The sequence below is a fragment of the Hyaena hyaena genome, unplaced genomic scaffold, assembly GCF_003009895.1.
Source record: "Hyaena hyaena isolate Hyena2069 unplaced genomic scaffold, ASM300989v1 scaffold_1, whole genome shotgun sequence".
NCBI lineage: Eukaryota > Metazoa > Chordata > Mammalia > Carnivora > Hyaenidae > Hyaena > Hyaena hyaena.
The window spans coordinates 5,084,576-5,228,754 of record NW_024080633.1 but is presented as its reverse complement, the minus strand read 5'-3'; the positions used below and the strand labels follow the sequence as shown (position 1 = coordinate 5,228,754).

The window sequence follows — 144,179 nt, the reverse complement described above, 5'->3', positions numbered from 1 at the left end:
CTCTGGAAGTCTAGAGGTTGCCATTTGTTCTGTCAGCCATGTTGCTACAATTCAGGGATGTCATTTAGCACTATTCAGTCCACACTTGCCCTTAGGAGATACCCCTGGCCAGTGCCTAAGCTGTGCAGGGGAGTGAGGGTCTGGTTGCTTTGCTTCAGCTTAGAACAACCACAGAGCCTTCCGAAGTCCAGAGCTGTTCGTAGGTGCTGATGCCTTAGTGTAACCACATTGCTGGTCACCTCCTGCCTAGTCTTGCCATCCTCATTTCCATAGAGGGGCATCTCCCAAGCAGCACTGGCCAGTAATACTTCTGCACACAACTCTGCCTCAGAGTCTGTTTCCAGGCAACCTAATACAAGATGCTTGATATAAATTCCTAGAAGTACAATTTACCGGATCAAAGATTTTGCTGTGTATTTGCCATATTGATTTTCTCCAAAGGATGTGCCCTGCTGTAGAGAATAGCCAGTTCAATTGCTCTTTTACCATAGGATGCTGCTTTAAAAGTATATATTTGGCTACCATGCTTCTTGTGCTTGCGTGTTGTGGCCTAATGAATGTTAGGAACTGTGAGATCTGAGATCATACTGTACTTGTGAAATAACAGGTTAGCTTGCCACAGTTTCATGGATGCTTGTGGAAGGCACAAGACTCTTGGGTCAGACACGCAGACTTGATTACTCACAGCACAGCAGACAGTGTGAGTATCTCTTGTGTGTCATTTCCGGCTTGCTCCCCAAATCCTGTGAGGGATGATGTGGTGGGGCCCAGCCCTCTGTGGTACCCACAGTAGTTTTGCATCACAGCTGAGAAGTCCTAAACTTAGGACACTTGTTATCTTTGATACTGGAATGCAAGCCAACTTGCCCTTGGCCCCAAGAAAGACATTATCATACTGGACATTAAGCAAGTCTGCACTTTGCTCTAAAGGAAGACAATAGCTCTGCCTTTCAAAGCAGTTCACTATCCACACATCCCTGATAAGATGTTCCAGAGCAAAAGGGCAGTTAGTGCCCCATTCACGGGAGAGACCCCTAGAGAATTGTTTTCCTACAGAGAGTTTTTCCCCTGCTTTGCCAGGCATATTATTTGTGGATTTAGGGCAAGTCTAGGGTTTTTTGAGTACTTTGTCATCTGTAAAAATAGATGAAATAGGTAATATCCTGGATGCATTTTGACTGTAAAATTATGGATCCTCTTTAATAAAAATAAGGATATAAAAATACAGAATGTTTATAGTTAAGTTTTAGAATATTTAATTTTTTGCTAATTCTGTATTTAATTAATTTTCCTAATTATTGAAACTATGCTTGTAGATAATACCTGTTTTCTTTTTTGTATTAAAGCTATTGTGCCAATGGAAACCCCTGAGAAAGCCCTCTGAGGGAGCAGTGGTTCTGCAGTGAATCCGTTCCTGGCCCTGGGTCTGTCTTTTGTCTTAAGTGAAAGTAGTTAGGATGTTTTCCTGAGACGGTGATTGATTTGGGAGATGGATGAGGTTTTATCTGCTGCACTGTACAAGGACCAAGATTAGGCAATTCAGAAGGAATCCCACATTTGGGAAAAGGCTAAACAAAAAGTTCAGGAGAATGTATGCCTGAATTTAGGCTCCCTCAAGAAAGGGGGTCCTGAAGGAGGTACGTGCTGGCTAGACTAGAGGGCCAGGGAGAGAGGAACCCAAAGAACAGAGGTTCTCAGTGTTTTGAGCTCAAGGACCATTTACATTTTATAAAATTATTTAGAACCCCTGAAGAGATTCTGTTTGTGTGATTTATTTAATGTCGATATTTACTGTGTAAGAAATTAAAACAAAATTTTTTAAATGCTCACTTTACAGGTAGACTCATTACATGTTAACACAAATAACACATTTTTCATGAAACATAACTGTTTTCCAAGACAAAAGAAATATTAGAAGAATGGCATTGTTTTACATTTTTGCAGATCTTTCAGTGTCTAGCATCACAGAAGATGTGTTGATTCTCTGGGTGGATTCTCTTAACCCTCACATTCAGCCTATTGTAGTCTGTTGGTTTGGTTGAGGCATGTAAAGAAAATCCGCCCTCACACAGATGATGTGATTGAAAAGGGAGGAATATTATAATAGTTTTTTCAGATAATTCTTTGACACTACTCCACAACCCAATACATAGTTTCTTTACAGCTAACTGCAGTATGGAATCTCAGAGCATCAATAAATTTTTCATAATGATTAGTCTACCTTACATTTTGAATAGATCTTTTACCCATGCGTGATTTCATAACATCACGCATTTCTCGTTTGGAAAATACTGATTCGGTGAGTTGTATAGATTTTCTAAATGTTAACTCATTTCATTATATGATATCAAGAAACTTTAATATTACCATGGGTTTCATCAGTAAAATCTTTTAAGTATTGAGAAGCTATCAAGCTTGAATACAAGCTATTCAAAATTCTAATTTTTGCTTGGAGGCTTGAATTTTGTTACTGGCAACAAGTATTGTCCATTGTTCCTTTGAAGTAACAAGTTCATTTTACTGATTTTCAGAAAATTTTCTGCCAAGTACCCAGATCTGAGTAGCCATAGTTACAGTGCTTGATGAAAACAGTGGCTAGTTCAACTCAGAACTCCATCAAGTGCCTTTTCTCAAGATAGTCCTCAGACTCATGCAGAAGTACTTCATATATATATGACCCTGTTTAAGGTCAACACAGTGAAGAAGACAACATCTTAACTGTCACTGTGAAAGTAATATTGACCTACCAATGTTCCCTTCTGTCACTCCTTCCCAGACATGGAGGCCTTCTCACTGTCTCTCAGACCGGTCACTTACACTCCCTTCTCAGGACCTTTAACTAGCTGCTCTTCCTCGTCTGTCTTCACGTTTTCTTCCTCATTGCCTTCTGAACTTGTCATACAATCCGGTTTTCCTTGTGTAGCCAAAGTACAAAACTACAACTGAACAGGAGAGTTCGCTCCTTGCTGAGTTACGGATAAGGACTACACCAGGTGGAGTTGTCCACAAAGCAGACTTTATTTGCAGCAGATAAGGAGATGACTGGGAATGACTTCTCTAAAGCCATGAGTCTCCCAGGTGGGGGCAATGGGTTTCTTTTACTTAGGGTTGGGATGAATATTCAGAAAGGGGAGCTTTGTCATTGCATGTAAAGGCGGACATGAAGCAGTACAGGCGTGCTTAGAAAACATGCCTGTATGTGCCTCCTATGTTACGTGAATGAAGCTGTGCTCCTCCGAGGGTGAAGACTAACCGTTATAGGGAAGGGCAAGGGACTAATGGGCATGCTCCTCCAGCTAGTATAAACTGGATAGGTGGTCTTGGGCTCCAGATAACAGGACCTTGCTTACTTTTGAAACAGCACAGGGAGTTTTACAAGTGGTTAATTGTCTCTCCTTAGGCTCTTTCCTGGAGTGTTTAGGTTTTGCTTTCTCTTTGTTACTTTAAAATCTTTAACTACTGAGGTTTTTGCATTTCTTTGTAATTCTGACACCTCCTAGGAAGTTCTGCTAGAAGTGTGCTTGAGCAAGTAAGGCATTGATAACCAAAAATAGCTGGGGTCCCAGAATGACATCTCTGGTGTCTGGAAAGCTGTAGTCTTGTCTTTCTTTTTCTGGGGACCCCTAATTCTTTCTGCTTAAAATTTCTCTTCGGTAAAGGTGGAATTGCTGGGTTGTAAGGTTGGCATGTATTTAACTTTATGGGAAACTTTCAGACCGTTTTCCACAGTGATTGCACTATATTACACTTTAACTGAAGAAGTGTAAGAGTTCTGATTTTTCCGCATCCTTCCAACATTTGATGTTTTCTTTTTCATTTTTCCTAGTCTCTCATTCTAGTGGTGTCTCATTATGCTTTTTAATTTGCATTTTCCTGGTGACTGATAAAGAACTCTTACGTGTTTATTGGCCATTTCCACATCTCCTTTTGTGAAGTCCCTATTCAGTTCTTTTGCCCATTTTAAAAAATGAAATGGTTATTTTTTTCTAGTATCTTATATTACATATTTATCCATCTCTCTATACATCTGTCAATCCATTTTATTTTTAGTGTATTTCAGAGCAAGTTGCAGACATTTTCTCTCTGAACACTTCAGCATGCATATCATTATATAGGGTTTTGCTCTGTTTTGTTTTTTAGATAAAACTTACATACTTCTATATAGCTAGGAGTTCTTTATATTCTAAATATAGATCCTTTAACAGAAATATATATTGTATTTTCTCCCAGTTTGTGTCTTGCCTGTGTAATTTTTTAATGTCTTTTATTTTGTTTCATTCATTTTGTTGCCTTTTATAGTTACTTCTTTCTGGGTCCTGTCTAGTGAATCTTTGCCTGTACCAAGTTTGCAAATATAGTCTGTGTTTGCTTGTAGAATTTTTGTAATTTTAGCTTTTACGTTTTTATCTATGATCTGTCTTTGATTTTTTTGGTGTGTGGTGTGAGGTAGGAATCAAGGTTTGGTTTTGGTTTTGGTTTTTTCTATAGAAAATTAGTGGTCCTAGTACCATTTATTGGAAATATTTTTCTTTACTCATTATTTTGATGCTCTGGTCAAAAATCAGTGTGCTGTGTTAGTATGGGTCTATTTCTGGACTCTGTCTGTTGCACTGATAAGTTTTTCTATCCTATTAGCTTGATTACTAAGGATTGCAATCTTGAATCTTGCTATCTTGAAGTCTTGAAATCAGATAGTGCAAGTTTTCTACTTTTATTATTTTCAAGATTGTTTTGGCTAGCCTACATCCTTTGTATCCTCATATAAATATTAGAATCAGCTTATTAAATTCTTTCTACGATCCCCTTCCTCCTCCAAAAAATAGGATTTTGATTGGCGTTGCATTGATTCTGTAAATCAATTTGAGGAAAATTGGTATTTTAACAAAATTGTGTTCTTTAGTTCATAAACACGATATACCCATTAATTTAGCTATTATTCAATACCCATTAGTAATTGCTAGTACTTTGGAGTGTAGAGGTTTTGTGTATATATCATTAAATATATCCCTATGTATTTCATATTTTTAATTCCTTTATAAATGGCTTTTTCCCCCAAAATCGTTTGGTGTATTTATGCATGTAAAAATGTTGTATATAGACCTTGTATTCTGTATCTGTGCTAAATTGATTAACTCTAGTGGTTTTGTGTAGATTTCTTGAGATCATCTACATACGCAGTTGTCATCTACAGAGAAGAAAAATTATAACATTTTATTTCCTTTTCCTTTGTCATTGGCTAGCATCTCAAGTACAATGATAAGAATGGACATCCTTGCATTGTTTCAGATCTTAGGGAGAAAGTATTAACTGTTTTACTGTTAAGTCTGAAGTGCTGTGTGTTTTCATAAATGTTCTTTATCAGTGTGAGAGATTTTCCTTTCTCTTCCTAGTTTCCTGAAGACTTTTGTAAATGATGTTGAATTTTGTCAAATCATTTTTAATGAGTTGATCATATAGTTTTTCTTCTTTCCTCTATTAATGTGGGAATTATGTTGATTTTTCAATTTCATAACAACCTTACATTACTGAAACAAATCACCCCTTGGTATTCATATGTTTTGTATGTATAGTTGTTTCAATTTGCTAATATTTTAGTAAGGACTTCTGCATTCATATTCATAAAGGATATGCCACTGTAGGTTTCTTATAATGCCTTTAGTTTGGGCGGTAACATGAGCTATGAAGTGTCCCCTCCTTCTCTTCTCATTTCGAGTAAAATTGGTATTGTTTCTTCCTTAAATTTTTGATAAAAATCACCAGTGAAGCCATCTGGATCTGGAGTTTTCTCTCATAATAATGAATTTAGTTTCTTTCATAGATATAGGACAATTCTGATTTTTCACATCAAATACTGTATTTTCTGTTCTAAAATTTCTGTTTGGTGAGTTTTCATAATTTCCATATCTCAGTTCAGGTTCCTTATTTGTGTCTTCATTAGATTTCTGTGTTCCTTTAAATCGTTGAACATACTTATTTGGTTTCTTTTTCTCCTGTTTATGGGTCATACTTTCTTCTTTACATGTTTGGCAGCTTTTTACTGTGGCCTCACGTTATATATTACATTGTTAAGTACCTAGATATTGTTGTCTTCCTTAATAAAGTGTTGAATTTTGTCCCATTAGGCAGTTGATTTATGTTCCAAACAGCTTGGTCCCTGTTTTTGCTAGAGTAGGTCTTATGGCCTGACTCTCTTGCTGGATGAGTCCTACTCCTGAAGTGTGACCTTTCTGTTCAATGTCACAGGATATTCAGCTTGGTCCCCCCACTCTGGATAGACACAACTCAAACATTTCCCTTCTTTGTGCAAGATCTTTTTTTTGTTCAACTACAATAAATTTTCTTTCTCAGGGATGATAGGCTGAAACATGGTCCCCCAAATATAATCCCATTCCTCGTCCCTGGAACCTATGTTAGCTTATTTGGTGAAATGGACTTGGCTGGTGTGATTCAGTTAAAGATCTTTAGATGGGTAGATTAGTCTGGATTGTCGGGGTGGGCCCTAAATGTAGCCACAGGTATCTTTACGAAAGGGAGATCGAAGAGAAGGCAGTGAGACCATGAAGGCAGAGGTTAGAGTAATCCAGTCACAAGCCACAGACTGCTAGTGTCGAAAAAAGCTGGAGAAACAAGGAATGAATTCTCTACAGCCTCTTGGCTCTGCCAACACCTTGATTTTGGTCCAGTGAGGCTGATTGCAGACTTCCAGAATTAAGAGTGTAAATTTCTTGTTGCTTTAACTCATCCATTTTGTGGTAATTTCTTACAGCAGTCCTAGGAAACTAATGCACCTTGTAATTGTTCTGGAAATTGTTTTTTTCCCCTGATACTGTTGGACTTGACCTGCATGCATACAGCCTAGTATTTGGCCAAACATTCAAGGGAACCAAATAATCAGATCCCAGAATTCCTTTCTGTATCTCCCCTTGTCTGGTCTCTTGACCCATATACTTCCTCTACCTCTATACCCCCAAACTTCAGTTTCTCTTTTCCTTTCAGTAAGACTCGGCTTAGTTTGGGCTCCCGCTCCCCCTCCTCAGTATAGGTGTTGCCTTCAGTCAGAAGGTGAGCATTCATTGCCTTTAGTCAGAAAGCTTATTTGGTTTTTTTCTCAAGCCTCACAGTGCTGTACTTTGACTTGTTCACTGTTTCCTACTTAATCCTCTTTGATCATTTGCTAAAGTTGGAGGACTAGTGTGATACCAGCTGCTCCCTTAGGGCCAGGAGTGAAAAAACCTTCATTTTTTTCCACTGTATAATATAAATCTTTATCATCTGGCACCACTCTAGAATATGACCTCTGTGAGAGCAGAGACTTACTCATGGCTGTTACCCCAGCTTCTAGAATACTGCCTGGCACACAGTTTGGTTTAATAGGTATTAGCTAAGTGAGTAAGTAAGTGAATCTTGACAAGAAGGAGGGCCTACTTTCTGCCAAAGAAGCCAAAATGGCCATGTATTTACTTTCCAAATGTTCTTTCTGGTTGATCCCTTTACGGTTTCAGCTGTAGCCAGACATGCTCACCTGGGACCCAGGTAATAAACTGGTGACTCCGAGGAGACTCCCTTTTGGAGTCCGAAACACATCTGCATCCTCCTTCCAGGGCAACACTAGTTACCTCCCAGTGTCCCCTGCTGCCCAGAGGTTAGCCCCCTGAGGTGCAGCAGCATTTTTCCCAGGATAGACTTTACCATGCTTTCAGTTTGGGGTTGATGACCTAGCTAGCCTTCTTTCTGCCTAGTTTGCATTCCTGCTCTTCCAGCTTTCCCAGCGATTCTGTGAGGTATCTGGTATCCTTGCAATAAATTCCTTCTTTGCTCCAGTCAGTCATTGTGGTTTATAGCTAAGAGCTCCAGCTAATGCGCTCTCAAAGCTCCTCGGGACTCCTGGTTTCAGGTATTTAATCAGAACTTAGTAAGAAGTTGGTGGGGTTGGGGATGTAAATGTTGAGGAAACTGCTTCAGATTTGGAAATTTCAGGTTTACCATAAATAGTCTAGGTCTCTGTTGCGTAGGCCTTTATGCAAATTAAATGTGTTTAGAGAAGGCTGTGCCTGCAGCCCCGGCTCTTGTCTTCTATGCCTTTTCTGGCCACTGTCATCAGTTTTTATTTCTACCCCTGCGTTAGAAGTCTTACCTTACTTTCACTTGACTCTCCTAAGAACCGGAAGATGAATTTTTCATTTGAAATCCTGACTTCTTTGTTTGCTGAGCTTTGTTATGAGGAGACATGCCATTAATACAGGCGTATTTTCTTGCTTAGGTGTTTCATAATAGAAGAGCAGAGTTTCTTGTTATGTGAAGACCTTCTCTATGGAAGAATGTCATTCAGAGGATTTAATCCTGAGGTTGAGGTATTAAATATAATTGCTTCAAATTTTAAAAATTTTCCAATTGAATTCTTTCTGCTAATAATTGGGTTTAGGTTTTTTCCCACCAGGTACCATTTCTTCTCATTACATAGAAAATAACAAGTCTTGAAATACCACTGTAGCTATTTAAAGAAATTGCAGCGTTGCAGCCTCACGTTATGGTGAAGTTGAGTAGATAATTTAATACAGCAGCACACACTCCCTGACAGTGCTGCCGTGAGTGTTAGAATCTCAGCTCCCGTCTTTTACAAGAATGTCCGGCTTTTATTCATAGGATGCTATTTGAAAAATTGTTTTCTGGCATCTAGAAATGTATCTTTTCTTATGGAAAAACGTTACTTAAGAATCAAGTAATTTGACTTTTTAGTGAACAGGTTTTAATCCGAGCTTGTAAATAGATTTTTAAATGATTCCTTTAAAAAGTTAAATATTCACCGTATGAGCTGTTGATTTGAATTTTCATGCCTTGGTTTTGTAGAGAAGCACATTCATTTAACAAATATTTATGAGTATTCTGACACGTGTACTAGAAGCCATCCTATCAGGTAATTGGCCAACCAAAGGGAGGCTTATGTTAATCAGACTTTAGTTCGATGACTGTCACATGAAGCCAGGGCTTCTCAGCCCTGCCACCACTGACATCTGGAGCCAGATGATTCTCTGTGGCTATCTGTGTATTTTAAGATGTTTAGCAGCATCTCTGGCCTCTCCCCACTAGATACCACTAGCGTGCACATGCACACACACAGCCCAGCTGTGACAACCAAAAATGTATCTAGGAATAGCCAAAGGTCCCTTGGTGAACAAAACTACCCCTGGTTGAAAACCACTCTCTAAGAGTGCCTGAAGAGAACCAGAGTTAACCAGGCTAATCACCAGCGTTTATGTAAAGATTGTTGGTTTTCTTTCTTTTTTTCCCCCTTTTTGAGGATGTATGATAATTAGAGTGTTATATTTACTTTACACAAAATCAACACTAAAAGTGTTTGTTTTTAATATGTGTTTTCCTTGCCTTGGCCTGCTTAAAGATTTAGATTAGGAAGAGAAAAGAGGGCAGTGGGGTATAGGGGGAAAGCAAAGATTATGAGTGTTCGATGCCCAGGGACTGGGGCTGGGGTAGGCAAGCACTTCAGAGTAGGTCTCGTACAGGGAGAAGAGAAGTTGGCCTGGCCCTTGGGTCCTGATGTGGGAGCCTATTGGCTTTCCAATAGAAATGGCTTTCATGACTGGTACTCAGTAACACTGAATACATTCTCTCTGGGAAAAGGTTTTGAATTTTTGGCTTACAGATCTGAGCTATCATGAAACATGAAAAAATTTAGGTATATACACCTGTTATGAAAAGATACCAACTTGAGAGCACTTACTTCATTGTAAGCTGGATGTACTTAGAACACATTTTTAATGTTGTATGTGTCCTTAGTGACACCTAGCATGGAGTTCATTTATTCAGTAAATATTTATTCTGTACCTGCGGTTCATCACCTCCCTTGAGACACTGGGAATGCAGCAGAGAACCAAAATCTCTGCCCTCACAGAGCTTCTATTCCCAGAATTATTTTTTTTCAGTCCTATAAATGTCAGAAAAGCTACCTGAAACTGGTTTCTCTTCTGCTGTCCCTTCTTTGTCCTGCCTTTGTTATAAAGAAGGTATTGTACGTTAAAAACAAATCTGTCAGCGGGTAACTATCAGGAAAAAGTTAATGTGAGAAAAAAATGGAGGCGAGATCTGTGGCATGTGGACATCATGTAGAATGCATTATCCAACCTCATGTTCCAGAGTGAAGCCAGCCCTCCCTGTGATATCAGAGCCAGCCTCCCAGTTCTTCCATCCAGTAATGTGCTGCACCCCTACCACCACCACCACCACCAAAAACTGCATGTAGGGGCACCTGGGTGGCTCATCTGGTTAAGCGTCTGACTCTCGGTTTCAGCTCAGGTCATGATCTCACAGTTCATAAGTTCGAGCCCCACATCAGGTGCTGTGCTGGCAGCATGGGGCCTGCTTGGGATTCTCTCTCTCCTTCTCTCTCTGGCCCCCCCTGCTTATGCTTTCTCTCTGTCTCTCTCACTCTCACTCTCAAAATAAATAAGCTTAAAAAAAATTTTTTAATTGCATTTAGTATTACTCTTGAGTATAGTATTCTTCCATTTGGCTCAAGATGGGAAGTTTGGAGGAAATCTGAAAGTTTGCTTTTTTCTTTCCCCTACTCACTAGAGATTGTTGGCAATATGCCTGCTTTAGATATAAGTAACTAATAAGATTTACGATCGAGGGACACCTGGGTGGCTCAGTCACTTAAGCATCTGACTCTTGATTTCAGCTCAGGTCATGATCCCAGGTTTATGGGATCGAGCCCCACATCAGGCCCCATCCACACTGAGCGTGGAGCCTACTTAAGATTCTCTCTCTCTCTCTCTCTCTCTCTCTCTCTCTCTCTCTCTCTCTCTCCCTCTGCCCTACTCCTTCTCTCATGTGCTTGCTTGCTCTCTCTCTCTGAAAAAAAAAAAAAAAGATTTATGATCTAAAATACAATTGAAATTCATTATCAGGAAGTCTAATCTAATGGGGCATTTTCTTTTTTTCATTCAGAGCTGACTTTTGTTAGCACATTGTAAAGTATTACAGAGAATCCCTTATAAATTTTGGTGACTCCCATAGATTCTGTGACTTCTATTTCTCTACCTTCAATACCTTTGATACCAGTCTCTTTAATAAGCCTGTTTCAGCCCTGATAGTGCTGTTGCATTTTTCAGAAGTTAATGCTTCAGATGAATGCTAAGAACAAAACAGAAGAAGTTGAAGGTGAAACAGTGGAGCTCGACGTATCAGATGAAGAAATGGCTAGAAGGTAACAGTCACCTTAAAACCACATTATAATCTGGGCCCGGCCTTCTGGCTTTCATTGGCTGTTATGTGGGTTCTCCTCTTCCCCCCAGTCTTCCAGGGAGTGCCCCAGCAGGAAGATGACTTTCTCCTTTCTCTAAGTTGGGCTGACGGGGGGGTTCGTGCCTGTCATAGGCTAGCAGTTGAGGGCTTATGTCCTGTACTGCTTCTAATACATATTTTTAAATCTGCATCTCAATTTATTTAGGATAATGCAAAAACAAAGCACAGTGAAGAATTTGATCATCCATAGAAAAGCTTATAAATTTTAAATCCACTTCTTTTTATCACAACTCTGATTTTTTTATAATCATTGAGTATTTTTTTATAATTCATTGAATATTTAGTTTGATATTCTTGACAAGGCTTGATTCCTACCTTATTTGTTTGTGTATTTAATTAAACTTGTGCTGCATACCATCTTAACAGATATGAGACCTTGGTGGGGACAATTGGAAAAAAGTTTGCCAAAAAAAGAGACCGTGCCAACTATGAAGAAGATGAAAATGGACACATAAAACCAACAGTTAAAGTAAAGAAGATGTTCTTAAAGCCCCAGGATTGAAGTGGATGCTTTGAGACAGAGCTCAGGGGTGCCTCGTGAGAGTTAGCGTGTTGTGGAACTCATTCTGAAGGCTTCTCTGTAGTTACTCGTAATGTTTACTTGTAAAGAAATGGATGGTTTTGGAAACATGCCATTTTTGAAACAGATATGTGGTAGATGTTATATATCCTTTCCTTAATGGTGTTCAGGAATCAATTTTTAGCCCTCAAGCTTCAAATGTATATGGTATATGGATACTTCCTAAAGATTTTTTGACCTCAAAATTTTTTTTTAATGGAACTCTCTAGTCACTGACCTTGAATTGACACGTATAAATTAAACCAATGTTTAAGTTGCCCTTATGTTTATATTTTACTTTAAATTATTCATTATGCCAAGCCAATGTATACATTCATTTTGGAATCAAACATAATGAGGATTTATTATATATAAATTCACCAAGAACAAACATGCCTCTCCAGCCTGAAGTATTTGCATGCTACCGAGTCGTTGTCAGTTTGTGGAATTACTGGTTTTGTTTAAAGCTTTTACTTAATAAAAGAAATTATAATAAGTTTTCATATACTTTTTCTGTTCTCTTATGCTTTCAAATAATTATTTAGTATAATTCAGCATTGGAACTTTTATCCAAATACTAACTAAAAAAACCAGCCCTCAACTTAGAATATGGTAATATGTTAGGTTGAATTGTAAGAAATTGGCTCTTATGGGTCAAAACCAATCATTAACTTTTTGTTTTAATCATTATGAAGTTATTAACCTGTAAATGTACCCTGTTTAGCTCTGTTTGGACAAAGAAATTATTAGCACAGAGAGGACTCCACTTTCTAAACCAGCAGCTCACTTGTGTATCCTAGAGTTTCTTTCTGACATGGTGGCATATTTTGCTTCTTTTCATGGGGCTCTGAGTTTTCCCTGTCCCCAAGAGAGAAAATATACTGGGGTTTAAGGTGTTAATTATAAAATTAAGAGTTCCTAGATTCTTGTGTACAGAGTCCTACTGTTTTCCTTAAGCTGTGTTTAATCCGAATGGTATGTCGAGCTGGTATCTCTGGTATCTCTTCCATCAGCATTGGATGGAAGAAAACTGCCTGCCCACGAGTAGCAGGGGTTAGTTACCCTGTGTTATTGCAAAATTGCAACAGGATCAAACAAGACCATCCAGGTAATTAAAAAAAAAAAAGTAATCTGACAAATATTGGCAGACTCTGACTTCCAGTGACTTCTGTCCCACCCACAGCAGGCTCTCACACCCACATCCTGCTCTCTGACCTCTGCCCTGATCATTATTCCTGATGGTCACTTCATCACATGTAACATCCATGTCAAATGGATTCTGTCCTCAAACCTGACACCTCTCGGCTCCTACCTCTGAGTCTCATTTAAACCTCACAGGGATGACCACAAGTTAAAAATGGAGAGTAACATAGGAACAAGTCTGCAATTCAGCCCCCAGACCTGGATTCCACAGCATCCATTCTGAATGCAATGGTAACAGAAAACCTGAACTACATCAAGAGTGTGAAGCACAAACATACTTCGCCATTGGAGATCCTATCAGGTATTTAATCTGGAAGAAAGCTGGTAATGGTTGGACCAAGATGTTACCCAGAGGAAAATAAAGTAAGGCGGTAGCAGTTCTGGTGAATGTTCTCCAAATGAATAGCCACTTGTGACAGCACTGCAGAGGGGCTGTCCTTAGATGCCAGCTATGTGCCCAGAAAACAACTGACATTATTCATTTGTTGAAAAAATACTGAGTTTTTAACTTGGCCGGACACTGAATTATGGGCTGGGATTGTGAAGAATCATCTCTGCTTTACCCATGAAGAAACTGAGATACGGAGGCATTCAGTAACTCACCCGGTGCCACACAGCTTTTAAGTGCTGGATCCGGGATTTGAATGCAGATCTACTGACTCCAAAGCCCTTGCTCTGTCTTTCTCTGATGTTGCTCCATAGGGAAAAGCAAAAGAATGGAATTGGGAAATGGTGAAAATAGCCTGATGCCAGAATAAGTCCATACTTTCTTTCCCAACAGAGTCTTTCAGAATCATGTTGTACTATCTGTATCATTGTACTACAACATTTTAAATTATTTCCTTTTTTATAAATTTGCTTTTTACAGATGATAGAGGAGTTAAATTCACACTAACCATCAGTTTTCAACACAAATGATTATTTTCTAAATAGGATATCCTCAGTATTAGTGACTCTATATTAAGGAAAAATGTACATGTGAATCTATGGTAACAAGCAAAAATTGAAAAAGCAATTTTTTTAGTGTTCATTTTTGAGAGCGAGGAAGAGGAGGAAGGGCAGAGAAAAAGGGAGACACAGGATCCAAAGCAGGCTCTGTGCTGACCGCAGAAAGCCCAGTGCAGAGCTCAAATTCATGAACCGTGAGATCATGACTTGAGCTGAAGTCGGATATTTAACCTACTGAGCCACCCAGGCGACCCAAAAAAGCAATTAATGAGTGCTCACATGGAATATAACTGTATGTAATCACACACTCATTTAAGTCATGTCCTATAAAATCTTACCCAATTTGAAAGCAAGGATTATGCCTCACTCTGGTTCCAACCCCACATTCCTCATGCAGGGATTTATTAAAAGTAGGTGCTTAATAGATAGTGAATCAAATGAAAATTTTCTCCTACTTCCCCAACCTCACATAAACATTTTTAGTGACTCTTCAGAGAATCCACCTAGCAAATATTGGGCTCCTCAAAGATTTTGCATACTATACGTTGTTTTGCAAGATAATTCTATCTGCAGGTGTATAGTTGAAAACTCAAAATCTTCAAGCCTCAAGACTAAGGAAGTAGACTTCAACTGTTTTCCCCAGGAGGTCATAAATATGAAACCCTCAGTTTGTGATACAGCTCTTGCTCCCTTATTTAATCCAGGTGCCAAATTATACTCACTTCTGGCAAATGTAAGATGCAAGACATCTGAGGCTGGTTCTTACCAGAAATTAACTCCAAGACCTCCACAACTAGGGAGTTCTGGCCAGGGAAGTTCCTAGGCAGAATGTTAAAAGGGACAGATGGCTGCTTCTGGCTGCCTCTGGTAAAATACAAGATCAAGATAAATGACGGAAGGAACTGTTTAGTTCTACAGCACAGTTTAAAGAAATGTTGAAAGCCAGGCTGGTCTTACTAGCAAGCAGAAGGTTCTCAAAGTAAGGAGTTGCAGAGATCAAATCTGGAGTGTTGTCAATAAAATTTGGTCTCAGGATAAATGTTGAGGGAACCCCTTGGAGTCACGGGTATGGTTATAAGACCATTTGCTGATTTTGAGATGTCAGGAGAGTGTATCCTAGATCCCTTTGTTATAAGAGGGATTCCAAGAATCTTAAGGGCACCATCACTAAGTCTGGGGGTAGTTCGATGGAGGGAATTAATGTGGAGCACAAGCAGGTCTCAGTGGTGTAAGGAGCAAACTGGAGCCCTGCCCATTTCCCTTAAGTCCTCATGTCATGGTGCCCCAGCCAGCTTCCAACTGCAGGATCCACATCTCCGTGCCAAAGCCTTTCCAAAAATTGTAGGAAAATATCCTTCCACATTCTGCCTGGGGACAGCACAGAAATGCTGGAGACTTAAGATTTTGCTTCTTTTGGGAGTAGCCTCAACCAACCGCTGGTCAGAGTTAGTATCAAAACACCCCATCACCACTCAGGAGGGACCATTTGGTGGTAAGTGAGGTATGTGTTTAACACCATTTTGGAGAATTTTCCCAGGACTTTAGCTTCAGTTGCCCTCAGTGCTGACTTGCTTGATAAGGCAGCTTAGTGTCTGTTTTGCATTCTCCTCATGCCACAGCAAGATTTTCCTGCACCTCCAAAATAAACTGCTTGCAATTGAATCTTTGTCCAAGGGACTGCTTCTGGGAAATTCAAATTAACTCTGAACCAGGCATTTAAACAAATGTTACTGATAACGTAGGTATAGATACACAGGCAGGCAGACAGATAGATGATTGATAGCTGGTAGAAGATAGATAGCTGATAGATACATCTATATATTGTGACTGGTGGATAGTTCTTCAAATAGTTTCCCTACTCCATTTCCCTCTTTTGCTTGCAGTGCATTTGTGGAGTAATTACTTGATATATTTTAATTTAGCAAAATTTGGTCAAATCTAATGCAAATTACATTTTTGCTTCCTATGACTCATGCAGTTTATAACCCAGGGTTAAGGCAGTTCTTTGACCTGATTTCTTCTTTTTTGCAGACTAATGCTGGAAACTTTTATTTATATTGTGCAAGGCATTCTCAAAATGTATATGCTTGGAATCTGTGGAAACACACATATGTATATGAAAGTAAAATCCAGAGCTCTCAGAAGGTGGATAAGTAAAGTGAATAAGAAAGCCAGCAATAAATGCCAAATTAATTTTTAAATCTGGAAATTGATCATGTTTGACTTGAAAACGTTTCTATGTCTTACCATTGCACTGAGAATAAACACTAAACTCCTTATCCTGGCCCTGTGTAATCTGGACCTGCTGTTGGATCTCATCTCATGAGTTCTTCCTCTCCTTTTACCCCAAGTAGAGTTTATGTACATGCTGTTTTCTCTGCCTTGGTAGTGCTTGTTCCCAACTCTAAACATGTCTGCTCAAGATGGAGGATTAAACAGATACAGGATACTCCCCCAAGTTTAAAAGCATGTAGCCAAACTTAAAAACAAGAGGTGAAATATTCCAGTGGAACTTGGCCTCAGTAATAAGCAGAAATCAAAACCATGTGGCCCAGGAATGCAAAATGGTAATGCCAAGACAGCTTGGCATCTTCTTATAAAATTAAACTTACTCTATACTGTAATAGGGTTATACAGTGACAGATGGTAGTAGCTACACATGTGGTGAGCATATCATAACATATAGAGATGTTGAATCAATATGGTGTTCATCTGAAACTAATGTAACATTGTGTGTCAGTATACTCAAAGAAAAAAAAACTTTTTTTTAAAGATTAAACATACTCATACTGTATGATCCAGCAATCACACTCCTTGGTATTTACCCAAAAGAGTTGAAAACATGTCCACATATAACCCCCCCCACAGATGTTTATAGCCACTTGATTCATAATTTCCAAAATTTGCAAGTAACTAAGATGTCCCTCAGTAGTTGAATGGATAAACTGTGGTACAGCCAGACAATGGAATACTATTCAGCACTAAAAAGAAATGAGCTATGAAGCCATGGAAATACATAGGGGAAACAAATACATATTTCTAAGTGAAAGAAACCAATCTAGAAAGGCTACATACTGTATTCCATCTATATTACAGTCTAGAAAAGGGACAACTATGGAAACAATAGAAAGATTGTGCAAAACCCACAGAATGTGCAACACCAAGAATGAACCCTAAAGTAAACTGAATTTTAGGTAATTATGATGTGTCAATGCATTCATCAACTGTGACAAATATTCCCCTCTAGAGGAGGATGTTGATAGAAGGGGACACTGTGCAAATATGAAAAAGGGGACATATATGAAAACTCTGTGCCTTCTCTTTAATTTTGCTGTGAACCTAAAACTTCTCTAAAAAAGAAAAGTCTTCAAAAAACACACACACACATATAAAAACTGTAGTTCATGTGAGGATCTGGACAAGATGAATCCTTCAGGAGGTAGACTTTGAACTCAAGTTTAGAAATGGAATCACACTTAGGGTGCCTGGGTGTCTCTGTTGGTTAAGTATCCAACTCTTGATTTTGGCTCAGGTTATGATCCTCATGAGATTGAATGCCATGTCAGGCTCTGTACTGGACATGAAGCTTGCTCAAGATTCTCTCTCTCCCTCTGCCTTTGCCTCTCTCCCCCATCTCAAAAAAGATTTTTTAATAAATTCAATAGAAATGGAATCACCCTTGATGAGAGTTCATTTATGTATAGAATTCTGGATTGAAAATTTTTTTCACATACCCAGAAGTCAAGAGCTATTGTTCTTCACAGACCCTCCCCTAAAGAAATATTAAAGAATGAACTTAGGAAAATAAAGACAAAGTTGTGTCATGCAAAAAGAATTAGTGAGGACAAGAATCAGCAAAAATTGGTTGGAAAATCTAAATATGTGTTGATGGTAAAAAGTTTAATTATCTGGTTTTTAAAATATCCCAGAAAAAAAATAACATGAGACATGGGAAGGCAACATTTTTAGTAAAGTTAAATTATGTTAAGATCATTATTTTATTCAAGAAAAAACTAGAAACAGATTTATGCAAATATTTTTAAAAATAGAACAAAATGTACATGATAAAATTTTGAAGAACCATCAAAGGAATCGAAATAGAATATACTCATATTAAAAATAGGAAGTCAAAAAAACATGCAAAAAGAGGCAAAAAAGAAAAATAAGAAATAAAAACTAAGGGCACTTGGGTAGCTCAGTCAGTTAAGCATCTGACCTTAGTTTCAGCTCAGGTCATGATCTTACAGTAGGGGGGATCAAGCCCTACATCGGGCTCTGCACTGATAGTGCAGAGCTTTCTTGGGATTCTCTCTCTCTCTCTCCCCTATTCATGTGAGCTCCCCCCCTTTCTCTCTCTAAAAATAAAAAATAAAATAAAATAAACATTAAAAAAAAAAAAAAGGACACCTGAGTGGCTCAGTTAGCTGAGCAGCCAACTTCAACTCAGGTCCTGATCTCTTGGCTCATGAGTTTGAGCCCTGCATCAGGCTTGCTACTGTCACTCTGTCGGCATGGCACCTGCTTCAGATCCTCTGTCCTCCTCTCTCGGCTTCTACCCCACTCACTGTCTCTTTCTCCCTCTTTCTTTCTTTCAAAAAATAAATGAAGCATTAAAAATAAATAGACAGTGGGGCACCTGGGTGGCTTAGTCGGTTAAGCATCCGACTTTCTCTTGGGTCATGATCTCGTGGTTCGTGGGTTCGAGCCCCGCGTCGGACTCTGTGCTGACTGCCAGCTCAGAGCCTGGAGCCTGTTTCAGTCTGTGACTCCCTCTCTCTCTGACCCTCCCCTGCTCACACTGTCTCTCTCTCTCTCTCTCTCCTAGAAATAAATAAAACATTTAAAAATAAATAAATAGAAATTTAAAAAAAAGAAAGAAAGAACTGTATGGCATTGGCACAGGGTAGACAAATAGATCAATGGAATAGAAGAGAGTCCAGAAAGGGACTCATATCTACATGGTCAATGATTTTTTTACAAAGGTGTCATGGCAATTCTGTGGGGAAGGTAAAGTCTGCTCAACAAATGGTGTAAGAACAATGGAATACCCATACAGATTAAAGTGATCCATGATTCTTACTCTTGCCAGTGTGGGCTACATGGGTGTGTTCATTTCTCAAAACTCACTGAACCATATGCTTGTATGTGTGCGTGTATGTGTGTTCATCACACACAAAACACTCAATTTTTAAAATCTCTATTGGAAATTATTGCACCTAATTCCTCTTCAACATTTACTCTCAGCCCAAATGATCCCTCCTCAGAAAGGTTCTCTATAACCACTCTAGACCCTCAGCACATTTAGCATTCTGGATTGTGCTGACTCCAACTTGGAAAGAGTAAAATGTTGCCCGGCCAGAATTCCTTGTCCCCAGCTCTGAAACAGCCTGCAGCCCCCATGCTCATTCATGCTTCTATCCTTATTGAGCCCTTTGTCCTCTATGTTTGCCCCATTCCCTCCAAGAACCCCCAGAACCTTGCTCCACCCATTCTCACCTGGTCTTCTCATCCCTGTCTCTTTGTCCTCTTTCACTAGAAATGCTCGCCAGGCTGCTTCCTGCAAGATGTTGAGGATAGCAGGCAAAAGGTAAGAGCAAATGTTCCTGGTTGTTAGTTTGGGCTTTAGAACCCCGAACTTGCTTGCCCTGCCTTCTGGGTATCTTACCAGAGTCTGTGCATCCCTTACCTGATGAATTTCTTCTCAGGATCTGAAATCATTTTTGCTGCCCTGAGAACAGACTGCCTTACAGGGAGGTAGAGTCAACACTGATTGCTACACTATCTTCTCCAGCTGCTACTTTCTCATCCTCTTGAGTCTGACACTAAGTGGGGCATTGCAGGATGCATTCTAAGGAAGGGATGACCAGAAACTGTCCTTGGAGACCATGAAGCTGGCCAAGGCTGCGTATTTCACAGTATGTCCTTCTAGGGACATTCAGCCTTTAGTCCCCTTACCAAGCTATGGATCGTTGGGACTGTGTCTATCTAGCAGACAATGCTAGATTGTTTACTAATGTGTAAAAAGCCCCATAGAGGCTAGCATCCACCCTGAAACTTAGCCTGGGGAAGACAGGAAGAGACATTGGCTTTGACCAGATTAAAGGTCCTGAGGTCCCTGAAGGCAATAGCAATGTTTTACAGGCTTCCCGAGTAGGTCTCAAAGAAGGAAGCCTAAAGGCGTGAGCTAGTTTTCGGTGAGGCCTCTTATCTCATGTTCAGCAAAAGTGTAAAATCAATCATAGCCCCTGTGCCCAAGTTCCATCATCCACACAGCTTTGGTCAGAGATGCCCTCACCCCTTCTTGGCCTTCTGCCACCTGGCTTGTGTCTTGGGATTACAAAACCAGTTCCTGGATGGAACTGATTCTGTAGCTTCTCACCTCAGACCAGAACACGGGCTCCTCCCTGTGGCCCAGGGCTTGCAGACCTGGCTGCTGAGCCCCTAACTGAGGCCAATTTTGAGATCAAGCTGGGCACCATCATGTATCCCCAACAGATGCCAGATAAGGATTGGAGTCACTTCTCGACTGTCTAGGAGCAGCAGACATCTGAGTTAGAGTAACTTGAGCAGCCTGAAATGTCAGGCAGTTATTCCGGGAAGAGCTGTTACCCTTCTTACATCTCCTGGGCCCCACTGTCAAGGGTTTTATCCTTTATGGGCTTCTTTTCATAAGAGCCAGTGGTGGTTGGCTTGGTGGTTGGAGCCCTGATAGGAAACAGCTAGAATCAACAACCCTTTGCCATAGGTGTTTGGAGCTCCCTGGACACTCACACTTAATAGCACCGATCACATGTTCACAAACAACTAATTTGCTTGCTGCATGTTTGTCTTCCCTATTACACTGTCATTTTCCAGGACAGCAGAGATCCATCTGTTTGTTCCCAGATATCCCCCCGGTGCTTCTCACCTTGCCTGACACTAGGTAGGAGCTCAGGAGAAATTTGAAAAGGAGAAGGAGTTGCTAATGCAGCAGATGAGATCTGAAAGAGAAAACCTAGGGTTTGAGGTTGGCTCATGACTCCCTCCTGTTTACCGTGTAGGTTGTGTGGACAAAGTGAACTGGGCACATCAGAGAAGGAAGAGCACCCATGAGTCACAGAGGAGAAACGTTTGGCCTCCAGTTGGGGTACGTGGACAGATAATGTATGAAGTGCTTCTTCCCTTAGAGTTTAATTTATCTGGTATTAGTATAGCTACTATACTAATAAAAAAATAGTAATAACCCAGTTACTTTTGATTAGTATGTGCACAGTATTTTTTTTAAGCTTCTTGCCTTTGATTTTAGGATTTTCCTCATGTTGACACTCTCTCATTTTCTTTTTTCTTTTCCTTTTTTAAAAATTTATTTTAGAAAGAGCACACACACGAGTGGGAGAGGGAGCAGAGGGAAAGAGAGAGAGAGAGAGAGAGAGAGAGAGAGAGAATCTTAAGCAGACTCCACATTCAGTGTGGGCCTGACATGGGGCTCCATCCTATGACCCTGAGATCATGACCTGAGCCAAAATCAAGAGTCAGACGCTCAACCGACTTAGCCACCCAGGTGCCCTTCTCTCATTTTCAATGTCTTTGTATTCACTGACTGTCATAAGTCCAGGGAAAGTCTTGATATATTCCTGTCTACTACATAGTGATTTCTGGGAAGACAGAGGCTGTCTTCTTTACTTTGGGTCCACTCCTACCTGCCACAGCTGTTCACCCATTGCTGTTGCCAAAGAATCTACCAGAATGGAATTACTACCCATTTCCCAGCAAGGCAGGAATTTCATCATTGATTACCAATGAAGCAGAAGTCACAGGACACCAAGACAACAGAGATCAGTTACATCTTCCACTTCCCCTTTCCTGGATACAAATCATGATGCTAGGCATTACCTGCTCAGCTTCCTGTCTCTGCCTCCTTGTGCTTTTCTTCAATTGTCCATTCACAGCTGTCCTGAGTGGGAAAATGTTCTGTCCCCTCTTATTATTTCACTCAGGACAGAAATAAAATACCAAGATAACATTGAATTGTTCTTTTTACATTAGTTGAAATATGGGTGAATGATCTTTTTCCAAATTTTGCAAAGAAATATAAATGTCAAGTGTAATTTTCAAGCAGGAAATGTTGACAATTTAAACACTGCATAATTATAAGAAAGAACCTTTCAACAAAGGACACGGACACACTGCTTATGACTTCTCTCTTACCACAGATGGACATGCCTTCTTTGGAAGAGTTATGTAGGCCTTGGTATAGCTCACTTAGGAAACTCATTACACAGTAGTGCCAGAAGATCTCATGATCCCTGTGGGGGAGACATTCTTCCACAGCTTCCAGTGAGCTTCAGTGAAGCTTGACATACTGTAGGTGACAATGGATGCCTTGGAATGAATGAAGGACGATTATTTCTCCTCCTGGGTCCTAATCTTCCCATTTCTCTTCTTTACAGCAGGTCCGTTTACTAGATGGATGGACCACACACCTCTGTAAGGTCAGTATCAGCACCTACCAGAACTGAGAACAAATTTTCCATCCTCTTCCAAGTTCCTTATGCATTCAACACACCACCCTATACCCAATGTTATCAAAACAACACACCAACATGAGATAAAGGGCTCTGAAGCCATAAAGCTTGTCTATGAAATCCTAACTTAGGAAGAGCAAGTGGACATCTATCTAGGATGGAAAAAAAAAAGTAGTGGTGTGCCTGGGTGGCTCAGTCAGTCAAGCATCCAACTTTGGCTCTGGTCATGATCTTGCACTCTGTGAGTTCGAGCCCCGCGTTGAGCTCTGTGCTGACATCTCAGAGCCTGAATCCTGCTTCAGATTCTATATCTTTCTCTCTCTCTCTGCCCCTCCCTCACTCATGCACATGCTCTCTCTCTCTCAAAAATAAATATTTAAAAGTTTTTTTTTAAAAAAATAACTCCCTTTGGCCTCAAATTTTCTTTGCCCCCTCACCTTCCTTCAATGAGAGATGGTATTTATTTAGGTCTTCCTTCATCACTAAGCCAGAGCTTTTCATTATTCTCTGGTTCTCCACTGGCTCTCATTAATGAGTTAAATAAAACTTTGGTGTGTGTCCACTGGGTATTTATATGAGATTTTAACATATTCTGAAAACTATTCCTTGCCATTGTGGAAGGAGGTGGAGGGTGACATAGAAGTTGTGAGTCCTACGTTGCTGCCCTGAAGACCAGAGGAAGAGAGGATTTTGAGGAAGGTACCTACACAAGCTTGCATTCTCCAGCTCATCCCAGGCTCTCTATTGGCAGGTGGAGAGGAACATATATATTATCAGTGTCTTGTTGGAGCTACCTGGTTATCTAGTGACAAGAGAGATCTTGTTGCCTTTCAACATCAGAGAAGATTTTAGTGACCTAATGAAACCTCATCGGCATTATGTCAGGAAGCATATATCACCTTGAGCCCAAGCCCTCTTGACATGCATCATCTTTCACTTCTTCACACAATGCTCATGTTCTAGCTCCCACCCATCATTACTACAGCACCCTATAATTAGCACTATGGAGAAATAATAACTAATACTCATTGTGTGCCTACCATTTCCCAAGTAAATTCTAAGCACCTAGTATGGATTAAGTTATTTAATATTATAACCATTCTGTGAGATAGGTACCATTGATAATTACCCTCTGTGTACAGATCATAGTATGGAGGCACTAGAAAAATCAGGTAACTTCTCCAAGAACCTCATAGCTTACCAAGGGCAGAACTCAAATTAAAACCCTGGAACAATTTGTGCTCTTAACCACTGCACAACTGTTCCTTTCACAAACTACACGTTGAACAAACTCAGCTTAAAAAGCTCAACCCTTGGAATGATGAAAAATTCCGGAAATGGATAGAAGCGATGGTTGCACAACAATGTGAATACTGAATACCACCGGGTTGTACATGTAAAAATGGTTAAAATGATAAATTTTATATTTTGTGTATTTTACCATAATTAAAAAAAAAACTCAGTTCTACTACATATAGCTTTGAAATGTGACTTTGGGCAAGTTCACTTTGTAAGCCTAGTTTCTTTCTTTCTTTCTTTCTTTCTTTCTTTCTTTCTTTCTTTCTTTCCTTCTTTCTTTCTTTCTTTCTTTCTTTCTTTCTTTCTTTCCTTCTTTCTTTCTTTCTTATGTTTATTTATTTTTGAGAGAGTGCAAGCAGGGGATGGACAGAGAGACGGAAGCAGAGGATCAGAAGAGGGCTCTGCGCTGACAGCAGCAAGCCGGATGTGGGGCTTGAACTCACGAACCATGAGATCATGGCCTGAGATGAAGTTGGGCACTCAACTGACTGAGCCACACAGTTTCCCCAGTAAGCACCAGTTTCTTATCTAATGGAGATAATAGGAGCACCTGGCTGGCTTAGTAATGTGGAGCATATTACTCTTGATCTCAGGGTTATAAGTATGAGCTCCACATTGGGTGTAGAGATTACTTAAAAATTAAAAAATAATTTATTTAATCTTTAAAAATGGAGATGCTAAGAGTATATATTCCAGGGTAATTGGAAGGATTTAACTGGTAATCCAAGTAAGTTGTTCAACAGAGCTCCTGGCACATAGAAAGCCATAGATGATTATCAGTTTTAAAAAAAGGGAAGGCAGTAGGGATTCTTATCAGGAAGAGTGGGAGGTATAAACTTCATTGTTCGTCCATGAAAGACTCGTTGTGCTCTTGTGGAAGGAAGTAGCCGATTGTTAGTGAAATCTCCCATTTGGATCAGAACGTCCTTAAACTCACGGCTGCAAAAATGCAGAGCTATACTGGCCTTCCCACCATTTGACCTCCACCAAGAAAGGACATAACATTGTGTCCTTTTTGTCCGTAGCAAATGCTCTCCAATGGCAAGGAGGAAACAACTATTACTCCATTTATAGGCCCTTGTTAAATGCCAGGCATGGGCTAAATCCTTTGCATAATTATCCTATTTAATCATCACAACAACTGTATGAGATTGATATTACCACTGTCTCTATTTCTAGTGTAAAAAGAAAAAATTAACCCTAAGATTCAGAGGAGTTAAACAGCTTGCTTAAGGTCATTCAGCTGTTGAACAGCAGGCTCACAGTTTGAACCCAAGTCAGTGTGTTTTAGTCGTTTGGGGCTGCTGTAACAAATACTGCAGGCTGAGTCACCAAAAGACAAACATTTATTTCTCATGGTTCTTGAGCCTGAGAAGTCCAAGATAAAGGTGCTGTCAGATCCGGTGTCTGGAGAAAGTTCCCTTCCTGGTTTGCAGAGGGCCACCTTCTTGTTGGCAAGACAGAAAAGAAACCTCTCTCCTTTCTCTTCCTGGATGGGCACAGATCTCATCATGAGGGCTAATTACCTCCCAAAGGCTCTACCTAATACTATCACATTGGTGGTCAGGATTGCAACAGAGGAATTTTGAGGGGACACATAGAGCCTCTCCTCAAAATATCCAACGTTACAATGGCAATGACATGTATTGGCCTAGACCTCTTATGATTTTTTTAAGTGTTTATTTATTCTTTCAGGGGTGGGGGCAGAGAGAGAGGGAGATAGATGATCCAAAGCGGGCTCCATGCTAACAGCAGAGAGCCCAAAGCAGGGCTTGAACTCAAAAGCTGTGAAATCATGACCTGAGCTGAAATTGGGTGCTCAACCAACTGAGCCACCCAGGCGCCCCAGGCACCCCAACCTCATGATTTTTGAGCTCTTTTGCTATTTATCATGGGCATTCAGGATGAAAGTGTGAATTTTGTGTTTATCAGTGAAAATTTTTTTATGCAAACATTTAAGTCTTACCTAGAAATCATACCCAGACCAAAGAATAGTATGTCTTAAGTTAGGACCAACTGTATATGGAATTCACCTTGAAGTCAGGAAGAGAGAACATCGGACAATACCAAAGACAGAGATTACATTAAATCCATCAGTGGATCATTACCTAGTGTGAAAATAGGAGGGGAAACAGAAAATAAAGTTAAATAGAGTTAAAATCTGTAGGGCAATTACCAGGTCACTGGAACCCCCTCAACATGAATGGAATAACCTGAATGTAAGAAATAATGTGGGACAAAAGCCTTGAGTTTGCTTATTAAGCTTCCTGTTTCCCATAGCAAGCTGAGGTTTTTACTTTAGTCATTCTACATTTTGCAATATGGTAAATAAACTCTGTGATGATCCAGGACAGAATGTCTTATCAGCCTAGACACAATGTACCTTAAACTGTTATCCTAGCCAAGTATCATTCCAGCAGTTTAGGACTGCCAGTGATCACCTGAAATATTTGGTTTGCAACATGTGGTTCAGCAACCATTTTGTTTCACCTTATTTGAAAGAGATAAGACACCCAGACTTCAGGGATAAAACACCAAAAGAAATTTGAACAGAAAAATTCCTTTTTTTCTTTTAAGGTTTTTTTTTTTAAATTTATTTTGAGAGAGAGTGTGTGTGCAGGTGCGGATGGGGCAGAGAGAGGGAGAGACAGAATCCCAAGCAGTCTCCATGCTGATGACACAGAGCCCAACATAGGCTCACTCTCAAGAGCCATGAGATCATGACCGGAGCCAAAATCAAAAGTCAGATGCATAAGCGACTGAGCCACTCGGGCACCCCTCTTCTTTCCTTTTGATTCTTCTTTTTTTTTTTTCCAAAAATTGTTAATGTTTTATTTTATATTTGAAAGACAGAGAGAGTGAGAGAGACAGCACGAGCATGGGAGAGGCAGAGAGAGGAGACAGAATCTGAAGCAGGCTCCAGGCTCTGTGCTGACAGCTCAGAATCCACCAATAGTGAGATCATGACCCGAGCCGAAGTCAAACACTCAACAAACTGAGCCACCCAAGCACCCCTGATTCTTATCTCTTGGTGTGGAATTCTGAACTGAGTACTGAACTCAGTCTCAGAAACGCCCATCCAATCCTGCCATGGTCATCCCCAAGCCTGAGATCCTGGAGGGAAATACTGAGTTACAAGACATGTGGGTAGAGAAACACTTTATCCTGAGCCAAGCCAGAGCAGGTGTCCCAAGCCCCTGAGTGGACCACTATGTATGAACTGATAGGGGGACTTTCATTGGGCAGGGGGTCCCACCACCCACAGTGCTGTTTGCATGGAATTCTCCTTCCTCAGGATTACACCATCCAGAATAGCTTTCCAAAACATGGTCTTTATCACCAGTATAATGAAGCCAATGAAATTTAATGTTCCATTCAAATAATATAGTAAAGCTTATTTGTAGGCATTTATCAGCTCCTGGTGTAATAAAGAAATCATTTTTTTTATTTTTTTAATGTTTATTTTATTTTTGAGAAAGAGATAGAGAGAGCGTGAGTCGGGGAGGGTCAGAGAGAGAGGGAGACACAGAATCCAGAGCAGGCTTCACGCTCTGCGCTGTCAGCACAGAACCTGGTATGGGGCTCAAACCCACAAACCATGAGATCATGACCTGAGCTGAAGTTGGATGCTTAACCATCTGAGCCACCCAGGCACCCCAAGAAACCATATTTTCACTGGATATTTTCCTAATTCCTTCCTCTTATCCTGGGTGTGTTGTGAAGATCACCTACTTTCCTGCTGCCAGCATTGGGAAAATACAGAAAAGGAGGAGAGAAAGGGGAGTAGGTAAGGTTTTGCATATGATTTGCATGTGATATTATGTGACCAGGTATCTCATGTACCTTGTATCCTGCCATTGAGCAGCAGAGCAGGGCTGGGAGAATGAAATGCTTTTTGCCATGAGTCCTGTTGTTAAATCTCACCTGTTTGTTCATCATGCCAGTCAAATTGTGGATGCACTGGGGGGGTGGGGGGGCTCCCTCTGCTGTTAGCAGGTAACTGGTTTCTTGTGGTAAACCAGAGACACCGACACTGTGCAGACATGGCCAGGGCATGGAGGAGTTTTGCATGTAATACCTGTCTCTCTTGTTTTCTGAGAAACTACAGGTATTGTGCTAAAAATGAAATAGGTCTGGGGGCTCCCAGCTAGATCAGTTGGTAGATCATACGACTCTTGATTTTGGGGTCATGAGTTCAAGCCCCATGTTGGGTAGGGAGCCTACAAGGAAGAAAGAAAGAAAGAAGGAAAGGAAGGAAGGAAGGAAGGAAGGAAGGAAGGAAGGAAGGAAGGAAGGAAGGAAGGAAAGAAGGAAGGAAGGAAGAAATGTTTGAATGCTTATCGATACTTCCAGGTAATAATCTCTGCTGGCTTAAAACAGAGTCTTCCCGATGAATGTGCAGTGGCATGTGAAATTCTCCCCCCTTCTCCTTCTCTTGTCCTCAGAACCTGGGTTCCTAGAGGCTGGTCTATTTGTCCAGCACTACTAACTGGCTTCCATTGAATTTCGTATCCTCATTTCAGGACCCATCAATGTTGTCCATCCAGTGGCCTCTGCTACAGCAGACCCCTACCTGCCCCAAGGGCATCCTGATTCTCATTCTTAGCTCTTTTCCCTACTGTCTCCAAGAGTCTCAATGACTTTTCCAGACCTCCCCACTCTCACCCAGGTGCAAGGGAGTCAAGATTGGAAGAGTGGGAAGCAGTGTCAGCCTTTCTCTAGCTAAATAGACCACCTTGCACTGTACTTACCTCCCAGGTAATCTCAATGTAGTATGAAAGCCCTCCTGAGGGAAACCAGTTAGAAACTTCTCCAATCTGAGATTCTCAGGCCCTCTCAATCTCTACCCAGCACCTTCTCCCCATGCCTCATAGAATTTTCATCAGAAGAGATAGCAGGCCCCACACTCAGGTCTTAACTTGATGTCTCCAGCTCTCTCCCACTGTCCTCAAAGAGCTTTCCCCCTCCTTCTGTGGTCTGACCACACATCCCTCAGCCTGCTTACTCTGTGGCCTAGGGCAGGGGTTCTCAAACATGAGTGTGTACCACTTGGAAGGCTTAGTACAAGTTACTGAGCCCACCCCCAGAATTTCAGATTCAGTAGATATGGTCAGTAGAATAATTGCCTCTAGTTAATGATAATGACACACAATTCTCCAGAACCATATGTGACCTCATGCAGCAAAAGGGACTTTGCAGATATAATTAAGTTAAAGATCTTGAGATGAGAAGATTATTCTGGATGATGTGTAAGCCAAGTGCTATCACAAGGGTCCTAATAATAGGGAAGCAGAGGCAGAGGAGACTAGACCATGGAAGCAAAGGAACATGGGAGGTCTTTGGAAGCTGGAAGAAACAACAAATGAACTCTCTCCTAGAGCCTCCAGAAGGAACACAGGTTTGCGGACAACTTGATGTTAGCCTTGTAAGAGCCGTTTCAGAATTCCGACCTCCAGAACTCAAAAATAAATGTACAGTAAAACCTAGGTTGTGAACATAATTAGTTCTGGAAGCATGCTTGTAATCCAAAGCACTTGTATATCAAAGCAAATTTCAAGAACCACTGGCTCAGTTGTGATTGTGTGACATTTGGCATCACTTAGTACTCATATCACAAGACATCGCTTGTTTATCATGTTAAAATTTATTAGAAACATTTGCTGGTCTTGTGGAACAAGTTACAATCCAAGGTTTCACTGTCTTTTGTTTTAAATTTATGTTTTTCATAATTTGTTACAGGAGCCACAGAAACCTAAAATATGATTGGGTTGGCTCCTGAGAATTGGCATTTATTTTTTTGGAGACAGAGAGACAGAGCACAAGTCGGGGAGGGGCAGAGAGAGAGGGAGACACAGAATTCCGAGGCGGCTCCAGGCTCTGAGCTGTCAGCACAGAGCCCAACGCGGGGCTCAAACCCACGAACCATGAGATCATGACCTGAGCAGAAGTCGGACGCTTAACCGACTAGCCACAGGTGCCCCAAGAATTGACATTTCTAATAGGTTCCCAGGGGATGCTGACACTGAGGTTCAGGGATCACAGTGAAAAGCACTGGCTTATAGTGAAACACGCAATCCTAGGTCCTCCTCCAAATTCTGGTTATACAAACCCTTTACATCTGAATCATGCAAATGGAAGCTTTGGCCTTGACAACTCTTATCTCCAAAAAGCGCCTACTTTGGACATCATCAGTTATCCTTTGATTTTTATTTTTTCATTCTTTCTGCTGTGCTGTAATGATTACCAGGCATGATTAGCCATTAAAAATGTATCATATTAATAATTTCATAATTATTTATCTCACTATCTTGTTATTTATTACTTTCTTTGGGGGGAAATTGCAAAGCATTGTTAGTTTACCTATCCTCCCCAAATCTCCAGGAGGTTGGAAAATAGAAAAAGAAACTTCACATTCTGGACAGGAAATGGAACAAAGAGATTTGCAGTGAATAATGCCTGGACCTCTGCTTGCCTCAGGTCAAGCTACTAGCTACTTTCTAGTTGTTTTTTTTTTGTTTTTTTTTAACGTTCCTTCTATTCACAAGCTCTTCCCCTTTTGCCTCCCTCAGTGAATTTGACCCCATCTCTCTTACTCTCTGAACTTGCTCCCTTTGGCTGGCTTCTGTAGGTGATGATGCTAGCTTTTCCAGCCTGGGATGTTCACCTGGGAGGTGAATGTGATAGTTACTATGGACTCCAAACCAGCCACTCACACCAAACCCGCCACTCACATTCCCTGGGTCTGCCAAAAGGCCTCTGGAGCCTGCTTGAGATGAGAGACCTCATCCTATTTTCTCCAGGGCTCCAGAAAGAGGAAGGGAGAGGAGGTACACAGAGCACTGATTACACACATGAACCAATACCTTGAGTTCAGCAGTTACAGCAGGCTATCAATTCAGAGTGAGAAAAACTCCATTTGACTATGGTCCTTGCCAGTTCCTCCTCTTTTTCCCTTCCCTACCTCATTTTTCCTGTCATCTCTTTCTCTTCCTCTTCTCCTGGCAGGCAGTGGAATCCAATCTGGATTTCAATGCCAACTGCCCTTTGCTAGCTGTGTGACAATGAATTGGCAACTTAACCTTTCTGATCATTCATTCCCTTACCTGTTAAGTAGGGGTGAAGATACCTACCTTGGTTCTCTGATGAGAACTAGATGAGAGAATGTCTGAAATGCATGTGTACAGAGCAGACTGGCACTTGATTCAGGCTTTTCATGGGGGTCATTTCTACCCGCCCGCTTTCTCACCATTAAGTCCTATTCAACCAACAGAATTCACAAGGAATGCAAGGTAGGAAACCACAACTTTAATGGGAAGTTCAAGTTTCCTTTTCATTCCAAGACTAACATTCCCTCCGTATTTGCCCATGTGCCTTATTCTTCAGTTAGGCCTGCTTAGTTAGCGCTTTGGGCATGCCCCCACTAAAGCTACACAACTTTTTGTTAAAATAATCAAATATGCTAGTAGGACTAAAGGAAACAAAGCAGAGCATTGGATAAGCCATTGGCCCTGGTGAGTAAAAGGCAAAGGGCCTCTTAGCAGACACGGCGTGCCGGATGTCCAGGAGCACAGGAGACATATCAGTGTTCCTACACATGCTGATGAATTTGAGATAATCCCGGTGCTTAAGGATATAGTCCTGTCCATAGTCCTCCTGCACGTCGGGGGTAAGGTTGTCCAGGATGTCTCGCTCCAGCTTGTTCCACATTTCACTCGTGCCCGCGATATCTGGGATGCAAGAAGAAGGGAGGCTCAGATGCTGGGGAGGCCAGACCGGACATGTCCGACCCCACCAGGGAAGCAGGCCCTTGTGGATTGGCTTCTGTGGGGAAGGATAGGCATTCCCAAATGCCTTTTTTAAAAATGAGCTTTAAAATGGTATTTAATATATATTTCGACATTCGTATGGAAAAGTACACACACGTCTGGGTTTCCACCAACTGAAGAGCCTGTGTAACCAGCAGCGGAAAGAGAAGACAAGCCAGCCTCAGAGCCCCCACTCCCAACCCCCTTCCCAGGATCCTCTTTCCCAATAACCAGGATAGAGACGTTTTGCCTGGCGTCGGACGTTATGTAAATGGAATCACACACTATGTCCTGAGATTCATCCATGTATTGTGTGGTCATTCTCATCACTCTGGCTTTCCATTGTGTACATATACTATCAATTATTTATCCTTTATACTGTGATGGGCGTTGAGATTGTTTCCAATATGGGGCTTTTACAAATAGTGCTGCCGTAAACATTCTATTACATCTGTTTTCATGATCATGATATACAATATGAAGTGTACTGTATATAATATATATATACTATGTATGTACATGCATATATACATCTACATATAATTTCTTAATATAGAAACAATACCTACTTCTGTGTATAAAATTAAATACACAATGCTATCATCTTAGCTATTTAATAAATATAATTTTAAACAATATATAATACATATAATTTATCCATTTAAATTTTAGCTTCTAAATTATATATAATTAAATATATAAACATATTTGATATAGAAACAATGGGTGCTTATTATATATAATTTAATTATTATACATTTACCTTAAAATATTGTAGCAATGCCTGCTCATTATGTAAAATAAAGTAAATAATGAGATGTATATGTTTTTAAAATTAATCTCTTCTAAGGTAACTTAGAGTTTTGCATGACTTTCTACATTTCCTCCTTGTTTATACAAACATGTATACACACAGGGGCGCCTGGGTGGCTCAGTCAGTTGAGTGTCCAACTCTTGATTTCAGATCAGGTCATGATCTCACAGTTTGAGTTTTAGCCCTGCATCCGGCTTCAAGCTGACAGCATGGAGCCTACTTGGAATTCCTTCTTCCCCTCTCTCTCTCCCCATCCCTTCTCCCTTGCACAATCTCTCTCTCTCTCTCGGTCAATAAATAAATATATTTTTAAAAAGGCTTTGGTTTAATGTTATTTTACTTTACCAGGAACAAACAAGAGCCCAAAGGATCATACTATACAGGGTTTGCAAAGATTTGCTTCTTTGTTTGCTTAGTAATAAATCAAAGACCTGCCTCCGATAGTAATGGTTATAGATTTAAACCAGAGCAGCAGAAATTTCCCGTTGAACAGCTTTTAGGCAACCACTTCTCTATCAAAGGACTTTCCAGTCATTCCTGGATTTCACCATTTCAGTTGACGCTGCCATAAATATCCTTGTACAATACATCCTTTCGTATTTCAGCGTTTTACGTCTGCAGGCGTTCTCCCCCCCCCCCCCCCCCCCCCGCCACTGTGGCTGCCTGGTCAAAAGGCACAAGCATTCTGCATTTTAATACCCACTGCCAGATTACTTTCCAGAAAGGATGCAGCACCTCACATTCCCTCCTGTGAAGTGTGTGATTGCTCTGGAATTGCTGTGGGGATGAACCTTGGTTTACCAGCGTGAGCGGCTCCTGGATATCAGATATTGGGTCTGTGGGGGAGCCTGGCTGTGAAATGTAAGCCAGTGAAATCCAATTACACTCACTGAAATGCAAAAGGGTTTCAATTGCTCATTACTTTTCATGAAGGCACAATACCACACTTAAAGAAATGATTACCCTGACAATTATACTCAAGGCTTCTGGGTCTTGAAAAACATGTTTCTGTGAATTATTGTTTCCCCCAGCTACCTCTCCCCAAGTCTCAGCTTCCTCAAGGTGAGAGATTCCTTTTCCTCTCTTCTTCCTCTCTAAATACCTCATGGACTTTCTAACCATTTTTGTGAGTACCCTGTGCAGAGTCCTCAAAGTTCTCTTTACTGGATACAAAGCCACCAGACGTTTGTCAACTTTCATCTGCCACTTTTGACACACAGTTACTGCCACTTTGGGGCTATACACAATGAAATCGTTGAGGTGACCTAGATCCAAATCCCATCTCTGACTCATACCACCTTTGTGACTTGGGAAATTTCCTAACTTCTTTGAGCCTCAGCTTTCTCCCTACAAGATGGGAATATTACTGATGTGGGGAACAAAGGCAAAAGAAATTTACATTAAACTAAATTTCCTTTTAACCTGCAGCCTGCTGACAAATACTTCAGGCAGGCAGAGTTTACCATTCCCCCAGAAACTCCCAATCTTAATGTTAATGCTTTGCCAGAGGCAAAAACAACCTTGGCTTGCCAACCTCCAGGACTCTGGGATCTTGTAAGTCCTTAAAAAAAAATATTTGTTTATTATTAAGAGAGAGAGAGAGAGAGAGACAAAGCATGAGCCGGGGAGGAGCAGAGGGAGGGGGAGACATAGAATCTGAAGCAGGCTTCAGGTTTTGAGCTGTCCCCACAGAGCCTGACACGGGGCTCGAACTTACAAACCGTGAGATCATGACCTGAGCCGAATTCAGATGCTTAACCGACTGAACCACCCAGGTGCCCCTGGAAGTCTTCCTTAACACGTGAAAATCCTTTGGAAACTTCCTTTGTCTTTACTGCCCCCAACTGCCAAGTATATAATCAGTCGTTCCTCAGAACCCCAGCGCAACTCTCTGCTCTGTGCTTTAATAAAACTACCTTTTTGCACCAAAAATGTCTCAAGAATTCTTTCTTGACCTTTGGCCCTGAACCCCAACAATTCTCCACATCATTTTGGGGTCCTTACATGGGGCTTTGAGTCTTTTCACCTGGACTCTGAGCCTCGGTGCAAACTTGGTGAGTCCTTCCTCTCCCCTCCCTTTACTCTCATATCAGGGGCTTTTCAGAGAGTACGATTTTATTGGAACACTTCCATGTCAATGCTCAGGCTGCAATTCTCTAGCCCGTGGCTACTCTACCTAGAGGAGAAAGCCTGCCTTTTGGCTGGAAGTTAGTACCCAGGCCGGAATGGTAATAAGACTAAGGAACTTGATGCTCTTTCTTTATTCCTGTCCCTGTACAAAATTGTCTGTCTCTCTTGAGCATGAGACTAGCACAGCTGCCCATCTTAAGAGTCCTTTGTGAGGCTTCCTCCTCATTGGTCTAATGTGATCCCCTGGTCTAACCACCTCTGGCTCTGAGAACTCCACCCAGAGCCAGCTGAAACCAGTGCCCGGTTCAATGAAAGCCCACCCAGGACCATTTCCTAGGGAAGCTGGCTATAAAGACTACATGTGTTGGACTGTTGTTTAGACCCTGATGGATTTCTATCTTTACTGTTTTCCATAATGTCCTCTACTACTTCAACTACAGAATTGGGTCATTTCCCCTTGTAAAACTTTTCTGTTTTCCATGGGTTAAAAACGGTGGGTTCTTCATGGACTTCACAGAAAGGTAGGGTATTTCAGTCCATTCCCTGGCACCTGTTTGTAGCATAGGATATGATGGGAGTGGAAGGACACTAGCATCCCGCCTACAGGGACTTTACAGCAGGGCGGCAATCATAGCAGTTTTGTTCAAGGGACGCCTTGGGTCACTTTGACCACAGGGACCTCTGACATGTACTGCGTGGGATGCCACCTGGGAGTTGGGGGGTGTGTATTTTTGATAATGGACCTTCTCTCTTCTGTTCCCAAGGACTCTCCCTTGGAATGCCTTTTAACCCACTGGAAACAATTCAGACTGCAAAATTTAAGAAAGGACTAATCTGTAACGTTGCATGGCCTCAGTTGGGCCTCTCAGCTCTCTCCTGTGGGAAACCGGGGAAATGGATGGAGGTACCCTAAGTCCAGACCTGCACAGCCCTAAATGAGGACCCTGACTCAGGGCCTCTTGCAGAATGTTTGGCCAGTAAACCCTCTCCTGACATACTAGATGATAATTTTTTCTAAATAAGCCTTCTCCAAATAAACCCAGATTGCTGGAGGAAACACAGGCCATCCCTGATAAAGGAAACACTGACTCTCTCTCTCTGTTCCTCCTCCTAATAGATGTGGGGGCTTCTCCCTCATTCATTTCCCAGGTTAATGGCTATCATTGGAACCAACTGTCTCTGATCAGTCTTTCTTGGGCTAAGGACTTCAAGAAATATTCCCAAACAGCTGCTAAAATTCCTTTCATTTCAAGTATGTTTCCTGTCTTCTCTGGCGTGACATGGACTGCCTATTTCCACTTTAGTGGAAGGCTCTTCCGCCCTCCCCTCCCCCTCTTCCTGTTTGTGCACCACCTACGGTACGGCCTTCATGACTTGCTCTTGTATCGTCTTGGATGCTTCCAGAACCATCAGTCCCTCCTTCTCCCCTCACTGTCAAGGAATGCAGAGAACCCCGTTGGACTTACACTGCCAACTTCAAATTTCTCCACCTGTGTCCCAGGTAAAAATTAACAATGGGGAACAAATTGATTGACTTCTAAGCGAACTCAGGTGGAACATAATTTGGTATTTAAACTAATTGAACTTTTAATTCTACCTAGGTTTACTGAAGGTCAAATAAGCTTGTGTTATCTGTTGCAATTTGTCAGCAAAAAGATGACTTAAAATGATTAATTTTGTCTGTCTCAAAGTTTTCTTGGGTAATTGTTAAGGTAGTTTTCAAAGTCTTTAGTAACCTGAAACTATAAAGTTTTGTTTGGATGATAAAATGGGATTGAACTCATTGGACATCTAAGCCTTTTCCAAATAGGATGGAGTGCTGAAGACTGATTACTGAAAATAGGTTTGTGCTTTTGGCTTCCTATCACAGAGAAACTAAGAATATTTAGATCTGTTGGAAAATATGCCTTGTGCTTAATAAATTCATAAACTTGCCATCTAAATAATTCTGGTGTAACAGTTCACAATTGGTTACTACTTAGTTTTCACTGGAGACTCGGGCTTCTAAGATTTAAATTCTTCTGCTAAGTGTGATTGAGACTGATGGAAATAAGGGAAGCAACTATGAATTTTATAAGTTGTAGAAGATTTATGAAGGGAAATCTTTGGAAAGGAGTCGGGCTCTGTGCTGATTGCCAGCTCAGAGCCTGGAGCCTGTTTCAGAGTCTGTGTCTCCCTCTCTCTCTGACCCTCCCCTGCTCGCGCTGTCTCTCTCTCTCTCTCTCCTAGAATAAAAATATATTAAAAAAAAAAAACTCAATACGAAGGAGCTGAGTTTTGCTAACAACTATATAACCCTCCATATTTGCCTTTGGAATCTCATAACACCATCTTGGTTAAATAAGTAATTAAGTTCTGGGGTGCCTGGGCGGCTCAATCAGTTAAGTGTCCAACTTCTGCTCAAGTCATGATCTTACAGTCGGCGAGTTTGGGCCCCACGTCAAGCTCTGTGCTGACAGCTCAGAGCCTGGAGCCTGTTTTGGAGTCTATTATCTCCATCACTCTCTTACCCACTCACCGCCCCACCCCCCCTAACATTTGCACTCTGTCTCTCTCTCAAAAATAAATAAACATTTAAAAACGTTTTTAATACTTGAGTTTTAAATGTTGTAAGGATCTGTAATCCTATTTAGGCATATGCTGTATAAGTTTGGGGATATTTTAACACACTTCCCAGCATTTAAACTGTCAGTGAAGTCTTTTTGACAAATTAGGCCTTTCTATTTGGTATTTAAGTGACTCTGGAAGCATTGTTAAACAAATACTAAGTTTTAGGTTATGTTTGGGTAACTGCTGTAACTATTCTAGAGATGAAATTCCTCAAGTTTTAATATGTTTTAATATGTTCTGGTATAAGGTCATCACTTAATAGTCTAATTATTGAAGAGTTCTGTGTCACAGAAATAACCGGATTTCCTTGCCACTCTAATGAACTCTCATCTAATCCTTAACCATGTCCATTGTTGCATCTTTTGTCATTTATAGTTCTTGTTCTTATTCTCTTGCAAAACATGTTTCATCTTCAAGGATACTCATAGAAAGGGCTTTTGACAAGGGTTTTTGATATCTTTAAAATCATAAAATTAAATTGGTAAGAATTTCCAGAACTAACTAAAGAGCTGTGTTCAAACTGAACAAGAATTAGTAACATAGGGTTACATAAATTAAGGGAGATGATTAGAGTTTTTGTGACGCTTGTTTGAAACATTGCTGGTTCTCTAATGTTTGTGCTTCCAGATTAAGGAAATTTTCTCAAGATATCTATGACTTTCAGAAATGCGATGAAGTATTCATTTGTGAACAAATTAAAGCATTTAACTTTTCTCCCTACCTGAACCCTCTGAAATTCGAAAGCTCTCAGGGAGGGTTCTTTCTTTCATGACAATTGCAGTTTATTTGCAGAAGTTCAATAAGATTATGTTCTTCTTGTAACAGGACACCACTGGACATACTGGTAATTTCACCAAGGCTTTGACTGGAATGTCCTATTTGAGAGGACATGCATAGATTCAGATATGACCCGACAGCTTTTAAGGAACTAATGTTGACTTTATGAAACATGGAGCCATAAAGCCCCTTGGCAATGCTGGCCTGATACCTTGCTTACAGAGTTCCCAGCAGCTTTAACACATGAGTAAAGAAGGTCACTTCCTGGCAGGTGCAGGAACCTAAAGATATTTGGGGACCTCATGAAGAAGAACTTGTCCACATCTACAGGTATTGTAGGCATGTCTGAGGGCAAGTACTTGACTTTGGCTTCTGGCTTAGAGAGGCTACAAAAGTTCAATTTAGAGATTCCTTATAAAATGTTCCAACAAAGCAGATTTTAAAAGATCCATTTGATCAATCACTATTCTTGCTGAGCTTATGTAAGTAATTAGGCCGAGTTTGTTAAAAGTGGATTTGTTTTACAAATGAATTAGTATTTATTTGGCTATCTCTGGAAACGAGAGCAATTACAGAGAAAAATTACATTTCAGTAACACATCTTTGTAGATATTAAATTTTAATACTACTTATTTTAAATTAGACTAGATTCTAAATTCTTCTGGTTTCCTCAAATATTTGGCTAAGGCTCTCTCTAACTTAGGTTTCTGATCTTCTTCCATTCTCTTGACTTAAAGTCCTTAAAAACTAAAACTGCCTTTTTCCTAACAGCCCTAAAAACTGATGCTGGACAACTTCAGGGAAACTTCAGAGAAACAGCTCATAAATAGACCATCTTGCTTATTATTTCATGGGGATAATAACCAGACCCCATGGGTATACAATTATTTGAACAACTGGAAAATGGGATGGATTCCCCCAACAATTTTATATATGAAAAGCCTTTACTCACTATCAATGGGTAAAGACTACAGTGCTTTATTAAATTATTTACATTCTGTGAGTTCAAGCCCCACATCAGCCTCTGTGCCAACAGCTCAGAGCCTGGAGCCTGCTTCAGATTCTGTGTTTTCCTCTCTCTCTGCCCCTCCCCCACTCATGCTCTGTCTTTCAAAAATAAATAAATGTTAAAGAATAATTTTAATTATTCACTTGAGGCCAGGTTAATTCATAAGTCTCTCTAAATGAATATGCAAACTCCCTAAACCTGATCTGAAAGTTACTAGCAACCCACCCCATATAAACCCAGGAGCCAAGGTTTACTTCAAGAATTGAAACTCTAATACAGAAGGGGATTTAACTCCAAAATGAAAAGGGCCCTACTGGGTCATATTATGTACTCCCACAGCCATAAAATTAGAAGGACATTCCTCATAGACTCAAGAATGAAATCTGTATCTTCCTGGGGCATTTGGGTGCCTCAGTCAGTTGGTTGAACATCCAACTCTTGATTTTGGTTCATATCGTGATTCCAGGGTCATGGGATCAAGCTCCACATTGGGCTCTGAGTTGAGCATGGAGCCTGCTTAAGACTCTGTCTTTCTTCCTCTGCCCTTTTCCCCCACTTGTGCTCTCTATCTCTGAAATAAAATAAACAACAGAAACAACAGCCCTCACAGGAATCCAGTGTGCCAGCTAAGGGCACCTTCTTACTCCTGTGAACCTGTGGAGGACTTCAAAGTTCTCCTCAAAGGAAAATGATGGTTGTATCTTATTTTCTCATTCTCCTTTCCCCCATTCATATGGGCCATTCAAAAGGACCCCCAGAGACATTTGAATTACAAACCAAAAAAAACCCATCCTATTCAGCTACCTGTTTCCACTCTGTCTGAGGATGCTTAGAGCCTGACATCTAAAAATCTTCTCACTGGCAGCACTGGGGGTGCAGACACTGGGTTTATAATTTGTTCTAACCATTAACTTATATTTTTCTTTTGTTTCCATAAAGATGCCTCTTGTTAATTACCTGACTGCTTGCTAAATAAACAGTGGATGATGGCTAATGCCACTTGCTACACAATTAAGGCCATACATGACTCTCCAAGTGGCATTAGAGGGTTGGCTTTAGCTCAAGTGGTTACTTCGAGTGTGGATGCTCCACAAATGACATTAGATATTTTAACTACTTCACAGGTTGGAACATGTGCTATCATAAAAATAGAAAGTTGTACGTATGTTCCAGATATCACAAGCATGTAGCAGGACTGCTAACCGATATACTCAGATCATCACGTTAAACTTTCTCTTTCCTTTAGTGATAGGTTACTCTCCTGGACTGGAGGAAAGTTTTGGTCAACTCTCAAGTCTTATATTCAGGCTTCTCTTTCTCCAAATAATATTAACCTTATTTTGTTGTCTTCTCCAATGCAGTACCATAACTTCCGGCTGATAAATGATCCTCTCTCCTCAAGGAGGTTTATATATGCTATCTACCTTGGATTGGCTACCTCGGCTTTTGGTAACTCCTATAGTATATAGAAACTCCCCCAAATGACCAATGTTGACCCATAGGTATGGACATCTCTATGCTCCTACTCATCAGGAAGAAGTTACAGAAGATAAGACCTTCCACCCTTAACAACCTTAAAGATTTAAGGGTCAAAATTGTTCAGATGTGTAAAACAAGGCAAAAGAAATATAGATAAAATTAAACTTCCTTCTAACCTGTGGCCCATTGACAAATAAAATACTTCAGGCAGACAGAGTATACCATTCTTCCAGGAATTCTCCGTCTTAATGTTAATGCTTTGCTAGAAGCAAAAAGCAAACTTAGTTGACAATAGCCAGATCCTGTAAGTCTTCTTTAACTAATGAAAATCCTTTTGGAAACTTCCTTTGTCTTTACCTCCCTAACTCCAAGGTATATAATCAGTCATTCCTCACAACCCCAGTGCAGCTCTTGCTGCCCACAGATCCAATCCCCATGCTTTAATAAAACCACCTTTTTGCACTGAAAACCTCTCAAGAATTCCTTCTTGGCCTCTGGTTCTGAACCCCAACACTTCACCTCATTACAACACCTACCTCCTAGGTAAGGATTAAGTGAAACAGTGTATGTAAAGTACTTAAACTCTGCTAATCATGAAATAGTGGCTATTTCTATTGCAGGAACTAAAGAATCTGGTCTGTCTCCATGAATGTCTTCAGAGAAGCTCTTTGTCTCTCTGAAGATTCCTCTTCTTGGGCCCCCACCCCACCCCAGCTTTCAGCATCCTTCTCCAAACTTGAGACCTCAGCCCTCCACTGTCTGGCCTCTTTCCTTGACAGGAACCACCAGGATCACCTTCACACTGAGGGCAGCCTCATATAAAGAAAGAACTTAGCTCGGCACCTAGAGATCTGCTTTCAGATTGCCCATCACCAGGGCACATGGGGTATGTGTCACCTACCCCACACACCTGGCGAATGATGTCAAATTAAGCCTACCCCTCAGGGCTGTCATACAGATTAAGACCTATATGGGAAGGATGAAAGTATAAATTGGAACAATGTTTTTTAAGTTTTTTTTTAAAGTTTTATTTATTTAAGTAATCTCTGTACCCGGCATGGGACTCAAACTCAAGACCCCGAGAGCAAGAGTCACATACTCTTCTGACTGAGCTAGGCAGGTGCCCCTAGAACAATATTTTGTAAATATTTATTTTATTATTATTATTATTGGGGTTTGTTTTTGGTTTTGTTTTCTGGTTTTGTTGTTGTTCTTGTGTTTTCGGGTTTTTTTTTTTAGAGAGAGAGCATGAGCAGGGAAGAGAGAGAGAGAGAGAGAGAGAAAGAGAGAATCTTAGGCAGGCTCCATGCTCTGTGCAGAGCCTGACATGAGACTTGATCTCATGACCCTGAGATCATGAAGCTGAGCTGAAATCAAGAGTCAGACGCTCAACCGACTGAGCCAAGCAACCCTGGAATAATATTTTTAAAAACAGTTTTGTATGATCCAGTAATGCTGAAGCTGATTAAACTCCACGATCCAGCCACTCCACTCCTGAGAATGTGACATTGGAAAAATCACATACACGTACACCACCGAATGTGCATGTGCCGAAGGGTCCATAGCTACATTGTTCACAATTGTCCCAAAGTGACCCAAATATCCCATCAGTGATAGAACAAGTGTGGCATGTTCACAGAGTACTGAAAATGAGGGAGCTGAAGCTACAAACCACACAGATGACCTGTGAAACCAGTGCTGGGTGAGAAAAGCCAGACAGACCCAAGAGAATATATACACATAGAGAATATATACATATGGATTCCATTCAAAGTTCAGAAACCAGTAAGTCAAATTCTATTGTTTGTGGATGCATGCAGGCTTGCATGTAACACTGTGAAGAAAAACAAATGAACGATTGCTGCAAAAAATAAAGAGATTATATGTTGAGGGTGGGGAGGGCTAGGACTGGATGGAGATCAGATGGGCACTTCTGGGAGCTGGCAGTGCTTTCTTTTTTCATCTGGCTGTTAAGTGCATGAGTTTTTACAGTAATTTGTTAAACTCTGTGTGTATATATTTCTCAGTTTAAAAAAAATGAGTGTGGGGTGGGGTACGTGGCTGGCTCAGTCAGTGGAGCATGTGACTCTTGGTCTCAGGGTAGGGTTGTGAGTTTGAGCCCCACATTGGGTGTTGAGATTACTTAAAAATATTTTTTAAATCTTAAAAAAAAAAAAAAGAATGAATGAATTCTAAAGGTAAAAATAAGGAGCACCTGGCTGGCTCAGTCTGTATAGCGTGAAACTCTTCATCTCAGAGGTTGAAAGTTCAACCCCCATATTGGGTGTAGAGATCATTTAGAAATAAAATCTTTAAAGAGGCATCTGGGTGGCTTAGTAAATTAAGCGTCTGATTTCGACTCAGGTTCTGATCTCGTGGTTCCTGGGTTTAAGCCCTGTGTCAGTTTCTGTGCTGAGGGCCCTTGCTGACAGCTCAGAACCTGGATCCTGCTTCAGATTCTGTGTCTTCTTCTCTCTGCCCCTCCCTCACTTGTGCTCTGTCTCTCTCTCTCAAAAAAAAAAAAAATTAAAATTTTTTTAAAAAATGAAATCTTAAAAAAAATAATATTAACATCGACAACATCAGGGAATAATGCATCGAAAGCAGCCAGTACTTCAGAAGATGAGATTTCCCCCTGCCCCCCAACAAAAAATGTTAGCTCTAGCAATTTGGGTGAATCCTCAAAACTGCAACTTAACATCAGAGTTGCTTTCTTGTCCAAAAGGAGTCTTTCATCTGTGTTCAAAGTTGTCTTTGGCTATGTCATCAAATCCTCAACCTTCCTGCCGGGCTCAAAGTCAGATTCATCGTTTTCCCCTTACCTGAAGCGTCAGCCAGCTTTCCTCTCTGCCACGCTCCTGTCCCAGTCTCTCAGTCTGTCATATTTGGCACCATCTTTGGGCCACGTTCCTTTTCCATCAACTCTCCCTGACTCTCCTCCCTGCCCAGGGAGTCCCCATGTTGGAACCCCCTCTCAAGACTTCCTCTGCCTCCCCATTCCTGCTGCCAGCGTCTAGCCTCACAACCCCAATGGCCCTGGTGTCTTTCTCTGATTCCCTCCCAGAACAGCTCCTTGACTGAGCCATGCTCCCTCCTCCTGGACAACTCTGCGCCTCCAGGCTGCCAAGCGCTTCCAGACACACTTTCAGTTTTCCTTTTAGATTTTATTTTGTGGGTTTTCTAATCTTCAGACCTCTAGGGTTTGTTCTTTGGTGTGTTCGTAATCCTTCCCCATTTGTGGTCTTTTTTTTTTTTTTTTTTTAATTTTCTTTTTGGAGGGTGGCCATCTCCTCCCAGGGTAGAAAGGATCACATCTTTCAGAAAACAGGGGACAGTGTTTGAAAAACATATGACATCTGGGGTGCGTGGGTGGCTCAGTCTTGATTTCGGCTCAAGTCATGATCTCACAGTTGGTGAGATTGAGCCCCATATTGGCGGGGTGAGGGGGAGCTCTGTCTCTCTCAAAAATAAATGAAAACATTTTAAAAATTAAAAAAAGAAAAATATGACATCAAACTTAATTCCTTTGTGGACAGATGCAGGGGAACAATCATGCACTGAAAAATGTGGCACTTCTCCTTTTATTTTACTTTTTTTAATGTTTACTTTTATTTTTGAGACAGAGAGAGGCAGAGTGTGAAGGGGAAGGGGCAGAGAGAGAGGTAGACACAGATTCCAAAGCAGGTTCCGGGCTCTGAGCTGTCAGCACTTAGCCCGACGTGGGGCTTGAACTCATGAACCGTGAGATCATGATCTGAGTCGAAGTCAGATGCCCAACTGACTAAGCCACCCAGACACCCCTGTCCTTTTATTCTTAAAAGAGGCCCTCCATCCCAACTCCTCTTTGGCCAACCACTGAGGGGTTCCAGTTGAGCCCTGTCAGGACAAAGGACCCTCAGCCTCCCCTCCAGGATGAACACTAAGGAGCTCTTGAACTGAGATACCTACTTGTTTTGAAGCCTCCAGGCTGGATGACAGAGACTTTAACTCCCCATTTGGAAAGCTCTTGTCTCATGATTGCTGAAAACATGGTCAGGGCCGCCTTGGATGCACTATAGGCTGCCATCTTTTCCATTGGGACCCCCCCTGCAGAAGTAATGAGAGAGAAAAAAATTAGGTCTGATGTTTTTATCTGTTCATGCACTAAGTATTTAAACAGGACCTACTGCATGCCAGGAACTGGTCTCTTGGTGACCAGAGCAAACAAAGACAGACAAGAGCTCTCAGCACCTACATGAGCACATATTCTTGGTCACAACCATCCTCTAGCTTCCTCTGCTTCTGCCTTCCCTGGCTGCTCTGTCACAGTCCAATGACAAGCCACATAAAGGGCAAGCTGTCCCAGAGTCTAAGCTAAATGCGATTCAAGTGGCAGAAAGAGAAGCTGCCCCAGACTCTGACCTTCCAGGTTGGCCAACCTCCATTCTGAGGTTCCGGGTGGACATATCTGGGGGAGGGGCACTGTAGTTGAACAAAGTGCATCTAATACTTGTCACAGCAAGGGGTAATGCACACCATGGGGAACAATGGGACATTTCTGTATGAGGGAGTGAGAAACGGCTTACTCTAGGGTGAGGCAGATGCTCTTCATTGCACCTTATCACACTTAGCTCAGAAGCTGGGAGAAACAGCCTGAAACTGGGTCTATCATTGGACCCGATGTTCAGGAGGAGCTATGGAAAGCAGCAACAAAGGAAACCAGAGAAGTGGAGCCACCTTAATTGGAATAAGGGTTTCTGCACATGTAATTAATGTACAGATCTCAAAATGAGACCATCCTGGATCAGGATGGGCCCTAAATTCAAGAACGGGTTTTCTTGTAAGAGACAGAAAAGGAGGAGACACAGGAAAACAGGAGAGCAGACCATGTGGAGAAGGAGGCAGAGATTGGGGTTGATATGGCTACAAGCCAAGGAATGCCTGGAGTCCCCACAAACTGGGAGAGTCAAAAAGGCATCCTCCCCTAAAGCCTTCAGAGGGAGGGTGCCCTGACAACAGCTTGCTTTCAGACTTCTGGGCTCCAGAACAAGACAGAACAAATTCCCGTGGTTGTAAGCCACCTGTAATTGTCACAGCAGCCCTAGGAAACAAATACCCATGTGTTCCTGGCATTCTTTAACTGGAGGACTCTGAGAGTGGGAAGGGTGAGGACAGTGAAGGCATGCAGCATTCAGGGGACCTCATGGGGAACCAAGGGTGACTGGACATTAGGGCTCCCAGCTTTGGCAAAGATTTCCCTGGCCAACAAAGCAAGCTCTAGACAATGGCTAAATAAGCTCAGATATAGCCACACAGTGGAATACCACTCAGCCATTACAGTGTCCATTGAGAGGGAGGTGTCTGAGTGGCTCAGTTGGTTAAGCACCCGACTCTTGATTTTGCCTCAGGTCATGATCTCACAGTTCATGGATGTGGATCCTACTTGGGATTCTCTCTCTCTCTCTCTCTCTCTCTCTCCCCTTTCCCCACTCTGTCTCTCTCTCTCAAAAATAAATTAACATTTAAACAAATTTTTAAAGTTCATTAAAAGGAATGAACTTGAGAGGTGCCTGGTTGACTCAGTTAATGGAGCATGGAGCCCTTGATCTCAGGGTTGTGAGTTCAGGCCCCGTGTTAGGTGTAGAGATTACCTAAAAATAAAAAAATTAAATTAAATTAAAAAATTAGAGAGAGGGAGGGAGGGAGGGAGAGAATCTTAAGCAGGCTCCACACTGAGCGTGGGGCTTGATTTCACAACACTGAGATCATGAACTGAGCCAACATTGAGAGTTGGATACTTAACCAAATGAGCCACCCAAGTGCCCCAAAAAGAATGTCTTTAAAAATATGTGATGAATCTGATACACACAACAGCATGGATGAGTCTCAAAATAATTATGGTGAATGAAAGAGCCAGACCAAAAACAGTACGTGCTATATGATTCCACATATTTAAAATTCTAGAAAATGAAAACAAATCTATAGTGATATAAACAGACCAGTGGGTACCTGTAGTGGGTGGGGGAAGGGTTAGAAAGGAGGACAAGGAAGCTTTGGGGAATGATGGACATGTTCACCATCTTGATTGTGGTGATGGTTTTCTGGGTACATACATGCATCTAAATTTATCAAATTGTGTGCATTAAATATGAGCAGCTTATTGTATGTGAATTATATCTCAATTTTTTAAAGGAAGGGAAGGCAAAGAGGGAGGGAGGGAGAAATAGAGAGGGAGGAAGGTAGGAGGGAAGGGAGGGAGGAAGGAAGGAAGGGAGGGAGGAGCCTGCTTCAGTTTCCATGCCTCCCTCTATCTCTGCCCCTCCAGCACTTACGTTCTGTCTCTCTCTCTCTTTCAACAATATATTTTATTATTTTTTTAATGTTTTTTATTTATTTCTAGGAGAGAGAGAGAGAGACAGCGTGAGCAGGGGAGGGTCAGAGAGAGAGGGAGTCACAGACTGAAACAGGCTCCAGGCTCGGAGCTGGCAGTCAGCACAGAGCCCGACGCGGGGCTCGAACCCACGAACCGCGAGATCATGACCTGAGCGAAAGTCGGACGCTTAACCGACTAAGCCACCCAGGCGCCCCTTCAACAATATATTTTAAAAAACATTTAAAAAAAAGAAAATGAGATGATAAAATGTATGGAAACAAATACATACAGGTACAAACAATGGGGAAAATCTGCATAAAATTGGTAAATTATTATCAGTATACTGCTTATAATATTGTCCTATAGTTATGAATGAATTAACCATATGTACTCAGGTAAAGGGTACGTAAGATTTCTCTCCATTCCTTCTTAAAACTTTAGCTAAATCTATGATAATCTCAATAAAAATTTCAATTAGGGGAGCCTGGGTGGCTCAGTGGGTTAAGGGTGCAACTTTAGCTCAGGTCATGATCTCGCGGTTTGTGGGTTTGAGCCCCGCGTTGGGCTCTGTGCTGACAGCTCAGAGCCTGGAGTCTGCTTCAGATTCTGTGTCTCCCACTCTCTCTGACCCTCCCCTGCTCATGCTGTCGCTTTCTCTCACTCTCTCTCTCTCTCAGAAATAAAACATTTAAAAATAAATAAATAAAATTTAAAAACTAAAAATTTCAATTAAGGAGCACAGTATCTCCACCCCTGTGTTTATTGCAGCATTATTTACAATGGCTAAGACATAGAAACAACTGGCTAAGACATCCATTGATGGATGAATGGATAAAGAAAACATAGTATATATGCATATATATGTATATATATGCAATAGAATATTATTCAGCCATGAAAAAGGAAGGAAATCCTGCCATTTGCAACAACATGGATAGACCGTGAGGATCTTGATGGCCTTGAGGGCATTATGCTAAGTGAAATAAATCAAAAAGAAAAAAAGAAATACTATATAATCTCCCTTACAGGTGGAATCTACAAAAACCAGACTCATAGATACAGGGAACAGGTTGGTGGTTACCAGAGGTGGAGGGTGGGGTTGAAATTCATGAAGGTGGTCAAAAAGTACAAACTTCCAGTTATAAATAAGTTCCAGGGATGTAATGTATAGCATAGTAACCTTAGTTAATGATATTGTATCATCTGTTGGAAAATTTGCTGAGGAAATCTTAAAAGTTTTCATCACAAGAAAAAAATTGTACCTATGTGAGGTGATGAGTGGTAACTAACCTTTCATGGTAATCATTTCACAAGGTATACATGCATCAGATCAGCATATTGTGCACCTTAAACCAGTACAATGTTTTATGTCAATGATATCTCAATAAAACTGGGGGATGGGAAGAGCATAGGTATTGAAGTAGAGATACCTAGAATAGTTAATGTCAATCATCATCCTTATTCTAACATGATTATTAAAGCTTTGGTCTGGATCACCTAATTTCCTTTTGGGAAATACTCATCCTTATCTCCCTGTTTTTGTAGGAAGGCTGTCATCATTGGGTTGGTTTTTTTGTTTGTTTGTTTGTTTCTCATTGAAAGGGGCAGATTGACCAGTCCCAATACCCCATTTCTTGGACCTGGAGATTGGGTTGGGGCTGAGCATGTGACCTCAGTTGAGCCAGAGTCCTGATGTAAGTGGTGGAAGAGAGATGACCTTATTGCTTATTCCCAGTTATGTAAGTATGCAATGGTAGAAAAGTGGAACTCCCAGGCCATTTTTATTACTACATCAGAGAAGATAAGCAAAGGAAAGCAGAGGAGCAAAAAGGGAAGAGTAGTAGTTGGAAGCGGAGGGTTGAGGGAAATGAGGAGTGAAGGTAGGGGAGAGCCATGATGATCCCATCTTAGAACTTAGTTCTATCTAGTCAGTTGGTAAATGAATAAATTCCTTTTCCCTCTTCTTTTTAGCTACTTTGAAGTTCATCCCTGTCACTTAAAGGAAAGAGTCCTGGGGTGCCTGCCTGGCTCAGCTGGTTAGGCATCTGACTCTTGATTTCAGCTCCGGTCACAATCTCACGGTTGTGAGATTGAGCCCTAAGTCAGACTGAGTGTGAAGCCTGCTTGGAATTCTTTACTTTCTTTCTCTCCCTCTCTCTCTCTCTGTTCCTCCCCGACTCATGCTCACTCTTCTTCTCTTAAAATAAAATAAGTAAGCAGTAAAAATAAATAAATAGGGGCCCCTGGGTGGCTCAGTGGGTTAGGCATCTGACTTCGGCTCAGGTAATGATCTCATGGTCTGTGGGGTCAAGCAGCACATGGGGCTCTGTGCTGACAGCTCAGAGCCTGGAGCCTGCTTCAGATTCTGTGTCCCCTCCTCTCTCTTTGCCCCTCCCCCGCTCATGCTTTGTCTCACTCTGTCTCTCAAAAATAAATAAATGTTAAAGAATTTTTTTGGGGGGTGTCTGGGTGGCTCAGTCGGTTAAGCATCTGACTTCAGCTCAGGTCATGATCTCACAGCTCCTGGGTTTGAGCCCCATGTCAGGCTCTGTGATGACAGCTCAGAGCCTGGAACCTTCTTCCAATTCTGTGTTTCCCTCTCTCTCTCAGCCCTTCTCCCACTTGCGAGCTCTCTCTCTCTCTCTCAAAAATAAACATTAAAAAAATTGAAGTTTTTTAAAATAAATAGATAAATAAAGAGTCCTAAGGCTTAACTGATGAAATTTCAATCCAGCACCTGGCATCAAACGTTAAACTCCAGTTCCCGTCTTGCCTCAGATAACCAGCTGATGCTTTTTAAAGTGATTTCTAGTTTCGCAAAATCTTAAGAATCCCAAATCCAACTTTTTCCATTTACTGGGGAGAAAGGCCAGTAAAGCAACTTGTTCTCATCTGCAACCCAGTTTGCAGGGCTCGAGAGTCCTCACTTCCCCACAGTCTTATAGATGAGGGGAGCTTGGCCAGTTTCGAGGCCAGTTAGCAGAGGGAGATGGTGAAGAGCTGATTTTTGAGCCAGCACTGCCTAGGTTCAAATCCCAGCTCTGTCACTGATTAGTAAAATCAATTAATATTAGATACATAAAATTTTATGTTTATGTACCTCTTAAAATTTTTTTAAGTTTATTTATTTTGAGAGATACAGAAACAGCTGACTTGGGGGGGGATGGAGAGAGAAAGAGAGAGAGAGAGAGAATCCCAAGCAGGCTCCGTACTGTCAGCACAGAGCCTGATGCAGGGCTCGAACTCACTAGACTGTGAGATCATGACCTGAGCGGAAACCGAATGTCAGACCTGACTGAACCACCCAGGCACCCCTCGTGTTTATGCACCTCTGTATTTTAATCTGTAAATTAACAATAATTATGGTATATGCATCATAGAGCTGTTGTGAGGTTGAATATATCAATATATTAGAATAGTGCCGGCCACAAAGTGAGCTCCATATAAGAGTGCTACTGAAGGTTTTCACAGTATCTCAATAGCCCTAAAGGCTCCATAGGTTTGGTATTTCCTAGATTAGTGAGTGCACCTGTTTTAGGATCTCCCGCAGTACTTGTGATGTGGTTTTGGAGCGATGGTGGGGATCCGGAGCAGATGGCCAAGAAAGAATTCTTGAGATGTCTTTGGTGTAAAAAGGTGATTTTATTGAAGCATGGAGACAGGAGCTATGGACAGAGAGAACTGCACAGGGGTTATAAAGAGTGACCGATTATATACTATGGAGTTGGGCGTTGGGGAGCGGGAGGGTTTAAAGGAAAAAGGAGGTTTCCAAGAGGAATTTCATATGATAAAGAGGACTCATAAGATACTGGAGACCTTGCTAATTGTTGAGCTAAAGTTCTTTTTCCCTTAGTAAGGCATTAACATTAAGACAAGACAGTTGGGAGTTCCTTGGAGGAATGTTTTACTCCGCCTATCTCAAATATTTGTCAGTGGCCTCCACATTGTAAGGAAATCTAACTTTACCTACATTTTCTTCTTTGTGTTCCCCACACCACTGTGGAAGGGAGGGTGATGTTAGGGCTCCAGGAAATTGAGTCTACAGGTTTTTGGAGATTGCCTTTTTTCTTGTAAATCATTAAGTGATTAACTGATGAAGACTCTTGTCTTGCATGACTGTGATCTCTATCAGTTAACCATTTGTTTTTCCCTTTGTTCTTGGCAGCCAGGAGTGCCTGAGGAATGTCACACAGGTCCCACCTGGTGGGGGGAGGGTCACCCATGGGGTGTTAGTTTTTGCTTTGCTACCAGCTTGCCATTGGCTCCCTCATCACTTGTTTCTGTGGATTCCTAGGACCTATCCTAGACTTGCTTGCTAATCAGACTGACTGGCTAGGGCAGGAGGGCAGGAGACTCTTGAGCCCCACATTGGGTGTGGAAACCTACTTAAAAATCAATCAGTCAATCAATATAAAACCAATCCAAATGATTTTTTTTCTTTTTTTCTTTCATAGTTTATTGTCAAGTTGGTTTCCATATAACACCAGTGCCCATCCCCACAAGTGCCCTCCTCCATGCCCATCACCCCCCTTCCCCTCTCCCTCACCTCCATCAGCCCTCAATTTGTTCTCAGCATTCAAGAGTCTCTCATGGTTTGCCTCCCTCCCTCTCCCCAACTATTTTTCCCTTTCTCCTCTCATGGTTCTTTGTTAAGTTTCTCCTGATCCGCTTATAAGTGAAAACATATGGTATCTGTCCTTCTCTGACTGACTTATTTCGCTCAGCATAACACCCTCAAGTTCCATCCACATCGCTACACATGGCCAGATTTCATTCCTTCTCATTGCCATGTAGTATTCCATGGTATAGATAAACCACATCTTCTTGATCCATTCATCAGTTGATGGACATTTAGGCTCTTTCCATGTTTTAGCTATTGTTGAGAGTGCTGCTATGAACATTGGGGTACATGTGCTCCTATGCATCAGCATTCCTGTATCCCTCGGGTAAATTCCTAGCAGTGCTATTGCTGGGTCATTGGGGAGTTCCATTGTTCATTTTTTGAGGAACCTCCACACTGTTTTCTAAAGGGGCTGCACAAGTTTACATTCCCACCAACAGTGTAGGAGGGTGCCCGTTTCTGCACATTCTCACCAGCATCTAGAGTCTCCTGATTTGTTCATTTTAGCCACTCTGACCAGCGTGAGGTGGTATCTCAGTGTGGTTTTGATTTGTATTTCCCTGATGATGAGGGACGCTGAGCATCGTTTCATGTGTCTGTTGGCCATCTGGATGTCCTCTCTGGAGAAATGTCTATTCATATCTTCTGCCCATTTCTTCACTGGATTATTTAGGGGTTTTTGGGTGTGGAGTTTGGTGTGTTCCTTATAGATCTTGGATACTAGCCCTTTATCTGACATGTCATTTCCAACTATCTTTTTCACATTCCATCGGTTGCCCATTAGTTTTGTTGATTGTTTCCTGTGAAATTGCCATTTTTAGACCATTTATGACCTACAAAATGGCAGTCCCAGAAGGCTCAACCTCATAGACTCAACCTTGCTGTTAATGTTTCATATTAGTATCTAGGATTCCTCGGGACATCAGATGAAATAAGTGCAGATGTGCAAAGCTTCCTGAGCAAGAGCCACACAGGGTCTCAGGGCATTTTCCCTTCCTGACCTTATGTACCCCTTCATTGCCTATTCAGTTAGATTCTTAATTTCTGTTTTTGCTCCACTCAGGTGAAAATCCTATTGCCAGAAGGCAGCAAAGCAAGAGATTGCAATGAACTTGGTAAGTTTATTTCCATTTCTACAGGGGAAACTTGACTTCCAAAATAGAGGGCTTAACTATTGGGGTGCGGGAGAACTGGTAAGGGATGTGCAACCCTGGGTGTATATGTGGGCTACAGCCTTAATGACCAGAGTACTGATGTAATTCTAAGGACGCTACATCTTGGAAATTTACATACTCATCCACTAGCTGACATTAAACAAATCCAGAGAGACAAATATACATTTTGTGTTCGTTTTTAAATTTTGTTTAATTCCATAATTCAGTAGGCATAGTAGAATCACTGTGGGAACATTAAAATACAGTAAAACAAAAAGCAATGCCCAGGCCCTACGCTAGAGCAATGAAATAAAAAACATTCTGGCAGTGGGATCAGAACATCCATCAGTATTTAAATAAAACTCTGCAAGTGATTTTAGTGTGAGGATGGTGCTCTGAGTGAGTGGTTCTCAGACTTTGGGGAGCATCAGAATCACCTACGGGTCTAAGGAAGCACCCAGAGGCCAAGGTCCATCAAGGAGGAAAAACCTAGGCTTTTCTGGCATTCCTCAATTACCCAGGTGAATCTGATCTACTTCTGCGACTCCAAATTTTGAGCACCTCTGATCTCTTGCAGCTAAATTGTTTTAGAACAGTCATTTTCATACTTGGTAGCTAGTTGGAATTGCCTGGGAAGCTTTAAAAAAAAAATCTATTCCTGTCCCCACTCCCATGTGACTTAATTGGTTTGTGGTTCACAGACTCTGGGATTTTTTTAAAGTTCCCCCAGGTGATTCTAATGTGCAGCCAGGGTTGTTAAACACTTCTAGAGAACATCTCTGAAAATTTTCCATATATTCCCATCCTCTGTACATGTAAATGCTAATACCAGCTTGAGATATAGAAAAAAAAAAAACACCTATAATCTCTATTTTGGCTATAGAAGGCTCACACATGATCTCAGAAGCTGTATAGGGACCTGGCAGCATTTATCCCTGATCTAAATCTCACAGATACAGGGAAGGGGTGGCGGACAGGATATGTTGTGTTTTGGGATTGAAATTAAAGAAACTTTGTAATGCCGTGCTGGACAAAGAGGTTTTGTGAGCTATATAAACCTGGATCAAATATATTCCTTTCAAATTATGTTGAGTGAAAGCCAATCTCAAAAGTTTGCATATTGAATAGTTTCATTTATATAATATTCTTGAAATAAAATGATAGGGATGGAGGAGAACAAATTCATGTGGTCAGGGTTGGGAGTGGGGGTGAAGGGGTGGATGTGGCCAGAGAGCATTTCTTGGGAGACTTGTGATGGAACAGCTCTGTAGCTATTGCGTTAGGAGATACAGGAAGCTGTATGTGTGATACATCTGCACAGAACTATGAGCACACACATAAATTAATGTAGATATAACTGGCGAAATCTCAGTAATTCTGTGCATTGTAGCAATGTCCATTACATGGCTTTGATATTTTGCTATAGTTCTGCAAGATATTATTAGGGGAGGAGGAGTGAAGGGTAAACAGAACTTGTTTGTACATTTCCTTGCAGCTTTCTGTGAATCTATAATTATTTCCAAATAAAAGTTAAAAAATACAAACTCCCTTTAAGGCATGCTTAGGAGGCAGCCTTGCTTACTTCTCATGTAGGTCTTTGGCTGTACAAAGCCCCATGAAGTCTCCTTAAAGTTTTTGTAACTGAAACTAAAAATTTAAGGTTTTTGAGGTTTGGCATCAGAGGCCAAAAAAATAAGGCCTAGCTTATTTGAAATCTTAAAAAGAAAATGAGAAAAGCCTCCTGGACAAGCTAGAGCTTTAGAAACATCTGCCAAGTTTGCAAGCACATTTAAAGTGACAAGATCCCTCTTTCCCACTCCATCCCACACATAACCCTCCCCCCACCAACAGATGTGGCTAACATGAAAGTAAAACTTTGCACTCAGCGTACTTGCTTGGGACATATTAAAATTGAATGTTAGGTTTCCCCACAACAGATTCTAAGTAGCCATTTCTAATAAATGATTCAGTACTTGCGGTGATTTAATACCCAGTCAACAATAGGGCTTATTTTAACCAACCACATACAGGCCTATGGACTCTTTTCCCCTTCTTGACTGCAAAATTTCTATCCTTAGTGTAGCCATCATGACTCTAGCATCCCACCCCCCTCCAGAAGATTTCATGTCCCCCCTCCCAGTTTGCCTCAGGGAAACATTCAATGACTTTGTTCCCTGGCAGGTAAATAAACTCAGCATTCATGCTGTTGATTCTGTTGTGATGGACTTAAACCAAGGGAGACTTCGAGTTACAATTTTGAGCTTAGGGAAGAATTCTAGAGACCTTCTCTCTCTCCCAAGTGTCCTCAGACAGGGACCCTTTCTGACTCCCTTGGTGTGGCATACACAGTAAGTTAGTAACATTTCCTAAGGTTCTACCAGCCAAATGGACGTGATGTCCTCTGAGGTCACATAGGACCTCAAAAACTCTTCAGTGCCACCGGATCAACACCTACAAAGAGATCCTCTCATTTCTGCCTAACGCTAGTGTACAGGTAAGTACATAGGAATTATGGAAGACAAAGTGTTTTGCGAAAGACAGCAGGGGGCAGAAACAGTGCAACCTTTCAGCCTGAGGCTGTAGAGGAAGGAAGTGATACTGTGATTTAAAACAGATATAAATGGTCTTTGACCCATTTCTAGCACAGAGCTCCTAAAACACGTGGAATTTCCTAAGTGATGACAGCAGCAAAGGTGTCGTTTGTTAATGAGGTGACAGGAGTTCACCTGAGGGTGGGGACTAGTTGCCTAAGGAACCAACCACATGATGGGAGGGGCAGAACTTTCCCTCCTTCTCCAAACCCCCAGCTCCTGGGCTAGGGTTAGAGATTGAGATCAATCACCAATGACCAAAAGATTTAATTAACTGTGTCTAGGTAATGAAGCCTCATAAACACCCAAAAGGAAGAGGTTTGGAAAGTTTCCAGGCTTTTGAACACATAACACGCAGAGATTCAGAAACCGTGGAAGCTCCCTGGCCCTTCCCTATGCTGTATCCTATTATATCTTCATCTAACTGGTGATGCATATCCTTTAATATTCTGTGTAATAAACTGGTAATCCAGTAAGTAAGCAGGTTTCCTGAGCTCTGTGAGCAGCTCTAGCAAATTAATTGAAACCAAGGAGAAGGTCATTGGAACCTCTCTTCTATAGCTGGTGGGTCCAGAAGCACAGGTGACAAACTGATATCTGAAGTAGGGGTGGGGGGGACTGTCTTATAGGGCTGCCCTTAACCTTTGGGATCTGATGTTATTTCCAGGTAGATACTGTCAGAATTAAGTTGAATTATAGGACAGTCCACAGTAGAACTGGGTATAGGATGACAGTCCTTTATTCAGAGTCAAAAAGAAAAACCATAGGCCCCAAATGGAGTCACTTATGCTAGGCCACATCACCAACAGGAGGCTTCATACCTAACCTAACTGCAGTTTCCACTTCCTCCAGACCTGTAGTCTTACCTGGGTCAGTCAAGAGTTTTCTTGTCAGCACCAGCGAGGTCATCTATCACATTCCCCTCCCTCCAACCACCCCCAAAGGAAGATGAAGTCATGATAAGACCCTGTGCTCTAACCCCTAAGGGAAAGTGAATTTGCCAGAAACAATCCTTTTTTTTTCCTTTTGCTGATAATCTCCATACTCCACCTTCTTTCCTATAAAAACCTTCCGTTTTATATAACTCCTCAGAGTTCCCCTTTACATGTTAGACAGGGTGCCGCCTGATTCATGAATCAGTTAATAAAACCACTTAGGTCTTTGAAATTTGCTTAGTTGAATTTTTGTTCTTTAATAAGAGGTCCCAGGGTCCCATGCCCACACCAACTGTCTCATTCTCTAATACCTTCCTAAGCCAGAACTCGCATGACCTTGTCTTAGGAGAGTGTAATGAGGACTCCCAGCCAGTTTCTCCCACCTCCAAGGTGATCTGGAGTCAACTCAAGCAACAAAGTCCATTCCTTTACTGAGTTCTTCCAAGCTGAAAGCACAGACCAAGCACATGGCCCCAGAGGAGGCAGGTTTGATAATCTCCTTTAGGCCTTGTTAGCGGAAACTTGAGACTAATAGCATCTGGTTATTCCCTTGTAACCGGACAGTCTCTGGGGATGTGACCAACTATCTGAGTATCAAAGTCAAAGTCTGGGACCTTGTTACTCACGGTGTGGTTGGGAGCCAGCAGCAGCCAGGAATCTGTTACAAAGGCAAATCCTCAAATCCCACTCTAACTAGAGCTATTGAATCAGAAGTTTTGGAAGTGGGCACAGAATTGTTTTCCTTATTGTGATAAAATACATACAATGTAAAACCCACCACTTAGCCTTTGTAAAGTATACAATTCAGTGGCTTTAGTACATTCACAATATTGTGCAAGCATCACTGCTGTCTAGCTCCATACCATTTGCATCGCACCCAAAGAAAATCCTCCATCTGCTAAGCTGTCCCTTCGCATTCCCTTTCCACCTCCTCACCGCCGGCCCAATGCTAATATGCTCTCCATCTCTCTGGATTTGCATATCTTGGGCATTTCATATAAATAGCATCATCCAGCACATGGCCTTTTGTGTCTGGCTTCTGTCACCATAATCTTTTCAAGGTTCATCCATTCTGTACCATGTACCAGTTCTTCATTCATTTTTATGGATTAATAATATCCCAGTGTATGGATAGATGATATTTTGCTTATCATTTCATCAGCTGATGAACATTTGGGTTGTTTCCACCTCTCCCAGTATGAATAATGAATGCTATGAACATCCGTGTACAAGTTTTTGTTTGAACACCTGTTTCCTGTTCTCTTTAGTATATACATAGGACTGGAGTTGCTGGCTCATATGGTAATTCTATGTTTAACTTGTTAAGGAACGACTAAATGTTTTCCATAGAGGCTGGGCCATTTCACATTCCCATCAGCGACTCATGAGGGGTCCAGTGTCTGCACATCCTTGCCATCAAGTGTTGTTTCCGGGTTTTTATTTTGCTTTGCTTTTTATAGCCATTATCATGGGTATGAAATGCTGTCTCTCTATAGTTTTGATTTCCTGCCGTTGTTTTGAAGTAGCCCTCCTGGTGATTCTAAAGCATGTGAAATTTGAAAAAGTTGTCTAGGGACAGTAGCATCCACTCATGAACTAGTTTCAGAAATGCAGAACCTGAGACCAGTTAGGCTCACTCAGTCAAATTCTGTATTTTTAAAAAGTTTATGTGTTTATTATTTTGAGACAGAGAGAGAGGAAAGAGAGAGAGAGAGAAAGTATGCACACTTGAGCACAAATGGGAGAGGGCCAGAGAGAGGGGGAGAGAGAGAGGGTCCCAAGCAGGCTCCGCACTGTCAGCATGGAGTCCAATGCGTGACTCAAACTCACAAACTGTGAGATCATGACCTGAGCTGAAGTCAGACGTTTAACCCACTGAACCACCCAGGTGCCCCAGATTCTGCATTTTAATAAGATCTCCCGGTGATCATGACACACACACTGGTGTTTGAGAAGGCCTTGTGGAGGAAACATCCCTAAATTGCTAACACTTCCTAGTCATCATTTAAATATTCTAGAGTCAGGGCCTGTGTTTTCATGCCCCGTTTGTCTAGTATATTCTTGTCAGACAGTCTAGAATAGTCAGAGTAACATAGAACTTGGAGTCAAAGAAGCAAACCCAGTTTCCAACCCTGACTCCATCACACCAGTTGGATGATCCAGGCTAGTGTTCTTGATCTAGAAAAGGAATTGATATCTGCATTCTGCACACTTTAGAATTATGATTTTAGGCAAGTGTAAGCATCTAGTGCAACTTGGTACAGAGAAGTTCACTGAGTCTGGTTCTACCTCCTCCCCTTGCCCAACACTAGCCCCGGTTATTTTGTGAGAGTTTTAGGGAAGCAAATCTCAGCCGCGGCCTCCTCTCACATCACTGAGCAGCTGGGGAAGGGCCAAACGATTTGCCAGAGGATTTCCTTAAGGCAGCCACTTGGCAAGAAGTTCAGGACTGATCCCACAGTCAATTTCTCTGGACTAAGTATGACCTTACTCGAGGCTGGAATTCTGTGGGATACTTGTAATTAATAGACTTGTAAGAATCTCTAGGGCCACTTACTTTGGTGGAAAGTAACTTTAATGCATTTTAAATAGCTCGATGGGGTGGGCAACTATTACTGTCTCTCATTAGAGAAGTCCCTTTTACTAGTGTGCTTTCTATGTACCTGTAGTTGTGCTAAGCACTCAGAGTGCATACATGCATTGAAATCTACAGCCAAAGCCAGAGATTCTCTACTGGGGGCACGTGCGCACACACACATACACACACACACACACACACACACACACAAGCACTCCCTCTCCCCTTCTACCCCCGTGGCAACATCTGAAGAGTTGTCATCACTGGGGGTGGATGCCAATTGCATCTACTAGGTCAAGAACACAGACACTGCTACACATCCTGTAAGGCATCAGACAGCCCTACACAGAAAGAATTCATCTCCCCTCAAATATCAATAATACTGAGGCTGAGAGATGTTGTCCTAGACTCAGGCATCACTGAGAAATGCACTGCATCACCCTGTCATAGACGGATGATAAAATGGACTCTGACTCGTAGAAAAGCAGGGTGACCTGCTTGTAATCACCCAACTAATAAATAGAAGAGCAGGATGCAAACCACAACTGGCTGAAAATTCCCGAGACCTGAGTTATTTTATAATGTTTGTTTTCAACCGTTCTCCTTCAAGCACAGCCTGCAACTATTGACTCTTCAATTTAAGGGCAAAACTGGCCAGAAAAGACTCTCAGATCTCCCAAAGATTTGTCAACTGCCCTTTGTACAATCAATCAGAGCCACCTCCCAGTTCCTCTGATACTTGGTTAAATATTTATCCAACTGCCTTGCAGGGATTTGGGTTAAAGAGCTACTCTGTTTCTGTGAGAGGGATCATAAACCTGATGACAGGGTTAAGATTCTCCCAAAGCAGGTGTGGTCAGATGTGGAGGTAGGGACCTGTGGGAGTGATGTACCCCAGGGCCAGTGTGTGATGGGCAGCATCCAGATGGAAGGTAACTCAGTGTCGCAGTCAGGGGTGGCTATGCCAATGGCTGTCAGAATAAGAAGCACACCCACAGCCAGTCTCAGAGAGGCCCCTTAAGTCTGCCACCCATCAGGTGTGAGGCTGCTGCTTAAGCACGTGTCTCTGTATATGGTCTAAGCATGGTCTTACGAAGTAGTCATTCTTATCCCCATAGTCCCATGAGGAAGCTGCAGACCTGAAGTTCAGGACTTTGTTCTGAGTCACTTGGTTGTCAGTGGTAAAGATGGTTTCAAAACCTGGGCAGTTTGTTTCCATTCTGCAAGGCTGGCTTCCTCGTCTTTTTGTAACCTGATTCTACCCATAGAGCTACATGGGATCTCTCATACTCCTTCTGTTTCCTGTTCCTTTCTTCTGGGATAGGAGATGAAGGAGGGAAGGGTGTATTCACCATGTGGTGGACTTTTCCCTGTATTTCCTAGAAAAGAATTTAAAGAAGCTATCTTTCCCCCCTGCGCGAGTCCTGTAACTTCCCATCCATAAGAGTGGATTTAGATGTCGAAGGAGTGGCCCAGTGGGTTAAGCATTTGACTCTTGGCTATGACTCGCGTCGTGATCTCGTGGTTCATGGGTTTGAGCCCTGTGTCAGGCTCTGTGCTGACAGTATGGAGCCTGCTTGGGATACCGTCTCTCTCTCTCTCTCTGCCCCTCCCCCGCTCACACTCTCATTTTCTCTCTCTCTCTCTCTCTCTCTCTCAAAATAAATAAATAAACACTAGATGTAGGTTATGCTGACCTTATTCCCACTTGGGAATGGGGGTAAGGTTGGCTTGAGCATATAGCAATGGGGCTAATAGGAAGAGGGAAATGGTGGAGGCAATAGCTTTGGAAAAAGCCCTTGAGACTGTTGGCCTTGTGGTTGACCTGGTGGTAACCGTGAGAACCAGCTGAATCAGCAAAGGAGGCTGTGGCTTGATGAATCAGACGTGGAGCCAAAGTTCCAATTCCAGTTCTAAATGGAGGGCCAGTCGTGTAACTCTTCTGAACCTTGATTTTCACAGCTGCGAAATGGGGATACTAATATTTGGCAGGGTTATTCTGGTCATAGATCTGATAGTACCCAGCAAATGCTTGAAGCATAATGAATGCTTCATAACAGCTATTAATATTTATTAAATATCTACTATATGCCAGGTACTGTTCTGAGAACTTTAACATTAGTTCTAAAGGTACTTACTTAATGGTCACAACTGCCCTGTGAGGTAGGTTCAACTATTATCCTCATTAACACTATTTTAGAAGAAAAAAAATCAAAGTGCAGAGAATTTAACTGACTTACCCAAGGTCACAGAAAGTGATAGTAAGAGCTAACTCTTACACAGAGTTTTCAGTAGGCACACAAACCCTTGGATGTTCAATGCAGAGTTATAATAGCCAAAAACAACACAAACACTTGAATGCTCAATGCAGAGTTATAATAGCCAAAAACAACACAAACACTTGAATGCTCAATGCAGAGTTATAATAGCCAAAAACAACACAAACACTTGAATGTTCAATGCAGTGTTACTCACAATAGCCAAAAACAACGCAATGTCCATCAAGTCATAAATGGGTAAACAAAATGTGGTCTATTCATACAGTGGGAAATTACTCAGCTTTAGAAAGGAATGGAGTTTGGGGGTGCCTGTGCCTGACTGGCTCAATTGGAGCAACATAAGACTCAGAGCCCCACCGTGGGTATAGAGATTACTTAAAAAGAAAATCTTAAAAATAAATAAATAAACAGGAATGGAGTTCTGATTCATGCTACAACATGGATGAACCTTAAAACTATGAATGCAAACAGATTTTGGAGTCAGAAGAGAGGGTAGGGGAGCTCTGGCTTGCTTAAATTCTTTGGGAGAAGAACAGAAGCATTTATAAAGGTTTTCGTTAAAACAAGTTTTGTTGTATAAGGTATAGCCCTTTCTTCTATCTTTGCACAAAATCTTTAATGAAATATATTCTGAAGATCTGAGCCAATCTGAAGTTGGCTTTGCTTTGCGGGGGGGGTGGGGAGGGGAATGCAGTAAAATGCCGTAAGTGTTGATTCAACATGGTATGAAGGATGAGGAGTGAAAGCTGTCCACAGGGTCCTGAATTACAGAAGGGTGGAAGGAACAGGTATTCAGGTTCAGAGAAAAGTAAAATGGAATAGGAAATTAGGTACATTTGCTAAGTTGTTAATCAGAAATAATTAAAGTTTGACATCTAGAAAGAGCCAAACTGGGATTGTAAAATGTGCACTTATCACCGCGGTGGGAATTGGTGCCTTGTTGCTTAAACTGAATCGGATGTTGACAGTTCCTCAGGCACTTCTACCTCAATATTGGAATTGAAAATATTGGCCAAATAAAGTTGAAATTTAAAAAGTAGAAAGAATTAATGCCTTGCCAGGAAGGATGTCTGTCTGGGAGTTAAAACTACCAAAAGATACCCACTAGGAATGCTTGGGAGGCCTGTGACAGAGTGAGCCTTGAAATGCACAGCCCATGTTGAGTGTTAGAAAGAAAGTTCAGCCCTATAGTCTCCCCTTCCACCGCCACCACAGCCCTCCCTCCCCCATGGAAATGTAGATGCTCCTCCATCCACTTTTGAAGAGACCTGGACAGGCCCAGAGGTATTTGACCTGATATCAACCCAGGTGTACTTTCCTATTGCTATTAATGGCAAATTCCCACAAAACTAATGGCTTAAACAATAAAAATGTATTAGCTTACAATTCTTTTTTTTTTCATTTTTTTTAATGTTTATTTATTTTTGAGAGAGAGACAGAGTGTGAGTGTGGAACGGGCAGAGAGAGAAAATCTGAAGCGGGCTCCAGGCTCTGAGCTGTCAGCACAGAGCCTGATGTGGGGCTTGAACTTGTAATGGCAAGATCATGACCTAGGTTGAAGTCATACATTTAACCATCTGAGCCATCCAGGCGCCCTGCAGTTCTGATGGTCAGAGGTTTCACCGGGCTAAAATGAAGGGCTATGTTCCTCTGGGGTCCCCAAGGGAGAATCATCAGTTCCCCCAACTTTTGCCACTTCTAGAAGCCTCCTGCATTCCTTTGCTCCTGGTCCTTTTCTCCATCTTCCAATCTCTCTCTGACTCTGACCCTCCTGCTTCCCTCTTATAAGGACTCTTGTTTCCAAACCATCTAGATAATGCAGGACAATCTTGGCATTTCTAGCTCTTTAACTCAATCGTACCTGCAAGGCCCCCTTTGCTAGCTAAAGTTACGTATTCCAGGTTCCAGGAATTAGGATGTGCATGCATTTGAGGAACCACTATTTTTTTTTTTAAGTTTGTTTATTTTTGAGACAGAGAGAGACAGAGACGGAGTCAGAGTGCAACCAGGGGAGGGGCAGAGAGGGAGACACAGAATCCCAAGCGGGCTCCAGGCTTGGAGCTGCCAGCACAGAGTTCAACGCGGGGCTTTAACCCACAAACCGCTAGATCATGACCTGAGTGGAAGTCGGATGCTTAACTGACTGAGCCACCCAGATGCCCTTTCAGGAACCACTATTTTGTCTACCAAAGTAATTACCTACTCAAACCAGCCGGAGACACTTCATTGGTGATTATTTGCTCTGCGGCAGTCCATTACTGGAACCGATTTATCAGCTGCAGCCCAGCCCCCGCTGGCTGATGTAAGCTTCCCTGATAAATCTACACCACTGAAATTCCTGTCATGCAGAAGGTGGCGGGGTACCAGGCTCATGACAACCTGATGGGTCAGGGCTCGGTGAGCTCCTTTGGAGGACAGTTATTAGTGACTGCTTGCCTCTCTCTCTCTCCATGACCCCTGCTTCAAAATGAGAAAAAGACAAGGGCGGAATTCCCAGATAAGCACGTTTTCCACAATTGCTTTTATATTAACGTTGCCAAGAGACGCATCAAATGGGCATCACGTTGGATGCTAATTTCTATGGATTGGTTATAACTCTCCTGATCTTGTGTTACGTTCTAGCTCCTCATCACTCTTCTCAAACTTTCTATCACCTTCTCAAACCTTCTATCACCTTCTCAACATATTTTCCGTTGTTTCGCAAAACTCTTGTCAGCCAAATGCAAGATTTCCTTATTTTGTTTTCTGCTGAATTTCTCTGCTCCTCCTCATTGGAGGAAACGATAAGCACCATTTAAGAGCTTTGCTCCTATATTGTAGAAACACCTGCCCTATGAGGTACATATGCTTCCCATATGTTCTGATTTCTTACCACTGCCTCAACAACTTTATAAAATACCTTAGGTGGCTTCTATGTCCTACAAATGAACTTCATTCTAGAGTTTCTTTGGGACATAAGGACTTAAAGCTGGATGTGATGAAGGAAGACTCCATACATCTTGGCAACTGATTAGGTGGGAGAAAGGATGGAAAGGCAGAGGGAGAAACAAATAAAAGAAAGCTCAGGGATGTCTGGGTGGCTGCACTGGTTAAGTGTCTGACTCTTGATTTTGGCTCAGGGCATAATCTCATGGTTTGTGAGTTCAAGCCCCACATCAGGCTCCTCACTGACAGTGCAGAGCCTGCTTGGGATTGTCTCTCTGCCCCTCTCCTGCTCTCTCTCTCTTTCTCTCTCTCTCTCAAACTAAATAAATAAACTTAAAAAAAAAGAAATCTCAAAACTCTGAAATTCAAAAGAATGGGAGAGAAACCAAAAGAAGGGGAGCAAACTTTGAATCGATTACAACTTTGGTTTCAGTTATGTTGACTCGGTGATCACAGAAGATGATGAAATGGAAATAGTGATGCTAAATGTAAAGAATTTTCACTCCACCATAAGAATAAGAGTGAAGGTAATGTAATTTATTTTAATACTCAAGTCTCCCTCCAATAGAAATATATGAGGAAAGAGAACTAAGCCTTGGCTTAGAAAAAGCATTAGAGGACAAGTTGAAGTGCATGAATGAGCATGCTCTGTATTGTAAATTCTTCATTCCCTCATTCATTCATCCATTTTCCATTCATTCTCACACTTGCATTTCTTCATTTATTAATTGAGATGCTACAGGCCAGACACTGGGCCCATAGCAGGTAGTGTGTGTATTAGCGATAACTAAAGTAATATCTTCTCAATGAATAAGCTGTTCAAAGTTGAAGACAAAGAGAGAAAAGAGAAAAACTTTGACAGTGTGCCAAGGAGCTGGCAATGATCAGTTATTTCAGTAAATATTTGTTTAATGAGTGAGGCAAGGAGCATGTGAGAATTTTTCAGAGGTACCAGGCTATGCCAAGGGAAAAGGTGAGGTTTCCACAGAAGTAAAAGTGTTGAAGGCTAAGTTCAGAAAAAAGATAAGGCTGAAATGTTGCAAATGTGTTTTCCCAGGATTTGTTCACTTCAGCAAGGTAGCAAGAAATTGGAACTACTTCAGGGTTCTCATACAAGTTAAAATATCGTATTCATTTCTGTTAACCACGTTAGCCTTTCTCTCCCCATTCTCTTTCTCCTTCCTCCCTCTTTTCCTTCGTCCCTTCCTTGCTTCCTTTCTCCTCAGGCTAACCATCAGCTTAGTAACACACATTCACATAGCTAAGTTCAAGGAGGTTGCTGGGTTAAAGCCAATAAAGGGAATATGGTGAACAATGATAACTGCCTAGTCCATACAAAGAACCTCACCCCCAAAAAACAAATAAACAAAATAAAATAACTAGTGAATCCTTCATTTAAAAAAAATCTTGTTTGGAACCAACTAATCAAACAGTGAAGAGTGGTGTTCCTCTATTTGAAAGCAGGATCCTGAAGTCCAAGCCCGCACCTCCTTGGCTTCCCTTTCACTCATGCAATGGCCTGAAAGACAACCTCATGGATGTTCCCAAAACCAAGTCAGGATCTAAGGAACCCCAGTTTGAAAATGTCTGTTGTAGGCGCCTGGGCGGCTCAGGTGGTTAAGTGTCCAACTCTTGATCTCAGCTCAGGTCTCAATCTCAGGGTCATGAGTTCAACCCTTGTGTTGGGTTCTCAGCTGGGTGTGGAGCCTACTTTAAAAAAAAAAGAAAGAAAGAGAGAGAGAGAAGGAAGGAAGGAAGGAAGGAAGGAAGGAAGGAAGGAAGGAAGGAAGGAAGGAAAGAAGGAAAGAAGGAAAGAAGGAAAGAAGGAAAGGAGGAAAGGAAAGGAAATAAATGAGAGCGCCTGTCCTAGAAGAAAGGATGTGATATAACATACATGGTCTTGTTTATGAAAGGGAGTTTGTTAAATCCTGGACTCAAGTTGTTGACTATCTGTTCTTTGAGATGGAAAAAAGTGAGTCATCAAATGTCACACCCTTACCCAACTGCCTTGAGATTGCAAAATGTTAAGAAGGATCTTATGGAAAACACCAGTGGGCAGCAAACAGAGGTGTGGAGCTGCATCAGTGCCAACAGTGGGGACATTTGCCTACTCATTTTACGAGTGTGCCCAGTTCAAAGAGGTTTGAAAACCGATTACTAGAAACTGTATGTGGGATTTCCTCTCCAAATCTAGGAAGCTTATGTGTTACGAAGATATGTAAACCCCTAAATCCCCAGTAATGAGTAAAGAGGTAAGCGTTTGTACATGAAAGGATTTGAAAGCAAAGGTTTTATTGTATTAAGATCAACGGTAAACATACAATTTGACTGATCATGATCCAGCCCTGCAGGAGCCTGTCCTGCTTTCTTGTTTGGTCCACAAAGAATGCAACAAGCCACATCTTGCACAACAGGCACCGCACAACCTTGTGGGGAAAGGCCAACTCACCTGCCATGCTGCTGATGTTCACCAGCCTCCCCTTGGATTTCCTAAGAAGAGGCAAAAATGCCTTTGTGACCTCCACGGCCCCAAAGAAGTTCACAGCCATGCATTGTTTGTAGTTAGTCATGGGAATGAGCTCTCCGTCAGCTGGTAAGCCAATGATTCCAGCATTGTTGACCACAGCCCACAGTCCTGAAGACAGAAAGGAATGGCTTTAATATCTCATGATGCTGAAGAGCAGGAGGATTTTTAACACTTGAAGCTCCAGAGTCTAAAGGGCCTCTTGAGATTTAGGATCTAGGCAGATCACTCAAACTCAGACCTCAATCTCCTCGAATACCTAAAACCACCTACTTTGGGCGGGGTTGTGTGGAGAGTAGATTTGAAATATTAAGCAATGGTTTTTTGGAGGTATTTTCTTTTCCTTCTGACACTTTCCTACATCCAAGCAGCTAGATATTTGCTTTATCTGGGGAGGGAAGCCACAGGAAAGGGGAGTGTAAGAAGAGCCCTACTTCATGTTTCTGCTTTGAAGGAGTGTGTAGAGATGGAATAATATCCTGACGACCATGCAGGATGATATACGAGCCTGTCTTCCCTTTTCCCTAAACTAGAAAAGATCTCCTAATCCAGGGAAATGGGAAAACTGGAGAAGTGCCAAGGGCTAAGAAGATTTCAGAATCTCTGAGCCCAGTCCCTTCCCCAACCAGCCTAATCTTGTTGATTGCATCACAACCACCAGGAGGGCTTGTACAAACAGATTGCTGGGCCCATCTCCAGAGAATCTCATTTGGGGGTGTCTGGGATGGACCTTGAGCATCTACATTTCTGACTAGCTCTCACGTAGTGCTGATGCTGTAGGCCTGGACCACACTTGGAGAAGCCCTGTTCCCAAGCAGTGGTTTGCAACCTTGACTGCACATTAGGATCATGGCGGGGGGGAAGGGGGGGTAGGGATGCTTTTTAAAACCCCCAGTGCCCAGCCACATCCCAACCAATTAGATCAGAAATTCTGGGATGGGGAAGAGAAGGGACTTTGACGTTAGTAGTTTTAAAAATTTCCCTGGGGATTCCAAAGTACAAGCAAGCTTGGGAACCACTGCCCTAAATGGTGGGAAAGAGATAATCCCAAAACTCCAAACTCCTATAGCAGAGGTGAGTGACCTGGGTCCTCTTCACCTGGGAGAAACAGAGGTGACAGAATGTGGGGTATGTTTATTCTCTAAGTTCCCTGAGCCTCAGCCTGGTTTAAAACAGTGGCTCTCAAGATGTGGTTCAGAACCAGCAGCAACAAATGGGAACCTGTTAGAAATGCAAATTCCAGAATCCCACTTCAGCCCTGCTGGATCAGAAGCTAGCGAGCAGAAATTGTTTTTGAATCTCAGCTTCTGTGACAGGTTATCCCCTCCAAGTGATCTCAAGCGTGAGAACCTGTGTACAGAAGCCGAAAGAGCCTCAGTGCTAGCAGACACAAATGGCAGGAAGTCCAGCCCTAACAGTGTCTTTTTGATGGCATCAAGAAGGTCGGTAGCAGCCAACTTGCACAAGGACTGGACAGATCATTGGACACCTCAGCAGGGGTCAGAGTGAAGCATTGATGAAAGATGAAATGTCTCCTCCCTAGGAATTTAGACGCTACCCTGGGGACATGAGGTGAAGCTCAAGTTGAAATGGTTTGCACCACGCGGTAGAGACATGGCTCAAAGTAGATACAGAGCTGAGTTGCAGAAAATAATGTCACATTTCTCACACACTTGAGCTGGGGGTCTGACATTTATACACAGTCTTGATTGGGAGCCTTAAGTGAGATGATGCCTAATGTAGTAAGAGCTCAACAGCTATTATGAGGATGATGGTGGTGGAGAGGACGCCTCTCCTGAATTCATTCAGCCTGATATACACCTTGGACAGGCAACCTGCAGGCAGCAGCTTGAGAAGGTACTAGAATTGGAGTCACCAAACTTTTTCTAAAAAAGGCCAGATCGTGAATATTTCCGTTGCAGGCACTGCTGGTTCAGCTCTGCTACTATAGTGGAAGAGCAGACACAGACTTCAAAGCTCCACTAAAGCTTGATTTATGGACATTGGCATTTGAATTCCATATCATTTTCATCTGTCAAAATAATATTCCTCTGATTTTTTTCAACCATTTAAAAAATATAAAAACCATCCTTAGCTCACAGGCCATACAAAAACAGGTGGCAGATCTATATAATGTTCTTTAAATGACAAAGTTAAAAAGAGAGAGAGAACAGATTTGTGATTGCCAGGAGTGACAGATGAGAATATGGCTCTAAAAACCTTGCCTGAGAGAGCTTGGTGGTGATCGAATAGTTCTGTGTTTTGATTGTGGTGCTTTTGTACAAAGCTGCCCACATGCATGCATGCGCATGCGCGCGCGTATGCGCACGCACGCACACACACACACAAATAGCTGGTGAAATACAAGCTCTGTGGCTTATACCAATGCCAGTTTCCTGGTTTTGATATTGTACTGTAGTTATGTAAGATGTTAACATTGGGAGAGGCTTGGCAAAACACACACAGGACATTTATTTGTGACTTCCTGTGAATCTACAACTTTTTCAAGATAAAATATAAAACAGAACAAAACAGGGCTATAGTTTGCCAACTCCTGCCATAGAATTTTAAGATGGCTGATAAACCCACTATACCTGTGGGTCATATTAAGTTTTTAAATAATTAGTATCTACTTATATAATAATATATTGTGTAGGAATACAGCACAGTGACAGCCCTCTTACAGGAGCTGAGGTTTCCTCATTTGTCTACAGGCCCCAGAGGGTTCTTCAGGAAACTTCCTTCTTGGTGATTTTAAACTTCTTGTTTCACTGCTTCATTTCCTCTTTGAGTTGAGAGGCTGAGGTTGAGAGAGACCTCAAGGAAAATGGGCAGAAGGCATATTGGCAATTGTCTCAGAAGAGGATTGCTTTCCAGAATTCTGGCCACAAAACAGCATGGGCTTGGTCGTTGGAAAGTGTAGTTACCACATCCCTTCATCATCCCTGGACACTGGTGTGGTATTTCCATATTTATAACCCATTGCTTTATTGTTCAATATGGTCAATACTGCCCCTCTGGGTCTCACTAGAGGGGTCTGTATCAAATACCTCCTTGAATAAGACACCATGAAGTCCCCTTCATAAGAGGGACAAAGTCAAATCTCTGATACCACAAAAGACCAGGCAAGGAAGGCTACTTTTCTAGAAAACAACCACACATTGTTAAACTTGCTGAAAATTAATCCCTAATAATAAAAAATCCATTTTTCTCTCCTCCTCTCACTTCTTAGATGTCTACTGAGTATTTGTTATATGCCAAGGACTGTGCTTAGTGTTGAATGAATGGAAAATAAGAGCCCTTACTGAATGCCTGATGCATGTAAGGGACTCTTCTGTTTCCTATATAACTACATCTTCAACCACCAAATGAAGCAGATAATATTACTCTTTTTATGCTATAAATGTCTGCAGTGAAGAAAATATAAGCAACAAGTACTTGAGGCCTCCATGCAAAGCCTGAGGGGAGAAAGCAGAGCTAAGAAACAGAGACTCAGCCCTGATGACATTGTTTAAGGATTCAATACGCCTGAAGCTAACAGGTCTTTTCACTTACGCAAATACATTCCTTTATACATTAGCAATTTTGAACTGGGTTTGTGCCACTGGAATCTGAAAGAATCCTTATGGGAACATGTTGTGATTATCAAGGAACCTCCTGGTGAGGAGCGGGAGATGGACAGATATTTGTAATCAGTAAGGCAGGTATGTACAAGGTATAACAAGTGAGTATCCAGAAGAGGAAGTGAATGATATAACTTGGATCACCAGGAAGATCATGTAAGAGATGTTATGTTTGAGCCGGTGGGAGTAGAGTCTGCAGTTGGACAAAGTCAAGAGTGTTAGAAGAAGGGAGTAGAGGCAAGAAGGAAATTTTGGTAAGAGGAAGTTGGATGTACAAAGACATGACACATTTAACATATTCTACTCCGGAAACCAATCAGAATTTACCGAGTAGACCAACAGGTATTGCAGATTAAGGGTTTGACAGGGGGCATTATCCTGAAAACCTTCAAATCATCGTGAGGAGGTTTAGAGTATATTTGGTGGTGGATAGAGAACCACTGAACCATTCAATGAGACTGAACATGACACCTCTCACAGGCCTGGCTCGTGGGAGGAACCCAAGACATGGAGGCTCTGTATGTCCAAGGGTTTATAAGAGATGAGTGACATTATAAGTTGCACGCTATGAAGATTACTATTTGGAAAGTAATGAGGAGGGAAAGCCCTGTTGCAAGGAAGCTATTGCGGGGGGGCCCATGTGGGAGGTGAGGGCTTGCACTCAGTCTCATCGCCTGGAGATGAGAGAATGGGGCTGGGCTGATGAAAACCTAGGAGACAGAACTAAAGGACTGGGGGCCAATAGAATTCGGGAACTGAGGGTAAGCCAAAGGTCTAAGTGGCCCCCAGTCTGCTGTCTTGGATGACTGACCCTGAGGCAATGCCAGCTTCTGAGCTGTGGAATGCAGGAGGGTAAGCTCATTTGCAGACTGGCAACAGGGTAAAAAATAATGAGGTCAGGTTTTGACAAATGGAGGTGGGATGTCTGGCAGACAATTTTATATACATAATAGGTCAAGACGTTGAGAAGAGGGCTAGGCTGGTAATATACGTGGAAGGGACTGGCATACATCTCAGTGTTTCTCAGCTCTGGCAGAACATTAGCATCACCCACGGCGCTTTCAAATGTACTGAGGCCTGGGATCCCTGAGTGGGATCTTCATTACAGCTGACATTCTCAGCAAAAGGACAGCAAGAGTAGCATCCCCCTTATTGAAGGGTCAGCTGAGTCGTTGCCTGTAGACACCGATTTGATTGGTTGGGGGAGGGGTTCCCAGGCTGGATGGGCATCATGAGCGTACCATTTGTGTAGTCACAGAGTACCCTGTACTTCTTAGCTTCATGCTTGTTTTAATTCTCTGCCTAGCATCGTCTTAAAGTCTTAATCATTTTTTTAACAAGGGGCCCCACATGGTTTTCATTTTGCCCTGGGCCCTCCAACTCATGTAGGTCATCCTGGGCCCAAGCATGGGTAGTTTCAAACAATCCCCAGGTGATTGTAATATGCAGCTGGTGAGCGCCAGGACAGAGCAGCTGAGCCCAGGAAACATGGAATGGGAAGTTTGGGGAAGGAGCCCTCAGAAACAGTCACATTCTATGGGGGAGGGTGGAGGAACGGGTTCATGCAGGAGAAGCAAAAAAACAGAGAACTAGGGAGGCACTGGGGGGGCTGGAGACCTCAAAGCCAAGCCAAGGGAGGGTGGTCAACACATTTAGAATACTGCAGATATATGTTAACTAACTTGGATTTAAATTAAATAAATAAATATGCAGCTTTCTTGTTTTGGTAGAACTATATCTCACTTTAACCATTGAAAATTTAGCATCTAAATGGAGTTGGGGTAGAAGTATAAAATATACACCAGATTTCAAAGATTTCATTCAAAAAATGTAAAATACCTCTTTAATAACTTTTGTATTGATTACATATTGAAATGTTAATATTGTAGATATATTAAGTAAAATGGTTTATTGAAATTTTAAAAAAAAGGGGGGACACCTGGGTGGCTCAGTCAGGTAAGTGTCTGACTCTTGGTTTTGGCCTAGGTCATCTAATGGTTTATGGGTTTGAGCCCTGCATCAAGCTCTGTGGTAACAGCACAGAGCCTGCTGGAATTCTCTTTCCCTCGCTCTCTGCTCATATGGTTGTTTACTATGTCTCTCAAAAATAAACAAACATTAAAAATTTTTTTCATAAAAAAATGAAATACTGCAGAGAGGTAAAGAGCTAAGTGTTCAGAATGATACTTATTAGCTCAGCCAGACCAGTTGGCCAACACAGGATTGAAGGTGAAGAAAGGGACACAAGTCTAACACATGTTATATTCGTGGGAGGTTAAAAGCAATGGAGGTGTGGGCATGAGGGTAAGTAATGGGAGAGTGACCAAGCAGACGTTGGGCAAATGGGTTAAAGAATTCAAGTTCTGTGAGGATGGACCTTGCCTCACTCATTCATACTATCTTTGTGTTTGCAAGAGGCCGTGGTATGTGACAGGTGCTCAGTGCAGGTATCCTCAGGTGTGGTCAGCAGCCAGAATGGACTAGGGGGCAGTGATAATTAGAGGCTGGAACCAGTGTTGGTCACTTGCTAGGAGGGTGAGAGGCAATTGAAGGGTGGGTAGCTAAAGGCAGTACCTCTGTTCTGCACCTTTTCCACCACTTTGCTGTGGGCGTCTTTTATCTGCTGCGGGTCGGTGATATCCATCTGGAGCACGGAGACACGCTTGGAGCAGGTTCTTCGCAGTTCCTCAGCTCCAGGTCCCTTTTCGTTTAGAACTCCCACAAACACCGTGAAGCCAAGCTTGTCCAGATATTTGGACAGAGCATGGCCAAATCCAGAATCGCCACCTGCAAGGGATTAAGGTGATACAAAGTGGGCTCAAACTCAGATGGCCGGAGAAATTACTTAATAAGGAAAACATTCCATGCTATGGAAGATTGTCCATGTTTTCTGGAGAGAGTGGCACTTGAGGAAGTTTCTTTATCTGCTAAGTGGAAAAATGGGCAGACAAGCCAAAACAGATGCATTTCTCTGTATAAAAAGAAGAAAAGTAAGGTAAAACTCAGAGTGGGGGCATAAGTGGAAGGGGAATTTCTGATGGAGGGATGGCCCAGGGGTGGCTGGTGGCCAAATAACCGAGGAGGTGAAGACACCTAATGGAAACTTTTCTATTATCTCTGCTGGATCACATTTGATGTAGCCTCCAACACTCCGTAAAATCTTCAGTGAATCATTCACTACAAACTACTACTTTACAGTTGGTTTTGGGCTTTAGAGATATAGCAAAATGTCAGATCCTGCTTCCACTGTGGACACAAGTCAGTAACAAGAGGCTTCCCAGTCCCTTCTAGGTTATGAAAGATGATGGCTCATAGTCACCTGCACTGCTCATGTCCTCAGAGCTTTTCCCTCGTGATAACCTTCTCCCAAGGAGTTGAATAGACAGCAACTCTAGAAAGAAGCTTGCAACAGAAACCAGATAGAAAGCCCTAAGTGCATCACTTTGTGGAAATAAACAGATGACATAATAATATGTAACATACCTCTCATACTTTGAGATGGGAATTTACCCAAACAAGTCTGCAGGACATTATGGACCCTGGAAAAAATGGCTTTATGTCCACAAGTGATAGATACCTGAAATTCTGAATGAAGGCAACATGGATGTAAAATCGCCTGTTGAGCCACAGCAGAATAAACACCCAACAGTTAACATGCCTCTAAAGCTCTAAAGGTGAGAAATCGTCTTCACACTGGCTGTGTCAGATGGTCTTTCCTATAGACCTTAAGGGATCTTTCTTATCAGGAGTCAGGGGCTATAGTCAGGTGTCTACCTTAGAATTGGAAAATACGAGAAATCAGAGAGCACACTAACAATTGACTCAAGGAACAATATGTCAGTGATCAGAAAAAACATCTTACTTCCAACCTAACAAGAAGTGTCTGGAATCTGAACAAAAGTGTCACTGTTCCTAAGAAGAGGATGATCACCTAGATCTACTCTAATGATCATACATTAGAAGACGAAAGGACAAACTCACCACCAAAAAAATCAAACAACCCCATTCAAACTGGAGCAGAGGCACTGAATAGACAGATTCCCAAAGGAGACATACAAACGGCCAACAGACATATGAGAAGGTGCTCAATACCACTAATCTCCAGGGAAATGCAAGTCAAAACTACCACAAGACATCCTCTCACACCAGTTAAAATGGCTACAATCAAAATGACAAGAAATAACAAGTGTTGAAAAGGGTGTAGAGAGGAAGGAACACTCATGCACTGTTGCTGCAAATGCACATTGGTGCAGCCACGGGGGAAGCAGCATGGAGGCTCCTCAAAAAATTAAAAATAGAAATACTATATAATGCAGTAATTCCACTATTGGATATTTACCCAAAGAAAACAAAAATATTACTCTGAATAAATATATGCATTCCTATTTTTATTTCAGCATTATTTATAACAGCCAAGGAAGAGACAGTAGCAATTGAGGCAGATACAAGTATCTGGGCCATGTGGCAGATCTCACCTTGGTGTAAATTAGCATATGAGAATTATGAGTCTTCTAAAATATAATAACATATGTGTGTAAAAGTTTTGTGAGTCCAGTGAATGTGGCTTTGCCCTGTAGAAATAGACCTGCAGTTGGACAAATTCAACTTCTGAGTCAACTATGCTGAAACCAGCTCCTGGACAATGTCACGTTCAACAGATAGGGGCAAAGCATGCAACCCCTCCCCGGAAACCCCAGATTTTACTGGTGATCAATACTATCTTGCAAAATTATTCTCCAAATGTCAACAGTTGAGAATACCTTTCCCATTCTACACATGGGAAAACTGAAAAGGAGAGGGACCAGTGTCACCAAGATAGTAGGGATGGACTTAGACTCTTTACCAGAGCCTAAATCCAAGTCCATGACTCTTCATTATCCTGGACCAGTCACCTTCTCCTTTATCTGTATAAGTAGAGAGGGAGACATGGGGAAGCCAAGTCCAGAATGGTCCACTTGTGGCCCAGCAAGGAAGGGTATGATTTTCCTGAAAATAACTAACTTAGAACTGGAATAGAATGAAGAGTGGATCTGGAGCTGGGTTATACCTGCTATGGTGGGTGAGGTCAGATGTTCATGGAGGACCTCTCTCATTGGTGATACACCATACCCTGTGCTTCTGCTTCACGGTCAGCATGACCAGACATATTGGGGCCATGAACTTCCAAGCTTTCAGTTCCCCTGACAGATTTTGGTCATAGTAGAATGGGAGTATCTTCCTTCTCTGCACAGAAAGAACCATTCTGTGGTGCAGAGATGAAGGCTGTGGCCCTGGGTTCCATGCAGCAAATAAACACCCAGCCAGGGTATGTACAGAGGGAGGTGAGAAAGGGTTGTCCACCCAAATGTCTAGCAACAGATGAATAAGTAAACAAAATGTGGTGTATCCATACAATGAAATCTGATTCAGCCATAGAAGGGAATAAAGTTCTGATATGCACTATAGCAATGGTGAATCTTGAAAACATTATGCTAAGTGAGAGAAGAAGGAGACATGTTGATACTCACTGCATGTTCTCTGAGCAGAGAAAACTCTGGAAGAAATTTTTGAAAGTAGGGCCTTTAAAAAATTATTTATTTATTAAGTAGGCTCCATGCCCAACATGGAGCTTGAACTCATGATCAAGAGTCTCATGCTCTACTGATGGTGCCAGCCATGCATCCCTGAAGGTAGTGACTTTGACAAGTTAATGAATCCAGGATCTAACTCTCTCTAGAAAGTTCCTAGGAAGAGCATGGCATATAGTAGATACAGGCAAACTTCATAGATTTTGTGGGTTCAGTCCCAGACTGCTACAATAAAGCAAGTCAAATGAATGTTTTGGTTTCCTAGCACATATACAAGTTGTGTTTACACTATGCTGTAGTCTGTCAAATGTACAATGGCATTAGGTCTACAAAACGATGTGCATACCATAATTTAAAAATGCTTTATTGCTGGGGTGCCTGGGTAGTTCTGTCAGTTAAGTGTCTGACTCTTAATTCCAGCTCAAGTTATGATGTCACAGTTTGTGAGTTTGAGTCCTGCGTCTTTCTTAAAACAAGACAACAGGAAAGCTTGCCACATCAACTGACTCTTCCTTTAGAGAATGATTTCTCTGTTTCATGTGATGTGTGACCACATTTTACCCACAGGATAACTTTTTTCAAAATTGGAGTCAATGCCTCTCAAACCCTGCCACTGCTTTGTCAATTCAGTTTATCTGTTAAATCCTCTGTTGTCATTTCAGCCATCTTCACATCATCTTCACCAGGAGTGGAAACCACTTTCACAAAAGACCACTTTCTTTGGTTACCCATAAGAAGCAACTTCTCATACGCTGAAAGTTTTATCATGAGAGGACAGCAATTCAGTCCCATCTTCAGGTTCCACTTTTTGTTTGTTTGTTTGTTTATTATTTTTGAGAGACAGAAAGAGAAAAACTACAAGCCAGGGAGGGACAGAGAGAAGGAGAGACAGAGGATCTGAAGTGAGCCTGCACTGACCACAGTGAGTCTGATGACAGCACTGGGGCTTGAACTCACGAACCGTGAGATTGTGACCTGAGCCGAAGCTAGACGCTCAACCGATTGAGCCACCCAGATGTCCCCAGGCTTCGCTGCTAATTCTGGTTCTCCTGCTATTTCCACCACATCTGTGGTGACTTCCTCTACTCAAGTCTGGAACCCCTCAAAGACATCCATAAGGGTTGGAATCAACTTTTTCCAGACTCCTGTTAATGCTGAAATTTTCACCTCTTCCCATGAATCACAAATGTTCTTCATAGCATCTAGAATAGTGAATCCTTGGGGCGCCTGTGTGGCTTAGTCAGTTAAGCGTCCGACTTTCACTTGGGTCATGATCTCACAGTTCATGGGTTCGAGCCCTGCGTCAGGCTCTGTGCTGACTGCCAACTCAGAGCCTGGAGCCTGTTTCAGAGTCTGTGACTCCCCCTCTCTCTGACCCTCCCCTGCTCACGCTGTCTCTCTCTCTCTCCTAGAAATAAATAAAACATTAAAAAAAATTTTTTTTAGAACAGTGAATCCTTACCAGACGGTTTCCAAATTGACTTTACCCAGATGCATCAGAGGAATCACTATTTATGGCATCTTTAGCCTTACAAAATGTATTTCTTAAACAGTAAGACGTGAAAGTCAGAGTTACTTCTTGATCCACGGGCTGCAGAATGGATGTTATGTTAGCAGGCATGAAGACAACATTAATCTTATTATACCATCCCTATCAGCGTTCTTGGGTGACTAGATGTGTTGTCAATGAGCAGTAATATTTTGAAAGGAATTTTTTTTTCCCCTGAGCAGTGAGTCTCAACAGTGGGCTTAAGATATTTGGCAAACAGATGTGCTGTCACACATGCTTTGTTGTTCCATTTAGGGGACACAGGCAGAACAGATTTAGCAGAATTCTTAAAGGCTCAAGCATTTTCAGAATGGTAAGTGAGCACTGACTGGCTTCAACTTAAAATCGCTAGCTACATTAGCCCCTTGAAAGAGAATCAGCCCGTTCTTTGAAACTCTGAAGCCAGGCATTGATTTCCCTTCTCTAGCTTTGAAAGTCTTGTTGTTTAGTGAAAATCTGTTGGTTAGTATAGCCATTTTCACCGTCTTAGCCAGATTCCAGGATAACTTGCTGCAGCTTTTGCATCAGGGCTTGCTGCCTCACCTTGAGCTTTCGGGTTATGATGACAGCCTCTTTCCTTTACGCCTCACGAACCAAGGTCTGCCAGATTCAAGCTTTTCTTCTGCAGCTTCTCTGCCTCTCAGTCTCCATGGAACTGGAGAGAGTGAGCACTTTGCTTGGGATTAGGCTTTGGCTTAACAGAATGTTTGCTCTTCTATCCAGACCACGGAAACCTTCTCCAGATCAGCAGGAAGGCTGTCTTGCTCTCCTCACATTTGCATGTCTGCTGCAGGAACCCTTTTGATTTCCTTCAGGAACTTTCCCTCTGCATTCATAGCTTGGCTAAATGGCACAAGAGGCCTGGCTCTGGCCCATGTCGGCTTTCAACATGCCCTTCACCCTGAGCGTAATCACTTCTAGCTTTTGACTTAAAGTGAGAGATGCGGGGCTCTTCCTGTCACTTGCACACTTAGAGGCCAGTGTAGGGCTCATAAATGGCCTAATTTCAATACTGCTGAGTCTCAGGGAACAGGGAGGCCCAAGGACTAGGGGAGACAAGGGAAAGGCTGGTCTGTGAGCAGTCAGAACACACACAACACTGACTAAGTTTGCTGTCTTCTATGGACACACTTCGTGGCACCCCAAAACAATAGTAACATCACAGATCGCTGATCACTGGTCACCATCACAAATATAATAGTAATGGAAAAGTTCGAAATGTTGTGAGAAGTACCAGAATGTGTCACACAGACACGAAGTGAGCAGATGCTATTGGAAAAATGGTGCCAATAGACTTGCTCAACACAGGGTTGCCACAAACCTTCAATTTGTAAAAAGCTCATTATCTACAAAGCACAACAAAGCCAAGGGAGGTAAAAGGAGATGTGTGTGCTGGACAAATGAAGTGATGCTGTATTGAACTTTGCCAGGCCCTGTGATTCTGGAAAAGAGCAAACAAAAACACCCCCACTCTATGTTTCTTAGGGAACAACTTAATGCAAAGAAGTCCTTTTCCCCATGTGACTTGAATAACACTCACGGATGCTCCCCTGACTTACCTATGACAGGGCCAGACCCAGGCCCTCCAAACCTCCATTCATTGCTTCATAAATGACTGGCTGAATTCACCTGTCACCAATGAATCATTTGAACAAAATGCTTGTTAACCAAACTTTGGTGCAGATTCTCTCCTTTCCCCAGGCCCTGGCCCACCCTCAGCCTGAGCCAGTAGACAGCCCCTCCTGAGAACAGGCTGGTCTCAGGGGAAAACCTTCTCTCATCTCCTGTCTGGTGAGGGCAGGCCCGGCCATCCAGTCCCCCTCACCTGGTTCCATCCGGACGTGTTTACAGCCCCCTCTGAAAGCAACATTCTGTTCTTGGTTGAACCCTTGAGATACTTGCAGATCTACATTAAGAGTATTCCCCATACAATGACAGTCCCATCTCCATGCAATAACCCTTTCAAATAAAGTCTCTCCTTACTAAATCTGGATTTGTTTTTATTTGATGGTGAATTAACAAAGCCAAAGTTCATTGAAGGCCATCTGCTTGTTCTTATCTGTAAGAAGGCACAGCACAGAGGCCTGGGTGTGAGCCTGGGTCCCGCCATCCCTACCTATGCAACCCCAGTGAGGTTATTTAACCTCCCTGTGTCAGCTTCCTCATCTGTAAAATGGACTTAATAATGATACCTAAACCAGTTAATATTTGTGATGTGCTTAGCATTGCTGTTCCCAGTAATAATTATATAGATTTTTAAAAAATAAAACCATGATCCTTCCTGATTTTCAGACCTTTACACGCACAAATTGATAGATGAGGAATTTGTGTCTAGTGAGAACCAACTGAACATCTTGGACAGATGCATACTGCCTGAATCTGCCTCTTCCACGGATGAGTTTTGGAGAGTGTTCTGTGTAGTTGTGTGGACCCTCTCCTTCTTCATCTGGGAAGTGGGGTTATTACAATATATCCTTTGTAGGCTGTTGTTGGGAAGTAACACACAGTGGATGTTATATACAAGACCCAACATGTTGTAATCCGCTCTTAATGAGTATTGTGGCTATAACCAGGACATCGTTTGTGATTTACAGTGTTAAAGTTCAGACTGTGCTAGTCCTGAGTCGGTGCAAGTCTCAGAACATTCTTGGGAAAGAAAGCCGCTCCCCGTTGAGAACCCTTGCGTACTCTGGAAACTCAAAGATAAGGCTGGGGCCTTGGGGAAAAAACAAAGTGTCTCATAAGAGTTCCCTAATGATAACCTCTGAAAATAACCACACCCCATATGGATTGCATGTTCACCAAGTTCTAGCCAGCCTCACACATACATACTAACTCACTAAATCCTCCCAACCACTTTGAAAGGTAAATCATTTTAATATCATCAATTACAGAGGAGGAAACCAAGATACAAAAAGAGTTAAATCATTCAGCTGGGACGTGGCAGAGTTAGGTTGGAACTCAAACAGAACTCAGGATATAAACAGCAGGAATATAAAAGATTCAATTCTTTGGGGGCACCTGCTGGCTCAGTTGGCAGAGCATATGACTCTTGATCTCAGGGTCATGAGTTCAACCCCCACATTGGGTGTACAGATTACTTTAAATAAATAAATAAAAACTTTAGAAATATTCAATTCTTTTAGAGCACAGGACTTAGCACTTAGAAGATGGTCAATAAAAAGAATGTATTAACTAAATGGGCATTTAAGAAGACATTGGAATGTGAATGCTTTCAGAACAGAGAATCTTGTCATTTGTGTTGATAGTACCTGACTCAAAGTAAGTGCTCAAGAAAACATTTGTTGAATTGGATGTCTACCTCAGGAGAGGGTGGATGAAATGCTGGGGTTGGTTTTAAGCTATGCCTTTGAGATCATTCTTTTCTCTAGTGACCTGGAAATATATCAACTTGGAGCAAGCAATGAGCATGAAAGCCACATCTGTGCAAGATTGGAGTGAATTTGAAATACGGATTCATTCTAAAAATATTAATCAAGTCTCCATGTATGTGCAAAATGGAAACAATATGAATCCCTTTAATTCAAAACAGTTAACAATTGTGTAGTCTCAAAGCTGGTGGGCTCATGGGAACTAGATTTATGCCATTGCTACTGGAAAGTGCTGGATTAGCTGGTGAACAGAGTCCATCATTTGTTCAAATCTTAAATTAAGCAAGTTGTGAATAACTGAAGTTCAGAAGTTCCTTAGGACCACATCTCTTAAATGCAACATACCACCCTATAAAGGTGAGACTGCATATGCTCTTGATTACAAGCTGGTCCCTGGGAAGTGACATTCAATTCTTTTTTTTTCTTCAAGATTTTTAATGTTTATTTATTTTTGAGAGAGAGAATGCAATCTGGAGAGGAGCAGGGGGGGTTGGGGAGGGGGGAAGACAAAGAATCCAAAGCAGGCTCCAGGCTCCAAGCTGTCAGCACAGAGCCGGACTCGGGGCTCGAACCCACAAGCCACAAGATCATAACTCGAGCCGAGATTGAACACTTAACCAACTATGCCATCCATGCGCCACCCCCACTGGAAGCTACATTCAGAAAGAGGGACAAAGAGGGAAGAATGTCCAAACCTGCGAATAGTTTCTGGTTATTATCCAAACATCCTATAAATAATGAAACTTTAACATCAACAATAGGGTAAATAAAAGAAGAAATCCCTATTTATCCTAACAATCTAGCACAACTATTATGGGCTTCGTGTTTTTTCTTCTAGACTTCTTTCTGCACATCATTCTTTAACAATTCCATTTATAGCACACATTAATTTGACAATTAATTTTTAAGTTAATATTAGGTAATCATTTTTACACATTTCTACATTGTCTTCAAAACCACAAACCATTATTTTTCATAACTAGATGAAATTCTCCCTATTAAAATGCAGCAGAGAGGGGTGCCTGGGTGGCTCAGTCAGTTAAGCTTCTGACCCTCGGTTTTGGCTCAGGTCGTGATCTCATGGTTCATGGGTTTGAACCCTACATCAGGCTCTGTGCTAGCAGTGTGGAGCCTGCTTGAGATTCTCTCTCCCTCTATCTCTCTCTCTCTGCCCCTCCCTCACTTGTGCCATCTCTGTCTCTCTCAAAATAAATAAACTTTAAAAAATATACATTTAGGCACCTGGGTAGCTAAGTCAGTTAAGTGTCTGACTTCAGCCTGGGCCATGATCTCACGGTTTGTGAGTTCAAGCCCTGCATTGGGCTCTTGCTGACAGCTTAGAGCCTGAGCCTGCTTCTGATTCTGTGTCTCCCTCTCGCTCTGCCCCTACCTTGCGCTCCCTTTCTCTCTCTCTCTCTCTCAAAAATAAACATTAAAAAAACTTTTATAACAAATAAATAAGTAAATAAGTACAGCAGAGATAAATGGTCAGAGTCTGGACTCTAGAGCTAGGATACCTGGGTTCAAATCCTGGCTCTGCCAATTACCAACCATGTGACTTTGGCCAGTCACTTAACCCCTCTGTGTCTCAGTTTTCTCATCTATAATGTCGAGTGATATTAGCACCTTCCTAGGGTTGTTAGAAGAATTTAAATGGTTTGATCAGTTTAAGTAATTGGCACAAGTCCTGGCACATGGCAGTTACTGTTCAGGTGTTTGTTAAGTAAATATGAACTGTGTTCTTTAACCCAGGCCACTACTTTCATTGGTTGTTTCTAGTTCCTGGAGCCAAAAGAATTGTCAGTTCAGTTCTTATCTTGCGTCATTGGCTCTGCTTTCTGACATTGGTCCTCCCATTGCCGGTGATCTCTCGGACCAATAGCAGCTATAAGTAGAGCTTATACTCTTAGGGTATAAGCTTAGGGGAATAGGCATCTTTGGATTTATTGAGGGCTTTTCTTCTAGTGGAATTTCACTTCTAACGGTGGAATTCACAAACACAAACTGAAGATCTGCTATGTATCAGTAAGAACATGATCTGAATATGTGTTTTGCTTGCACAAGGTGTTTTTTTTTTTAATGTTTTATTTATTTCTAGGAGAGAGAGAGAGAGACAGCGTGAGCAGGGGAGGGTCAGAGAGAGAGGGAGTCACAGACTGAAACAGGCTCCAGGCTCTGAGCTGGCAGTCAGCACAGAGCCCGACGCGGGGCTCAAACCCATGAACCGTGAGATCATGACCTAAGCGAAAGTCAACGCTTAACCGACTAAGCCACCCAGGCGCCCCCACACAAGGTGTTTTGTATAAATCTAAACTGACACTTAGAATTAGGCGATTTCACCTGATAGGCCAACTCCAGGCCTGCATTCCAATCAGGTACCCATGAGGAAGCTGAGGACCCCAATGGCTGCTCCCTGCCATGGGTCATGCTCTCAGACCAGGGATCCACGGTGGGCATGCACCGCTCCCGCCTTCCTAATGATACCTGCCCCACACCTGTAGCCTTGTGAGCCCAAGACCCCAATGTACTTTGTCCCACTTACAAAGGTCATCTGGATCCAGAGATGCTTATCTTGAAACCTGTGAAAAACTAAGAAGGAAAAGACTTACTCCTCCCTTGTTTAAGACTTAAGCAGTCCATCAGATTGCCACACTTGTGTTGACACTGCTTGTTCCCTATAAAATAGGTTAGCTTTGATAAAATGGTAGATAAATAAAATAAAACTCTAGTGCACTTAAGCCTTCCCTGAGGGTCGGGGCGCCTGGGTGGCTTAGTCGGTTAAGTGTCCGACTTTCGCTTGGGTCATGATCTCGCGGTTCGTGGGTTCGAGCCCCGCGTCGGGCTCTGTGCTGACTGCCAGCTCAGAGCCTGGATCCTGTTTCAGAGTCTGTGTCTCCCTCTCTCTCTGACCCTCCCCTGCTCACGCTGTCTCTCTCTCTCTCCTAGAAATAAATAAAAGTATTAAAAAAAAAAAAAAGACTTCCCTGAGGGCCATTTAAGGCTCATCTCCTAATCCAGGAAGAACAAATACTTGGCAATTGTACCACCAACACCTGCCTTCTTTGCCGGTGATATTCTCAAGGTAGTAACTGTTGGGTGGTGCGGCCCTGGGAAAAGTACATTTTGTAATGGAAATAAATGCATTTTTCCTGAAATATAATCTTTATGAATAATTATCCCATACTATTGTTATTTCTACCTGGTTTTTTTGTTTGTTTGTTTGTTTATTTTGAGAGAGACTGAGACAGAGACAGCACAACCAGGGGAGGGGCAGAGAGAGAGAGGGAGAATCCCAAGCAGGCTTTGCACCACCAGCACAGAGCCTGGTGCAGGGCTCGAACTCACGAAACTGTGAGATCATGACCTGTACCAAAATCAAGAGACAGATGCTCAACTGACTGAGCCACCCAAGTTCCCCTGTTATTTCTATCTTAAGATAGCCCACTGAGAGGCCAGAACATTAAATACTTGTTCAAGGTCACAAAGCTGGGATATGCTAAAGTTGTCTTTGGAACCCAGATTTGCTCTTTCTAAGGTATGTTCTTTTCCTTCTATAAGTCATTGTCTCTTTGAGCATCTTGGGCAGGAGATGGGCAGGGAGGATGCACAATGTGGAGACACCGAAGATGAGAGCTGTCTGCCAGCGAAGGGTCTCTATCACTGGTGCCAGCTCTCTTCCCAGAGGATGCATTCCTATCCTCCATGCAACAGCACCGACTGCTTACAGCGGCTTGTCCAGAAAGGAAAATGCAATGATTTGTTCTCAGTGGTGCATGAGGGAACAGCTCCTAGACTGGCTGCAAAATAAGCAATCAAAGTGACTCTGCTGGGTTTGGGCAAGGGGCCAGACTCCCAGAACACAGGCCAGTCCTGAACTTCCCCTGCAGCCACCCCAAATTCATCACCAAAGGCTTCACCTTCTGGAATTCCTTATTCTCCTAAATGGCATCACCCTCCCTCCAGTTACCCAAGACCAATGCCTTCTCCTGATTCTCACCTCCATTCAGTCCCCTTGCCTTCCATGCTAAGATTTTGACAACTATCTCCATATCTCCTTTTCTGCACCTTATGACAAAAAAAGTCAACCCAGCTCAGCCTGCCATCAGATTGCCGCCAAGGTTGGGGATGCAACAGGAAATGACATCATAATTGTCCAAAATTTCATATTACATCTATTCAGGTTATTCTAGATAAGAAACAATGGGCATGACTCTCAGTACTAACATCCCTGAAACCCATGCTGATGGAGATGTGTGGTTAGCTGAAATGATCAGAATTTCAGGAATCCTTGGCCAAGCCATTAGAAAGAGGTGACTAAGTACCCAGATTAGGGTGGGGAACCTGTTGACAGTACTAGGGGACTCTGCCAAGACTTCCCAGCCCCATTTCCACTAAGGGTGTCTTTGCAGAGATTTGGAGGGTACTTTTTTTTTAATCTACTAAATGCCCACCTTCTCATAAAGAAAGGAAATAGGAAGAGGCTATCCAACAGTTGGTATCCATAACCATAAAAAAAGATAGAGCACTGGCTTTCCCTAAATGCCACTTTTAACTTCTGACATGTCTTCCTATCTCTCTTCACATTCATTCATTGTGCATGCATCGTTCATCCAGAGATATTGGGCCAAGTTCTAGAAACACTACCATAAAAGAGAGACCTCTCCCCACCTTCATGGTGCTCACTGCCTAGAACAGAGGTTCTTAATCCCGAGTCCCACTGCAATCCCTGGGACACTAAAAAAAAAAAAAAAAAAATTAGTGCCCAGGTCCCATGCCCAGACAATCTTATTTAGTTGGTCTGAGATGGAGCTAAGTACTGGCAACAGTTTTTAAAGCTCTCCAGGTGATTCCCATGTGCAGTCAGGGTTGAGAAACGCTGATCTAAGGCAAGGATCTCAACCAGGGGTGACTTTGCTCCCCTGGATATTGGGTACTATTTGAAGGCAATTTTGGGGGGTCACAACTCTGACCATCCAAAGGGTAGATGCCTGGGATGCTGCTTCACACCCTATAGCTCACAGGGCAGACCCCACCATGAAGAGTTATCTGGCCCCAAATAGCAGTAGTGCTAAGGTTGAGAAACTTCCTAGGAGGAAGACAGACATTAGGTAAATTATTACAATACAGAGCAGTGAATGTTGTAAATAGAAAATTCTGGGAACTATAAGCCATAGCTTATATTTATAGAGAACCCCAAGTCCCTTCTTTAGTAAATACTCCATCAGAGAAGAATATAGGGAGGAGAGAGAGAACTAGGCCCCCTCCATCAGCAGGGACTCTGGTGCTATCTAGTTCACCATTCTATCTCCTGTGCCTAAAACAGTGCTGGGAATGTTGTAGTTTCTCTGTAAATATTTCCCAAACAACGAAATGCCCAACTGGTTAAATGGAAGCATCAGGCACCATCACCTTTCTCTTCACCTTGCTCTGTACCGGTTTCCTGGACTCATTGCTCTTCCTCTCCAGCCTGCCAGCACCGCCCCCCCCTCCGCCGTATGTCTGGACACTAGTGCCCAATTCTTCCCTGAGCCTACCCTTCCTCTGCTTTAAGCCTTAGACGTTTCCAGTGACCACAAGATAAAATCTAAGTTCTTCAGGTCAGCAGCAAAGGCCGTACCATCTGATTCCAATCTACGTTTCCAAGTTTATCTTCCCCCTCTTTCTGCTTGCATCCTGAATGCCACACGGAACCATAACTAGACCGTCCTTTGTGCCTCCTTACCCACATCTTTGGTTACATTGGACTTTCTGCCCGGGATGCTCATGCATGTCCCTTTCACCATTCCTTACCATTTTAATTTTTAAAAAACTATTCCCTACAAAAAAAAAAATTGTATAATGGACTATGTACCCATCTTCCATCTATAAGAATGATCAATATTCTGTTTTATTTATTCCCTCCTCCCACACTTTCCCCCTTTTTTCTGCATTTTTAAACAAAGTTTTATTTATTTAATCTCTCCACCCAACACGGAGCTCTAACTTATGACCTCAAGATCAAGTGTCACATGCTCTCCTGACTGAGCCAGCCAGGCGTCCCTTTATTTTTGCATTTTAAAGCAAATCCCACCCTTAATATCATGTTGTCCATAAACCTGTAAATATGTCACTATATACCACCAACGGGCAAGGACTTTTCAAATATAACTATATGGACTTTATAAGCTTGTGAAAATTACAATTTTTTTATGTTTATTTTTGAGAAAGAGATAGAGCGTGAGTTGGGGAGGGGCAGCTAGACACAGAATCCAAAGCAAGGTCAGGCTCCAAACCCACGAACTGTGAGATCACGTCCTGAGCCAAAATCAGCTGCTTAACCAACGGAGACACCCCAGAGCCCCAACAATTCTTCTTTACTATCATCTCATACTCAGGATGTATTCCAGTTTCCCTCTTCACTTCCAAAATGTTTTTTTACAGTCAGTTTGACTCAAGCACAAACAAGTTCCATGCGTCATGTTTGGTTTTCATGTCTCTGAAGTGTCATTTATTCTATAGGATTCTAACCTCCTTTTTTCATGCCATTTATTTGTTGAGGAAACCGTGGCATTTGTCCTTTAGAATACCCCACGTTCTAAATTTGGAGAATCGCTTCCTTATTCTGTTCTTTAATTTGCTCCTCTGTCTTCTGTATTTCTGGTAAAGTTAGATCTAGAGGCTTATGTTGACTTAGGTTCATTTTTCTCCCCCGAAGACTGCCTCACAGGCGGTGCTGGATGCCTCCTGTTGTGCCACCAGCAAGTGCAAGCATGAGTCATGCTCCATTTTTAATGATGATGATTGATCAGTGAATTCAGGTGCTGGCATCGCAACATATAATTCAAGGTTCCCCATCAACCTTTCACAAGAGGCTTAGCCTACGTTAATGACATTAATGATCATTGCCTCTGTTCATATTTTATTCAAGACAAAACACACACACACACAATGATTTTTCCACTTCTGTCACTTCTTTTGCATTTATTAGCTAAAATTGTGAAGACTGGCAAAAATTTTAAACTGCATTCTTTAGCCTTATTATTATTATTACTATTTATTATTATTTTGAACTGCCATATGTATATCAAAAATAAAGCAAATGAAGGGCACCTGGCTGGCTCAGTGGATAGAGCATGCAACTCTCGATCCAGGGTCATGAGTTAGAGTGTAGAGATTACACTGGGTGTAGAGATAACAAATAAATAACCTTTAAAAAAAAGAAAAGAATAAAGCAAATGAAGTATTACATTAATGTCACTAGGAACCAAGATTTTCAGCATCGAAGTAATTCAGTAAAGTCCTGGCATCTTAAATTTGAATGGAAAGTATCAATACACTTTCTAAACATCACATATTCTTCAGTTCTGTCCTCTCACAAGGCTTAGAAGCAATGACATTCCCCAAAATTCAAATTTTGAAACCCGAATCCAATGCGATGGTATTAGGAGCCAGGTTGGAGCCTCATGAATGGGATTAGTGCTCTTAGAAGAGGCCATAGAGCTAGTCTGCTCTCTTTCTGACAGGGGAGGATACACGGAGAGTTGGCAGCCAGCAACCTGGAAAGGACTCTCCCCAGAACCTGACCACATGGGCACCAAAACTGTAAGAAATGCATTTCTCTTGTTTTTTTTTTTTAATTTTTGTTTTAATGTTTATTTATTTATTTATTTGAGAGAGAGAGAGAGCGTGCACACATGAGTAGGGGATGTCAGCACAGAGCCCGATGCAGGGCTCAAACTCACCAACTGGGAGATCATGACCTGAGCTGAAGTAGGATGCTCAACTGACTGAGCCACTCAGGGGCCCCACATTTCTCTTATTTATAAGCTTCCCAGTTTATGGTGCCTTTTTAGAGCAGCCTGAGCTAAGACACCTTTGAATCTGCCTATGGTTTAACAATCAGCTCCCAGGGTGCTTGGGTGGCTCAGTCGGTTAAGCGTCCTACTTAGGCTCAGGTCATGATCTCGCAGTTCATGGGTTCGAGCCCTGCATTGGGCTCTGGGCTGACAGCTAGCTCAGAGCCTGGAGCCTGTTTCAGATTCTGTGTCTCCCTCTCTCTCTCTGACCCTCTCCTGCTCACATGCTCTCTCTCTCCCTCATCTCTCTCAGAAATAAATAAAACACTAAAATAATTTAAAAAAAAAAAACAATCAGCTCCCCAGATTTCTGGATATTTGACAATTGTCTCTGTAAAGCCAGTAGACGCCGACTCTAGCATGGCACTGGAAGCACGTAGCAGCTGAGGGAAACTGCAGTTAGTTATCGGGAACATAGAAAAGATGTCCCTCAGGGAGGAAAAAGAATATTAACTTGGTGCCTTGTAGCTCATATTGGAGGTAGCCACACTCAATTTTTTCCCACCTCAGGACCTTCACACATATAATACTTCCTCATCTTTTCTGTTTTGTTTTGCTTTTGCCTTGTTGACTCGTTCTCATCCTCCAGGACTTAGCTGAAATATCACCACCTCAGAGAGACCTTCTTGACCATTGTGTTTAAAGTAGATGTCCCCTCCCCCTTCTGGTAGATGTTCCTGTGATGTGTCACCCAGATTCCCTTCAAGAAAAACTTGCCCCAGATGCTAAGAATGCTATCGGCAGACATCCTCCAGGGGCACCTGGGGGGCTCAGTTGGTTAAGCATCTGACTTTGACTCAGGTCATGATCTCACAGTTCGTGAGTTCAAGCCTCATGTCGGGCTCTGTGCTGACAGCTCAGAGCCTGGAGCCTGCTTCAGAGTCTGTGTCTCCCTCTCTCTCTGCCCCTCCCCCGCTCATGCTCTGTCTCTCTCTCTCTCAAAAATAGATAAACATTAAAAAAGAAGAAGAAGAAGAAGTCAGCTCCTCTAGCATTTGTCTCAGCTACAGAGAGCCACCCTCACCAGTGTGGTCCACATCCAACAATTGATCAATACAAAAGCATAAACACAGGCCTGGTCATTTCAGCTCAACCAGGGAGAAATCTGAAGGGTCATTCCAGTGCTAGAGCTCCCCAGGGGACTGAGCACTCTGCTTCTTTCTCTCCTTCCCGGTGGCACACACTCCTTAAGAAATGCCTCGTGTGTTCAACTCTGGCTCAGAATCTGCTTCCCAGGGAGCCAACCCATACCACTCTGCATCCCAAATCTCACACCACATTATTCTTTTTCTCTTATTATTTCTTTTGGTTGTTTTCTTCAATTCAAACACTATCATATTTGTTGATTGATCTGCTTTTTAAAGAATTCCATTAGTAGAATATGAAGTGACGATTTATGCACTGAGACTATTCTTGTATTCCTATGCTGTCACAGTCTTTGACGTGCAATAGATGTTCAATTTTTAAAAAAAAAATTTAAAAAAAATTGTCCAAGGGGCACCTGGGTGGTTCAGTCAGTTGAGTGTCCAACTCTTGCTTTTGGCTCAGGTCATGATCTCATGGTTTCCGGGTTCAAGTGCCACATTGGGTCCCACGCTAGCAGTGTGGAGCTTGCTTGTATTCTCTCTCTCTCTCTCTCTCTCTCTCTCTCTCCCCCAAAATAAATAAAAATTTTTTAAACTTTTAAAAAATCTCCCCGCGGTGCCTGGATGGCTTAGTCAGTTGAGCATCTGACTCTTGATTTTTGTCTCAGGTCATGATCCAAGGGTCATGGGATTGAGCCCCGCATAGAGCACCATGATGAGCAAGAACCTGCTTAAGATTCTCTCTTTCTCTCTCTCTGCCTCTCTCCCCTGCCCATGCTCTCTCTCTCTCTGTTCCTTAAAATAATTAATAATAATAATAATAATGAAATAAAATAAAAACAAATTCTCCAAGTAGAGCCAATGAGGCACTCATGGGCCACAAACAGATCCCTCCCACCAATCAAATTCAGATGCTTTATTAATCACCATTTTCATCCATTCATTTTTTTTTACATGCACTAACTTAGAGGTTTCTCAATATTCACATATGAAATTATATATGAAATATATTATTTCATATATTATATATGAAATTATTTCATATATTATTATATATGAAATTATTTTGTATATTATTATATATGAAATTATTTTGTATATTATTATATGAAATTATAATATATAAATGACTCTTAATTCGGCATCCTACCAAGATCTGGTTGCCATGAATATCTGCTTTGCCCCTGGGGCATTTAGGAACCAACAAACAGTTGGTGTGGAAATGGATGCAGTAGATGGGCCCTAATGAATTTTGCCCCATCTAAGGGAACTAGGTCCCAAAGGTTCAACAACCTTATATTTATATCTTATTTCATGCCTAAGGTCTCAAGATTAAAGTTGGTCTTCTTAAAAAAATAATTTAAATTTTTTAGAACAGTTTTAGATTTACAGAAAAATTAGGAAGACTGTATAGAGTTCCCATATACCCTATAGTTTCCCCCATTATTAACATCTTAGATTAGTATGTGACATTTCTGTAATTAATGAACTTATGTGGATATATTACAGTTCACTAAATTCCATATTTATTCAGATTTCCTTACTTTTTACTTAATGTCCTTTTTCTCTTCCCATCCAGGACATCATATTACATTTAGTGGTCCTGTCTCCTTAGGTTTCTCTTGGCTGTGGCAGTTTCTCAGACTTTTTTTTGTTTTGTTTTTGGTATCTCTGATGGTTTTAAAGAGTACTGGTCGGGTGTTTTATAGGATACTCCTTTCCTGGAATTTGTCTGATGTTTTTCTCATGATTAGACTGGGGTTATGGGTTTGGGGAAGGAGATCACAGAGATAAAGTACCTTTCATCACATCATATGAAGAGTACACTATCAGCAGGACTTATGACTGTTGATGTTATCCTTGATGACCTGGGTGAAGCAATGTTCTCAGGTTTCTTCACTGTAAAGTTACTCTCTTTTCCCCTTCTGTACTGTGCTGTTGGGAAGGAACATAGCATAGCTATGTGCATAGCTCACCCTTAAGAAGTAAGGAGCTATCTTCCCTTCTTTTAGAATGAAGTATCTATGTAAATTATTTGGAATCTTTCTGCATGGGAGATTTGTCTTTTCTCCCTCATTTATTAATTTATTTGATCATTTGGTTATATCGTTATGGGCTCATGGATATTCATTTTATACCTTGGGTCATAAACCAATACCATTTTTTTGTTCACATTATTCCAACTTTGGCCACTTGGAGTTCTTCCAGCTGGCCCCTGTAAAAGTATATCTTTTTATTCCTATTTTATTATTTATTGTTTTTAGATGTTTATTTATTTTTGAGAGAGAGTAAGTGGGGGCGGGGCAGAGAAAGAGGGAGACTCAGAATGTGAAGCAGGCTCTGTAAGGTCAGTGCAGAGCCCAGTGTGGGGCTGGAACCCACAAACCATAAGATCATGACCTGAGCTGAAATCAAGGTTCAGACACTTAACTGAGGCATTCAGGAACCCCTCTTCTTATGCCTGTTTTCAAGATGAAGAAACCAAACTTCAAAAGATTTAAAGTTTCCACCATTATTCAACTAACAAGAGTAGAGGTGCAATTAGAATCAAAAGATTCTATAGCACACATTTGTTTTGGTTTTATTTTTTGTTTTCCTATTCATCATTTTTCATCTGAATATGGTCAATCTTTGTAAATCAATAACTAGTGTATGTTTCACCTGATGGAGTTATTCAAGGCAGTAACTGTTTTGAGACTATCCATCTTCTATGTACATTACAGAGGAAACTTCTTAGGTATTTTTTTATTTTTATAGTGTACACCTTGATGAATTTTCACAGAGTGAATCCATTCATGCAATTAACCTCCAGATCAGGAAACAGAACATTAACAGCTTACCAAAACCCGCCTTGTGCCCTTCCAGCCATCACCACCCCAACGGTCGCAACTATTCTGATGTCTAACAGCACAGCTCAGTTGTGCCGGATTTTTACCTTAAATAAAGGGAATCACACATTCATCTTTACTGAGGCTGGATTCTCTTGCTCATTCTCTGTTTTCATGTGGTTTGGCTAGTGGAATTTTTTTTGTTACAGTTTCCATCTGTGTGTTTCACAAGAAAGGTTACAAGCAAAGTTCTACTTGTAAAAACATGTTAAACAACTACATAAAAAAATCCCATGCTGCCACATAAAAAGTAAATTTACTTAAGAGGAACATAACACAAAGAAGGGAAAACTACCTAGGGACATAGTTAAATTGCCCCATTATTTTCAGGTGGCTTAGCTCCTCCTGCCTATCATTATCTATAGTTTGATCTACAAAGTGCTGCCTTAATAATGTCTCTCTGGGTCTCTTTCACGGGGAAGGTGTTTCCTGACTGACAGGATGACACTCTTGCAACACGGAGCCCAAATCTCATCCGGCTGCTCCTAACACATAATGGTACAAGACACTACCTGCCAAATTTGACTAAAACTACCCTGCAGAAATCCAAGAGAGCCTTGATTTACACTGCTCTATTTTCTGTTTCCTTAATGTTTGTTTTTGAGAGACAGAGACAGAGAGAGAGACAGACAGAGAGAGAGAGAGAGAGAACTAGTAGAGGAGGGGCAGAGAGAGACAGAGACGAAGCCAAAGCAGGTTCCAGGTTCTGAGCTGTCAGCACAGAGCCTGACGTGGGGCTCAAACTCACGAATCATGAGATCATGACCTGAGTAGAAGTCAGACACTTAACTAAGTGAGCCACCCAGGCACCCCTGTTTTCTGTTTCAATAACAATCAGTGCCATTGACGTAGTTTCTTCTAATGAGGATGGCAGATCCTTGATGCCTCTGCCGCCACACCCTTCTAATGCCACCACAGACATTGTTAAATCAAAGCACTCTCTCCCTTGGAACCTACTTACCCTGGGGTGCCTGGGTGGCTCAGTCGGTTAAGCATCTGACTTCAGCTCAGGTCACATGATCTCACAGTCAGTGAGTTTGAGCCCCACATCTGGTTCTGTGCTGACAGCTCAGAGCCTGGAGCCTACTTCAGATTCTTTTTCTCCCTCTCTCTCTGTTCCATTCCCGCTCATGCTCTCTCTGTGTCTCTCAAAAATGAATAAATGTTTAAAACAACTTTTTTAAAAACGAACCTGTTCACCTCAACTTTCCTAACCAAGCAAAGATGGCACAAGAGAGAAAACATATGTGCCACCTCCGTCCACACAAAAAACATGTTAATTTCTAGTTGGATCCAAGCTTTCATTGACTTGTTTTCCAGTTGGACTCAGGCTGCTAATCTCTACTCCATCCTTAGCACATTGCTCCCTTACTCATGAAACTACTTTGGCTCCCACTTGTCTGATAGGTAATGGATCAAGTACCCAGCCTGGCTTTCAACAATAATTGGATTTGCTCACACCCAACTTCCAGACGTACTTTTATTCTAGTTGGACTGGTTTCTTCATCAGTGTGGAGCTTACATTGTAGAGGAAGATGGGGCATATTCAATAAAAAAACAAATTCATATGGTGTCAAGTGTGATGGGTATTATGAAGCAGAATAGTGACTGGGGAGGAAAATATCATATTCTGTATGGAAGTCAGGCAAAGCTATGCTGAGCAGGGAGCAGTTGAACAAATACTCCAGGGAAGGGTTTACCAGGCACAGAGAAGAGCAGAGACAAAGTCTCTCAGACAGGGACAGAGTGTTGGAGGAGGAATAAGGAAGCCATTTTGACCAGAGAAGGATAAGTAAAAAGACAATAGTAGGAGATAAATCGGAGCCATCGTTTAAGCTAGTTTGTGTGGATCCTGTAAGCTAAGGGCTATCAGATGAGGCGATTTTGTCCCCTAGGGGACCTCTAATGATATCTGGAAACATTTTTGGTTGTCACAGTTGAGTGGTCCTACTAGCATCCAGTGCATAGAGTCTAAGGAAGCTGGTTAACATACTACAACACATAGGACAGCCCCATAACAAAGAAGCATCTAGCCCCATTGTCAACAGAGCCAAGGTTGAGAAACCCTGCTGCAAATGGTAAAGACAGTGATTTTTATTCAAAGTGTGATGAGATGTCATTAGAAAATCTGAACAAAGAGGGGCGCCTGGGTGGCTTAGTTGGTTGAGCTTCCAACTTTCGCTTAGGTCATGATCTCGTGGTTCGTGGGTTCGAGCCCCACGTTGGGCTCTGTGCTGACTGCCAGCACAGAGCCTGGAGCCTGTTTCAGAGTCTGTGTCTCCCTCTCTCTCTGACCCTCCCCTGCTCACGCTGTCTCTCTCTCTCTCCTAGAAATAAATAAAAATATTTTAAAAAAAGAAAATTTGAACAAAGAAATGATTTCAACTAACAAATTTTAAAAGGATCACTTTAGATGCTAGAGTAAATCACACCTCAAGTAGTAAGAGTGATATAAAAAGCTACCCTTTATTGAGCACTTATATTTGCTTAGATGCTGTGCTATCCACCTCATCTAAGACATCGTGGTATTTTTCTTCACTGTTCTTACCATTGCCTGACATCATCTTACATGTTGGCCCATTAATTTCCAAATATTTGTTTCCCCCAACAGAATACAAACTTGATGAGGGCAAGAACTTTGCTCTGTGATCTGTTTCACCTCCAGCACTTAGGACAGTGCCTGGCGTACATTGGGCACTCTGTATCTGTTGAGTAAGTAAATGACTTCTAGGGTCAATTTATTTATCCCTATTTTACAGATAAGAGAACTGAGTTCTAGTATTTATTGCCTAAACCACAGCTATGAGCAAATCTGCATCTTCTGACTATCTGCCCAGAAACCCATTCTCCCAAAGTTCTGGAGACCAGCAATTAGAGACCAAGGCGCCAGATTGGTCACATTCTGGTGAGAGCTATTTTGCTGGACTGTAGGAGGAAAGCTATTTGCCGGCCTCACAACATCCTTGTACAGCAGAGAGAGGGAGAGAGAGAGAGAGAGAGAAAAAGAGAGAGAGAGAGAGAGAGAGAGAGGGAGGGTGGGCCCTCTGTATTTCTTCTAATAAGGATATTGATCCTATCATCAGAGCCTTGCCTTCATGACCTCATCTAAACTTAATTACCTCTCAAAAGCCCCACTCCAAATACCATCTTACTGTGGGTTAGGGCTTCAACATATGAATTTGGGGGAAACACAATTCAGTCTGTAGCATCATCCTCACAAATTTGCGGTCTAGTGTGGGATATAGACAGTAGTATGTACATGTTGTAAAAAAGAAAATCATGAATTGTTATAAATAGTGTGAAAGGAACTATGGAAAGAGAAACAAGTGTCATGATGAATAATCGAGGTGGCAGGGAGGAGGCATATCATGGAGGATTTCCATAAGGAAGCAACACACAAAGAAATCATCAAAAATTTAGTACAATGAAAAATAACTCATTATGAACTTTTATGTTGATTATGTGTTGAAATATATTTTGGATAGATTGTGTTATATAAAATATCCAATTAAACTTAATTTTACCTCTTTTGTTTTTACTTTTTAAAGTACAACTACTAAAAAATTTAAATAACTTATGTGGCCTGCATTGTGTTCCTATTGGACAGCACTGCCATATAGTATTCCCTTCCCAGTAAAGACACCAGTATGGAAGGAAAAAGAAAGATTTCCCCAAAGAGGCAAGGTAGAGTGGGAATGGAGAACAGTATGTCAGGGGAGGTTGAGAAGTCAGATTGGCTTAATTACTGACATTTTAAGAATAGGGTAATCTGATAATGGTATGGGTTTCTTTTGGGGGTGATGAAAATTTGTAATTAGACAGTGGTGATGGTCGCCTAACCTTATGAATATACTAAAAACTACTGGCTTGAACATTTTAAAGGATGAATTTCATGGTATGTGAATTACAGCTCAGTAAAAAGTAAGATACCAAAAAGAATAGGGCAGTGTAATACCTACAGAATCTGATGTAACAGAAGACCCTCAAATTTTCTGGAAAGCTTACTACTTTCAGATGACCTGTATGTATGGGGTGTGTGTGTGTGTGTGTGTGTGTGTGTGTGTGTGTGTGTGTGTGTGTATTCAGGGTAAGTAAGGGCTCTTACATGTAAATATTTTGGCTGAAAGCAGGGAAGGAACCAGAAATCCCCTTTACTAAAACTCAGAGTCAGAAGTGACTTGAAGGAAAATGAGCTTGGGAACTTGAAAACGTGTTGTGAGGGCACCAATGAGCCTCTCATGGAGTATATGATAGGGTCTCAAGCAGATGATATGGGGCAAAGTGACTGTCCCTGATATCTGAGTCATTTTGATTATTAGGAACAACTGTTTAAATCAAAATGCAAATTTCTATCTATAGTTAAATGTTCTAGGTTAGAACCTCTCTTGTGTAATGCAAAGGGGATACTCTGCCCATTGAGCAGTCTCCATGCCTAGCAGCAACCTGTGGTGAAGCATCCTCTCCAAGGGCAATAGCACACATGATAGAGAATTCTTTTGTACAGTCTCAGAGTTGATTTAGGGCATCTTCAGAAGCCAGCCCCACATTAATAAGTGTCTCACTTATTAATTCACTCAGATTCTCTCTGTCCTGCATGTGGCTTGGTGCCAGGGGTGGAATGGTGACCAACATGGACCAAGTCCCTGCCCTCAATGAGCTTATGTCTAGTGGAGAACTCAGAGCTCATGGCTGGCACTGTGAAATTTCCCAATCCTGCTAAGCTTATTGGTTATGCTGATAATTGTCTTAGTTGGCAAATCTCTGTCATTGGTTTTTTTTTTAACTCAAGAGAATGAAAAATGGTAATGATTTCAAAGACCTCTTATCTCTCTGTAGACGCCACACAAGGGATGTGTTCATCTTAGCCAGAAGAATATGTGCCTTTTCCAAATCACCCCTGCTGTTAATGGTTTTTGGTTTGGCTTCTTTTCCCTACAGTCCAAGTACACTAACTCCCTGATCTGCATGGAGCTTTGTGAGCTCCATGGAGGGACTTGGGATTGGTCATAAAGGAGAAGCACCATGAGAATTGTCTCTGCAGATTGGCCATGGTGCTGTCATTAAAGCACGGATACAACTTGACTCCTGGTTATACTCCACACAGGTCATTGGCTGAGATACTTACTAGATACTTACTAGATAAATAAATGTATGTTTAATTTCAAGATGAGAAAAATGCTATAAAGGTAACAAGATATGGAGAACTGGAATACCAGCTAGAGGCTTAAAGCCTGTACACCAGGGACCACCTCCTCAAGAAGGTAACATTTAGGGCTCATTCGGTTAGCCATCTGACTCTTGATTTTGGATCAGGTCATGATCTCGAGATTTGTGGGATCAGGCCCAACGTTGAGCTCTGCACTGATAGTGTGGAGCCTGATTGGGATTCTCTTTCTCTCTCCACCCCCCTCTCTCTCTGCCCCTCCCCTGCTCTTGAGCACTCTCTCTCTTTCTCAAATAAATAAACATTTAAAAAGAAGAAGAAGAAGAAGGTAATATTTAAACCAGCAATGTTTCAACTGGCCAGCGATTTTGTTCCCATGGGATATTTCACTATGTCTGGAGACATTTTTGGTTGCCACAGCTGAAGAGTGAGATGCTACTAGTATCTAGTGAGTAGAGGCCGTGGATGCTTCTCAACATTCTACAATACACAGGACAGTCTCAGCAAAAAAAGAATTCTTTGGTCTAAAATGTCCATGGTGCCAAGACTGAGACTGATTTAGGCTAACATGCGAAAAGGAAGAAGTCAGCCCTGTAAAGGGGCTCCCCACCCAAGCATTCCAGGTGAAAAAAACAGCAGAGGCTGTAATGCCAGAAAAAGCTTAATATTTCAAGCTAATGAGTATAGGAGAGGGGGTGGGACAAGAGAGGCCAGATCATGCAGGACTTCTGGTCTTGGGCAGAAGTTTGGGCTTGTATCCTCTACAGTGGAAAGCCTTTGATGGGTCTTAAATAAGAGAGTGGTGCTCTAGCTACTCTGCAGAGAATGGATGAGGGGCAAGAGTGGATCCCAGGAAGAAATGACAGCAGCTTTGAATGGAGCAGTGGCCTTGGAAAAGGGGAGTACTGGGTTTGTCAAGATGCATTCTGAAAATGCCAGTTACAGTGCTGGGAATGAATTGGATTTGGAAAGAGAAGGAGCAGAAACAGGAATTAACAATGACTCTGAGATTCTGGTCTCAGCACGGTGCCAGGTGATGCAGCTCACCAGCAATATGAAGTAGGAGGGGATCCAAATCAGGAGCTCAGTTTCAGACTCATAAACTCTGAGACCCTCAGTGGAATTGGGTACATAAGGTGTTGGAAGAATTGCTCATATAAGGCTTTGAGCTGTGATTTGTTCTCAATATAGGGCTATACTTCAGCTTCACCAAGGATGGAGATGCTCTAAAAAGACACCAGTGCTCAAGACACACATCTTGGATCAGATAAACCTGAGCTCTGGGAGTTGATGCCCAAACATCAGTGTGATTTATTTATTTTTAATGTTTATTTATTTTTGAGGGGGGGGGTGCAGAGAGAGAGAGAGGGAGACACAGAATCTGAAGCAAGTTCCAGGCTGTGAACCGTCAGCACAGAGCCCAAAGACATGGGGCTCGAACTCACTGATTATGAGATCATGACCTAAGCCAAAGTCTGATGCTCAACTGACTGAGCCACCCAGGTGCCCTGTATCAGGATGCTTTAAAGGTGATTCTAATGTACGGTGATGGTTGGCATTCTCCAGACTCCCAAGGTGGAGCCGTTCTCTGTGTGCATGGCAGCCCATGATGGGCCAAGAAGTCTCACCTTTATGCGTTACCAAAGAAATGCTGTCTATTTTGTGTCTACTTAAAATTCTATCTCTGCTGCTTCAGTGGTTGGCTGAATTCTGTCAAAATAATGAACTGCTCATAGTCTTGGGTGTTCTTGTGTTACCTGCAGTTCCAGACCTTTTGTTCTGTGACTCTCTTGTTTACAGCAATGTCAGTCTCTCAGTGAAGCCCTGAGGCTGTTCATATTTTCTATCCCTTTGGGGATAGAATATTTACAGTCTCCTTTGTGAACTTTCTTCCCAAATAACTTCATGTACCGTCTACCACTGTGTAGTCAAAGCAGAAGAAAACACGTTCAGACTTGGTCTATTCTGAAAGCTCCAATTCAGTCCCCATTTCCTTTTATTATTATTGGGTGCCCATCATGAAACTTGCTCTTCAGTTGGCATTTGGGCCACTTGATCGATGACAGTGATATGGCTGCCGATCTTTAAGGCAGAGTATTTCAACTCAGCAGCATTGACATCTGAGATCAAGCAGTTCTCTGTGGTGGGCTGACCTGTGCACTGTATGCTGCAGCAGCAGCCCTGGCTTCTACCCACTAGATGCCAATAGCATGTTCCCATGCCTCTCGGTTTTGACAGCCAAAAATATCTTCAGACAATGCTAAAATGTCCTCTGGGAAGCCAAATTTCTCCCAGTCGAGACCTAGTGCTTTTGGAGAAAGAAGATATTAAACAAACACTCCTAAAGGTTGATGAAGGTTATGAAAAGGGCATCAACAGGAGAGATCTAATTTAACTTGTTGGCAATAGAGAGATCGGAGCCCTACATGGAAATGAGCTGTTCCAGCCCAGGAAACAGTTGGTATTATTTCCACCATGATGCTTTCTCTGATTACTTTATTGTCTTTTGACTCCTCCAGTTTCCTAAGAAGCATTCACCGGGTATGTCCTATGCAGCCAGGTGCCATATTAAGCGTTTGGCATGCCTTAGTTCACTTTCTTTGCATAACTACTATAACTACAACAGGCATCAAAAACTACTAAAGATTTCCTATGTAAGTAAATTGCCTTTTTAGCCAATTGTTTTACATATTAGTCTTGTACACTAACTAGAGCAAAAGTTGAGACACTCATGGCTTCTACTTTTTCTTTATCCCTTGGACAGCAGCCTCCTAATTCATCGACTACCACAGTCCTTGTGTACTGTCATCATGTTCTTCACGGAGTCCTTCCTTTGGGGCCTCCAAAATCACTCTCCCGAATTTCTCCGTCACCCAGATTTCTTCTTTTGATCTTTTTTTAAAAATTTTTTTATTTTTTTAAACGTTTATTCATTTTTGAGAGACAGAGTGTAGGCAGGGGAGGGGCAGAGAGAGAGGGAGACACAGAATCCAAAGCAGGCTCCAGGCTCCGAGCTGTCAGCGTAGAACCTGATACAGGGCTCGACCTCACGAGCTGTGAGATCATGACCTGAGCCGAAGTCGGACGCTCAACCGACTGAGCCCCCCAGGCGCCCCTCTTCTTTTGATCTGAAGGTTCCCTAGAGCTAATCTCCCATCCTGCTCCTTGCTTTTCCTACCAGTGTTCTCAAAACTCCACAGTTGCCCACTAACACCATCTCCTCACTGTCTTTACTCTGGGGGTCCTTCTCATACCCTTAACTGAAACAATTCTCTTCAATCAGTATTTCCCAGGGGCCTGAATCCAGAGATATCTTGTCATCTCTTATAGTCTCCTCTCCATGTTGTATGTTGTTTATAACTCTTTCTCTTGGAAACTTTCTCTTCCTTGGAACCCTACACTATTGCAGGTCTACCATCTACCTCCTATCCTGTAAATATGGGTGGACTCGACTGCCCAGCTCCCTGTCCTAATCTCTATCTACACTTTTCTCTCATGGGTCATTTTAGCTTCCAGAGCTTCATTTATCCCACCTAAGTGGAAGGCTAACCTAATTGTATCTCCAGTCATGGGTTCCTTTTTGGATTTTAGCCTCCCTTCTCTTGGACATCTCTGACTGGATACAACCTTGGCATCTCAAGTTTACCACATCTTAAACAAAAGGCTTTATCTTTTCTTCAAAGTCAGCATCTTCCCCCCTAAGAGTCTCAAAAGGTATTGTTTCTCTTAGTTGTAAGAATCATTCTCAGACCCTTGGAATTATTCTCTACATTCATTGGTTCATGAATTCATTCCTTGAGGCTGTTGTGAGCACCATGCTTTATGTATTGCTGCCCTCATGGGGTTCACAGTCCATCTGGCCAGAAAGATGGTCAAAAGGAAATACAAAGGGCTTTGATGAGGATTAGGATTAGGGGAGGGAAAGTCCAGTGTGTAGTGGGTCTTCCCTCTTCTTCTCTACCTAGATCCAAGGAGTCAGCAAATCTTCTGAATCTTCCACCACAAAGTCCCTACAATTCACTGCTTATTCTCCAAACTGATGGCCTCTGCTATGGTCTCTTGAGTGGTCTTCTCTCCTCTCACTCTGCCACTTCTCGGAATTCTTACATGTTGCTTTGTGACATCCTGGTTTCTTTCTATCTCCTCTACTACACTAGAAGTTAATTCAATGTAATGAATGTATGCTCTCTGTCACTGTATTCCCAGTACCTGACACAGAGTGCTCAGTAATTATTCATGAAATAATGAATGAATGGATTCTAATCTCCTTCTCACACTACTGGAAACATCGTAAAACTCTATAACACACAAGGTAGGTTTGAAGTAACAACATAGAGGTAGCCAAGTGACAGCTCCAGGGCACAGCTGGGAATATTTGGAAAACAATGACTGACTCCAAGAGCAATGAGAAGGCACCTTGCACAGGACACTAATGGCTTCTCACTGGAGACATAATAGCCTTGCTCCTAGAGAGAAGTCCCAGGGAAGTTCTTGGTTGTTCAGTCATTAGGGTTCTCTGGAGCTGTCAAGGCAAATGTCTCTGGGTGATAGAGTTCTCCTTTTATTGCCGAGAGAAGGCTTTACCGCAGGACCCTGGGTCTGAATGTAGAAACCAAAGATGCTTGGGGCAGCTTCGCAGGTCTGAAATAATTGGCAGTCATGGCCCCTTTCCTCCAGAGGGCATACCTGTCACCCCTTATCTACACTGCTTGTGTCATCCCTTGAATTACAATAGGGATATAATAGCCTGCATTTGAATTCTAGTGCTACCACTGACTTATTTTATGGTATAGACCTTAGTTATGTGATCTGTCAAAAGCCTCCATTTCTTCATCTTTAAATGGGATTAGTAACAGTAATAGAATAATTAGTAATAGAAATGATCTCATCCATCCCTTGATTATGATTGGTCTAGAATATGCATATTGAGCATGTTGTCAGTATCCCTTCTACTTTTTGGATATTTAAAGCTTTTTGTGTTTAAAAAAACATGAGCTTATATGATGTTTTGAGAATTAAGTGAAATTAGGCACAGAAATGCTAGTCACAGTGCCTGGCACTCGGAGCCCCCAGTAAAAGGTAGCTCTTCGTAGCCCAGTAAAATCATTATCCATGCCATCAAAGTCTTGCAGTGCTGATGTTACCTTATCTACTTTTTTGTTTTATGTCTGCCTCCACTAGAATTAAGCTTCATGAGTGCTGAGACCTTGTCTGTCCTTACTACCCCTTGTATCTCAAGTGGGCGCAATACCAGGAGACACAGAGAACTCCCTTCACAATCAACAAAGACAGGACAACACTGCAACATATAGTGAAACTGGCAAAATACAAAGGTAAAGAGAGAATTCTGAAAGCAGCTAGGGACAAATAGGCCTTAATCTGCAAGAGAGACACATAAGGGTAGTAGCAGACCTGTCCACTGAAACTTACCAGGCTAGAAGGGAGTGGCAGGAAATAGCCAATATGCCAAATAGGAAAAATATGCAGCCAAGTATCCCTTATCCAACAAGGCTGTCATTCAGAATAGAAGGAGAGATAAGGGGTTTCCCAGACAAACAAAAAGTCAAGGAGTTCATGACCACTAAACCAACCCTGCAGGAGATCCTAAAGGGGACTCTGTGAGTGGAACGCTGCAAAGGCTACAGAGGATCAGAGACATCGCCATAAGCATGAAACCTACAGTTAACACAATGACACTAAATCCATATCTTTCAATAATTCCTCTGAATGTAAATGGACTAAATGTCCCCAATCAAAAGACATAGGGCATCAGAATGGATTAAAAAACCCAACATCCATCTATACGCTGTCTACGAGAGACTCATTTTAGATCTGAAGACACCTTCAGATTGAAAGTGAGGCGATGGAGGACCATCTATTGTGCTACTAGACGTCAAAAGAAAGCTGGAGTAGCCATACTTATCAAAATAGATTTTAAACCAAAGACTATAACAAGAGAGGAAGAAGGGCATTATATCATAATTAAGGGGTCTATCCATCAAGAAGAGCTAACAATTATAAATGTTTATACCCCCAACTTGGTTAAGCATCCGACTTTGGCTCAGGTCATGATGTCACAGTCCACACGTTTGAGCCCTGCATCAGGCAGGCTCTCTGCTGACAGTAGGAAGCCAGCTTCAAATCCTCTGTCTCCCTCTCACTCTGCCCTTCCCCTGCTTGTGTTCTCTCTCTCTCTCTCTGTCTCTCTCCCTCTTAAAAATAAATAAACATTAAAAGAAAGATATTGTGCATCTTAAGAGTGAAGCTTTGTGTATGTGTTTCTGTTGGTGGAGGGTGGAGGCGTTGGGGGGGTGGGGAGGTTGTGGGCAAACAGCTGACCATTGGCCTCATTTAAGTTTGAAGTCAAACTTCCCTGGACCTCTGTCACACAAACTGCAGTTTTGAAACAACACCCTCCATCCAGAGAGCTGTTTTTCAGAACCTAAACTTAGGAAGAACACTTCTTCTTAACTTCCTATGCTTCCTTCAATATGGAGGGATGTCTATCAGTGTGACACTCCTGGCCCCTCTCTGTCTCCTGCTCTCTTCTCCCCTGAAGAGGTAGAGCAAAGTATCTGCTGAGTTTGACAGAATGGAAAAAGAATGCTTCAGTTGATGCGAAGATATCTTCTCTCTCTGGCCCAAGAGCCAAAAAGACAATGCAGAGAAATTCACAAACTCACCCACTTCAAAACAGTCAGAACTGAGAAGTAGAAGAGAGAACTCCAGAGACCGAAGTGTCACATGGAAACTTTCTATTCTTCCTTAGGACCTTCTGACTGACAAAATGCCTGTAATATTGGGCTCATGGCAAAGCTGTCCAATCCACATCCTATCCTGTGGGCAAGGCCTAAGACTTTTCAACCCAGCCTTGAGTGGGTGCCGATCATCACACGTCCAAGGAACTTTTTCCAATGCTTTTGTCGGGAATAGAGCCGATGTCTCCATCTCCACGTGCCCTGCTTCTCTCTCTCAATCAGTTCAGAACTCAGCTGGGGAAAAAAGGGTTGTTATGGACTCACTCTGCCAAACAAAGCAACAACATGTGATGAAGGACCTTATTCTGATTTCATTTCTCCTCATTAGCTCCACTCTGGTTTCTGCTGCTCAGAGACCAAGATGGTGCATGATGTGAAGTCTGAGTCAACATCTCAAAGGAATATCAAGAAACTGGAAGTGGTCCAGAGAAGACTGAGGAGAATAATGAAAGTTCTGGAAGCCCAGTCATGGGAGGAATGGATTTAGTTCAAAGCAGATTTGGCTATGATATGATACAGTCTTCACATTTTTCAAGGGCTATCATGCAAAAGAGTGTTTTAATTAAATGTGTGACTTCCAAGGACAGAACTAAGTGCACTGATGGACGTTCCAAGGAGGCATATTTTGGCTCATTAGAAGGAAAATATTTACAACTATTAGCATTGTATAAGAGTGGAATGGTTTTCCTGAAAATGTAGTGGGCTTTCCATCACTGGAACTATTCAAACAACCTCACTCGATGAAAGGGATGATTCTGAAAAGAGCACTGGGAAATGATTGGTTGTGTAAACCCCACAGTGGCAGAGTGGGACATTTTCCCCTCTCACCACTCCCCCCCCGCCCCCCCCCCAGAATCACAACTGACCTGTAATGAGTGGAGTGGACTAGGAGAGACCCCTTGCATGTGGCCAACCCCTGCCTGGGCAACAGTATGCAGTGCAACCCCAACTACTACACTGTTGTCCTATAACGAAGTCCCCCTAAGATGATTTATTGGTTTACTATCTATGTGTGAACACACACTTCCTGTGGCTTATTCTAAAGCTTCTCTCAAACTGTAATTGCAAAAAGGTGTGGGTGTTGGAAGGGAGGATCCCAAGGGAGTGAATTCCTATCTCATATTCCAGGACCTGTTGCAGTCATGCTCACTCTCTTTCTTCTCTTTCCAGACGCTGGGGGGCTCTTCTGGCAACCTCATCCTCTGGCTATCTGATCAGCACCCTACAGCTGCCCTGTTTGGCTCAATGAGAATCATCACCTATAAATGGCCCTTTATGTGTGTTATTTCATTCCATCCTGGCAATAATCCCAGTGAGATCAGTCTTATGATTAGCTCCATTTCACAGATAAGGAAACTGAAGTTCAGAGACGTGAACTCACTTGCCCTAGTTCAGAAAGCTAATGAGTGGTAAAGCAGGAGTTGATGGCCAGATCAGTCACTGTCTTAAGCGTGTGGTCTTAACCACTGCACCCTACATCCCATCCCAAATGACAGTGACCAGACCCATAGGTGCCCGTATGTTATGACTCTGTCTTAATAAAGGAACATAATTTTAGATTTGTTTCTAATCCCCTTCTTGATGCCTGGGCTTGCTTTGACTCTGTAGGCCTCAGGACCTCAGTAGACACAGGTCTTTAGAAAATAGGGTTCAATGAAGCCCAGTCCCTTTTCCAGTGTTTCAACTGACCTATCAGGGCCTTTGACCCATAAAAGTAGAATTTTGGTTCTATTCAGTCTAAGACAATGTTGGGCACTGACTCAAATTAACATGCCTCTAGCCCAGGACCTTGAGCCCTTTGCACACAAAGGGAATTCAACACAAGGTTCCTAGTGGCTTCTCTTCTTGAATTTTAGAATTGTTTTCCAGTGGATGCCTATCTTTCCAATGTCTGGTTTATGGCACAAAGACAATTGGAGTTGGCATTTCTGAGCACAGAGGAAGGATCTCGTGATGTGGATGAGTCAGGGAGCACCAGAGTATTGCATATAGTGAAACCTGTGTTAAAGAGGAGATGCCATTTTGTGATGATGGTGGGTGTGATGAAAGTCTCAGGGGTCCCTGGATCATCCAAGCTGGACATGTGCCCTTACTCCACCTCATCACTGCTTCCCGCTTATTTCGCTCCCATCTTGCCCTTTTTGGGACCTGGATTTACTGATTACTCTCATTCTCCGTCCTCTGCTTATTTCTGTTGTGTTCAGTGTAACGGGACTATCTGAACCATCTACCCGTTAACCTGATGCCCCTGGCCTTGCCTCAGAACGTTTTCTCATACCGTGTCCCCACACATACCTATGGACACCCTATGATCTAATTCCTGACTCTGAAAGCCTAGCATCGAACCCCAAAGTCAAGAAGCTGGGTGAAAGGGCAAAGAAATGCTACCTAGAAGGTGTTCATCTTTAGGAGAATAAACAGAGGATTCCGAAATCTGCAGAGTAATTAAGGTCCAGATATTGACATAAACAAATGAACAAGATAGGTTTGGCCTTGAGGGTGTAGACAAAGATCATCTTTGATCATTTTTTTCAGAGAAGAACTTGTTTGTACCTGGAATCCCCTGAAAACCTCAGGGTTTTACCTCCCTGGCGACTCTTACCTGTTTAAAGGTAGTATTTATTTATTTTTAATTTTTTTAGTACAGTGCTTGGATAGCTTACAACTTTTGAATAGCTAGGAGGTATCCAGAACTTGCCTGGGAACTTGCGTAGTAGAAAGGGAGCATATGATATGACCTCTATGGGCAAGAACTTTTGCACAGAAGACGTCTCGACTTTATAGGGAAATAGAAGGATTTTGATGGGGAAGCGTGGACTGGTTGGCTTTGTATTCTAGAAAGGCATGATTCTGGCTATAAGATGAGGATGGAGAAATAAGGGGCAGAGATAACAACCAAGATACTATTATAAGAGTCACTTGAGAAGCTTTGAACACAGGGAGCAGCAGTATAATCATAAGGAAGGGAGAAATCCAAAGGCAGTGAAAGGTCACTGAGTTATGAACAAAAGACTCATTGGATGAGGCAATGCAAGAGAAGAAAGAGTCGAGGAGAACTCTCTGGTTTCTAATTGGGGTGGACTGATGAGAAGATTCAAATGTGGCTGTGAATTCTCTGACTCGGACAGATGGGTGGATGGTGATAGTGCCATCAACCGATTAGGGAGTCCTGGGCTGATGCCAGGATTTCAGGGAGAGTTTGCGAGTGCAGCTGGGGAGAGGTGGGCTCTGGGACACCCGGGAAGCGACACTGGGGAAGGAGTGGGTATGAGCTGCAGAGTGCAGGAACTGAGTCTGGGAAGGACACAGGGACTGATCGTCGCCCGAATACAGGTGGCTGGGGAAGGCATTCGCGGAGACTGCAGGAGAGTGGGAGGTGTAAATATATCCTAAAGGGAAATGCAAGGAGCCTGAGGGCGTGCGGAGAACTGGCACATCCGGGGCTAAACCAAGGAAGACGAGATTATGAAGAAATCATCAATAAGGGAGAAAAAACACCTAGCGAAAGTGGCAACATAAAGAAGTGGAAGCCGGAAAGGGGAGGAGGTGGGACAGACAGAATTGCAGAAAGGCAGGAACCGGAGCAGTTAAAAAGAGGGAACGGATTGGGGGAGAACACGTTCTGATGACTAGGATCCCAGGGACGCTCAGGGGGCAGTTTCAACAGCCCGGTCAGGGCCGGAGGATGTTCTGTTTGTGCCATATCCTGGGTAAACAGGCGCAGGCTTAGAACCAAGTCATCACAAAGCCCTGTCCGGAGCAAACCCATAATTAAGTCACTGCCAAACAACAAGCTCTCCAGAGCTTAGTCATGTCACTCTGTCCTTTCTACACAGTTAACCTTAGCAAAAAGAACGAGCAGAGATAAGTGCCTAAGCAAGTGGGCAGACTGGGACAACACCATTGGATCCCGCCAATGACCACAAAAAGGGGAGCACATTACACCAGTTTGTTTTGTTCACTGATGGCTCATTCACTGGTTAACATTGTATTGATTCTAATAATGTGCTCAGAGACAGAGAAGGAGAACACGGTCATAAGAGAGACCTGATTCCTGCCTTCAAACAGCTTACAATACATTGTGGGGAGGGGAGGGACTTTCATTCCCTCAGTCAAAACAAGTCGTCTAGAATGCCTAATACGGAACTCCTGGGTGGCTCAGTTAAGCGTCCAATTTAGGCTCAGGTCATGATCTCCTGGTGTGTGGGTTCGAGCCCCTCATTGGGCTCTGTGCTGACAGCTCAGAGCCTGGAGCCTGCTTGGGATTCTGTGCCTCCCTCTCTCTCTGTCTCTCTCTCTCAAAAATAAATAAAGCATTACAAGCTTTTAATTAAAAAAAATTTTTTAATTTAAAATGCCAATAAAATCACCATTCCAACTCTTACAACATTACCCGGGTTAGCAATACCTTTTTATGAATCTCTGTAGAGGGCTAATAAGGTTTAAACTGAATGATAAAACAGGATATGTGCTCATATAAAAAAAAATTCAGTAGACTGACTGGATTACAGGCTCACTGACAACTGAGGTCCTTACTAGATACTTCAGAGACCTCTTCCCTTGCAACATTAATCATCACTATGTGGCTCCTGCTTCCCCAGTCTCCTTCTCTACCCCCAACCAAGGACTAGTTCTGCATTTCCAACTGCCACTGGCTTTCTACCTGCACTGCCCCCTCACTGCCCTCAAAATCACACCTGAAGTCACATTCACCATGTGGTATCTCTCAAATCACCACCCTTTTCAAACATCCCTCTCCCTCTCCATGGCATCTTCATTGTATCTTCTGAACTTGGCATCTCTTGCATCCAATCAACTGCCAAGTTCTGCATCCAGCAGAGTCTTGTGCACATCATAGATCGTCAACATTTACTTGCTCATTGAATGAACATGTCGTACACCCGTTTTACCATGGCTAGTTAGTAACCCTGGTAATGATAGTGGTTAAATGCATGGTTTTTGGCTCAGGTAGGTCTGATCTGGTTTTAGCCCACCTCTGCTCCTTAGTGGCACAGTGACTTTGGACACATAGTGTCCTTGTTTGCAAGATGTCAGTTATTCGGGTTGTGAGAATCAAAGATAAAATATAAACCTCTAAGCACAGAGATGTTATTTTTTAGTCTCATGTTCCACTGTCAATGTTTATCCATTTTAGTAATCTAATGTTAAATCCAAAGGAGCCCAGATCCCGGGAGGATGCCGACAATATTCCACTTTAGAACCTTAATTGGACTGTTTAATAAGTCCCAGAGGGGTCACTACCCGCCTAGGATCCTTTGTTTGGAGCATAAAATAAGGACCTCTACAGAAAACAGATCCTTCTTCCAGCCCCTCATTCCAACCCCCACTGTGCACTGTTTTTAAAATTCCAATTAAAAATTATCCAACTCAAGAAGATTTAATAAGTGCTAGTTGTGTTCTGTAGTAGCTGCTTAACCAATTAGCCCGGAAGACCTTCCTATTTTCCCTCTAGACAGCTAATTTTTAATCCCTAATGAGGCCCCTCTACTGTCAAGCTCTTTCTCAGCCCCTGACACAGCAGCTGCACCCACCCCGGGGCTCCAGACACTCGGGAATCCTCCCGTGCCCCACCGCATAGCCAAGGTTAGGTACGGCCATCAGACTGCGAAGCCCTCTGGGTGTGTGCCCTGCACACAGTAGGTACATAGCTGAGGTGGGTGGGAGAGACTAGGGGTGGGGGGAGAGTGAAAGGCCTGAGGGCAGAAAACCAAAGCTACCTTTGCGTTTTCTACCCAGTTCAAAGGATAGGCTGAGAAGGATGATGCACCACTTCCCAGGAGGATGGGGAGAAGCCCCAGGAATGTGAGTCAAGGTCAAGGGAAACTGGGAACTTTAATCCCATCACTTGGCAACATAACAGTTGCATGGTCTTTTTTTTTTCTTCCCCCATTGCTTCTGGACAATATACAGCACATGCTGAACACTCACTTCATGGTTGTTGAAGAAATAAATGAGTGTTTCTTCTCTCCATTTCATTGTCAGCCTTTTCCTTTTTGATCTTTGCTTTTTCTTTGTTCTACCTAACCCCACACTTAAACCTTTCCCCTCAACACCTGATACACAAAATCACCTCCATCTTTCCTCCCTCTTTCCTTCTCCCTCTCTCTCTCATCCACTAATGTCATCTGTAAGTGTGTGTGTGTGTGTGCGTGCGTGCGTGTGTGTGTGTGTGTGTGCTGTCATTTCCAGTCCACAGAGGAGAAAATAGACATTCAAAAGCCCAAAACTGGGTACCAATGGTCACACAGTTACTAAGAGGTATATGACGGGTGATGTCACACTGCCCCAGATCCCGTGGCCATTTTTGTTTGCTCTAATCCATGGATCACTTCACTCCCAACAGACAGCACTTTGTCCAGGGCTGCCCCCACATACTAGAGCTCATTTTGCCTGTGGGTGGCCATGGAAAGCCACAAGTGGCGGGAATTTAAGCCTCCCCTCCTCCCCATGTTGGAGGCAGGGGTGACAGCCCTTAACTAATAACTGACAGGTGTGAGGGCATTGGGACTATAGTTCCCTGGCCCCCAGTGGGGACAGCTCTTGTGCATGGCCCCCACTGCCTCCAGATCAGCCCAGGCGATTAAGTCAATATGACCCTCAGCCAACCTCCCTTGAGGCTTCACCCCAGCCTAGCTTCCTCCCCTTCCCTGCCCATTTTCCATACTCCAGGACCAATGTTTCTTGGAAAACTTCCCAATAAATCCCTTTCACATAGATCCTCATCTCAAGTCCTGCTTCTGGAGAACACAACCTAAGGCAAGCTAAATGCTAGATTCAACTCCAAGCCTGTCAGACTTCAACATTTTCCCCACTACACTGTGCTTGAGATGCTATTGCAGTCTTATGGGCCTGCTCATCATGAATTTCAGCGCCATTTAAAAAATTGAATGGCCACTGTGGCTTCAGATGCCTTGAAGACAAATCCGACATTTCAAAACCTCTATGCTTGCTTACTTCTTCTTACTAGAATTATTATGTCTCTGAAACAAAAGATTGTCGAACATCTTAGCAAAGTGAAATAAGGGACCAAAAGAGAAAAGTTATTTATTTGAACTTGTCCTTGTAATTCTCCTATCTCTGGGTCCGTAATATACTAAAACGGACTTCATCCTTTTAACGTGCTCTCTTCTTAAAATGTTTTCATTTTAAGAATTTCATTGGAAGAGGAATATAACTGTACTGGAAGAATTCTAGGGGGTAAATAAATCCAAGTGCTCAAATCCAGCCATTCCCAATTTCCTTCCAGTGTTTTCCTATCCCTGTGTCGTGGGTTCAGATTTATTCAAACACCTGGATCCCCTGGGTCTCCCGTTAGCCTTGTTTTCCATTTTGTGACACAGGGTTTTCATCTTTAATACTCGTCCACTGTAGCACCCGGAGGGTAGACCGTAATCTGTCACCGTTCTTATTGTCTTTGATATTTCATGATTATAAACATTGTAAATATGTAATTTTGTTTGGCGTCTACCCTTTTCCATAGTTTAGATTATTTCTTTAAGAGAAGTTTCCAGATCTTGAATTATCAGATAAAGTAATAAAATGTGTGGCTTTTGATGTACACTGCCGCATTTCTTCCAACCCTTCCCCCACCACACTAAAATGCGCATCAATTTATAACACAAGCCAACCGTACATAAAGACTATTCCAAGTCATGGTGACTTATTCGTTACTGAGTTGTGGTCTTACTAGACGAATTCATTTTACATTTCTCCACTTAGTACAAAGGTTTTGAAACCTTCTCTAGAATTATACTTAGCCTATGGCATTCCTCATGAAAAGGACAAAGACTCTTAAGGGGACATTTCAGTCACCCTTAAATGGATGTAGCTCCTTTCTTAATTCTAAGCTTTCTAGCTGCTAGGCATTTCATGGAGGAATTAGTCACTGGGCTTGAGCTCCTAATTGAATCAGTCATTTTACGCACAAAGAAACACAAGTCAGGACATTTCAATGTCTGATGGAAGCTTACTGACCTGGGTGTGTATCTTGTGCATTTCTGTATGCCTACATCTTCAAAAGCACAGGACAAAGAACATTGATAAGATAAATAAGCAAGAGAGAATTCCTGTTTTCTCAGTTACCTGGAAGTTTGCCAGAGTCCCTAAGATTTAGTATTTTTATTTATCAGCCTGAGAAGTGCTGCTTCCTGAAATGGATTTTCCAGGAATATTTAGACTTTCAAGGGATCATGGCCCATTAGCATCAACCACGGCATCACTGTTATTTTTTTAAAACATGCTTAATTGTTCTGTCTTCTTTCACACAACTGGGAAAGTATTATAAATACAAACCTGGAATTATTCTGAAGACCATGGGTACTTGTCACTACGCATAGAACAGAGAATTTTAGACTGTGATAACAGCTTTTCACCCAACCGACCCTGCAAATTAAAGTAAAAATGTGAAAAACCCACCGAGTCTTTTAGAGGCATAATTCCAGGAGGATAGCTCACATTCATGTAGATAAATGTCCCATTGACCAACTGTATTTTCTGCCTATGGTCTGTTTTGGGTTTTGTGTGTGTGTTTGTTTTTTCCATTGAAGAACCTTGTTTTCCATAGCACTCCAAAACTCTAACACGTGCCATCTTGCATCTTATTTTAAGAGAGAATTTCATTATTGGGTTTATGTAAAAGGCAAAAATGGACAGGTCACCTTCAAGTCCACTTCTCAGTGAATTCAGATTATCCCTGATTGCCTTCCAGGCACACCCCAGATTTGCCGTCATCCCAGGGGGTCACAGCCTCGAGGTGATAAACTCCTGGGAAGGGATTCCACAGCAGATGCCTCACCTTGGCAGGACTTTCTGGGTCAGGATACCAGTGGGTAATCCTAATTAAAGCCCCATCCAAGCTCTAACTTCACAACCAAACAAACCAGTTTTACAACACAGAAGAATCTAATTTGGCCTCACACTTGCAGTGGAAAAAGAAACACAAAAGAAAAAAGCTGGCAGCTGAACTAACAAGCTACTGCCTCCTGGACACACTGCCAATGTGATCCAATTAAGAAACATTAGCGGTCTAATGACAGATTTGAAGACAAAAGGTTCAGATGAGACATGAGTTTCTTGACCGCAGCCAGGCAAACCACAAGAATTCCAACCTTTCGATATTTAAAAAAAAAAACACAGCAAGGTGCAAGGAGAGGCTGACAGGGCTTGCACATCTAAAGAATAAGAGCCCAAGCCCAGAACACAGCCAAACATTAATCTCAGAGCAAAGTTCCATTTAAGCCTAAAGAAACCTACAGAGCTTTCCTGGGTACAACAAAACACACGAAAAACCACGGGTCTGCTTATTCCTATTTAGCCTGGGAAACGAACAAAACCACCGCTTAGGTGTATTTCACCTTCCCGGTCCCTCTCACCACCAGCCCCTTCAAGTGCATCTCGTAAAAAAAGCAAACCAAAACACTGTAGTGAAAGACGCTTTGGGGTGCCGTTTCATTTACTGCATGCCAAGTACTTTACCTCGAAACCTAATTTGAAAAAGCTCCACTAAGGCAAAGCAAATGCCAGACCCTGCCCTGAGTGACAATTGCAGTACCATCCGCTTACCTGTGATCAGCACCGCCTTTTGATCCACAGGTAAAAACTCCTGGCCAGGTAAGTAAGTACACAGGAGGAAACAGAACAGGACGAAGAAGATCAAGCCCCAGGAGAGAGACGGGCTGAGCAGGTAAGCCCCTCCCCAGAGGCCCACCAGGCAGACCACCTTTCTCCCCACCTGCCCTGGGCTCTTCTTGAATTTGCAAAGAACTATTCCTCCCAGCGCTGCGGTGACAGCCAGCCACAGCCACATTGTCCCAGAGAAGGTGCTCATTCTCAGAGACGCCCTGCACCTTTGTGTGCTCCCGACCAGTGAGACGAGTGGGCAAAGGCTGGCTGGAGGCAGCCTGGTTTATATGAACAGAGAGGCAAGGAGGGAGGGGGAGAAAAGAATGCCGGCACGATTCGGATGAGCATGGATTAAGCACACTCGCACAGGCACGTACTTCCTGGTGGGTCATTGAAACCGGGGAGCAATTTCCTATAAATACCAGCTCTCTTCCCATTCAGTAGCTCCCCCAACACCACCCGACACGTGAAAACAACACATGACATGTAGTCTTACTCACCCACAACAAACACACACGTTTCTCTTTCTCATGACCTCTGGAGAGATAACCAGGTGGATAATAATTGACAGAATTCAATCCGAACGGTGAATAACAAGACCTTTAGCTCACAGGAAAACTCTTCCCCTGCCAGTGGCGTAACTGTCTGTCAAATTCCTTTTCTGACTCAGGTGTGTGTGTGTGTGTGTGTGTGTGTGTGTGTGTGTGTGAACGCAGGCAACCAGAGAGGTTTGGAAGATCTGGAAGGGGAAGGCTATCCTGAGTTTGCATCTGTTCCATCCATCTCCCACTCGGTCAGGCTGAAGTGATGAATGGAAAGGAATATAAAATACAGAGGAAGAGATTCTTGGCAGATGAAAAGTGGGCAGGTCTTGCCAGACAGGAGGTATTCTAGGCAGAGATGACAACAATGGTCATACAGTGGCGCCTGGGGGGCTCAGACAGTTAAGCATCTGACTTTGGCTCAGGTCATGATCTCACAGTTCATAAATTTGAGCCCTGTGTCAAGCTCTGTGCTGACAGCTCACAGTCTGGAGCCTGCTTCAGATTCTGTGTCTCCCTCTCTCTCTGCCCTTCCCCTACATGTGCTCTGTCTCTCTCTATCTCAAAAATAAACAGTTAAATTTAAAAAAAAAAAAAAAAAAGAACAATGGCAATGCAACTACCACAGTCACTATTGGTTCTTATTTGTGCCAGGGACCACATTCCTTTGCCTACGTATTCATTCATTCTCTTTATTGAGATCCTATTCTCAGCCGGGCTCTGCTCCAGGCATTGGGATTTGGTAGTCTATATCCTCAGTCTCTTGGAATACAATCTCCTTAAGAGGTAGATTCTGTTTTTGTAGTGATTTTACAAGGGAGGACACTGAGGCATAAAAGGTCAAGAGACACGAGATCACACAGCCCTGGTGCCAAGTGGCTCTGTTTCGCCAGCTCTGAGCCACTCCACTGCCTGCTTCAGGCAAAAAAAACAAAAGACAATCAGTATGTTATGTACTAGCCTCTCCCTGTTTTCGTCTTGTTTGAACTTTATGAAACACTTTGGGGCGGATAGCTCCATGCTCATTTGCAAAGAGTGAAATTGCAGCTGGGGGAGATAGTTTCCTTTTCTAAGAGCAGTGGTTCCTGACCACATCATGACTCACTGGCTCAAGGTCCAGCTCTCTGGAGCCTTGACACCCTACGGACCACCAGCGACGATGCTGACAGCCCCAGTCGGCACCCTTGCTGGGCTGGGTTTAGGGCGCGTCTTTTGCGTGCTGGACACCTGGCGGGGAGACTTGCAGAATTCTGATAAAGGCTGGGTGTTGGCATCTCTTGAGGGATAGCTCACTTGGAGGTCAGATGACCTGCTTTCAAATCTAACCTGAGCTCTGCCACTTAGTAACTAGAAAGTCGGGTGGGTGACTCCACCCCCCTTAGACTCCTCAGCTGTAAAATAATGGAAATATCAAGGTAAAAGCATTTAGCTCATCTTGCCTGGCACACCAGAAGGAACCTCATAAACACCGGTAATTCGTGCTTTTTATCAAGAAAGGAAGAACTTCAGCAGTAGAATAAAGTGCCCAGGGGAATATATACTTGTCCCCAAATATGGTTGAAGTTAGCATGTGTTGAGGGACCAGGAGGAGGTCAAAGACTCCAGTCCTGAGTGGCATGGGGAAGGCAGGAGCAATCTATCACGTACGGAGGTAGAGAGAATTTTGGAGAGGGAGTTGGGGAAATTGTCTCTGATGTCAGATTAGCCTTGCTCATCTGCCCTCAGCCCACCCAGTGTCATGACAGCCCCCCCGAGGCTCAGGGCTAACCAGAGGCACAGGGGGCCAGGTGGGAAGGAGTGACTTGTGGACCTTAGTGTATAGTGGGAGTGGGTGGGGAGACGACAAAGCCCTTACAAGTCTTGTGTGTGGGGCCATGGCACCTCTTGTCTGCCCTTCCGGCCACATGGACATCTAAGTTGGGGAGACATTGCTGGCTCCAGGCCAGGAGCCTCGGGGGGAAGATCTGGAATTCCTGCTAGCCCTGAGATCTCCCTCTTTCCACACACCCCCCTCCCTCCTGTCGGCTGTGTGCACATCCCCAGGTGTGGGCACCTCCCCTGGGCTGCGTGGCCTCACCAGCCCAGGAGGATTCAGTCAGGCTAGCTCTGCTGTCAGATAGTGTTGAAGGTGAGGGTGCAGGATGGGTTGTAACTCTTGGCTGGGGGTCTTGGCACTTCCTCGGTGGCTCCCACACTGTGGCTGGGACCAGGCACCCTGGTGGACTTCCTGATGCGGTCACACCCACCAGAGATGAAGCAAATCTTCTCCACATTCCCCAAGGCTTCTCAGCTGCTCAGTCCTGGGGCTCCCTAGGGGCGGGCCAAAGCTGCCATGACAGAGAAGTCTGGGTAAGGATGTTCCTTGCCCTCTGACAGGGCTGGGGGTGCACATATTAGGAGGGTGAGTTGTAAAGCCTCCTGGAACCGAGTTCAAATCCTAATTCTGCCACTTCCTTGCCCTCCGTGAGGCTCTATTTCCTCTTCCAAAGAAAGGGAACCTAGCCCCAGGGTTGTTTTGAAAAGTGAACAACACAAATCTTGCACTTTGCATGGCACTAACAGCCACTTTTCTCGTTGTTGGGTTCACTCACAGCCCCTTAGCCCTTTTCTCCTGGACAGAAGGAGAGGTTCCTGCCAGCCTTCTTCTCACTCATTTATTTCTCCGTCCAGTTGGTCACATAGCGCTTCCCTTTGCCATCCTTCAAACATGTGCTTAAATGTCACTCCTCACCTCTCAGCCTGAGTATCTTCTATCACCACTGTATTCACCCCTGCAGTTATCTCCATTCATAATTCTGAACCTACTTTGTTTATTTTTAAAATTGTTCTGTCTCAGGGGCGCCTGGGTGGCTCAATTGGTTAAGCCTCTGACTTTGGTTCAGGTCATGATCTCACAGTTCATGAGTGCGAGCCCTGCATTGGGCTCTGTGCTGACAGCTCAGAGCCTGGAGCCTGCTTCTGATTCTGTGTCTCCCTCTCTCTCTGCCCCTCCCCCGCTCCCACTTTTTTTCCCCCTCTCTCTCTCTCAAAAATAAAATAAACATTAAATTTTTTTTTAATTCTTCTGTCTCCCCTACTAGACCATGAACTTCATGAGGGCAAGAACCTAACTGTTTTTTGGTTTTTATTCACCGTGCACTGAATGCCTAGGCTAGTGCCTGTCTCTTTGCACGTACTTCATTAACATTCATTGAATGAATAAAAGAAAGAGTAAAACTTTACAGAGTGCCTTCTGGGTGGCAGATTCTGTACCAGCCGTGGAGGAACTCAGCAGTGAGTAATATGGATCCAGTTCCTGACCTTGGGAAAGAGCTGCTGCAGGAGCGGTGACTAGTGGGGCTGGGTGGTGGGGGAAAGGAAAGCTTTTTCCCAACTGGGAACACCGAGGATCTCAGGGTCTTAGTCCATCTGAGGGCTGCTCTGCCTCTGAATGAGTACTTCCTCCATCTGATTTGTATCTCCTTTTTCTCCCCATCATTTTGTTTTAAGAGCTACCCTTGAAGCCATCCTTGCTTGGAACTGATTTTTTTTTTTTTTTTTTTTTTTTTTTTTTTTTTTTTTTTTTTTTTTTTTTTTTTTTTGCAAGCTTGTCCTTAGCTTTCCCAGGGGAAGGAGTCATTTGGATCAAGTTATATTCCTGGTAGCCAATGATGCCAACATTCCAATGTGCTGCTTCCTTCTGTCGACAAGATACCTGGGCCAAATCAACCAATCAAACAAACAAACAAAACATTGCTGAGAATCCTAGAATGAACCCTTTCTTAGAATCTGTGGCTCTTGAGTATGGAAGGGAATTTGAAGAAGCAACTTCCCCCTGGATTCTGCCTGCAATGTCTCCACTAAGTGGTCATCTTGTCTACCGTCAGTACGCCTCTGATCACAGGCACAGCAAAGCCTTTGAAGGCTGACTTTCCAGCTCAGGACATTATTAGAAAGTTCTCCTCAGGTTGCCCATGTGGCTGTCAGTCAAGTGTCTGACTCTGGATTTCAGCTTCAGTCATGGTCTCACAGTTCATGGGTTCAAGCCCTGCATCAGGCTCTGACAAGTGTGGAGCCTGCTTGGGATTCCCTCTCTCCCTCTCTCTGCCCGCCCCCCTCCCACTCATGTTGTCTCTCTTTCTCAAAATAAGTGAATAAACTTAAAAAAAATAAAGTAATAAAGTTCTCCTCTAGACCAAGCTTGATCATGGTATTTGTCCTTTCTTCGCCACTTGGAGTCATACAGACCACATCTAGTTCCTATTTCTTTCAGGTATTTGAAGATTGCTCTCTTCCTTCTCTGGGCTGAAGTCCTCAATTCTCTTAACTGAGCCTTATAGAGAACAGAATATGGCTTATCTGGTGCAGTGTGCCTGAAGCAGACACATTGTTAAGAGCTCAAACATTTAAAACATCTATTGTTGCAGTAGCTGAAGAACATACTGTTTTGGTGAATGTAACATGGTGATGGTGTGATTCACCAAGCAGAGAATGACCATGTGTTGATGGCATAGTAACCCAAACTTCAAGGTGTAAATGGGGTAGGACAGGTGATAACAGATCATCTCACAGAAATCAGGGTGGTCTTGCTGGTAATGCAAGTTCTGTTGTGATTTTCACACTTTTGGATGATAATTGATGTCTTAAATGTTGAATTAGAGTTGTACGAATCTATGTCTCATTCTCCAGTTCTTTCTGTGAGATGGAAAAACACCAAGAGAAGACAACTAGAAGTTGGGGCTAGATCACGTCTTTGTTCTGTCATTGACATGTGTGAGGTGAAGATGTCTAAACTCCACAATTATCATTAATTCCAAAGAGGTCTATATGTTTTTTTATATTATAGGATTTCAGGGCACCTAATTTCTTCTAATTTCTTTAGATGGATGATTTTTTAAACCATTGTTCATTCTAAACTATATGCATTTTAAGGCTGTACTGTGTATATATTTTTAAATGTTTATTATTATTATTTTTTTTCTGATAGAGAGTGAGAGAGAGAGAGGCAGAGAGAGAGGGGGACAGCGGACCCAAAGCAGTCTTTGTGCTGACAGCAGAGAACTCAATGCAGGACTCAAAGTCATAAACCATGAATCATAAGGTCATGACTCAAGCTAAAGTCAGACACTTAACCAACTTAGCCACCCAGGCACCCAGGCTATACTATATTTTTAAGAATGTCTGAGCTGCACACTGGATAATTTTGACCTGATTTTGACTCAGGTCCTGATCCCAGGGTTATGGAATCGAGCCCTATATGGGGCTTGAGATTCTCTCTCTCTCTCTTTCTTTCTCTCTCTCTCTCTCTCGCCCCCCGCCTCATCCCTACCCCACTTGTGCATGCCCACGGGCACACATGCACTTGCTTGCTCTCTCTAAAAATAAATAAAATTAAATTTAAAATAAATAAATAAATATTTTATAGGGTATATACCTTTCTTAGAATGAGATCCATTAATTCTTCCCTGAAAGGTTGGACCCAGAACAGGGCACAATATTTTCACTCCAGTGCAAACATTACAGAATACAGCAAGATTACCACCTCCCGTATCCCTGAAGCTATATTTTTACCCATATGTCCAAAGACTCCTTTACTCTTTTGACAATTGACTTTTGCTCAGTTGACTCTCACTGTGTTTGCTATGACACAAAATTCCAATTCTTGTAGGGATTTTCTTGCCATCTAAATGTCTTGTTGTAAAATACACTGTGGAGAAATTGTCCAAAATATAAATATAAGTAAACTTCCATGAGTCAATACTGATATAAATTATGGAATACATAAATAGAGGAGAAGAGGCAAATTTCCCACACAGAAAAATTCCAAATAACTTGGTAGGTATTCCCCACTCAAAAAGATAAAATAACTCACACTTAGTGAGCTGGGCTGCACATATGACTTCCTTCTAAAGAGCACAGTGTGGAGACAGGGAAACAGAGTAACCTGACACTAAAGAACCCTGACAAACACAACCTCAGCCAGGTAATCAAAGGCCAACATCAACAGGGATAAGTCATGGGATGAAATGGCATTTATCACTGCAGAACATTCTATAAAAGACCTGATCAGAACTGTCAAGGTTATCTAAAACAAGGAACTTCTGAGAAATGGTCACAGCCAAGGGGAACCTAAGGACACATGAACAATAAGTGGAATGTGGGACCTTGGATGGGACTCCGGAGCAAACCAAGGACATTAGGTAAACTAAGGAAATCTGAATAAAGTATGAATTTTGGTTAATAAGAATGTATCAGGGCATCAGGTGGCTCGGTTAGTTAGCTGTCTGATTCTTGATTTCAGTTCAGGGCATGACCTCATGGTTTGTGGGTTCGAGCCACATGATGGGCTCTGCTCTGACAGTGTGAAGCCTGCTTAGGATTCTCTCTCTCCCTCTCTCTCTGCCCCTCCCCTGCGCATGCTCTCTCTCAAAATAAAGAAGGAAACATTTTTAAAAAAGAATATATCAATATTGGTTCATTATCTGTGACAAATGCCCCAAAGTAATGGAAGATGTTGTGAGTATGGGAATGTGGGTATGGGTTCACAGTAACTCCATACTGTCTTCAACTGTCTTCAAATTTTTCTGTAAACCTACAACTATTCTAAAGTTAAAGGTTTATTCAAATATCTGATAATATGTAAGTATGATAAATATTAATAATTTTATAGCAATATAATCTAACATGTTTTATATCTCTATCTGAATGTATTATAATAAATATATTTATATTACAACAAATATAGCTATAAATATAAATATATTGAAGTAACCTTTTTACTTTAACTTATTTTTAAGTTTTATTTTTTATTTATTTTGAGAGAGAGAGAGAGAGAAAGAGAAAGAGCGAGAATCCCAAGCAGGCTCCGTGCTGTAAATGAGGAACCCAGCATGGGTTCAAACTCATGACCATGAGATTATGACCTGAGCAGAAATCAAAAGTCGGATGCTTAACCAAATGAGCACCCAGGCACCCCACAACCTTTTTATTTTAGAAGAGATTTACAAAAATTTATGAAGATAGTAGTTTTACATGTACATATACACATACACATGCAGCATATATATGCATATATAGTAACACATATTATATAAATATATCACATATTATATTATATAATTTACATATAGTTATTTGTATATTACATATATACATATATATATATATATATATATATATATCCCAATGAATGAAAAATAATGACAACAACCCCTTGGTCAAGAAGGAGAACAATGTCAGCAGCCCCCCAGAAATCTCTGTCATGCTCTCTCCCAATTATTATCCTTTCTCTCTTTCTCAAATGTAACCACTATCCTGACTTTTAGCAGTATAATTTTGTTTTGCCTGTTTTTTAACTTTGTATAAATAGAATCATACAATATTAGTATTCTCTCTGTCACTCAACACTACACAGATTCATCCATGTTATACAAATGAGTAATCTTCATTACAGAAATCCAGGGCTGGCCAATTACAGCCTATGGGACAAATCTGGTCTGTTAACATGTTTTGGTAGATGAAGTTTTATTGGAATACAGCCATGTTCATTTAATTACTTACTTCTGTGTCTGCTTTCCTGCTACCATGGCAAAGTTGAATAGTTGAGAAAGAGATCGTAAGACCCCAAAAGCTAAAAATATTTATTATTTTTTTCTTTACATAAGCATTTTCTAATCTCTGCTGTAAAGCATTTCTTTGCATAAATATACCTCTATTTATTTCTCCATTATATTAATAGACAAATGAGTTTTTCACTTTGCTGGCTCTCATGAGTAGCACAGCTATAAATATTCTTATAAACATCTCTTGGGGTGCATGTGTACCTGTTGTTCTGGGGTACATTCAATGGGATGGAATTGTGGAATCCATGGCATATGCATGAATTCAACTTCAGTGACACTTTTTTGTTATTTTTTTCAAAATGATTGCACCCATTCCAAGTAGACTGTGAGAGTTCCAGTTGCTTCACATCCTTCCTCAAGTTTGGTATCATCGGGCTTCGTAACTATTAATCAGAATATTCCTAACTTAATAATCAGAATATGTTAACTATTCTGATAGGTCTGCAGCTGGATCTAATTGAGTTTGAAATTTCATTTCTCTGATGACTAATAATTTTGAAAACATTTTCATGTACTTATTGGCCATGTGATATACTCTTTGTGAAGGGCTTTATCAAGTTTTTCTGATCTCTAGATGGATGATTTTTTAAGCCATTGTTCTTTCTAAACTATATGCATTTTGAGGCTATTCTATATATATATATTTTTTTTAATGTTTATATTTTTGAGAGAGAGAGAGAGAGGCAGAGAATGGGAGACAGAGGATCCAAAGCAGGCTCTGTGCTGACAGCAGAGAGCTCGATGTGGGGCTCAAACTCACAGATCGTGAGATCATGACCCGAGCTAAAGTCAGACATTTAACCAACTGAGCCACCCAGGCACCCCAGGCTATACTCTATTTTTAAGTATGTCTGAGCTGCATCCCCCATGTTTGATATGTACTATTTGCATTATTGTTCAGTGAGAAATATTTTATTTACTTTACTTTTTAAAAATTGTAATTCAAGTTAGTTGACAAAAATATTTTATAATTTCCATTGGGATTTGTTCTTTGTTATGTGGGTTATTTAGAATTGCATTTAATAATTTCATATGGGAAATTTAGTGATATCTTATTGCACTTTCTAGCTTCATTTTACTCATGTTGAAAAGTGCACTATGTGTGATTTCATTCCTTTGAAATGTCTTGAATCTTAATCTATGGCCCATCACACAGTTGATTTCTATAAATATTCACATGTGCATAGAATATATATTCTGTGGTTGGTTCCACTCTTCCATGAATATCAGTTAGGTCTTTTCCATCCCTCTAGTTTCAACTGTGCTGTATTCTTATATTTCAGATACGTCTTTTCAAAGCACCACATACTAGGGTGCTTTTTTTTCTTTTCCAGTATAACAATCTTTGTCTTTTAAGTAAACAACTTAGTTCCTTTACATTTAATATAAGTATTGATATATTTAGTTTGAAATCTTTTGTTTTACTCTTTACCTTTTATTAGTCCCTTCTATTCTACATTACCTTTCTTCTACTTTTTAGACTTCCTTTGAATTAATCATTCTTTGTTATTCTTCCACACTCCCTGCCTCATTACCTTGACAGTTGTGCACTCTTCGTGATTCTTTTAACAGTTACTTAAATGACTTCTCAAAGTCAACATGACTTGGTATGTTTTTGATCCCTTGACCTTTGAGCACTTGCACACTACTCCCCACCATCTTCACATATATGGTATAGTTGTCATGAATTGTTATTATCTAGATATGTCAAATCCCACGGGATGTTTTTATATTTGTTTCATACAGTCAACAAACATTAATTAATTAATTTAGGTTTTCCACCAAAGAGGTTACTCTTTTGTGGCTTCTCATTCCTTCCCATATGTCCACACTTGCTCCTGAGATCATTTTTCTTTAGGGAAGGTGCTAGTGATGAAATCTCTGTTTTTGTTTTCATTTCATCATTTTTGAAGATGTTTTCACTTCAAGAGCATAGAATTTCAGGTTGACACTTGTTTTCTTGCAGTATTTTGATGCCTTTGAGGAGATATGTTTTATATTTTATCTGGCTTTATTGGATAAACTCTCAGCAAGACAACTGATCCTAATTATCTTATCAGCCATTACCAGAAGGAAAGTCCCTAAGTCTTTTTTAAACCATCTGGTAAGGCTCAACTTTCCCTGTGCTTGTAAGATATTTTATTTGTATCAAAATGGAAACCTTGTTAAATCTGACGTTATTAAGATTGGGTCCACTCCGTCTTAGCAACACATCATGGAAGAGTCTAAGTTAATCTTATAAAGCATAGCTTTATAAGTGGTAAAGCAAGGCATTTCATAAAATATTCATTCATTCACCACAAATTTACAGTGTTTCTACTATGTTCCAGGTGCTGTTCAAAGTACTGAGAATACAACAGTGAATAAAATGACTTGGTTCCTGCCCTCACAGAGGAACCTAAACTCTAGTTAGAGAGAGGGACCAGTAAATAGACAATTACAATATAGCCATCAGAGACATACCTCTGGAAACCTTCTTTCAAGCTGACATTAATCATCTGACATTTCTGTATCTTACCAACAATAATATCAAAAGTGACCTTGTCAAATCCCTTGCTGAAATCCAGACTCAGTGTGTTTACTCAGTGTGTTTAGAGCAATTCTAATCTGACATATTTTTTTATTGATCAGCCATGTTAGGTCCCAGTAACTGTCGATTCCTCTTCTAAGATTACCCAGACCTTTTTTTTTTTTTTATAAGAGCCACGATGAGAATCAATTCCCCTCTCCTCCATGGTTTTCAGAAAACATTTTCTTTCTCTTTTTGAAAAAGGCAAAAATTAGGAGCGTAGGACTTGTGGAGCCCAGATGTGCTTCTCAGAGTAATTAATCCACCAATATGCCCATGACATCAAAGGTGTCTGTAGATAAAATCCAAATCTGAATTTTAGCATTATAGAGAGTGTTATCCTACCTTTAAGTTTAGAAGTTGCTATGCTGCAAAACTCTTCCTCTGTAATCTTCTTAAAAATCTTTCATGTGATTCTTGCTGATAATTTTTCTGGGGCTGTAACTAAATAATTGGACTGCAACCAAATAATAAAATTGCCTAGATCAGTACTTCCCAACTTTTGTACTTCACAGATCAGTGCAATCTTTTTAAAAGGAGAGAGGTACACATTGAATCTCCACTATTTAACTTTGCCAAGTGAAAATGCACTTAAAAATCAACTATCAACAGTCCACAAAAGAAAAGATACTTTAACACTAAAGAAATATGGGCAGTCTCAGAACAAAATGTGGTTTCTTTTGCTGAATAAATTTAACTTTGTGAGAAACTTCTCATATTGTCCTCGTGTTTCGAGAGCACCCCAGAATAGTAAACGTTTTATCACTAATTGGCAGCAAGGAATGGATTGCCTTTTGGGAACCAATGTGAGAAAGGTGTAGGGCCCTGTTCTTGAGACAACAATGGAACTTCACACGCATGAGATTTAAGGAAGAAGTTAGAGATTCTGTCAACAGGAGGCGGCGTGCTAAATCCTGATATTTTTATCTCTGATCTTGTTTATGGGTTCATTTCTTTCTCTTCTCAGCACTAACCACAGCAAAGAGCAAACAATGTCAAGAATGTAAAAGTGAAACACACACACATTAACATACATTCAATTAACCCATTGTCCTTGCCTCCCATACATCATGTATCAAAACAATAACATGCATAAAGAGCCAGCTTGAAAGGTCCCTGAGTTCTTTTTTGACTTATCCACTTATTTACTGACAAGGGTTCTCCACCTAATACAGTTCTACTTCTCACAAATACATTAAGGAGTCAACATATATAAAACTCTTTCTGCCTATGTATCCAGATCTCTCTCCCTTCTTATTCTCCCCATCTTGAAATTAGCCTACAGCCTCTGTCTCTGTCTTCACTTCCTTTCTGCCCTCTTGGGAAGGACCAGTGTGGGAAAATTCTACCCTGAATAGAGGGGGATAATAGCATGAATGCCCCTCAATGGCTGAATGAATGGTTTGCCAGCTTCTTCCTGCAGCAGAAGGAAGGCCATGGATCTCCTTCCATATCAATCAGCCAAGCCAGAGCAACCATTCCATCAAGGCACAGATGATAACATGACTTCTGGAAGCAATTATTTTTTAAGTTTACTTATTATTTTTGAGAGAGAGAGAGTGAGAGCATGAGTGGAAGAGAAGCAGAGAGAGAGGGAAAGGGAAACTTCCACGCAGGCTCTGCACTGACAGCTGGTTCAATCTCATGAACTGGGAGATCATGACCTGAGCCAAAATCAAGAGTCAGACGTTTAACCGACAGCCACCCAGGTGCCCCTAGATGCAATTTTTAAATGTGGTCTAGAGATAGTAACCACTTTTCCCTGGCCCATGGTGAGCTGATGGTCAGCCTTAAGTACAATCTACTGATTTTCATAAGCTGAATTCATTCAACTTAAAGGATTACCTTCAGAGACTACAGCTTTCCTCTCTTTTTGGCATTAAAATATCTTTTGAGGAATGAAATGGTAGTGATAGGATATCACAGTTTAGTTATTGTTTCTGTTTTGATGCCCTTACTTGGCAAAATTAAAATCTGGCAAGCCTACATGTGTTCCCAGGTTTTGGTCTGAAATCTTACCAGTGTTCAAAATTCAAAAACCTAGGAGTCTCACTAACAGACAACACGGTAGCTTTGAATTCGCTAAGTTCTAAAATGCAGCTCTGCGATTTACTCGACTGTGTGAACTGCCCTCTCTGCTCTGAGCCACAGTCTCTCACCAACAGTGGGATAATGATTCCTGTACCTCGTATATGTAAAAGGCCTGGCATATCAGAGTTTTCAATGGCAGCCATTATCACAAGAATCTTCTTGGTCTCAACAAAAGCTCCTTTCTTTCCATTTCTGTCCCTTCCTTCTTGGGACTTACAAATTGAGAAGAAGGGGCTGAAGGCAACCAATGTACAGTTTGGCAGGGCTTCCCTCATATAGTCACGGCCCCCAGGCTGAAAGTTCACAGAAGGAAACACACTTGCATCTGTATCTCCAGAAGGGAGATTAAATCAAGGATGAGTCTATTAGAAAGACAACATTTCAAAATTTGGGAGCACAGCTGAATACCAAAAGTAAATTACACCATAAGCCAGATGTTCCAGGAACTTCTTTTCCATTTTTTTTCTTTTGCCTGAAGGGAAAGTTTTAGTTCATAAAGAAAACAATGAGCAGAAATTGCTATTGCAAAATTGTTCATGGTTATTTAAAATGAGCCCATTTGAAAATAATCAAAGATGTGCATGATGATTTATAAAGAAAGTTGTTCATTTCAGTGTTATTTATCATATGTAAAATATAGAAGCATCCTAAATGGCTAACCATAAAGGATTTGTTATATAAATTATGGTACTTTGATTTGATGGACTGCTATATGGCCATTAAAAATCATGTTGTTGAAGAATATTTAATGACTTGGGAAGATGTTTGCAATATTTTTTGATCAAGGAGAGCAAGTTACAAAGGAGAACATATAGTATGATCATATTTTGTGTTCTGATAACTCAGGTATCAGCTAGAACTTTCTAGACGTTGGGATCCAGATAATATTGGCTCGAATTCCTGATCCTACGGTCTTGCCTAGGTTTCTTTGAGATCCTAGGGACCTACCCTTCCCAGAGTTCCTTCTGTGTCTTGTCAGTCACTGCTTCTCTCTACCATTCTGGATTGAGCATGAAATTCAACTTCTCTTTTCTGTTTGTAAAACAAAATGTATAGCAGTAAAGTCAACTGTAGTGAAGTTCCTCCTAATTTTAATGCCCTGGGAGTTGGGCCTGGGAGACAAGGAGGGGTGGAGGAATCATATATGTCACTGTAGCAGGGTGAATAGTGGCTCTAAAAATATGTCCATGTCCTGGCACTATGCACCTGTGAATGTGATGTTATTGGAGAAAAAACGGTCTTTGCCAGTGTAATTAAGTTAAGGATCTTTATTTTTTCATTTTTTCTTTTTTTATGGTGAAAAAAATTTATATTTACATTTTCCCAGTTGAACTCAGTTTACATGATCCTATCTTTGTTGGCAACATCCAAAGCATCATAGTCAAAAGCCAGTGGAACATATGCCTTTTTCTCTCCATTGGGCCTGATCAGGGTGTTGACCTTGGCCATGTCAATGTCACAGAGCTTCTGTACAGCCTGTTTGATCTGGGGCTTATTGGTCTTGACATCCACAATGAACACAAGTGTGTTGTTGTTCTCTGTTTTCTTCATGGTTGACTTGGGAGTCAGGGGAATTTGATGATGGCATAGCAGTGAGCTTGTTTCCCTGGGACACTCTTTTGAGGATATTTGGGCTGTCTTCAGAGACCCAATGTGTTAGACTGTTGGAGTGTGGGTGACCTGCGGATTTACTTTTTTGTGTGACTATGGATGTCTTTCAGGACTGCTTTCTTGGCCTTCAAAGCCTCTGCTTTGGCTTAGGCTTTGGAAGGGGCAGGGGCTTCCTTCTTCGCCCTTGGCACCATCTTCATGAAAAGAAGCTAAGGATCTTTAGATTAGATCATTCTGGATTAGGATGGATGCTAAATCCAATGACAGGTGCTGGAGACCCGCTCCAGCCGGTCCAGGGGTCCCTGAAGGCTGGATGGTGTTGGCGAGAGAGAGTGAGAGAGCCCCGAGATTCTTTCGAATCACCAGGCAGGCTTTGGTGTCCTTATTTATAGGTCAAACGATAACATGACATCAGAAAAAGGAATTTTTACAGTGGAAAACTCTTTGTGATAAGATGCTTTGGAAAGAGTACAGAAGCAGGTTTTACAGTATTCTTGTAGAACTACTCCAATCATAGCGAGGTTGAGTAAACCTTATAACTAAGGAAATAACATGGTATTCCTAGTGAAAAACAGGCTGACATACATATTTGTTCTAAGGTAATAACGCTAAGATTAGGACATAGGTGAAGTTGTATATAGACAGGCTAGGAGTCATTCTGTCTGCCTCACAAGAAGACGAATGTTTCTGACCTGGTTAATAAGCTGTTTGTGGAAACGTTTTTGACTTGATGCCGAATGAGTAAACACCATGGAGGCCCTAAATGTGTTGGCTTTTGTATTTGGGTTTATGTTTTAGCTACTCTTATCTATCCTCATCCCAGCCGCCAGCGTAAGGGAGGGTGTTGGTGGAAGGTAGGCCTTAGGGAAGGGACTGCTTGCTATACATCACCAGTTAGAAAAGGTATAAGTATTAACTTAAGTTCTGCCCTTATCTGTTCCTTAACTCTAAATTAGGCTCTTTGTCTTGGGGCCAGGCTCAACTGTAACTCTTGTGTTCTTAACCCCTTTTATTACCTAAGTCTTGGATCTACAAGGCCCATAGGAAGAGCCTTTTGACAATCATCCACAGTGCTTTCATCTAAAATCTCATTTGAAGAGGCAGGAATAAGCTTTTCCTTATGAGGTATCTGTTTGGGGAATATCGGTCTGATTTGGAATATTGTGAGGCCTGGTCATTTCCAACATGAGCCAGTAGTAGAAGAAGGAGATACCAGAATTTCATTTCTCATGGCAGGAGCTATGCAAACGCTGCCATTTCCTTGCTGTGACTGTCGTCCAGCGAGGCCAGTGTGGCTCCCAGCAGACAGGTATCCTTATAAGAGATAGAAGAGAAAAAGAGAGAGGGAAATATGGGGTGAAAGCCATGTAAAGAGGAAGAGGAGGAAAAGATAGAGAGGAGCATAAATAGAGGAGTGTTAGTCAAAGGAGAAGGGGTTCCAAAGGAAAAGGGGGTAAGTGATATTGTTAGTGACAGAAATTCAAATACAAGGCAACTAGTTAAGAAAGGTTCCTTGCAAAAAAGAAAATCTAAACAAATGGTAAATTTAAATTTGTCTTGCATAACTGAATCCCTAATGAAACATCTGTGCAAGAATTGCATTTAGTATCATATAATGAACTCATAGCACTGACAGTACTGCCTTTCGTAGATGCATCTGAATAGGATACACGTTGCTCTTTCAAGAAACACCACCTGAATGTTCCTTACAAACAAGGAGTGAGAAATAAAAGACACTTCATTTCTATACTGTGCATACCTATTCACATTATATTGTACTACCACAGTCTCTGAGGGAAGAACACCTCTGGCAGGCTGTGGGTTAGGTAAACACCCACTAAATATTGATGCCTGCATAATTAGAACGACTAAAATAATCCTGGCATAAAATTACCCTAGCAGTTAGACGAGAGACAAAATGAAGTAATTTGATCATGAAAATTAATACAAGTCGACTCTCAGTTTTCAATGCAGCTAATTGGAAAACATTTATTATTCAAACCTCGCTTTTCCTTCTGCTTTGTACTCTTTTCTCCTTGCCCTGAAAAAGAGGAAAGTGGAAGTGGAGTCAGGGTGGCAAAGCCATCATATTGAGATGGTGGAAAGGAGAATTATGCTTATTTCTCTAAGGCAATGGCCCCTCAACTTTCACCTTTATCCGTTTTGCCAACTGTGACACGCTTCTGTGGGCATGTTCAGCATGATGGGCCATCCTGCCCTCTCCTACTCAAACAACACTGCAATTACAATGACACTGACATTATTGTAGGTGAATCTGTTTTTAGTAACAGTTGTATTGAGATATCTAATTTACATATCATAAAATCCACCCATTTAAAGGATACAAGTCAATGGCTTTTAGTTTTCGCAGAACTGTGCAGCCATCACCATGTTCCATCACCGCAGAAAGGAGCACTGTACCCATGAGCAGTCACTCCCCATTTCACCCCAAACCTCCCAGCTGCTGGCAACCACCAACCGGCTTTCTGTCTCTATAGATTTGCCTATGGACATTTCACATAAATGAAATCATGTGGTATGTGGTCTTTTGTGGCTGGTGTCTGAAACTGGCGTAAAAACACGAGCATAATGTTTTCTAGGTCGATCCATGCTGTAGCTCATATCAATACAGACGGCCCCTGACTCCAGACTTACAGGGCTTTGACTTTTGATTTTTCAACTTTCCGATGGTGACAAAGCCATGGGCCTTCCATAGAAACCACGCTTTGAATTGGGAATTGGGCATTGGGATCTTTTCCCAGGCTACCGGTATTTGGATGATCCTCTCTCTTGATGCCAGGCAGCAGCAGGAGCCAAAATTCTCAGTCAACCACGTGATCACAAGGGTGAACAACCGAGGCACAACCATCTGTCCCCATACAAGAGTTCTGTTTGTCAGTTTCAGTACAGTATTTGACAAATTACACAAGATGCTCAATACTATTATAAAATAGGCTTTGTGTGAGATGATCTTGCCCAACTAGAGGCTAACATAAGTATTTGGAGCACATTTAAGGGAGGTGAGGCTAAGCTGTCATGTTCGGCAGGTTAGGTGTATTAAATGCAGTTTCGACTTTCGATACTCTCTCTCAACTTACAATGGCTTTATCAGGACATAACCCCACTGCAAGTCCAGAAAGACCTGTACTTGGTCACTTTTCACAGCTGAATAATATTCTATTCACATGGTTGCACCACATTTTATTTATCCATTCACCCACTGATGAATATTTGGATTACTTCTTTGTTGGCGTGATCATGAATAATGCAGATATGAAAATTCCCATCCAAGTTTTACACATGTAGTCTTGAGGATGATCTATAACAAGAGCACCTAACATTGCCCAGGAGGGGTCTGGGGGTGACACAGATCTCACCTCATTTCATCAGTTCAGGACTCTTCTGTGCAGAGCCAGGTTTCAGATCTCCACTGCTCTGACTCTAATGTCTGTTTCTTACCTTCTTGTTATACTGTCTCTAAGCCTAAAAACTAGCAAGGTGAGTTAGTCATTACTTCATACTTACTACTATACTACAGGTGAGACATGCGTTATGACACCTCCTAGCTGATCACCACACATACTGTCTGAAAACCACCACCCCTGAAAGTATGGCCTCCTGGAGAAATGATCTGAAGGGGCAGAAGGACACCCTCAAAGTGTATCAGTGTTTTCAGGTGCTACAGTTTCCTGAAACCATAGCAAAGCTCTGAGGAAGCTCCTGTAACAGTCAAGAGACTGTTCTCTGAGAAATTCTGAGAAAAGGGTGGAATATGGGGGTCTGGATCATGCCCTCTCCCACCTGCAGACTTCTTCCATCTTGTTGTGGCCTCCTGGACAGTCCCAATGTAGACAAAGGTCTTTCCCTTCAGATTGATTGGTCTGAGTGGTACCCAGAACCGTGTCTCCCTTTTCCTCTCCACACAGATGTGGCCAGCACCTCTTTATTCCTCAGACGTGGCATTCAATCCTAACTCTATGCTTTTGCCCTGTAATTTCTTCCCCCGGAATGTTCCTTTCTTCTCCTTGGGCCACCGCCTACTGATTTCTTAGGGCTCATGTCACAAGCCACTTCAGGAGCTGTGCCCAAGGGAATCGATGGGGTTGGAGAGAAATCCACTCCTCAGCAACCTCCATATGGAGCACCCTTAAAAAGCACAGCACTGGGGCTCCTGGACGGTTCGGTCGGTTAAGCATCTGACTTCGGCTCAGGTCATGATCTCCTGGGTTAAGAGTTTGGGCCCCACTTCGGGCTGTCTGCTGTCAGCTCAGAGCCCACTTTAGAAAATTCTCCCTGCCCCTCACTCGTGCATGCTCTCTTTCAAAAATAAGTAAACATAAAAAAAAATTTAGGGGAGTCTGGGTGGCTCAGACAGTTAAGCGTCCGACTTCAGCTCAGGTCATGATCTCATGGTTCATGAACTCGAGCCCCATGTCGGGCTCTGTGCTGACAGCTTAGAACCTGGAGCCTGCTTTGAATTCTGTGTCTCCCTCTCTCTCTGCCCCTTCCCTGTTCATGCTCTCTCTCTCTCTCTCTGTCTCTCTGTCTCTCTCAAAAATCAATAAACATTAAAACTTTTCAAAAACAATTTTAAAAAATGTGAAGCACGGCACTACAGGATTCTGGTGTGTAGCAGATGCTACTGGTGTCTTGCTGCCATTCCCTCACACCTGGAACTGGGGATGAAAATAAGGTAAACCAGGGACACAGGAAAACATACAGACATACATAAATCTGGAAACTCGGAGCTAGAGAGTTAAAAAGACATCTGGGGAGTGAATATTCAGTAGTTTCACGGAGCCTCGTCCATCATCCATCCACCCATCATCCATCCACCCATCATCCATTATCCATCTATCCATCCAAGCAATACTGAGATGAGCACCCCCTTTATCAGGCACTGTGCTCAGCACTGTGGGTTCACAAAGACAGAGGCGGAAGTCTAAAAGCAGACAGTGGAGGTGGGAAGAGCAGTAGGTGTGACCCTGACAGGGCTCCCACGAGGCTGGAACAATCGGGTTGGGACCTGAGGGAGATTCCTGGCGTGAACCCCCTGGCCCAGCCCAGTGAGGATGGTCCAGAGAACCGCACACCATAGAGATGCCGAGACCTCCCGCCTTCCTAGAGAGGCCCGGAAGTGGCTTCGGGCGGCCCGGTCCGACGGCTCCGGCGCGGAGCGGGGGCGGCGGCAGGCTGGCAGGCAGGGCCGGGGCCGTCATACTTCTCGCGGCCTGCGTGCGCTGCCCTCTCCCCCCCGCCGCTGTGAGTGGGCCCCGGGCCGGGGTCGGGAGGGCCGCCGCCGCTCCGCGGGGACCCGGGGCCGAGCCGGCTGTAGGCGACGCGGCCCCAGCCCGCGCGCGGCGGCGTCCGGGTGGGACGAGCCGGGCGGCTGGTAGTAGGGGCGCGGGAGTGAGTGTCGCCCACCTCGGTGATGGGAACGTCCTTCCCTTTCCAGCGCTCCCTCGGATTCCGAGGAGCCGGGCGCAGCGGGGCTTTCTAGAATGTCTCGAAGACGTCCCACGCTTGTCTAGGCGCTGGGGTTTTCCTTTCTTCGTGTGTGTGTGTGTGTGTGTGTGTGTGTGTGTGTGTGTGTAACAGCTGACCTGACCCCCGCGCTGGGGTTTTCCTTTCTTCGTGTGTGTGTGTGTGTGTGTGTGTGTGTGTGTGTGTGTGTTTAACAGCTGACCTGACCCCCGGGCATCCGTATCTTGCTAGACTTGATCATTAGCTGTCATTTCGCAGTTCCTAGAAATATTACCTTCCAAAAGGACAGACGGTTCTGCTTTCCCAGGTAAAGTGGGACTGTGAGGCTCCCACTTAAAATGGATGAATTTCTTGTAAAAGGGTAAATAGATTTAAAGAAAACATAATAAGTAATAGCAGAGGTACCGGCCTTGTCTCCACATGGGAGGTGGGGGGCGACACACGTGGTGAAGACCCCTGGCTGGGGAGTCCTGCAAAGCCTGGCTTCACGAGCTAGGTCTAGCCAGGTACAACCTGCATAGGGTTTTTATTTTTCTTCTACCAGCTTTATTGAGATAATTGACCTAACACTGTAAATTTCAGGTTTGCAACGTGATGATTTGTTATACTGTGAAATAACCACAATAAAGTGTGTTAACATCTTAGACACCTCACATGATTAGTTTTGGGGGGTGTGTGCTGAGAACTTTAAAGAACTACTCTTAGCAACTTTCAGGTATATGATACAGTGTTGTTGACTGTAGTCACGTATATCGCTGAATACTAGATCCCCAGAACTCTCTCTTATTGTTGGAAATTTGTACCAACGTCTCCTCATTTCTTCCACCCCCCCAGTCTCCGGTAACCACTGTGCTGCTCTCTGTTAGGAATGTATCGACTTTCCAATTCATGCTATGTCCTCAGTTAATTTTCTTTGCAAATGTGTTTGGCCTTTTAGGTTGCATACCTCCCATCCCCTTCACCTATATCAGGGTTACTCTCCTTTAAAAACATCTTTATTGCTTTGACTGCATTATATTAACACAAATAATTTTTAGATCATGCATGGAATTTGAAGAGCACCATTTCTAAACCCTGTAGCCTCAGTGTGATTTCCTGATCTCAACCCAGTACGAACACAATTACCTTTTGCCCCTAGGCAGTACCTGGGCAGTAAGTTAAAACACACCATCCCAGGGTTAAACTACTTGGAGTTATTTTAATCGTCCTTAAAGCAGTCTTCAATTCTATCTGTGCTGGACTCCAGTAGCACCTAGATTTGTATATTACATTATAATACCAGAGGGTTAGTAACGTCATCATCTTGAACTCACGGGATGAAGGAACTGTGTTCATAATCTAAGGTTCTTATTACTGATCCTTAGCATTTAATTAGGTCTTTGTAAATCTACGGTACCGGTAGTCATTTTTATGAGTTTTCTCATAAGTTCCCTGTGAGATGTCAACTTTATTACCCTCACTTCATCTTAGTATTATCAAGAGGTCAGGTGGATTTAAATTTCATTTTTTCCTGTTTTGTAATTAAGATTCCTTTTTCTGGATCATGTACTTAACTTTAACCCATATCTCATAGAACGACTGCTCAGGTCAGATGTGACCTTTCCCCCCTCCACCGAGAGGAAAGCAATTACTAAGCCGGGTTTTGAAAGAGCCTTAAAGCAATTGTGATTATAAACATTGGCCTGAGTGCCCAGCCCCAGGAGGAATCAGATGGTAACTAATTAATAAAACAGAAGCCATGAAGAATATAAACATCAGGCAGCTAGTTGAAGAAAAATTGTATACGCTGCTTTTCCCTTCTGGCTTAGTGTTCTTGGAAGTTTGTTGCAGTTTTCTGGGAAATATGTTTACTGCGTTGGTTTTTGTTTTGTTTTGTTTTGTTTTGTTTTTTGTTTTTCTGTGCTTACTGATGTAGGGAGCCTGGGAGGGAGGAGGCGGTTCCGGGTGGTGGGTGATGTTAATGGCTGGTGATCTGTGAAGGTTTTACCCACCTGGAGGATAGGCTTCTTTTTCTCGCTGCCCTTTGCCTTGCTCCATCATTACTTTGCCCTTACTCATTGCCACCTTTCTCCTCTGACCCTCCTGATCTGTTGTACAAGTTCTCGCCTCAGATCCTTGTGGAAGATGAGGAGGAGGAGCATGACTAGACCTGACAGGTCCTCTGCGGCATGAATAATGTGCACTTGCACATCCCCGGCGTGGTTAATGTGCACACGAGCCATGACCGGCCTGTGGTCCTGTGACTGGCCTGGAGTGGCCGGTTTTAAAAACAAAGAATAATTAATTAAGAGATTAGGGAGAATTTCTCTTGGAATGTTCTTATTGGACTCTGAGACCTGGTCCGTTTTCTGAATCCCTCAGAGGGGATTCCTTGTGGAGATACTAAGAATATCTTGGGGCGCCTTGGTGCTTCGGTCAGTTGAGTGTCCTCCTGCAGCTCAGGTCATGATCTTACAGTTCGTTTGAGCTCCATGTCGGGCTCTGCTAACAGCTTGGAGCCTGGAGCTTGGAGCTTTGGATTCTTTGTCTCCCGCTCTCTCTGTCCCCCCCCCCCCAAAAAAAATAATTCATAAACATTAAGAAAAAAAAGAATAACTTAAACTTTGTTATCTGGCATCCTAGTAATCAAAACTCTATTAACCACACAGAACGTTTCCAAAACCTGTGTGTGCTGCTGGGGTTAATGACGGCGCGCCCTCAGACTCTGCCTGGGCGCTGCCCACTGCGGCCTCAGTTGCTCCCAGGCACCTGTCTTGATTTCAGCTGGCACCCTGGCATTGCGTCCTCACTGATAAGCCTCTAGCACAGCCTCATCACCTCTTACCCAGACTCCTACCAGTTTCCAGGCTATTCCTTGGCCGGCCGTGCCTTTCCCAATCTTGAGATCCTCCGGGAAGTGTTTGACCTTTCACAAGGACCAAATGATGCATGGCTGCTCAGTGAACTTACTTAGGCTTTCAATTGTCTGCAGAATAGAATTCAGGTTCCACTTCAGGAACTCAGAGGTGTCTCCAAGCTGACCCCAGGCCATCTTTCCCGCCCGAGTCGCCAGCTACGGGCTTTGGCTTCAGTTTCACTTTGCACGCCAGCTGCCGTGGACCCACCGTGCCCAACACAGGCTTTCCTGTCGCTGTTCTGTTCGTTCATGATGCTCCGTCAGCCTGTCCTAACCCCTTGCCTCGTCCCAGCACGCCTCGGTCTGCTTGTAGGCATGATTCGGTTTTGATCCCACTTCTCAGTGAAGGCTTCTCTGAAGTGCTTTCCAAAATCAGTTTCTCTCCACACCCAGCGCTCCCACGGCACCTTGCTCACTTACGCCTGACAGCAATCTTGTTTTCTCCTTTTTGGCTTGTAGTTTAGATATTTCCAAAAGCCTCACTCCATCATAAGTTCCAGAATGCAGGAATTCTGTCTCATTTAGCTTCGTGTTGTTTTCATTCCATAACCCAGATTTTTTTGTAAGCTTATTTATTTACTTAGAGAGAGAATCCCAAGCAGGCTCCACACTGTCAGCACAGAGCCGGATGCGGGGCTCCGACTCAGGAATCGAGAGGTCATGACCTGAGCCGAAATTTGGAGTCAGATGCTTCACCTGCTGAGCCACCCAAGCGTCCCCCAAAATTTCTTAGGAGAGAAGTTAAATGAAAATGGCGGTGTTCAAAAAAAAGAAAGAAAGAAAATGCCAGTGTTCTCTGACATGCATGGTGATGACTCTTAGTGTTCAAAATCATCTGTAAATTCAACAAATATTTGTTGAACACCTGCCACGTTCTAGGTTCTGGTAAAGACATGTCAGTGGAAACGGCGGAAGGCCTCAGTTCTCATGGAACTCACATTCTGTTGGAAGGAGAGCAATAGTTTGTTAAAAAAAAAAAAAAAAAAAAGGTAGATAATTTTAGGTGATGAAACATGCCACGAAGAAACACGGCAGTGTTTAATGCAAGAGGCGCCCCCTTAGGACAGTCAGAGAAGCATCTCTCTGAGCAAGTGACATTTAAGCAGACCTCAAGATTGGGCAAGGCATGGCCGGCCAAGGAACAGCACTTCCCACTAAGGTGAAATAGAAGGTGTGGGCAGACCTCAAGTCCAGTGGGCGGAGGGCAGAATGCCAGTGGCAGGAAAGTGCCAGCTGAAGTCAGGGAGGGAGATTGCAGCCACGTCACGGAGACAAAGGGAAGAAGTCTGGGTTGAAACATCAGTGACCGACACGCACTGTGTTTAGAAGCAGCCTCTGTAGCTGTCACACCAGCTGCTCTCTCTCTGCGTGGTGGACGGGTTAGCTTTCCTGGCAATCTCACGTACTTAGTATGGTTACCCAGAAGAACTCGTCAAGAACGCTGTGCTTGTGAGAGCTGTGACCTTGGTATGTGGAAAAATAATGGAACAGCTAATCCCCCGACAATTAGCGCTTCAAGAAAAGGAAATGTGAGAAATGACGTCATGGAGTGTGTGTCCTCTGCCGGGCATTTTGCTGAGTCTTCATAAGCCTGCAAGATCATTATCAGCTCCCGTTTTTTGATGCCCCAGTAGGCTCGGAGGGATCAATAACATTGTTGCGTCTCTTTCTTACAGGTACAGTGAGCTCCTGACAGCCACCTATGGACCCCAAAAAATCTCCAAAAGAAACGGTCCTTATTACAGGCGGAGGTGGCTATTTTGGTTTCCGGTCAGTGCATTGATAAAACAACGTCCGTGGAATTATTTTATTGGTAGTTGCTGGAAAAAACTACAGCTTTCAACTCTGACATGAATACAGTGTAGACTTCTACTCGTTTGAATGGTGTTAAACCAGAAATGAACTAGGTTGCCCACTGCTCAGACATTGAAATTCAGAACTACAGATATATTCTACTTTAAGAAAAATTCTTTGTAAAGGCATTAACTTGGGGAGGGGGAGATGATGCACCCACCCAAAACGTTTTAAAATAATAGTTATTTTTAAAATGTTTATTTATTTATTTTTGAAAGATGGTCAGAGAGCGAGCAGGGGAGGGACTCAGAGAGAGAGAGAGAGAGAGAGAGAGAGAGAGAGAGAATCTCTAACAGGCTCCACGCTGTCAGCACAGAGCCCAGTGCTGGGCTTGAACCCACAAACCATGAGCTCACAACCTGAACCGAAACCAGGAGGCAGATGCTCAAGTGCCTGAGCCACCCAGGTACCCCAAAATAATAAGTTATTCTTTCGCAGCTCTGTTATCATTCATAAATATCCCAAAGAATGGATGGTGGGTTCTAGAACAGAAGGGAAAAATGAAACCTGTAGATGCCACCATCCAAATGAGAAGATAAAGCAAGGAGATGTGTGGATCCTCAGTTTTGAATATTTGTGCGCTTACAATAAGTAATTGTTGCACAATGAACATGTAAAGTGAGGGGACTCAGGATAAGCCCAGAAGATGTGGATCAGCCCCACATTGATTGGTAAATTATTTTATGCATGTTTTGTCAGGCATAGCTTAGTCACAATTCATCCCAACTTCCTGTTCCTCATTTCAGCCTAGGCTGTGCTCTGAACCAGAAAGGATTCCATGTGATTCTATTTGACATCAGCAGCCCTGCTCATTCCATGCCAGAAGGAGTCAGGTTTATACACGGAGACATCCGCCACCTCTGTGACGTGGAGAAAGCCTTCCAGGATGCAGACATCACGTGTGTGTTCCATATCGCCTCTTACGGCATGTCGGGGCGGGAGCAGCTGAACCGCAGCCTGATTGAAGAAGTCAACGTCCGGGGCACAGAGCACATCCTCCAGGTTTGCAGGAGGAGGGGGGTGCCAAGGTTAGTTTACACTAGCACTTTCAATGTCATCTTTGGAGGTCAAGTTATCAGAAACGGAGATGAATCTCTGCCTTACCTACCTCTTCACCTCCATCCTGATCACTACTCCCGGACCAAATCTATCGCGGAGAAGAAAGTGCTGGAGGCCAATGGCACCACCCTGGTAAGAAGGGACGGTGTTTTGAGAACCTGTGCTCTGAGGCCGGCTGGCATCTATGGGCCCGGAGAACAAAGGCACCTTCCCAGGATAGTGAGCTACATTGAGAGGGGTCTGTTCCAGTTTGTGTACGGGGATCCCGGGAGCCTGGTTGAATTTGTCCACGTGGATAACTTGGTCCAGGCTCACATTCTGGCCTCAGAGGCCCTGACAGCTGCCAAGGGCCACGTTGCCTCTGGGCAGCCCTACTTCATTTCGGACGGCAGACCCGTGAACAACTTCGAGTTCCTCCGGCCGCTGGTTGAGGGTCTGGGCTACAGGTTCCCATCCATCCGCCTGCCGTTGACCCTCATCTACTGTTTTGCTTTCCTGACAGAAATGGCTCACTTCATTTTAGGCCGAGTCTACAACTTCCAGCCCTTCCTCACCCGCACAGAAGTTTACAAAACTGGCGTCACACACTACTTTAGTCTAGAGAAGGCCAAGAAGGAGCTGGGCTATGAGGCTCAGCCATTTGACCTCCAGGAAGTAGTCGCCTGGTTTAAAGCCCATGGTCATGGCAGGGGGCCTGGGGGTCATGACTCTGGTCTTGTTTGGGATGGGCTGATGGTCTTCCTCTTGGCCATAGTGGTTCTCATATGGCTGCCTTCTCCTGTGGCTCTGTCACTCTGAAGGAGCTAGAAACATGGAGCTGATCATGCTTGCTGAGATGGTTCTCATAAAACACAGGTTTGATTTATCTTGATCTAAATATATCTATATCAATATCTGGATAGACAGATACAAATAGATATCTGGTAGCAAAATTTGGCTCCGCAAATTGCTACTTATGAATAGATTCTTGGAGGGGCTCTTGGGTGACTTAGTCCACTCTTAATCTCAGCTCAGGTCGTGATCTCACGGTTTGTGAGATTGAGCAGCAGGGAGACTGCTTGGGACTGTCTCCTTCTCTCTCTCAGCACTCCCCCCCAATAAATACATAAACTTAAAGAAAAAGAATAGATTCTTGGATGAAGTCTTTATTTCTTACCTTCTTGCACTAAACCATGATAGGAGAAAAAAAGAAGCAAAGATAAATTTGAGAGAGAGTTTCTTGTGTCTTTCTCCTTTTGATGGGTACAATATAAGTCATTTTGGAGTCAGAGAGCTCCAGATGAAGAAGATTGGAAATGTCTTGAGTTTCTCAGAAGCCAAAAATGTACTTATTTCTGTCCCGTTCTGTCTCTATCCACTTAAAATAGACTAAAATGCGCACTGATACAGGAGTGGCAAAACACTAACAGGCTTGAAAGTGTGTGAAAAACACCAAACTGGGTCAGATCCCTACAGCCCAACCCTCTTGAGGAAGTGGTAGCTTTTGAGAAGCATTAGCTGTTCATTCCTGTAGTTTTTAGGAATTGCTTTTTGCTCTATATGATATAGGGGTGTTACACCTTTGTGACCACATGGTAAAGTTTGATTTTTAAACAAATAGAAGTTGGCTTAAAAGCAGCTATCAATTAAGAAAGCGTGTTCAAGCTCAACAATTAAAACATCTTGGGGCTCCCGGGTGGCTCAGTTGGATATGCATCCGACTTCGGCTCAGGTCATGATCTCATGGTTCGTGGGTTTGAGCCCCGCATCAGGCTCTGTGCTGATAGCTCAGATCCTGGATCCAGCTTGCAATTCTGTGTATCCCTCTCTCTTTCTCTGCCCCTCTTCCACTCATACTCTGTCTCTCTCTCTCTCAAAAGTAAATAAACATTAAAACAATCAAAAAAACAATTAAAACATCTTAATACTTTATACTTTGTCTTACCTCATAGGACTCTTTTAAGGATTAAATTAGACAAGATATATAAAGTGCCACTCAATGCACACAAGTCATTATTATAATTAATATTGTTGCTATACATTCCTTATGAGGGTTTTCTTCCTCAAGAGAGTTCTGTTCAGTGGGTGCTATTGCTATTAATCTTTCTGGAATGTCCTTGTGGAAAGCCCCTCAGAGCCTGTAACAGGCACGTTTGCATCTGCTCAGTGTTTGTAAAGTTTTGGTCTCTGAGCATAGATTAACTTTTAGGAAACAGCTAAAACTCTGATTAAGGAAGATGATCAAGCTAATGATGCTATTTGTAATTTAAAAATGAAACATAACTCTGAACTAATAGACTGGTTTTCTTCTGGGAAGAGGTGTGGTACTCTGAAGGCAATTTCCAGTGAGGAATTTTTTTTTTAATGTTTTTATTTTATTTCTAGGAGAGAGAGACAGCATGAGCAGGGGAGGGTCAGAGAGAGAGGAAGTCACAGACTCCGAAACAGGCTCCAGGCCCTGAGCTGGCAGCACAGAGCCCGATGCGGGGCTCGAACCCACGAACCACGAGATCATGACCTAAGCGAAAGTCGGATGCTTAACCGACTAAGCCACCCAGGCGCCCCCAGTGAGGAACGTTTTGAACAGTGTTGTTATTGTCCAGCCATTCTTGAGGACAGCTGGGGAAGACATTCAAGTTGTACAGTTGCGTAGGAACCAACGTGGAGAGAAGACATGATTCCAGTTTCAGAGAAGCCAATATTAAGGCATAAGGCAGAGAGATTGCTGCAGAAGGTTGTGTTCAAGTCGTCTTGAGATTATTTGTAGAAAGAAGATGCTAGATGAATAGTCCCTGGTAAATGCTGCCTGGATGTTTTGGGAAAAAGTACCCAGTCTGCTACCAGGAAACCTGCAACCATGAATATTTTGTGTGGCCTTTACCAAGCGATTGAAGCCTGTTTCCTCACTTGGGAAATAGGAATGACCTGTATTTGCCTTTTCTACAAACCCACCCACCCACCTCACAGGGTTTGTTGTGAGCATAAGATGTTGTGAAAGTACTTTCATATATAAATTAAAACACAAATATGAGGTGGTGGTAGTGAGCATTTTTGGTAAAGTGTTTTCGGAGTCTTTTCTGTTTTAAGAAGCTTTTGCTTCAGGCTAGAGTTAACTTGTATGAGCACCTACATCAAGTCCAGGAGCTGCAGGGTGGGCTTCCGTGCTCACTTACATCCCCCTAACGGCAGGGTGTGCCCACCCAAGAAGGCCACGGATAGAGTGGATACGTTCAGTAAAACACCTATCCAGTGTCCTCGAAAGGCATCACAGACTTTCAAAACATGTTTTCAATGAAGTCCTTGAAAAGAATGATAGACACTTCTTAGTTTTCTTACGGCAAGTAGACTGAGTCTACAGTGAGATGTTTTCTTGTTTTCCACATGAAACTCGGGATGGATATACGGGCCATATTGTCACCCAGGGATGAGACATTGGCTATCCCACAACACTTGATACCGTCGTCCACTTTCCCCTTGAAACAGTCCATTTACTGCTCATGAACTCACTCTTGGTCTTTCCCCTTGTGTTAATTATCTGTTGTGTCACATGCTGCAAGTTACACTAAAATGTATCTTGTGAACAAAGTACCCCTAAGACGTATCATCTTAAAACAACAAACATTACCTCCTGGTTTTTATGGGTCAGGTGTTTCGGTGCAACCCAACTGCACAGGTCTTGCTTTGGGTCCCTCATGAGGGTCATCCAGTGATATCTGGCACAACAGTCATCTGGAGGATCTGCTCCAGGATGGCTCACCGCATGACTGTTGGCAGGAGGCTCGATTGCTCACCATGTGGGCATCTCCGTAGGACTGCGCGAATGTCTTCTTGACATGGTAGCTGGTTTCCCCCAGAGCAGGTGATTCAAGAGAGCAGGGTCAAAGCTGCAATGGCTTTTAGGGCTTATGCTCAAACATCACACGCTGGCACTCCACGGTATCCTGGTTACACAGGTCAGTCTAATTCAGTGTGGGAAGGAAGGAAGTACCCCAAGGTGTGAATAGCAGAAGGCTGGGCGCTTGGCTCTATCCTCTGAGTCATTTTTCCTTGCAGTGAAAGGTAGCCCATATAGACACTTACATAGTGTTCTCAGCCTGTTACCACCCAGGAGAACTTGGGGGGGGGGGGTTCAAAGCCCTCTTTACATTTTATAGTATATCTCTTTCAGTCAAAGCTGCTAATGTTAATGCAAATACAATTATTTTTGAACTCTGTGTGTCTCCTGTGAGTCTTACTCCATTCTATTAGGCAAAAGCCACACCCACATATTTCTTGGAGATAAGTCCTTCTTCTCTACCTTGGGCTTCTGCTCAGACTGCTGAGGGACAATAATCATTATCTGAACAAGTTTTTAGAGACCATCTTAGGTCTCTCTGAAGTCTTAAAAGGTTTTATAGCCACAACTTCAGTTGTCTACACTCATTTCCACAATCCTGCATTGGCCACCCAGGTTAGCCCTATTCCACGTGGGAGGAGACTACCCAGCACATAAAGACCACGGGGTAGAGAATCACTGGGGTTCATGTTGTAGCCTGCTATCACACTCCTCCATCTCATCGGTTTCCTTATTCTCTC

General features: G+C 42.4%; 3 protein-coding genes across 5 annotated transcripts in view; 2 read left to right on the top strand and 1 right to left on the bottom strand.

Moving 5' to 3' along the window:
* MPHOSPH6 (M-phase phosphoprotein 6) overlaps window positions 1-12,383 on the top strand; it is a 20,946-nt gene extending 8,563 nt beyond the window's left edge. The window contains exons 3-5 of the mRNA XM_039227663.1: window positions 8,261-8,351; window positions 11,127-11,221; window positions 11,686-12,383. Coding sequence (XP_039083594.1) covers window positions 8,261-8,351; window positions 11,127-11,221; window positions 11,686-11,821 — 322 coding nt within the window. The 3' untranslated portion in view covers window positions 11,822-12,383. The remainder of the gene's footprint in view (window positions 1-8,260; window positions 8,352-11,126; window positions 11,222-11,685) is intronic.
* An 18,765-nt stretch (window positions 12,384-31,148) lies between these two features.
* Window positions 31,149-114,283, bottom strand: HSD17B2 (hydroxysteroid 17-beta dehydrogenase 2). Of its 2 annotated transcripts, XM_039223818.1 has the most exons (6): window positions 114,028-114,283; window positions 113,859-113,898; window positions 72,613-72,825; window positions 66,341-66,526; window positions 44,405-44,542; window positions 31,149-31,559 (listed from the first exon to the last, which is right to left on the bottom strand). In XM_039223818.1, the coding sequence occupies exons 1-6, from the start codon at window positions 114,121-114,123 to the stop codon at window positions 31,216-31,218; spliced, it is 1,017 nt and encodes a 338-aa protein (XP_039079749.1). In that variant the 5' UTR covers window positions 114,124-114,283; the 3' UTR covers window positions 31,149-31,215. The 2 variants fall into 2 exon arrangements, with proteins under 2 accessions (XP_039079749.1, XP_039079688.1); XM_039223757.1 differs by having other exon boundaries at window positions 113,859-114,283.
* A 19,258-nt stretch (window positions 114,284-133,541) lies between these two features.
* SDR42E1 (short chain dehydrogenase/reductase family 42E, member 1) lies at window positions 133,542-140,640 on the top strand. Of its 2 annotated transcripts, none has more exons than XM_039225002.1 (3): window positions 133,542-133,594; window positions 138,389-138,482; window positions 139,313-140,640. In XM_039225002.1, the coding sequence occupies exons 2-3, from the start codon at window positions 138,415-138,417 to the stop codon at window positions 140,421-140,423; spliced, it is 1,179 nt and encodes a 392-aa protein (XP_039080933.1). In that variant the 5' UTR covers window positions 133,542-133,594; window positions 138,389-138,414; the 3' UTR covers window positions 140,424-140,640. The 2 variants fall into 2 exon arrangements, with proteins under 2 accessions (XP_039080933.1, XP_039080867.1); XM_039224936.1 differs by lacking the exon at window positions 133,542-133,594 and adding an exon at window positions 134,041-134,123.
* The last annotated feature ends 3,539 nt before the right edge of the window (window positions 140,641-144,179 follow it).

What these genes read in the sequence shown, in the direction of transcription:
- HSD17B2 (XM_039223757.1), bottom strand. Translation starts at nt 114,123, where the DNA reads ATGAGCACCTTCTCTGGGACAATGTGGCTGTGGCTGGCTGTCACCGCA. An exon ending in GGAAAAGGTGCAGAACAGAG is followed by an intron (nt 66,527 to 72,612) that starts GTACTGCCTTTA and finishes TTCTGTCTTCAG; the next exon opens with GACTGTGGGCTGTGGTCAAC. An exon ending in GCCTGGAGGCTTCAAAACAA is followed by an intron (nt 31,560 to 44,404) that starts GTAGGTATCTCA and finishes CTTGCATCCCAG; the next exon opens with ATATCGCGGGCACGAGTGAA.
- SDR42E1 (XM_039225002.1), top strand. Translation starts at nt 138,415, where the DNA reads ATGGACCCCAAAAAATCTCCAAAAGAAACGGTCCTTATTACAGGCGGA. An exon ending in GGTGGCTATTTTGGTTTCCG is followed by an intron (nt 138,483 to 139,312) that starts GTCAGTGCATTG and finishes TCCTCATTTCAG; the next exon opens with CCTAGGCTGTGCTCTGAACC.